The 144,179-nt window shown below is 41.3% G+C and overlaps 1 protein-coding gene across 1 annotated transcript; it reads right to left on the minus strand.

Annotated features, from left to right (window-relative positions):
- Window positions 1–52,931: 52,931 nt before the first annotated feature.
- LOC133782298 (beta-1,2-xylosyltransferase) lies at window positions 52,932–56,202 on the minus strand. The gene is made up of 3 exons (XM_062221548.1): window positions 55,430–56,202; window positions 54,846–54,995; window positions 52,932–54,172 (listed from the first exon to the last, which is right to left on the minus strand). The coding sequence occupies exons 1-3, from the start codon at window positions 56,102–56,104 to the stop codon at window positions 53,450–53,452; spliced, it is 1,548 nt and encodes a 515-aa protein (XP_062077532.1). The 5' UTR covers window positions 56,105–56,202; the 3' UTR covers window positions 52,932–53,449.
- Window positions 56,203–144,179: the final 87,977 nt, after the last annotated feature.

Below are 144,179 nucleotides of genomic sequence, written 5' to 3' on the forward strand. Positions count from 1 at the left end.
ATCAACAAATATATCCCTGCACTCAGAAAATCCCAGAGCAAGCAGATATATTATATCACAACTATATCTTATAAACAAATATAAAACCTGCACTCTGAAAATTCCAGAGCAAGCAAATATAATATATCACAATATAATTCGAGACCAACGCTCGACAATTTCCAACAATTTGGGCGCAACGCACCCTCCAACATTAATGCTGATCTGTAAGAGAGAATCGAGTCTCAACACTAAGATCTAGCCAATAAATATCCCCATCAAGGGTAACTATCGTGTTACCTAGGGCATCGCTACTTATCCAAGAGTAAATCGAATTTACACGGTTTTACAGAGACTTCTATGTTAATCAGTGATGCTGGTGAGAAGTTGCCCCTAGGGTGTTCAGCCTCACTCTAACTTGACAACCCCTAGTATCTCTAGGCACTCTCACTAAATGGCCAATATTCATGGGTGTTATTTGGGAATAACTTATCAGAGCACTTGCTCGGGTTCTAATCGTTCACTGATTAAGTAAGAATGAGGACCCCTAGGTCCCATTCATTTTGGCGCCCCTAGGTTTAACCAGCAATCCTCACCTCTTGGCCACTCGTTGCGGTAATGAGCCAGACATAATAAAATCAAGCATTGTAACAGGGATCAGCCGTCTAGGATATAACGAATATCTACCGTTCATATTTTTTAAATCAGCACTCACTAGACTAACATCTCTAAGCAACTCTCTACGACAGTGTATATATATGTGTCCCTATACTAACATACAATACAATAATCGTTTCATGTTGAAACCACACAATATAAGTTGACTTACGTGGAGTCCTTAGCACTCAGCAGGATTTCACCCTCCAACGTTCAGTCCAGTTACACTTAGCCAATACTGTAGTTATCCATACAGTATACTCAAATTAATTATGGTACTCATAATTTATTATTATTATTTTGGGCAGTTTGGTCATTTTGATAAAAATCATTTGTAAGGATTTATGATCCTTATTTGGTTTTAAACCCATTAAGGAAATTCATACAAAATATTTTAGACTAAACCCTAAGTCTCAGGGAGACCTGTCCTATGGTCTCGATACCTAGCCTCAGGTATCACAATAGTATTTTCCCACAATCCGCTTAAAATCTTGTTCTTTAAACGCATCGCTATTGATCCGTACTTTCAACAAGTCGGTTAAAATATATTGAACATTTTAGCCAGTATTATATCCAGAAAATACTAATTAAATTCCTTAATTATTTTTCAAGAAAATAAACTCTTAATTTTCTTTTTATTTTTCTTAAGGTTTTAATCTCTAAAAACTGTTTTAAGAAAATTATCTAATTTGTCTTAATTAGGAGAACCGTTAAAAATTTCCCGTATTGACTAGTTAACTTTTCAAAATCAATTAATCAAATTTACTTACTAGAAAAATAATTTACTTGATCATTTTCTTAAAATATAGGGTTTTAAACCATCTTTTAATTTATTAACTAATAATAAATTAAATCTTTTATTTTTAAAAAGAATAAAGATTATTTAATAAAAATAATTCACACTCAACTCAAAGTGGTAATTTTAGTGAAAATATGCTTTCAAGACTTACCAAGTTTGTATCTTGCAATAAGCAAAATTTTACTTTTTACCTTGAGTTCTAAAATATCATTTTTTTTTCATAAGTGTGAAAAGCCTATTTTTCACATTTTTAACTACATACTTTGTTAGTTCATAACTTTAAATTTACTTACCCAATTGTTACCAAAATTTCTCAATTCTATTTTTGGTATGCTATTTAGGTCTCTGTAAAATCTTAGGTCAAAATGAGCATTTTTTATTGGTAAAATTATTTTCCAACAATGAGGTAAAAAATGACCTTATTTTCAAGTCCTTTTTTTTCCAAACTTTTACAGTTAATAACTTTCAAACCGTTCAATATTTTCTTACCAAAATTTACAGTGGAATACTAGGTTATGCCAATAATATGTCCACCAAAGTTTAGAAAAAACTGGGTTCATTTTCCGTATACAGTAGCTGTCCAAACTTGGTTCTAAATTTAAGAATATGAAAAAAAATAGTTTTTTACCTAAACTTTGAAATAGCTTAACTCACTCATTTTTAAACATTTTTTAGTGTTTCAAAAGCTCAATTTTATGTACTCAATCTCAACAACATCACAGTATAATTAAATTTTACAAAATCAATATACAGTGGATGTTTGACCCCTTGGAATTCATAGCTCAAAACATGTATTTTATTTTAAGGTTTCTAACAAAACTGTTGGGGGTTTTGGTCCCTATTTTCAAAAATCAACACACAAGCATCATAAAATTATAAACAACTACCATAACCTTATTAAATCACCAATAAGAAACTTTAAGCATTAAATATACAAAATAATGCTTAAAAATAAAATCCCTACAACAAAATCATAAAAAGTAAACTTTTTACCTCTTTGTTGTTCTTGCTTAAGGTTTGGATCTTCCTATTAGCTTTGGCTCCTTCAAAACCTTTCAAACACCCTAACCAACTCCCCCCAACAACATAGATAATTAGCTATTTGAAAATCTATGGTTAAATCTTTACAAAAGTCTAGTTCATTGAAACTTTACCTTAGGGAAAAAAATCATTCCTAGACCAAGGCTTAGCTTCCAAGCCTCCTTAGTGTTCTTGAGGTTGAAGATGGAGAGAAAACTTTGAGAGAGTTTTCTTAAGAAGATGAGAGTGATTGAGAGAGAATGGGGGTGGGTTTTGGGGAGGGTTAGAAGAGTTTCTACAACTCTTTAATTAACCTAAAAACACTCAAGTGTTTTACCCACTTGCATTTATCCCTAACATTTTAATAAATGGGATTTAAAAGTAAATCAATTTGGTCCACACCATTTCAAAACTTCACATAGTCGGCCACCCATTTCCATCTCATTTATGTTATATATATATATATATATATATATTATAAAGGTGAATCAATATTTCCTCAGAAGAAAAGTCCAAATTGACTTTCTATACCTTTTTCACTCTTATTAAGTTTTAATTGTTGGTTTTTATACGCAGCGGAACAACAATCAAAATTGTTAATTTAATCCCACAATATTTCTAGATCTACTTCTTCACATACATATATATATATTGAATCAAAGAGATGAATAGAAAAATTACCTCAAGTGCTTCCTTTCTACTATATTTTGGTACGACAAAATCCTTGAGATCTGATGCCAAGATCTTCCAAAAATATTCTCAACACACAAAGAACAAGTGTGGGCTAATTATAGAAAACAATAGGCAAAATCTATTTATCAGATGTTCTCAACACATGAGATCTGATAAAGTTTGGACCTAATTTGGTGAAGAACAGTGACCTATGCTTGCAGCACTGTTCTATTTCTCTCAAGGAGATTTCACGATATATTTTCTATCTTTGAAAAGTATCGCTCTGGAAAAACTGATCTCCTATATTTAATATATCCAATATATATTAAAATAAATAATATTAGTTGTTTTAAACAATTTAAAAAAACTAATCAGTTATCATATTTTTGTTTCAATAATAATATTTTAATCATATTAAAATATCTAATTATTTATTTAATATTTAAATAACTAAAATTGTTGAACCAAGATTCTTCTAGAATCTTCTTGTGCGTGTAGCACAGTGTCTATGCACTGTGCTACACGCCCAACCCATGTTAGGGAGGGCATGTGATTTTCCCAATTTTTCATCATTATTTAAATACCAAAATTCCCAAAAATAAATTAATTCAAAATTAATTATATTTTTGTTAAATCAAATAATTACTAATTCTCAATTAATTAATTACACATAATTATACAATAATTATGTTTAGTGCATAGAAAAATATTTTACTTATCAAATAAGTCATTTTGCCCATTTTTGTATTTATCTTTGTCAGTGTTTGTTTGAGCCATTTCGGAGACCATGGACCTATAACATTAAGCTCCAATAAATTAAAACTAAATAATTAAACTCTTTAATCATAATAGTTAATTATTAATTCTGATATTTCTCCACTATAAATTCATAATTGAACTCGTTATATTATAGATATACATTTACAGAAATCTTATTTTAAGTTGTCCATTGATATAACCATCTTACAATACTTCAACCCTCTAATTAATTAGTTCATAAATTAGAATGGAAGAATTACCATTTTACCTTTCTAATTTACTTCTTATTCCTTAAGTACCATTAATTCACTAGTGAATAATTAATCTATAATCTAATTATAGATTTGAGCTCAAAATCATTCAGTTCCAGAATTAACCCTTAAGGGAACCAATATACGATCTGTTAGGAAAGATTAGATTCCGTATTGTTGATACATGTTCCCAGTCATCCATGATATTAAATCTCCAAAACAAAAGTCATTAGCCTCAATCTATGAAGAGACCTTAATGCATGAATCAAAAGATTTAATAAACATAAACAGGAGTTCATGAACACTCATGATTTGGGTTGATCTATAAATGATCATCAGTTATGATATGAATTACAAATCTTTATTATTAAATGGTTTTTGGATAAAGACTTTTATTCATATCGATCCTTGTCCTATATAATCATATTATATAAAGAACATTTACCGAGATGTCTTACCACATCAATAATCTGAATCTAGATTATTTGTATCAACATGATACTCAGTAAACCGTACTTACAACCCTAATTAAAGAATTCCATAACTTCAATTTGTTGTTGACTATTTTTATTCATTCATGTGATCTTAATTCTCTCGTACTAATACAAGATCACATTCTCAATGATGAATATGGAATTTTTCTGATATTGACAAAAAAATTATTCAAACATTAATTTAATAGTCTAAATATAACAATAATAGACCATTGTATTTATTTATTCATTGAAATAATAAATGTCTTTTACATGCTTTTAGGACATACTCCTAACAATCTCCCACTTGTACTTAAAGCAAGTAAGGTGTAATGCCCCGGATTCCCTATTATGGTTTAATGGCTGGATTAGTAGGCCGAGAGGGCCATAACTGTTTCATTATGCCATTAAATGTGTTTATGCATGTTTATGAGAATTATTTTATAATATGATGTTAAATGCATGCATGTGAGTCCACATTTGTTTACAGGGGTGTTTTGGTAATTTGGCCCGTTGAGGGTATAATTGAATATCTGTTAGCATGTTAATGATATATTGTGAGACCACATTATAATGTGGATTGGTTCGAGTATTTCGACGTGAGACGATCTTTAAACATGATTTAACGGTTTGGTCATAACAGGTTTGAGCTCGTGGCTCGGGGTGAGTCTCGGGGTGATATTAATGATTATAGCGTTACCGTGGATTTTAGGGTAACGGGATATGAATTATTGGTGTTTGAGGATATTGAGATTAGAGGGAATTGGGAAGCGTTAATTATGATTAACGAGTTAAGCGAAAAGTACCAATTTTACCCCTAGGATAGCTTGAGAAGCTTTAGATGACACAAGGGCAATTTGGTCATTTTAGGGGTGGATATATGTGACTTAAGTGGCTGTAGAAGGTGGTAGATTTAAACAGAACAAAACAGAGACACTTCCTTATCCTTCCCGTACACAACTTCCTCCATTATCACCTTTGAGGTTTTGAGCTCTAGGTGTGGATTCAACCAAGGGAAACTTAAAGGCTGGGTTGGCACACTTGATTTAGCTTGTGTGGGAGGTTCAAAACAGGTTTCAAGGTGAGGTTTGGTCATTTATCACAGCTGGTGCTCTGTTTTACTTTTGGTTTTCAGTTCATGATTTTAATGTGGGAAGTGAGAATCAAAGGGGGGTTTTAGTGTTGGTTTGATTGGGATTTGATGAGAGTGAGATAAGGGTGTTATTTGGGGGTTTGATTATATGTTTGGAGGAGGTTTAGAGGTGGTTTGAGGGGCTGGTTTGAGAGGAAGGAGCACAGGGGAAAAACTGGTTCGTGTTTGGTCGGTTGCTGGTTTGGGTTGGGCGCCACGGCGCGACTGTGGTGCGCTGCGGCCCTTGGCGTCTGGCAGGGGGAGAGCCCTCTCTGTTTGAGGGTGCACCGCGACGCAGCAGGGGAGGGCCGCGGCCCTTAAGGCCAATTTTGCCAAAATGTGGTTTTTAACTTGGGGATTCAAACCTTAGGCCTCGGGGTTGGACCTAGTACCCGGTTGGGTAGTATTTGATGTCTCGGGGGCTGGGATTTGGTTTGGGAACCCTCAGTTATCATTTTTATTAATGAATCCTATAATTTGGTTATGACCAGGTGACCGTCAAGGAATTTAAAGGTTGATCGTTCTTAGGGGTCGTTCGTATAATAATTCTCACTCGAACCATAGGTAAGAAAACAGTGTATGATTACAGTTGCACCCTGTATAGGTATATGACATGCATGGTTTGGTATTGAGGCATGTTGGTTGATATATGTGGACGTGGATTGCATATTAAATGCTGATGTACGCTGATTACCTGTTTAAGACACTAACTAGTCAGGGACCGACTATAAAGTCGAGAATCACGCATTGAATAGCTCTATGGCATTAATGCGAGACTGACCCTAAGGTCGAAGAACTTATAAGCGCTTGCCTGGTCTACGACCAGATGTCTATAGCCAAGGTATATGACCCTGGTGACCGTTTGTCACATGGCTAAGGGACGTTGTCCATAGCTTCGACTCTAGAGTCGTGAGGAAGGTTATGTTGGTGACTAATCACCATGCACCTGTCCTGAACAAACTTATGAAAGAATCACTTATCAGTTAAGCCCTGGTGACCCTATCGTCACATGGCTTGAGGGAGCGATGCTCATTATTGTGACTTTTGGCTATTGTCACCTATTTGTTTGGACTGATAGTCCTGAATGGTTATTATGATCGTTGTTGATATTATATCATGTCTTATTGTGTTTTCTTGCTGGGCCTTGGCTCATGGGTGCTATGTGGTGCAGGTAAAGGAAAGGATAAGCTTAACCAACCCTGAGAGGAGAGCTTGGGCGATGTTGTGTACATACAGGGCCGCTTGACCGCCACAGTCAAGGTGTTCTCAGAGGGACTAGGGGTTTACCCTATTTTTGCCGCTTAGGCCGGCGGGGATTGTAAATTTGAAACTATAGTGACTCTTTTGTATTGTGGACATCTTGTAAACATTTTAAAAGGCTCATGAGCAGTTTATTTACGTAATGGAATGTACCCTTTCCTTTTTACTGGTTTTTCACCTTAACCTGATAATAACACTTAGATAACGTTTTTAACCAAAGGACTCAGGTAGCGAGTCAAATTTCCGGTTCACTGTTCACCGTAACTGTTCTGGGGTAACCAGGGCGTTACATAAGGCATTTCTCTCAATCCCATATTATGTACATGACCCTCGAATTGCTTTGCAGGAAGCGTCTTCATAAACGGGTCTGCCAGGTTGTGTTCTAATACGATTTTCAGAATGGACACATCTCCTCTATGTACGATTTCTCTGACTAAGTGCTATTTGAGCTCTATATGCTTTCCTCTCTTGTGGCTTCTTGGTTCTTTAGAATTAGCCACTGCTCCACTGTTGTCACAGTAAAGAACAAGTGGTTTCTCTACTTCTGGAACCACTTCCGGATCCGTGTAGAACTTTTTCAGCCAAACTGCTTCTTTAGTTGCTTCACAAGTTGCTATGTATTCAACTTCCATGGTTGAATCAGCTATACTGGATTTCTTAATGCTTCTCCAGACAACTGCTCCACCACCAAGAGTGAATACTGACCCAGAAGTAGATTTTCTACCATCTTTGTTTGATTGAAAATCTGAGTCAGTGTATCCAGTAGGTTCAAGGTCACTACCCGAATATACTAGCATATAGTTTCTCGTTATCTTGAGATACTTGAGAATATGTTTCACCGTAATCCAGTATTCCAAACCTGGATTTGACTAATAACGACTGACAATCCCTACTGCATAACATATGTCAGGTCTAGTACATAACATTGCATACATTAGGCTCCCTACAACTGATGCATAGGGATACTTTCTCATGTCCTCTTGCTCTTGTGGTGTTTTTGGACACTGATCTTTGCAAAGAGTAATTCCATGTCTGGTTGGCAATTGACCCTTTTTGGAATTTTCCATAGAGAATCTTTCAAGCACTTTATCAATATAATTTGCTTGTGAAAGTGCCAAGAGCTTGTTCTTTCTATCTCTTAGAATTTTAATGCCTAGAACATAGCTCGCTTCTCCCAAATCTTTCATTTGGAATTTGTCAGCCAACTATTTTTGTACATTTGATAATGTCTCTACATCATTCCCAATGAGTAAGATATCATCAACGTAAAGAACGAGGAATTCTACTATACCATCTTTGATTTGTTTATAGACACAAGGTTCATCAACATTTTGTTCAAAATCAAACGTTTTAATTGTGTCATCAAATCTAAGAATCCAAGATCCAGAAGCTTGTTTGAGTCCATGAATGGACCTAAGAATCTTGCAAACCTTTTGCTCTTGATCTTTTAATTCGAACCCTTCTGGTTGAGACATTTAAATGGTTTCGTCAAGGTAGCCATTCATAAAAGCTGTTTTGACATCCATTTGCCAAATCTCATAATCCATGCACGCAGCTATGGACAAGGATTTTAGCATGGCTACAGGAGAAAAGGTTTCTTCATAGTCAACCCCTTCTTTCTGTGTGTAACCTTTGGCTACAAGCCTTGCTTTGAAAGTCTCTACTTTCCCATCCACTCCTCTTTTCTTCTTGAACATCCACTTGCAACCAATGGGTTTGATATTCTCAAGTGGATCTTCAAGAACCCAGACAGAACTGGAATACATCGATTCCATTTCTTGGTTCATGGCGTCTTGCCATTTTTCCTTGTCAAAATCATTCATTGCGTCTTTAAATGTCAATGGATCGTCTTTGTTTGTGTCAGACACAAGCATTTGAACTTCGTGTTCATAGCATGTGGGTTGCGTACTAACCCTCCCACTACGATGAGGTTCTCTACCATTCTGACTAGAACTAGTAGTTTCCTCTTGCCGTTTCTCATTGGTTTTTGCTAATGACTTTGCAACTTCATTCGAGACCATCTCCTCCAAAACAACCCTACTGTGAGGTTTATGGTTATTAACATAATCATATTCAAGAAAAGTTGCATTTGTCGATACAAATGTTTTATTTTCTTTTGGACTATATAAAATTCTACCTCTAGTGTCTTTGGAATATCCCACAAACATGCACACTTCAGAGCATGAATCCAACTTCCCGATCTTTCCTTTAAGCACGTGTACAGGACACCCCCAAATTCGAAAATGGTGTAAACTAGGTTTACAACCATTCCTTAATTCTATGGGTGTCTTTTGGATAGACTTAGATGGAACAACAATCAATATGTATAGAGCATATTGAATCGCATAGCCTCGAAATGGCAATGGTAATGATGAGAAACTCGTCCTTGATCTAACCATATCTAATAACGTTCTATTCCGTCTTTCTGAAACACCATTTTGCTGTGGCGTTCCAGGTGCAGTGAGTTGGGATTGAATGTCATGCTCACGCATATGCTCCTCGAATTCAAAATCCAAGTACTCTCCTCCTCGATCAGATCGAAGTGCTTTTAATGATTTACCTAATTGCTTTTCAGCCTCTGCTTGAAATTCTTTTAACTTTCCAAAAGTTTTAGATTTTCTTTGCATCAAGTATAGGTAACCATATCTTGAATAATCGTAATAAAAGTGACGAAATATTCATAACCTCGTCTTGCTTGTACATTAAGTGGACCGCAAACATCTGTATGTACTAGCTGAAGTGGTTTTGTGGCTCTTGAACCTTTAGCAGAGAAAGGTCTCTTGGTCATTTTGCCTTCTAGACAGGATTCACAAACAAGGAGAGATCCAATAGATAGTTCTCTTAAAGGACCATCCTTTACAAGCCTATTTATTCTGTCATGACCAATATGGCCCAATCTCAAGTGCCACAGATATGTTTCACTATTGGAATCAGTCTTTTATCGTTTAATAGATCTAGGATTAGTTGTTTTAAATAATTCAGAATTATAAAAAATTTGTCATTTATTATAAGTATGTAAATTTTGTTTATCCCAAAGCATTTGCATAACAAGTAAATAGATAATTTCTTTAAATAATAACTACTTTACTAAGAAAAGAAATAAATGTTATGCAAAATGTTGACGCCGTTTTTCGTCAAACAGTGAAAGAAGAGCACATAAACAATGAATGGCAATGGCCAGATGAAATAAAACAAATCAAACACACGATTTTTACGTGGTTCAGCAGTTAAATCTGCCTAGTCCACGAGTCTCTGTTATTAATCTCAAGATTATCTCTAAAAATTCTTAAGCATGAATTCTTCAGAGTTCTTTCTCCAGGATCAGAATTTCGGTCCCTTACAATGGTGCACGGCCTCTCTATTTATAGAGAAGGATGCAGAATACTATCCCACATATTTTGGGTAGTTACTCTTTTTGTGTAAATAAAATAAATGGCTTTAAATGCCAATAATCAGATATAAAAGGAAACGTCCCTGAAGACCAGGAAACGCATAACTGACCAAATAATATCCCACGATTCTAGGGGATTTACATTAATAAATGAGGATTACATCTCATATTTATAATACTTGTAGATATTCAAGGTGGTTATCGCGTATCTCTAAGACTTTAGCTTCCCAGGTTTCCCGTCGTCGTCCGAGCTAACGACATCTCCCGAGTTCACGTGGCTTTCGAGATCGTACGTACATCGAGCTCGAGACCCCTGATCCGAAGTCGTCCCTGAAGATGAGTGTGATCTCGGAGCTACCTTTCGAGATCGCGATCGTTTCGAGGTCACCATATTCGAGGTCATATATCGTACTTTGCAGGCTCGATATACCATCCTGGAGCATACTCTAATCCTTACGAGACCATTTGTTGCGAATCCAACTTTCGAGGTCATATTTACCATGGCTCGAAATCTGGGTATAACATCTTGCCCCCTCAAAAGTATTTGTTCGAATCCTAAGAGAAGGAAACTTTTGAACTACTTTCTTTGAGAACTGTACCGTCATACACTCTTGAAAATGGACACGCGCCAGCTGGGTATTGCTCACTTTAGGTACTTGAGTACCTTGGAAACACGCCCACAATCGTCCGTCTGACAACTTTTCGGCGCCTTCTTGTCATTGATCCCCATCCGTTCGATCTAGTGAGGATTTCATCCAACGCTCCTGATTAATTCCTTTTCCCCACCTATATATACAAGACCCCACTCTTCATGTTCTTCTTCACTTTTACCTTCATTCGTCATAAGCAAGAAAAGAAGAAAAACAAACCCAGAGACCTCTTTGCAAAGTTCCTATTATGTGCATGTTTTCTCGACCAAAGAAACAAAGGAATCCTGGTCTGTTCGAGTCAGTGAGTTCTTTCCTGCAACCTCTTCTTCAATCGACAATCTTTCTGCAATCGCCATTACTGTGTAAGTATGCCATTTTTGTTTTCCACTTTGCCAGTTTCTATTTAAAATGTTCTTGCTGTGTATGCTAGTTTACGTCCTTAGCATGATACGATAGGAGGTTTTGATCCGATAGGCTTTTATCCTTTCTAGATTTTCATTCTGGATTTTCGTCTCTGGTTTATACCCAGTTTTGACGTTTGAGTGTGGTTCCCATTTTCTGGGTTTTGAAATTTTTAGGCAACGTTTCTTGTACACTAAGTTTTCGGGTAAAAACATGGGCCTTGACAAATGCACGAAACCCAAAGACGCCTTTCCTGGTTAACCGCCATTCTTCTTTCCCTTGAATTTTGGGATTTTCAAAAAATTATCCACGCTCCTTTTCTTTTTCGTGGAATACACGCCCCTGACTCTTCAATGAGGGTCTTAGTATTTAGTCTCGTTCCTAAATTTCCGAGCTCATTCCATCGAGCTCGTGATTCTTGCATGCATGGCCCTCACCATTTTTTCTTTCTCGTTAGATGTCACAGAATCTGGAAAGACGGTGGGGGTCATTGCGGGCAATCCCTTACGAGCCAAAATCTCCGAGCCCACAATCGTTCTTCGCCCGGAACCAACGTCGGATAAGAGAATACGAGCTTGCACGCGAGCAAGAATACATTCAAGCTCACTACCACCGTCAGATAGACGAAGTCATCGAGGGGAAGAGGAGAGTTCTTCGGGAGGCCATCTATCCGGAATCTAATTCAGGCCCTAGGCCGATTCCTCTCGATCCTGCTTTAAAGGTTACTGTCGCATACCCCCCCGGAGAGCTCAAATTTTCATTAATGGGGGAACCTTCCTCCTCACAGCCGAGGAGAGAGATGTTCGAGACTGAGCTTTACTGGAGCACGGTTACCACAACCAGTCAAATATCTGAAATCCTGGCCTTCCATAGCCTTGGTTTGTCAGGCACCTTGAAGTGTCGACCTCCGACTGGTCAAGAACGGAGCTGCTTTGCCCCTGGCGGCCATAACGCCACAGTGAAATATGCGGCATGGAGCCAAGAACATATGAGGGCAGGAGCCTTGCTGCCCTTGAAGTCTTTTTTCAAAGACTTTACTGATTTCGTTGGGTTGGCACCGTTCCAACTCAACACCAATTCTTACAAGGTGCTGTCTGGCCTGAGGTCCTTGTATCACGAGATGGAGTGGAAAGGACCCTCACCTCAAGAGATTTTATGTCTCTGTTGTTTGAAAAGTAACCCCTCCCGAGCTCGGGGAGGGGATGGTTTTTACTACCTCTCGAGCTACCCCAAGGAGACGAAGGTTTTTGGGGATCTTCCCAACCACCCGCCTGATTTCAAAAGGGCCTTCTTCTGGACAGATGGTCTGTCCCCGTCTCGACATTATTCGTTCAGGCGGATTCGTAAGTATTCTCGTTACTTTTATTCCTGAGCTCGAGACTTTAGTTCTTAAATCCATATTTAGATGAAATGTGTTTCGCTTTTCAGCTAATTTTAAGCATCCCACCCCTAATGAAGCAATGATGAGGCACAGAGAGGCCTTGCTCCAACTCCCTTATGGCAGGAGGTATCTCTCGTACCTATTACATGAGGGCAAGCTCTGAGCTTGTGGGCTGTTGGGAGAGGGCCAGTCAACCTCTGACTGGTCCAGTAAAAAATATGAACACTGGGAGGAAGTGCCACTGCCCACAAGCGCCCTTCCTCCGAGGAGAGAAAGGAGACCATCACTCCCAGTTCGCCTGAGGAGTCCGCGATCTGGGAATGAGGCCAATGACGAAGCCTCGAGCTCGGATTCAGATGAAGGTAAAGTCCTCCCTACCTCGAGAATGTGGTCCCCCACTTTACTAAAACACAGGCCCAATAGGTTAGTCTCGTGCCCACAGGATAGATACCACTTCTACATGTGGAGTTGGGTAGATGACTGTGTCCATAGGTTCGATAGTGGGCTCGGGAAATACGATATCATGTACACCACGGACGAGGTGTGGAATGGGATAGCTGTGCAGTACGGGACCAATGATTATAGGGACCTTTCGAGGTTATCACCTACTTATAGGGAAGGCACTCCCCCCACCTCCTCTAAAGACGGGGGAATTCCATGGTCCCCAAGCTCGAGCTCGGGGGAGAGTTCCAGTTAGGTTTCTTCTATCATCACTCTATGTCTGTGATACTAAAATGACTTGTATGCTTCTCTTTTATTTATTCGCGCTGTGTTGTGACTTGTGCAGGCAAGATGGACTCCGACCTTGACAGCATCATTGACGGCGCCGGCGCCAAGAGGAGCAAGCGCCCCAGAGCGGGGGCACAGAAGGCTGACCAGCTGGGCAAAGGCCCCAAGAGGTCCAAGAAAACACCTCCCCTTGTTCTGCTAGTTTCGAGCTCCGTTGCTGCGTCGACTGCCCAAGCCAACGCTTCCACGATGGCGCCATCTTCACAGGTCGTCGCCTCGGCAGTGGCACCGACCTCGCTGGTCGACCCCTCCGCTATGGCTAAGGCCCAACCTCCTGTGGTGGGTCAATCATCCTCTGCTCCGCTTTCCAAAAGGCCTTCTGTTTCCCGAGTCCAGAAGCTGTCAATCTCCACCCATATGGATGCATATGCGGTGGACAATGCTGCTGGGTCCCACGGTTCCACGTTGATCTCGGATGTCATGTCCCGGATCGGCCAGAGCTATGGGAGTTTCGAAGCTCCCCAGTGGCAGTGCTTAACTGGTACCCGAGATTGCACTGCTCTTTATGAGAAGAGTATCAGCACACCGCCGCGGTAAGTATTCTTCTATACTCCTTCCTTTTCTACTTGTAATCATACTGACTTGGAGCTAATGGTGGTTTATTTCTTTTTCAAGCTCTTGCCTTCACTGCTCAGCTCAATTACCAGTTAAACCCTGAGATCCATTCGAGCAAGATCCATGCTCAAGAGGCGAAAGATCTTCACCTTAAGGCGAGCGATGATCTGAAGGCAGCGAACGCGACGCTCGAGGCGGGAGTTAAGGAGCGTGAGGGTATGGCCACTGAGCTCGGAAAGTTGAGAGCTGAGCTCGAGGAGCAAATGAAAGAGAACACCCAGCTTCGGGAGACCAATAAGAAGCTTGAAGAGGATAAGGCCTCCACTTTCGAGATCATGGAGGATGAAAAAACTCGTCTCCTTGCTGAATACAAAGAGAAGAAAGAACAAGCAGTTGATTCTACTATGTACCGGATGTGGGCCTACAATGAGCATCTGGACACCAACTTCTTAGGTCCTCACGAGGCGCCGCTTCTCGAATGGTGGAATGCTCGGCTCGAGAAGGAAGAGGCTGAACAGCTCGAGAAGGAGAAGGCTGCTCCGGACACCGTTTCGGAGGGAGCTCAGGAGGATAGTCATGCTATTCGTCCTGAGGGGTTCGGTGCTACTGATGCTGAGAAGGCCAAGGAGACTCCTCTTCCTTGAATCTGATCTCGAGGAGATCATTTATTGGGGCTGCGTCCCCCTATTTTGTAATTATTTTTAATTTATGCCCACGGGGCTAATACAATCTCTTTAACTATTCTTTTACATGCTTTACATTTCTTGGCTCGAAATATTTTGCACATTTTATGTTGATGAACAAGTTATGTTTATTTAATTCATATAAACATAGTTTGGATTTTTAGGCTCGAAACTCGATGTATTCATGCATAGTTTGTTCGAATTATCCGTTTCTGATCTCGTTGTTTATTAAGGTCGGATATTACTTTAACCATGAACCCTAAAGTACTTATATGGTATGTAATGTGAGTGATTTGGTCATATCTTTTTGCTTAGTCACTTTTCCTCATCCTCAGTTTTTGCTCCGAGGTTAAGAGTTTGAAACTATTTTTCTCTTAAGATATTCCAGCCTCGATCTCGACTTGTCTCGAAATAGGTTTAGGTTCCTACTTATCATCGATTAGTTTTTTGGCTGGTTTGCTCCAAACCTGTTAAGTTTGCACATCTGGTTAACTCCAAACGTTTTAGGTTTTTGGTAGTTCGGTTTTGTCCGAACTATCTAAGCTCGCGTATTTGGTTATATCCAAATACTTTATATGTTTTTGATAACTCGGTTATCTAGGCTTGCATACTTGGTTATCTCCAAATACTTTATCTTTTTGATAAGTCGGTTATGTCCGAACTATCTAAGCTCACGTACTTGGTTATATCCAAATACTTTATATATATATTTTATTTTTTAATCTGATGGTATATATACCAATGATGCCCCCTTAATATCCTATGAGTGTGACCATAGGTTATTAAATTAAGAGAGATTGCAAAAATAAAAAGAAATTACATATGGAACAAAATAGACCTTTTATTTGATGAAATTCAAAAACAAACAAACAAACTAGTACAGATAGAAAATCATGGTTACAGGCAACACTTTTCCTACACTATTGATAGTAAGGTCTAAGGTGTTTTCCATTCCATGCTCGCGGTATCAGGCTCCCATCCAATCTCGCAAGTTTGTACACACCAGGTCGGATGACTGACTCTTTCTGGTATGGTCCTTCCCAGTTCGGCCCGAGCACTCCAGCTGCTGGATCTCGGGTTGCCAAGAATACGCGTCTCAATACCAGATCTCCCATTCCGAACTTTCGATCTCGAACCCTCTTATTGAAATATCGTGTAGTTCGTTGCTGGTAAGCAGCATTTCTCAGCTGAGCCTCTTCTCTTTTTTCTTCAATCAAGTCTAGGGTTTCTTCGAGCTGAGTGTGATTGGAACTTTGGTCGTAAATCTGAGTTTGAATTGTTGGGATTTCTACCTCGATGGGCAACATTGCCTCGCAGCCGTATGCTAGAGAGAACGGGGTATGTCCTGTTGAGGTCCGAGCTGTGGTCCTATACCCCCAAAGGACTTGAGGTAATTCCTCGGGCCATCATCCCTTTGCTTCTTCCAACTTTTTCTTCAGAGAACTCTTGAGAGTTTTGTTAACGGCTTCGACCTGACCATTCGCTTGAGGGTGAGCCACAGATGAAAAACTCTTTATTATGCCGTTCTTTTCACAAAAGTTGGTGAATAAGTCGCAATCGAACTGGGTTCCGTTATCGGATACGATCTTTCTCGGCACTCCACATCGGCATACGATGTTCTTTACCACGAAATCAAGGATCTTTTTCGAAGTTATGGTTGCCAATGGTTCAGCCTCCGTCCATTTCATGAAGTAATCAACGGCGACTACAGCATATTTCACTCCGCCTTTTCTAGTCGGGAGAGATCCTATGAGGTCGATGCCCCATACTGCGAAAGGCCATGGGGATGTCAACATGGTCAGTTCGGATGGTGGAGCTCGGGGTATCATGGCGAATCTCTGGCATTTGTCGCACTTCTTCACATACTCGAAAGAATCTGTTTTAATGGTTGGCCAGAAATATCCTTGGCGTATGATCTTCTTGGATAGGCTATGCCCCCCGGTGTGGTCTCCGCAGAACCTTTCATGAATTTCTGCAATGATTTTCTTCACTTCGGGAGGGGTTACACATCTAAGCAACGGCATGGAATATCCTCTTCTGTATAGTTTTCCGTCCAAAATGGTGTAACGAGGAAGTTGATGCATCAACTTTCGAGCCTGATTTCGATCTTTAGGAAGAATTCCATTTTTGAGATAGTCAACTATCGAACTCATCCAGGTCGGCTCCGTCTCGATCATACACACATCTTCCTCATTTGGCTCAGTAATGCTGGGTGTTGATAGGTGTTCTATGGGTACAACATTCAACTCTTCATTTTCGACGGAGGTGGCGAGTCGAGCTAAGGCATCTGCATTTGAGTTTCGTTCTCGGGGAACCTGTTCGATTGCATAAAATTCGAAATACTCCAATGCAGATTTTGCCTTCTCCAGATAAGCTGCCATTCTTATGCCACGAGCCTAGTATTCTCCTAAGATTTTATTAACCACGAGCTGGGAGTCACTGTAGCAATGTATGGCTTTAGCCTTGAGCTCCTTTGCTATTCGTAGTCCTGCGAATAGAGCCTCGTACTCGGCCTCATTATTCGATGCTTTAAAGCTGAATCTCAAAGCGGAGTGAAATTTTCTCCCTGCGGGGGTGATCAGAATAACCCCTGCCCCTGCTCCATTTTCATTTGACGAGCCATCGACGTAAAGTTTCCACAGCTCGTGGGCCGTGGTTATTACCTCGTCGGCGGCTATCCCAGTACATTCCACTATAAAGTCCGCCAATGCCTAGGCCTTAATGGTCGTTCTTGGATGGTAGGTGATCTCGAACTGTCCGAGCTCAACAGCCCATTTAAGGAGTCGACCTGAAGCCTCTGGTTTAGACAGGACCTGCCTAAGTGGTTGATCTGTCAGTACATGGATGGGATGTGCCTGAAAATAGGGGCGGAGCTTACGAGATGAATGAATTAGACTGAGGGCGAGTTTCTCCATCAATGGATATCTTGACTCTGCCCCCAGTAGTCTCTTACTGATGTAGTAGACGGGTTTTTGCACCCTCTCTTCTTCTCGAACGAGCACCGCGCTTATCGCGTGTTCGGTGGTTGAGAGGTATAGGTACAACACTTCTCCCGTTTCGGCTTTTGACAGGATGGGTGGTTCAGCTAGGTGCTTTTTGAGCTCCTAAAAAGCCAACTCGCATTCCTCTGTCCATTCAAACTTCTTACTTCCTCTCAATAAGTTGAAGAATGGAAGGCCACGATCCGTTGACTTTGAGATGAATCTGCTTAGGGCGGCCATCCTGCCAGTCAAGCTTTGGACATCTTTATGCTTCCGAGGTGAAGGCATATCAATCAGGGCCTTTATTTTGTCGGGATTAGCCTCGATCCCACGAGAGTTGACAATAAAGCGCAGGAATTTTCCCGAAGATACCCCAAAACTGCACTTCTGAGGATTTAGCTTCATGTTGTACTTCCTGAGCACGCCAAAGCACTCTTCGAGGTCATCAACATGGTTCTTGTTAAGTTGAGACTTTACAAGCATGTCATCAACGTAAACCTCCATGTTGTTCCCTATTTTCTCTGAAAACATCATGTTTACGAGCCGTTGATATGTAGCTCCAGCATTCTTGAGTCCGAATGGCATAACATTATAGCAGTATAGCCCTTTATCTGTGATGAAGCTCGTATGTTCTTGGTCGGGGGCATGCATGGGAATCTGGTTATATCCAGAATATGCATCCATGAATGACATCAGGCCATGCCCCGCCGTGGCATCCACCAGCTGATCAATCCTTGGCAGCGGAAAACAGTCTTTTGGGCAAGCTTTGTTGAGATCTGAGTAATCAATACAGGTTCTCCACGTCCCATTGGGCTTTGGGACCAACACTGGATTGGCTACCCAGTCAGGGTAAAAGGCATCCCTAAGGAAATGGTTTTCTTTTAACCTGTCAACTTCCTCCTTTAATGCTTTCTTTCTGTCCTCGTCCAGCTGTCTTCGCTTTTGCTGCTTCGGGGGAAAGCTTTTGTCTGTGTTCAATGCGTGGCTTGCTACATTCGGGCTTATCCCCACCATGTCTGAGTGTGACCATGCGAAGACATCCTAGTTTTTTTTCAGAAAGCAAATTAATTGCTATTTTGCCTCGTCTTGGAGGTGTTTTCCGACCTTCACCTTCTTCGAGGGATCAGCTTCCTCGAGCTGAATTTCTTCGAGCTCCTCTAAAGGTTCGAGGCCAACTTTCTCCTCAATCCTTGGATCGATCTCTTCGTCAATTTCGAAGACTATTCCGCCTTTATTTTGTATGATAACGAGTGTTTGAGCGCTCGTTTGTTTCTTTCCCCTCAAAGAAATGCTATAGCACTCCCTTCCTGCCAATTGATCTCCTTTTAATGTCCCGACCCCGCTTGGGGTTGGGAACTTAAGGGCCAGATGCCTCACAGATGAAACTACCCCCAGCCCGACCAGGGTAGGTCTCCCGAGCAGTACATTGTAGGCAGATGGTAAATCTACTACCACGAACTCCATTATCTTGGTCACCGAGACTGGATAGTCTCCCAGGGTCACAGGGAGTTCAATGGATCCCATACAGGCAGTTCCTTCTCCTGAAAAGCCGTACAAAGTAGTTGCACATGCCTTCAGGTCGCGAAGGGAGAGTCCCATTTTCTCGAGGGTCGCTTTATAAAGAATGTTGACTGAGCTCCCATTATCTATGAGAACTCGGCGCACTCTTTTGTTGGCAAGCTGAAGAGTAATAACCAACGGATCATGATGAGGGAACTAAACATGGGAGGCGTCCTCCTCAGTGAAGGTTATTGGTTGTGTTTCAATCCTCTGGCTTTTCGGTGCCCTGGGTTCGGGTTCATAAGGAGACCCGTCCCCTGTCTTCAGCTCGTTAACATATCTCTTTTGAGCATTTCTGCCCCCTCCCGCGAGGTGAGGCCCTCCCGAGATGGTTATCACGTCCTCTCCATCAATCGGCGGGGGCCTGTCTTCTTCCCGAGATCGGGAGTTATTATTTTGTGCCGTCGAAGGCGCGGCTACTCTCTGGCTCACAGTAGTCTGTCCAATACTCTGGTTTTTGACATACTGCCGGAAGTAACCTCTCGAGATCAACCCTTCGATCTCGTCCTTCAGCTGTCGACATTCATCAGTTGTGTGTCCGGTGTCTCTGTGGAACCGGCAATAATTACTGGAATCCCTCTTGGATTTTTGATTTCTCATTGGGTCCGGACGCCTGAAGGGGACCTGGTTTTCATTAGCCAGGTATATGTTTTCCCGGGACTCGTTGAGCTCGGTGTGCCCTCTATACACGGAGAAATACCTCTCTCCTTTCTTTTTCTTTCCTCCCTCAGCTTCGGGGTTATTTTTCTCGCTCTTTTTCCTCTTGGAGGGATTCTCCGAGGTAGGCTGTGGAGCTGCTGGGTCTGCCGAGGTTGAGGCGGAGTTGATGTTTATCGTTGTAGTTTCGGTCTGTGAGGTCGCCTTGAGCGTTGACCTCGCCTCCTCTACATTGACAAACCTCTGTGCTCGTCTGTTAAACTCGGTTATCGACCTCACCGGTTTCCCTTGCATGTCATCCCACAGGGCACTTCCGGGTAAAACACCAGCTCGGATAGCCATAAGGTGCCCACTGTCATCCACATCTCGAGCTCGGGCGACCTCCAGATTAAATCTTGTCAGGTAGCTTTTCAGTGTTTCGCCTGGATGTTAGTCAAAGTGGATGCCTCTGGTCTGACTCCCATCATAACCCGGAACTACTTCTTGAAGTCTCTAAACAACTGTTCCCATGAAGTTATTGAGTGTCTCTTGTACTTTTCGAACCAACTTTTGGCAGGTCCTGCCAATGATGTCGGAAACAACATGCACCTGAGCTCGTAACCCACGTTACTAGCTCTCATAATAGTGTTGAATGTACTCAAGTGACTACATGGGTCGGTTTTTCCTTCAAACGCTGGGACGTGAGGAATCTGGAATCCTTGAGGAAATTGAGTGTTAGAAATATGTGGAGCAAACGGCTCGAGCTCCTCATCAGAGTCCTCATATCGACCATTTCCTCGTTCATTCTTTAAAAGCCTAAAGGCTTTTTCGAGCTGATCGATCCTTTCTTGGACTGGGTCAGTAGGAGGTGTTGTCTGGAATTGACTGTCATTGATCATGATTCCAGGCTCGCGTCTCCATGAGGGATCTCTATGCCTATTCAAGCGATCCCTCAGGTCCGGATTTGTCTGATCTCCCTTCCCCCTACTCTGATTCAGATGACTTCACAGGTCAGGACGATTCTTGCGACTTCCAGTATTTTTACGACCTCGGTCGTGTTTACTGACGGACCTGGTCTCTCCGGAATCGTCACTGGTGAAACTCATTGATCGGTCATTTCGTGATGGATTCTTCCCACGTCGCCTCGTCTCCGCAGTGCGAGACCGAGACGTCTGACTTTTCTCAGATGGTGCGCCTCTCCGCTCCTGGAATGTCTCCGTGTTTCCTTGTCTTTCCCCTGTACGCCCTTAATCCTGATCTCGAACAGGTTGAGCGTTTCTGCGGGGAGGTGAAGGATATCTTATGGGCGACGGAGGGAACCGTATAGGCGACGGTGGCTGCCGCCCTTGTCGCGGCCTAGAGGGGCCAGAATTTGCTCGAGATGGGTCAGTTGCATTCGGTGCACTCCCAGGTACCTGAGTCCGAGCCTCTGCAGGGGTTCGGTTATTCTCAGTTCCTGCAGGCACTTCCACAGGTGGGTTAGGTGGGACCCGAGCTCGAGTACTCCTCTGTGGCCTAGGAGGAGCAGATGGCTCTGCTGGTGCCGGAGGTTGAGTCGGCCTCCTTGTGGCAGCATTTTTTCGTGGACGTCCACGGGGCCTCCGGGGAGGAACATGCACGTCCCTTGGAGGAGGGACTTGGTTTTCGCGCGGAGGCAGGGGCTGAGCCACCTGCGCCTCTGCGGCTATCCTAGTCAACTCCTCATTCCGTTTGTTGGCCTCTGCCAACAGCTGTTTCAATTGCCGGTTTTCCAGTTCTACAATAGGAACGTAACGCTCAAGATTGTAGTACATATCCTCATCCCTTGGTGGAGGCGGTGGTCCCCGGGAATCAAAGGACCCACTTCTCTCCTCAGCATCCGGGTTCTCCATTGGTTGTTTTCCTGGACGCCTTGGGTAGCTTTCATCAGGGGTGTTCTGATTATTTGTGGCCATGGCTTTTTCAGGGATGAATGCTTAAGGCTCTCAATGAAAGCACCAAACTGTTGACGCCATTTTTCGTCAAACAGTGAAAGAAGAGCACATAAACAATGAATGGCAATGGCCAGATGAAATGAAACAAATCAAACACACGATTTTTACGTGGTTCAGCAGTTAAATCTGCCTAGTCCACGAGTCTCTGTTATTAATCTCAAGATTATCTCTGAAAATTCTTAAGCATGAATTCTTCAGAGTTCTCTCTCCAGGATCAGAATTTCGGTCCCTTACAATGGTGCATGGCCTCTCTATTTATAGAGAAGGATGCAGAATACTATCCCACATAGTTTGGGTAGTTACTCTTTTTGTGTAAATAAAATAAATGGCTTTAAATGCCTATAATCAGATATAAAAGGAAACGTCCCTGAAGACCAGGAAACGCATAACTGACCAAATAATATCCCACGATTCTAGGGGATTTACATTAATAAATGAGGATTACATCTCATATTTATAATACTTGTAGATATTCAAGGTGGTTATCGCGTATCTCTAAGACTTTAGCTTCCCAGGTTTCCCGTCGTCGTCCGAGCTAACGACATCTCCCGAGTTCACGTGGCTTTCGAGATCGTACGTACATCGAGCTCGAGACCCCTGATCCGAAGTCGTCCCTGAAGATGAGTGTGATCTCGGAGCTACCTTTCGAGATCGCGATCGTTTCGAGGTCACCATATTCGAGGTCATATATCGTACTTTGCAAGCTCGATATACCATCCTGGAGCATACTCTAATCCTTACGAGACCATTTGTTGCGAATCCAAATTTCGAGGTCATATTTACCATGGCTCGAAATCTGGGTATAACACAAAAAAATAGAAATAAGTTTCCAAACATTAATAATCAAAAGTACTAATAATAAACTAAATTTCTAGGCTGTGGTTTTCTTTGTTTAAAGAAATCTAAAATTTCTAAAACAAAATAAAGAAATTTAAATTGTTGAACTAACAATAAAATTACTAAATAAAACTACTCTCCAAGTTCTCCATCTCTTTACTTGCTATTAAAATCCTCATTAGTCTCTTCCTCCTTTTCAGGGTTCTGATTCTGTAAAGGAAAAACAAAAGAAAAATAGATTAGTGGCATATATTTTTTAATCTACTATCCAAAAATTTGAATATGATATTCATAGTATTTGAATCTATTATTCAAAGTTGAAAAATATATGTAAATCTTATTTACCTTTTTCGTTTGATATAAATGATGCTACTCAGCAAAGACTTCCTTTGTCATTGCTCGCCACATCTCATGTGCTGAGTCATAGTGTATATATTTTTCCTTTGTTTCGTCAGGCATGGTTGAAAGCATGCAATAACATGCCAATTGATTGGATTTCATCCAATTTGCATATTTTCTTCTACTTCATAGCTAGTAGCCAAAGGTGGTTCTGTTGGAGGTTTGTTACAGATGGTTGACATCATCTTTTTATAAGAAAAAATGGTCAACAGGCCTCGAAACCAGTGTTGCATATTTTCAGGTTCAAAAACCAAGGATTTGAGAAAGGCATCTATGTGTAATTCACCAATAGACATGATCTGAATAAAAAATACAAAAATTATTATATTTAGAAAAATAAATATCAAAGTTTCATAAATTAAACGTGATGCATGAGCACAATTAAAACACATAAAATAAAGTTTAATTTCCACAATAAAACTTTCTAACAATTAAAGTGTCGCCTTATGGTCGATCAAATTAATCTTAGAAAATTTATAAGACATTCTTATCTTTATTGTTTAAAACTTAAAATAACTCATTTTTCTCTTTTAAGCATTAAATTACCGCTTAGTTTGGTCAAGTTATGATTATCCACTGCAAAAGCTTAATCATAACTTTGTGAGTGTAACCCATTATTTCAGAGTTCATGACTTAACTTAGGACATGCCGCCTTAGGGTCAGTCAAACCTAAAATACATCATTAGTTCCTATCTTTGTAAGAAATATAACCTTGCTATTAACATGTCTAGACACCTTCCTTAGGGCGACGAAAACAAAGTCGTCGTGAGGCGCTATTCATATCTAACGGTGTTATATTAATAATGGAGACCATGGGTTATGTTGAGTTATCAACCCTCTCCCACTCACTATTTTGAAATATGTGTTTTTAACCTAATTAATTCCAAATTAATTATAGATTCTTTAAACTTTATGAACATAATTAAATTGGTAAGAAAGCATGTTTCTAGGTCCACATCCAATTTTAAATTACCAATTATATTCATCTAAACTTCACTAAAAAACAATTTTAAAATAAAGTTGGTTTAAAGAAATTAAGTCATAAAGACTTAAAAAAAACAATGTGATATTTTACCAAGTTTTCAAAGAATAAAACTAAGTAATTTATATGCATTTGGTTTCGCAAAATGTAGAGTCGAAGAACTTTACTTAGCTAGTTAGATATTAGTAGCAATAGTAATAGTTGTAGTATTTTTATGACTGTGGATTTTGGTTCAGACCGGGATTTAGTTGGACACTCGTAGCAACACTTGTAGATTTTATAAGTTTAACCTATAGTTTAAGAATATTAATTATAACCTAAGATTTAATTAATATGACTGATTATGAAGGTGATATTTATTATAATATAAGGTTTAGGTAAACCCAGTAAGGAAATGACACTTGTCATATGTATGTTTAATGAATAATTAAGTATTTTGAGGAATAAATTTATTAAGAGTAATATTTGAATATCCTAGGGTCTGCCAGCAGCTTTGAAATCGTTAGAGGACTTAGTCAGGGTTGTTTACTCAATTCAAATTAGGCTAAAAAAGTGCAATTACATGTATAATATTTCAGCGTATGCCGATATATCGCAGCACTAGGGGGCGATATATCGCCATACGGGGATACAAAAAACACGTAACTTCGCACGGTCACCTCGACGAGCCTCGGGCATATTATCCCAAGCGATATATCGCCTACTAGAGGCGATATATCGGCTCATGTGCATGATTTTTTAACATTTTTGAAACCGAGCTTAATTTATTCTTTAACCTCTTGATAAGTCCAGAATCTTTTTGACCGAGTCTTCAGCCTCTGCTGAACGATTATTCAAAGATTTTTCAATTAAAAAGCCATTATTTTATTCAAGCTAAATAAAGATCTTTTCATTCTTGAATTATATAAATAGGATCTAGTACCCAGCCATTTATTCATTCATCAAGCTAAGTTCAGAGTCTGCAAGCTGCTAGGTTATTTTAGAGTGATAAACACTTGGGTTGGGGTTATAAGCTTTATCCTTATAATCTTAATAAACACTTGGGAAGTAAGGTTCATAGTATATTTCTGTTCGAGGTGCAGTTCGATTATAGAAGCATTCGAGGTATTCCTTCTTCTAGTTCCTTTCTATGTTATTCTTATAGTTTTTCTACTCAAAATCCTAACTCTATTATCTATTTTGGTTAGGCAATCTAAGATCTTGAACGTAAGATTATTGGTAAGTATCTTTTCGATGGTATAGTTCGTTCATTTCATCTCTTTTCGTTAGTATACTCACCTTTCTATTATGGTTTTTAGGAGTGTTCCAAAGTCCCGATTCTGTTCTCATATCCCAGTATATTGGTAAGGAAAATAGGATAGGATTTTATATGTTATATGTTATCTTATGATTTATGTGTTATGAAATGTTATAGTATGTATGTTGGTAGACTTGGGCATATGACTTGTATAGCTAACAAGCCCCAATAAATTTATGGGCATATGACTTGCTTAGCTAGCAAGCCCCACAAATCTAATGGGCATATGACTTATGTTTATATATGACATATGTTTATGATACGCTTATGGTACATGTTTATGGCATGTTTTTAGCATATGATATGAATTTTATTTATATGATTTATGTTGTTAGATTTTCCTTGCTGGGCATTAGGATCATTCCTTTATGTTTATATGTGCAGGAAATTAGCTTTGGCGGCGGAAAGGTTCTTGGCAGCTTGGGGGTTGCGTATTGAGGCTGGATGGAATCGATGGACTAAGCGTTCGATTAGAGGATGAAGTCTTTAAGTCTTTAAATCATATTTTCTATGTATTTTTTTGCACTTAGTTTTGTAATTGATTTATTTAGATCATGTTATGTTTTATTTTTAAAACAATGGGATCCCATATCCTAAATGCATTTTTATGTATTCAAACCTTTTCTTTATCTAATAAAGTTATGATGTTTTCATATGTACGTTTTCTTATGATTAAGTATAGTAGTTATTAATGGTTCAAGGTCTAGAATAGTTGGGTCGTTACAGCAAAAACAATCATATAAACATGTAGGAAAATCCTAATAATCATGTTTCTACCAATGAGATGCATGATAATAACTGTGTGGGTTTTTATGTATGGCACAAAATGCATGAACATATTATCAATCACATGAAAACAATTATTTAAATAAATAAACAATAAATGTTGAACCTAGTGCTTTTGGGTATTTCTAATTTTACAACCTCTTTATATAAGTAAAATAAAATAAAAACCGCCTAGATCTCCATCGGGCTTCTTCACTTTACTTTCGGTAGGATATGTATCGTTGGTCCAGAATAATAATAAGAAAACAATTTTCTAATTATCTTGATTAATTAAAACAAAACTTTTAAATAATCATAATTTTATTTTCCACTAATTAAAACAACTTTTAATTAAAAAACATAAATAAATTTTTAAATAAGATATCAAAAAAAAGGTTTGTTAGGATAACAAAAATATCTCATTATTTAAATATCAAATTTCTAACAAATATTTAACATATTAAAATTTTAAAAAATAACAAATTAATTTCAGAAAAAAAAAAAAATTGGACCAGTACGACGGGGACATGGCACTGAAATGTGTTGTTGGGGCCCACTGTATGGAACTATACGGATCCGTACGGACGAGTCCGTACAGCGTCCCCGGCAGTAGAATGGCCTCGGAGGAACGGTGGCTGAATTCTGAATCTCGGGCTCTGTTTTGACTTTGTGTGATCGGAATTACAATTTTATGATTTCAAAAACCAAATAAAATTACATAAATCCTATGCCCCTTAATGGCTTACACAATGATATAATCATAAACAATTCCTAACCCAAAAACACCATACAATTAACGATTCAACATTCTCATGCATTCAATCATATTAATCCATCCATTCATTCATCATAAATAAAAAAATGCATAAAACTAAACCCACACAGATTCAATATATATATGTGAAGATGGCTCTGGTACCATTTGTTGGATTTTATAGAACAAATCAGAGATTATACGCAGCGGAACAACAATCAAAATTGTTAATTTAATTCCACAAGATTTCTAGATCTACTTCTTCACATACATATATATATATTGAATCAAAGAGATGAATAGAAAAATTACCTCAAGTGCTTCCTTTCTGCTATCTTTTTGTACGACAAAATCCTTGAGATCTCATGCCAAGATCTTCCAAAAATATTCTCAACACACAAAGAACAAGTGTGGGCTCGTTATAGAAAACAATAGGCAAAATCTATTTATCAGATGTTCTCAACACATGAGATCTGATAAAGTTTGGACATAATTTTGTGGAGAACAGTAACCTATGCTTGTAGCACTGTTATATTTCTCTCAAGGAGATTTCACGATATATTTTCTATCTTTGAAAAGTATCGCTCTGGAAAAACTGATCTCTTATATTTAATATATCCAATATATATTAAAATAAATAATATTAGTTGTTTTAAAAAATTTAAAATAAATAATATTAGTTGTTTTAAACAATTTAAAACAACTAATCAGTTATCAGATTTTTGTTTCAATAATAATATTTTAATCATATTAAAATATCTAATTATTTATTTAATATTTAAATAACTAAAATTGTTGAACCAAGATTCTTCTGGAATCTTCTTGTGCGTGAAGCACAGTGTCTATGCACTGTGCTACACGCCCAACCCATGCTATGGAGGGCATGTAATTTTCCCAATTTTTCATCATTATTTAAATACCAAAATTCCCAAAAATAAATTAATTCAAAATTAATTATTTTTTTGTTAAATCAAATAATTACTAATTCTCAATTAATTAATTACACATAATTATACAATAATTATGTTTAGTGCATAGAAAAATATTTTACTTATCAAATAAGTCATTTTGCCAATTTTTGTATTTATCTTTGTCAGTGTTTGTTTGAGCCATTTCGGGAACCATGGACCTATAACATTAAGCTCCAATAAATTAAAACTAAATAATTAAACTCTTTAATCATAATAGTTAATTATTAATTCTGATATTTCTCCACTATAAATTCATAATTGAACTCTTTATGTTATAGATATACATTTACAGAAATCTTATTTTAAGTTGTCCATTGATATAACCATCTTACAATAGTTCAACCCTCTAATTAATTAGTTCATAAATTAGAATGGAAGAATTACCATTTTACCTTTCTAATTTGCTTCTTATTCCTCAAGTACCATTAATTCACTAGTGAACAATTAATCTATAATCTAATTATAGATTTGAGCTCAAAATCATTCAGTTCCAGAATCAACCCTTAAGGGAACCAATATACGATCCGTTAGGAAAGATTAGATTCTGTATTGTTGATACATGTTCCCAGTCGTCCATGATATTAAATCTACAAAACAAAAGTCATTAGCCCCAATCTATGAAGAGATCTTAACAAATGAATCAAAAGATTTAATAAACATAAACAGGAGTTCATGAACACTCAGGATTTTGGTTGATCTATAAATGATCATCAGGTATGATATGAATTACAAATCTTTATTATTAAATGGTTTTTGGATAAAGACTTTTATTCATATTGATCCTTGTCCTATATAATCATATTATATAAAGAACATTTACCGATATGTCTTACCACATCAATAATCTGAATCTAGATTATTTGTATCAACATGATACTCAGTAAACCGTACTTACAACCCTAATTAAAGAATTCCATAGCTTCAATTTGTTGTTTACTATTTTTATTCATTCATGTGATCTTAATTCTCTTGTACTAATACAAGATCACATTCTCAATGATGAATATGGAATTTTTCTGATGTTTACAAAAAAATTATTCAAACAATAATTTAATAATCTAAATATAACAATAATAGACCATTGTATTTATTTATTCATTGAAATAATAAATGTCTTTTACATGCTTTTAGGACATACTCCTAACATTAATCACAAAACTTAACATTAAATAATTAAATTAAATGTCTCTCACATTTAATTTAATTTAATTAATCACACTATAAAATTTAACCTAAGGTCCATTCATGGAATAAAATTCCCCATTTCGGTAAAATTAAGCATTTAACACAAAATGTCCTAAAATTTCTATTTTCACTTAAGTTTATTATTTTTTACCAAACTTTAATTTTTTTTATGACTGTATTTTATGCCTAAAATATATTTTCCATAGTTTTTCATTTTCTTTTCCGAGATTTTTTCCCGATCAGGGTTTTTGTGTCGGTCCAAGACCGAAAGTCTTTTCTTGACTTTTAAATCACAAAATTCAATCTTAGCTAGCAATAACTCATGGAATAATTTCCAAACAAATATAATATTATTTAAAATAATATTCTTATCTAGGGGGAAAATTATGTCCTGAGTCGTTTAAAGGTACCTGAAAACGCAGAATGTTACACTAAGGATGTTTATGGTTAGGTTATTGTTTTACATGTTGATCGATATTTGTTTAAGTGCTTAATGATTTTGTATGAATTCTGTAGTTAGGACTTGAGGCCCCGTTACATCAGTATGAATGATATTGTGAGATTGGCCAATTGATGATGTTATGTGATTAACATGCATATGTGCGTATTATGTTGGGATATGCTTATACATATCTGTTTCTATGTTGAGGTTGGTAAACCTGGATCGGGGCTTGACTTATTAGTCAAGGACGGCAATAGCGCGCTACGCGCTGGTCGAAAGGCTTAGGTCTAAATCAGCAACGTACTATTACGTTGATCGACTCTATGGTCGATGATGAACCAAGGGGTTGGGCTAGCTCTATGGCTAGTGAGACAGAGCTAAGGGTGAGGGCCCCAGGTGATTCTTTGATCACGTAGCTAGGGCATAGGCCCGGGAATTGGCTCTAAAGCCAATTGGTTAGAGCAATGGCCCCAAGTTGATCCAATGATCATTTTCTTGAATCTAAATGATATTATATATGGGTTGATATTACGGATTATGTTGAATTGGTATTTCAAGGTTTATATTCTTTATTCATGCATATGTTGAGTTCTCTTGCTGAGCCTCGGCTCACAGGTGCTTTCTAGTGCAGGTAAGGGAAAGGGAAAGCTTGACCATGAGTTGGAGAGCTTTGATGGAGGCGTGTACATATGCGGCTGCTCGACCATCACGGCCGGGGTTATCTCAGAGGAACTAGGGTTGAAGCCCTATTTTGCCGCTTAGGCCAGCTAACTGTAATTTTGATGTATACATACCTTTTGAAAGTTTCGTTGTAATATTTTGGGATCCCATGTTTGTATGAACTTTTTAAATAAAAGTCAACAGTTCTTTGACCAAAATTTTTAATCCTAACCCTTGTCACTAACCTTAGTTACACATTTTAGACCAAATGACCTAATTAGCAGGTCTGACACAATTTTAAGTACACAGTGTAATGGTCCCGGATTAGGAGGACATTACAAGCTAGCAGGAAAGGAATGCTAGAGCATTTCCATGAGAAGAAAGAATCAAACAAGTGCCCAGACACTTGTGGTTATTAAGGAGATGGACGGATCCGTCTTTGAGATAGAAGAAGAGATCGACCCTAGAGTAGAAGAAAGGGCCTAATCTAAACATAACAATAACCATGTGGATGATCTCACTGAGTGTTTTGATGTACTTCGAAAATTCAACATGAAACTTAACCCATAAAAATGCTCGTTTGGAGTATCTTTGGGTAAGTCCCTTGGATTTATAGTAAACGCACTGGGAATAGAGGTTAATCCAGACAATATTAAGGTGTTGATAGACATGCCCTCACCTTGAAAACATAAGGATGTCCAGAGCCTAACTGGACGAATGGCGGCCTTAAGCAGGTTTATCTCAAAATCTGTAGACCGGTGCCTCCCATTCTTTAACCTTTTAAGAGGGGTCAAAAAGTTTTAATGATCGGAAGAGTGTGAGCTCGCGTTTCAAGACCTTAAGAAACACCTCATGGAACCATTGATCTTGTCTAAACCCATTACAGGAGAGATTTTGCACTTATACCTTGCTACAAACGAGCACGCCATTAGTGTAGTACTAATACGGGAGGATAAGAAAATACAAAAACCTGTATACTACGTCAGCAAAAGATTATTGGGGGTAGAATCGAGATACCCATTAATGGAAAAACTGTCTCTGAGACTGATACACGCATCTTGAAAGCTCTGACCCTACTTCCAAGCACATCCTATTCGTGTGTTAACTGACCAGCCACTGCGACAAGTTTTGTCCAAACCAGAAGTGTCTAAAAGACTATTGTAGTGGGCTGTCGAACTCGGACAGTTTGAGATTACTTATCACCCAAGAACGACGATCAAAGGACAGGCTCTGGCATACTTTATTGTCGAATGCACTGGGATCTCCAATGAAGAAGTTGTAACCCTAGCCGGCGAGCTGTGGAAACCTTATGTCGATGTATTTTCTAACGAAAATGGATCTGGGGCAGGCATCATATTAATTACCCCAACAGGAAATCGCTTCCACTCAACTCTGAGGTTGAGCTTTGAAGCGTCAAACAACGACGCTGAATACGAAGTGTTACTAGCAGGACTTCGAATAGCCAATGAGCTCAAAGCAATGGCTATACATTACTATAGCGACTCGCAGCTGGTTGTTAACCAAGTCTTGGGGGAGTATCATGTTCATTGTATAAAAATGGTTGCATACCTAGAGAAAGTAAAAGCAGCACGCAGACAGTTTGAGTTCTACGCTATAGAGCAAGTCCCGCGGGAGAAAAATTCGAATGTAGATGCATTGGCCAAGCTCGTCACAACTAACGAGGCTGATACACTGAACGTGATCCTAGTAGAATTTCTACCGACCCCGAGTATTAACGAGCCTGACGAAGCAGAAGTATGCATGATTGACTCACAACCAACCTGGATGACCCCAATAGTAGACTACCTCAAAATCGGCAGTCTCCCAGCAGACCGGAACAAGGCTAGAAAGTTGATGTATCAAATTACATGATACACTATTGTCGAAGGGAAGTTGTATAGAAGGGGGACTCTATGCCATTACTTCGATGTGTAACTCCACCATAGGCAAAAATGATTTTGGAAGAAATCCAAGAAGGGTTTTGTGGAGACCACATTGGGGGGCATAGTTTATTGAAAAATGTGATAAGGCAGGGGTACTTCTGGCCCATAGTCAAGGCGGACTCGTTCGAATACATCAAACGATGTGATAAATGTCAACAGTTTGCCTCAATTCCACAAGCTCCACCCACTGAACTCAACATGATGAGCTCCCCATGGCCATTGGCAGTATGGGGAATTGACCTCATAGGCTCCTTGGCAACTGGAAAAGGTGGAGTAAGGTATGTTGTGGTCGCAGTTGAATATTTTACAAAATGGACCAAAGTTGAACCCTTGGCCACTATTACCTCGAAGAAAGTCCTAGATTTCGTAGTAAAAAATATCATCTGCAGATATGGGATGCCCAGAAAGATAGTATCAGATAATGGGAGCCAGTTTGACAATGATCTGTTTACACATTTTTGCGAAAAAAAAACAGGATAATAAAAAGTTTCTCCTCTGTGGCCCATCCCAAGTCAAATGGCCCGGTCGAAGCGGTCAATAAGACTTTAAAAAGCTCCATGAAGAAAAGGCTAGATAAGGTAAAGGGGAAATGGCCCGAGGAGTTGCCTCAAGTCTTGTGGGCTTATAGAACCACAACACAAACCTCAATGGGGCATACTCCCTTCTCCCTAGCTTATGGATGCGAGGCCATGTTACCAATTGAGGTCAAAATCCCAACAATACGGCGCGATACGTACAATCAAGCCTCGAACCAATCTCAGCTTGAAGAAAGTCTAGATCTGCATACCAGCAATGAGCTACTAGGTATTTTAACAAGAGGGTTCGAGATAGAAAATTTGGATTGGGAGACCTAGTGCTAAGGCGCGTATTCTTAGCAACACGAAACCCGTCTGCTGGGGTACTTGGACCTAACTGGGAAGGGCCTTACCAGATTGAGTCTATTATTCGACCTGAGTGTATAAGCTGGTGAGGTTAAACAGAGAATTGGTTCTGCAAGCTTGGAATTGTGAACATCTACTACCTTGTTATCAGTAATGTAGGAATGATGTTTTAATTGTAACCAAGCAAGTGCTCGATTTTTTACTTTTTCTTAATTTCGTTCAAAGAATTGTATTTTCTTTTTAGTGTTGTACTTTTTTTGCAAACCCTCATAATTCAATAACCTACGATCACACTCATAGGATATTAAGGGGGCATAAGTGGTATACAATCATCCCATAGGTTTGAAAAAATATAACATAAAGAAAAAGAAAAGTAATTTCTGGATTATTAACCCGACATGAAAATTTATAAGTGTATGGATCATTAACCAAACACGCGAGTTAAAAATGTCTGGATTATTAACCCGACATGAAAACTTATAAGTGTATGGATTATAAACCAAACACGCGAGCTAAATAAGTTTGGAACAAACCAGAAAAACCTAACCGACAATAAACAGTTGGAATTCTAGATAAACCAACTACAAACTAAGTTGACTCTAGGGCTGGAAAGTTTTGCAAATAAGTTTCAACCTCGCAACCTCGAGAACACACTCGAGGATGAGGAAAAGTGACTAGAAAAGCAAAATATAACTAGACTACTAAGATTACATACCAATTAAGTACTTTCAAGAACATGGTAACAGTAAGGTTCGACCTTGACAATAACGAAGTCGAACATGGATGCTTTGAATACACTGTGCATGAACGCATTGAAATTCAAACTTAAATTCAACTGATGTATTTGTACAAATAAACAAATATAAAATCAATTCCTTAATAGTGGCAAGCTCAAAATATTTCAATCTAGAATTATAAGGCATAATATTAAGGCAAAAAGCTAAAGGAAAAATCAAGTGCATAAAGATTTTCGAGCTAGAAAATTATTTGCATAAAAATTGATGTTATTATAAATTGATAGCTCAAAACCAAGCTATAAAATTTTCTTTGCTGCAAGGGCACCAAAATAATAAAAGTAATTTCAAAAATTTCAATGGGTCACAGCCCATAAATCTTGCCCTCAAGATTTGGATGTTTCTCCAACTGCAGCCCCCGAGGTCTCTGCTGCTTCCTTGGCCTCGAGAATGGCCTCCTCCTCCTCGAGCCCAGCCTGCCACTTGGCGATGAAATCAGCCTCCATATTGGCTAAGAAACTAGTGTCGAGGTTGGGATTGTTCACCCAAATCCGATACATCGCCATATCTATGTAACGCCCTACTGCCTTAGAGCCGTTACTAAGTGTGTTTACATGTGCAATTAACTCGCTAATCGAGGTTTTAAGATAAACGTGTAATTAAACCATAATCAAAGTCATAAACTTGAGAATAAACCATTCATTGAAAATTATAAGACATATAACATTTGGGATCCAAAAAAAAATATTGTTTAGAAATATTTACAACTCAAGACTTAGTTAGAGTCGACTAAACGACAAAATTCAAGTTTTGTACAAACATCTCCCAAAAACACCCCTGGTCGTGGCAGCAAGACAGGCCGGACATGTACGTGCCGCCCGTCCCGCTCGCCATACTCAAAGTTGATCAACCCTCCCTTTGCCTTTACTTGCACCACAGAGCACCTGTGAGCCGAAGCTCAGCAAGAAAACCCTCACAAACAGATGATAAACGCATATCAAACACTTAATATAAAATCAGGCAAACACCAGGTCATACCAGTACGGCAATACCGTCCCAGGCGCTTTACCAGGCCCTGGACTCGCGGTCTAAACCGTAAGGATATCCCAGGTACCCCTTGGGGTCTCACCCTGGCAACTCGCACCCTGCATGCTAAACGCTGCACCTGGCCCCTTGCCATTCTCGGCCTTCGCCGTTCCATTATTAACACATACACATTATATACTAAACATATATTAATACACACGTAAATCCAATCAAAGGGCCATGCCCCGCAACACAATCAAATAGGGCTGAGCCCTGCAACACAAGCTCTATGGGAACAGTAGTTTTCTTACCAGTGTGCCGAGCTTTCTAAGCACCGATATCTCGAGCACAGTTCCCTAGTCCGAGCCTCGTCGACGTCCTAATCACAACACGTTAACAATATTCACCCATCAAGTTCTAATCCATTAAATGGCTTTGAGTCATAATTCTAGTCTCTAGAATCTTGAATTCTATCAATCCGGGTGATAAAATCCATCCCAAGCCCTAACAATTAGGTTCCCAAGTCAAATCGCACTAAAATCCCTGCACCTTGAACTAGGGTCGCGGCCCACCCCACAAGCGTCGCGGCTAGCCTCAAAACAAAGGCTAGACACTTCCCTGAAGCACACACGGGCCGCGACATGCTTGGCCAAGCACTGCGGCACACCTCGAATTCCATGGCCTCCCAAGGCCTCGCGTGCACACGGGCCGCAGCATGCCCCTCCTAGGGTCGCAGCCCTCACCTCCAAACCTAGAAAACACCATTTTCCTTGCTTTTCCCTTCGAGCCAAACCCCACATATCTCAACCAAAATCACCCCAACCTCAGAATTAAGCCCAGAATTCATACTCATGCAACCTAGACATACCAATAAACTCAAGAACCAATTCCCACACCCATCAAGCAGTCAAAACCAGTCCTAAAATCCAAACCATGCATGTCTAAGTCCTAACACCCAATATCAACAAAATTCAGCTGCAAACAACATAACCCAACATATTAGAAAGCTTACCTTATACAGAATTGAATCCCCAACTCAATTCCCTAAGCTCCAAGCCCTGGTTTTCTGGTTAGAGTCTCCCAAACTCAGCTCCAATTCGTTAGTTCTTGACTGGTTTTTCTCCAAGATGTTACTAGGCCTTCAAGAGTATAGGAAAACCAGAGCAAATGAGAGGGAGTGGGTCGGTTTAGAGGAAGTCTAGGGGTTTCCTTTATTTTTATTTTTTTTAACTTAAATCTAAGTGGTTACCTCAAGGCTCGAGGTACCAAAAACGTCCCCGAGGGAAAAATGGTAAATTTTCCCAATATTCCCTCCTAGACATTCTAACCTCAAATATATCTCCAAATATTTATTTTCATATCCCGATAACCCCGTAAAATATTACATACCCAAAATACCCCTCAACTCGCCCCGAGTCGGATTCTCAACCCCGATGTGACTTTCTGACTAACGGCTCCCTAGAACTGTCTCGGATCGTGCTACACAGATATATCGCTAACATATCACATTTATGCCCTCAACGGGCTAAAATCACAAACATACCCCTTATATCCAAACGGGGCCCACATGCATATTTAATTCAACTAGACATGCATCTCTAACACATATTCGCATAAATTCACATATTATAACAGTAATTCACTAATTTCCCTACAGGCACACTAATCAAGGCCCTAAGCCTTATTAGCGAATTTAGGTCGTTACAATCTACGTCACGATATTTTTTGGTTTTGAACTCCTCCAGAAGACGAGCCTTCTCACCCTCAATGACTTCAAAGGTCATTTTCTTTTCCTCCTCTAGCTTGGCATTTAGTTCTTGAATTTCCTTGATCTTGGAGTCTTTCTCCTTAATCTTGAAATTCTTAGCCTTGAAGTCCTTCAGGGTCACCACCTACGTTGACTCGAGGTCAGGGACCTTCTAGACATTTTTCAGAGCAGCCTCCAGCCTTGACTCAAGCTCAGAAACTTTTTGAATGGTTGTATCTCTTGCCACCACCTCAAGCTTCGCTGCTTTTAGCTCGTCCACAAGCCTCAGCTAGGCATCTTTAGCTTCCTGCGCACATACCCTGCTCGCAGTCACCTCGTTGTTCAGCATAAAGTTGTGTTGAACGAAGGATGCGAAAGCCAATACACAAAAATAAATACAGGTTAGTAAAGCACAACATAAGTATAAAATAAGAAGGTTAGAGCATAAAAGACTAACCGAAGAGAATAGATCGCCACCCTTGTCTAAAATAGTGTTGGCATCCCAGCAGGAGGTCAAAAACTCCCATTGAGGGGCCCCGAGATGACTGAGACTTCGACCCACGCGGGTCAAAGTGTCAGAGCCTAGGTTGACTCCATGGGATCCCGCTACATTGTCAACCACAAACTCAGGAACATGATTTGAGATCGACAGTAAGAACTCATGCGCAGGAGCTTGGCCTTTTCTCGCAGGGGTTGCAGGGACCTTCTAGATGGTTTGGACAGCAGGAGGCAGAGTGGTGGCAGGCATTGCTGGCTTGGAGACAATTCTCGATCCAAGCTCGGGAGTAGGATCGGCAACCTGACTCAAATTTTAGGCAATCGAGACTGGAGGTACCACCTCGGTCATTTTGGGAATCTAGGAAGGGCGACCTCCTTTTTGTGAGGCTCGTTGGCGCTTACTCGCCTTCGCAACCATGGGCTGGTTGAGCACGTTGTCTAAGTTCGAGTCCATATCACCTGAAAAGCATAAAGATCATACTTTAGTGATCGAGCAAGAGTTACTAAAGGAAATAAGACTCAAGGATAACAGAAACCTAACTGGTACTCTCGACTGAGCTTGAGCTCGGGGACCAGGAAATTCTCCCATCAATAGAAGACACTAGGGGAGTCCCATCTTTATAAGTGGGAGACAGCCTCAAAAGGTCTCTATAAATGTTGGTTCCGTATTGCACGACTACCCCATCCAAAACCTCATTCAGACTATACATTGTTTGATATTGACCTAGCCAGCTATCCCACCTATGAACCCTAAGATCTACCCATGACCATACTAATAAATTATTCCTGGGGTCCTTGATGAGGATCATAACCTCGGGTTTGAGCTTCAGTAAGGATGGAGACCACATGGACGAATCGAGCACAACTTTACCTCCGTCAGCCGAGCACAATGAGGCTTCATCGTGAGCTTCATTGCCTGAGACTGGAGGGTTGCATCGGCAAGGTGCATTCACATGAGATCGCAAACCTGAAGATCTCCTCCTGGGGGGAAGTCTGGCAGTGGGGAGTGGCACATGTTCCCACCTCAAGTATTTGCGATACCCTGAGTCATCAGTGGACTCGCCTTTGCCTAGAAGGCCACAAGCTCGAAGCTTTTCTTCATGAAGGAGGTAGGACAGGGACCTTTTACCATAGGGAAGTCGAAGGATGGATGCCTTATGATCCATCATCGATTATGATGGAGTGGGAATGTAATGCCCCAAATTTCCTAATAAGGTTTAGGACCTTGATTAGGAGGCCAGGAGGGCCATATTTGATTTATTGTATTATTAAATAATTATATGCATGTTTATGTGAGTTATATTATAATATGATGATAAATGCATGCATATGGGTCCATTTTTAATTATAAGGGCATTTTGGTAATTTGGCCCGTTGAGGGCGTGGTTTGTATTTTCATGAATGTGGGTGAATTATGAATAATACCACATTATATGTGGATTTGTTCGAGGCATTCGACATGAGACGGTCATGGAATGCAAGTTTTCGGTCTGGTCATAACGGGATTAGTTTTGGGGCTCGGGGTGAGTCTCGGGGTGATTTGGTAATTAGATCATTACTGGGAATTAAAGGGTAATGGGATATGATTTATTAGCATTTGAGAATGTTGAGAATATCGGGAATTGGAGGGTGTTAATTATGATTAATGAGATAGGCGGGAAATGACGATTTTGCACTTGGTGGCTATTAAAGTTTTTAATTAGGCTTGAGGGCATTTAGGTCTTTTCACCCTAAAGGATTTATATCAACCATAAAGCTGTAGAAACCTTAAGAAAATAGATTCTCCTTCATCTTCTCTCTCGTGCACCATTTCCTCTCCATTTCTCTTTGAATTTTGGAGCTCTTTTTGAGGAACCAAGCCAAGGAACTAAGTCGTGAGGGTTTTCGGTTATACTCTACCATTGAAGAGGATGCTAAGATGAGATTGAGGTGAGTATTTAGCCATAGAATCTCTTGTTCTTGCTCTATTTTCATTGGAGTTTCAGTTTAGTTTTTGAGTTGGAAAGTTGAGAATTTGATAGAAGTTTTGGCTAGGGTTACTTGGGTTGTGATGCCTAGGGCATGTGTAGATGATATTTGGGTTCATTTGGGGGTTTAAATGGTGTTTGGGAGCTTTAGAATCAAGTTGGAAAAGGAGGATTTGAAGGAGGAAGAACCAGGGCCATTTGCTGCCTGGTCCTAGCGCTATAGTGCCCAAAGGGTAGCGCTACAGCGCTAGCCACGGCAAAATTCCCTTGTTTGTAGCGCTGGGGCGCTAGGGGGGTAGCGTTGTAGCGCTACCCTATTTTCTCATATGCATGTTTTGGGTGTTTTAAGGGTTTTTGGCTCAGGGTTTCAATTCCTAAGGCTCGTGATCAAATCTACTCAACGTTTGGGTACAATTCGGGGTCCCGGGAGTGAGGTTTAGATCAAGACCCTATTATTGTTGATTTCTTTAATTGGAGGTTGTATTTGGTTATGACTAGGTGACCGCTAAGGGATTAAAGGATCGATCGTTCTCAAGGGTCGTTCAATTGTTATTTCTCGCTCGAACCAGAGGTAAGAAAACTACACCCAGTATATGAATCATGTGATGCATGACAAACATGTGATTAGGGCATGCCATGAATGTTGAATATGAGATTGATCAGAGCTTGAGTCTCTGTGTTTGTGCATGATCATAATTGTGCTAGCAACTATTAAGTAAGCATGTTGAATGCCCTACATTTGGATATTTGACATATGATATATGCCCGGTAGCATTGCTTACTTGTGTGTGGCACTGACTAACTACTCAGAATTGGCAATGGTGTCAGTATTTACTGTGAAGCTATGACTCACTTGTCAAGTTCGACAATAGTACTAAGCACTGGTCACCTGGTATTGACTAATAAGTCAAGGACGGTATTAGTGTGTTTAATGCAGGCCGATAAAGATTAGATCTAATCGACATCTGCATTGAATGACTCAAAAGAGCATTAATGCTGGACCGACCTCAAGTTCGATGAAAACTAAAAGCGCTTGTGTAACGCCCTGGATAGCCAAGACTATTACACTGTGTGTTTATAACGCGCCAGACTTGCTAACCAAGTCATTTAAATAAATTCATGTTATTGAAACTATTAAGGAACTAGGGTTGAAAGCGTTTTGGTCTCAAAAGCCACATTTTCATTAAAAAAACATTGTTTATTTACACGGGATCCCAAAAATATCAGTTTAAAGGCGGTTTCAAAAGTTACAAGGTTCAAATACATTAACCAGCCATACTAAGGCAAAACGAGCAGTTAGGTAGATCCCTGTCCTGACTCACTCCTCGACCATGGTGATCGAACAGCTGGCTATGTACATTTCACCTCGGAGCTCTCCACCTCAGGCTTGGTCCATCTTGCCCTTGCCTTTACCTGCACCACGTAGCACCCGTGAGCCATGGCCCAGCAAGAAAACACAACAACAACAGAGCATGAACAATTAACAGACAAGTCAACATCTCACATTGCATCACATATACTCAGATAAATCATCAGTCAGTATAATCAAGGATTCCACATACTAGGCATTTCAGTTCATAATATTCACAAACGATAACCAGGGCTAGCGCCCTCGGGATGCTCCCTCTGTTATCCCATTGTCCTTGGCTACCAGTGGCCAATCTGCGCCCTGTGCGCAGATATCATGTACGGTACTCTTAGACCGCTTTTACATGTCCCATGGCGTAATACCAACATTGACACGACACAATTCCCAGGAGCACTTAGTCCCATCTCAATCACACAACCGGGTGCAGTTTTCTTACCTTTCAATACACTAATTTCTGATGCCACGGAGCCGCGAGCACGGTCCACTACCCTGAGCCTCTCCAAAGACCTAATCACAACATAAATGAAACATCCTTTGTCATTAACCAATCCAAAACTACTTTCCGGAACCAATCCCACACTCTCGGAACCCCCAAATCCCTAAAACAATGCACCGAAGGCATCCCCCGAACCCCCGGAGCAAAGGCTCAAAATTGCAAAATCCCATGTTCTAAAATTGGCCTAGTGCCGCGACGCCCAACAAGTTTGAGCCGCGGCACCCAACAAGTCAGAGAACTTGCTCTGCCCAGAATTAACCTTGCGTCGCGGCGCGCAAGAACAGCGCCGCGGCGCTCCTTCACGAGCCCAGACGTGGATATCATTGAGGGAGGCCTAGATCCATTCCGAGCTGAGCAATGGATGGGCATGATCAGTTCCATTCTGGACAGTATGGGGCTGGTAGGTCATGATAGAGTGATTTGTGCGACATATGTATTGCAGGATGATGCCCAGACGTGGTGGGAAGTAGTATCCCAGACTCAAGATACAGTTGTGATGGATTGGAAAGAAGTTAGGCAGCTGTTCAATGAAAGATATTAATGTGATGCAGCCAAGACTGCTAAGATGAATGAGTTTTTGAATCTCGTTCAGGGAAATGCAACAATAACCGAGTATGTTAATAGATTTGATGGGTTGGCCAAGTTCTCTTTTGACATGGTACCCACAGATGTAGCTCGAAAGGAAAGGTTTATTCAGGGATTGAATTCCAAAATAGCCCATGGCATTAGAGTTGCCCCAGTGCATGAAACCTCCACCTACACTCAGGTTGTAGGGAAGGCTCTTGCTATTAAGAACATAAGAAATAAGAAGAAGAGTGCCAGAGAGCATGGAGCTCAGGTAGTGACACCACCATTATTTGGAGCAAGCAAGAATGAAAGCTGGAAGACTTATCCAATTTGTGCTCGGTGCAAGTGGTGTCATTTGGGAGAATGCCGAGCAAAGGCATGTTTCTTATGTGACATGGTTGGGAATTTCAAGAAGGATTTCCCAAGGCTAAGAAAGGATGAGCAAAAGGGGATGGACAACTCGACTCCAGCTCGAGTGTTCGTTCCGGTGCAGTCAAAGACTGAGACTAGTTCCTCAGGGGTGGCAGGTTAGCTTTCTAGTTTTGATTTTTGTAATATGTTGACTGGTTTTGGTGCCATGCTATTTCTTTGTTTGTGGCTTATAGAGAGGCAAAAAGATAATATGCAGATCACATGGTTATGTTATAATGGGAAAGTAGTACTGTATTGGTGATTTAAGAGTTGAGGTGGATTATTGTGGAAAGGACTCATCAGTTGATATGATAAGGTTGGTTATGATTGATTTCGAGATGATCTGGGATATGGATTGGTTAAGCAAGTGTGGGGCAATGCTAGATTGCAAGGAAAGGATAGTAACTCTTGGGCATGAGAGTGGGAAGCCTTGTGACAGTTGGCAATGTGCATGGATTTTTTATGCTGATGACATCTCCATTGAGAGATAGAGTTTTATTGCAGGGAGATGCATAGAACTCTTAGCTAGTGTGGTAGATACCACTTAGATTGGGCCAGTGGGATCAGGACAGACTGGGTTAGTCTGTGAGTTTCTGGATGTGCTTCCAAGGGATCTGTCAGGGTTTCCTTTATATGAAGAAATAGAATGGTGAGTGGATTAGTGTCAGGAATGGAATTAGGTCCAGGGCACGGTATTGAGTGACTTCAGCAAAGTTGCTAGAACTGAAGGCTCAGTTATGGAGTAAAATGGTATTCTCCAGGGTGGATCTTTGATCTGGTTAGTATTAGCTGAAGATCCAGGAGAAGGATATGCAGAAGACTGTTTTTATATTAGATAAGAGCACTGGGAATGCTGGATGATGTTCTAAGAATTTGGTTAATGCCAAGTGTTTATGGATCAGATGAATAGAGTATTTAAGGATCATCTGAAATTGGATTTGTGAACGTCTTGATTGACAGCATTATAGTATTTTCTCAGTGGGAGATTTGCCAAGGTCAAGAAATGCCTCGGTAGGCAAAATTTTCCTTGGATGGGCAGAATATTTCGTGTGCCTTGGGAAAGAGTTATGAGTCTTCTTGCAGATTAGAATCAATTTGCAGGTTGTTATGACACCTTAGTGATATGGAAAAGGATTGCTTATGCAACATGTTGGTTAAAGGATTTGACCAGAACTAGAGTAGAGTTTCTGGTGGGCCAGGTGTTCAGCTTTATGTTTGAGATTATCATTCGAAAAGGATCAAGGAAAGACCGTTAAGTGAACCACAAGTAGGAAATATTGAGTGGAAAGTCTTAGCTAGATTAGCTAAGGATTAGACAATGTCAGGTATGAATTTTTTGAGGTATAAGGATCGAATTTGGGGATCCGATAGACACTGAGATTAATTGGGAGATTATGGATGAATCTCATGCTACTCTTTTATTCTCTTCATTCAGGCATCATGACAGTGTATCAGAGTTTGAAAGTTTTATAGTGGTGGCCTGGGATGGAGAGGGACATAATGGAATACATGGTAAAGTTCTTAACCTGTTAGCAGGTCAAATCAAAGTATCAGAAATTAGTAAAACCATTGCAGCCTTTGAGTATTTTATAGTGGAAATAAGGAAACATCGTGATGGGTTTCGCGGTGGGGCTGCCCAGGATGGTGGGTCAGCGTGAATTGGTTTGGGTCATTATGGAGCAGTATTTAAAATGAGTTTATTTCTATCAGTAAGAACGAATAATTCAGCTGAACAGCATTCAGATCTCGGTGTGAGAAAGATAGTATATGTCTTCTTGAGGATTCAAGGCATATCTTATCAAATGAGGACTCAATTTTTACTTCCAAGTCTTGGGAGGGTTAAGGAAGGCAATGAATATATAGATGGAATTCAATAAATTCTCAAACTGATGGTAAATCGGAAAAAGAAAGAGAGTTATCTAGTATTGGAAAGGTACCTTATGAGATGAGGTATGTTTGAGAATGTTTATCACCCGTTCATTGGAATGAGATGGGTGAGGTGTTGATTTTGGATCCTGAGGTAGTTCAGGGGACCGTTGAGATTATTAGAGGTTAGAGCTTGGATGCTCGCTTCTCAGAGTAAATGGAAAAGTTTTACTGAATTGAAAAGCAGGAACATGGAGTTCCAAGTAGAAGATTGTATCTTCCTTAAAGTATCACTATGGAAAGGGGTGAGGAGTTAAGGGCAAGTCGAGCCTTGGATTAGTTTGACTGTGTGAGTCCTAGATAGGACTAGTCAGGTTGCCTTGGAATGGGTCTTATCTTTGGCACTGCCAGTTGAATACAATGTATTTTATAATTCCATGTTGAGGACATGGGTTAAAGGAAACCCATGAGTTGAGTTATAGGAATCTAGAGATTTAAGCTAAGTTATCCTGAAAGGAATAACCAGTCCAGATATGAGACAGAAAGAATAAGGTTCTAAGGAACAAAATTGTACCTTGAGTCAAGGTATTGTTTCAGAGACAATGAGGTCGAGGGAATGACCTGGGAACTGGAATCAGTTGTGCGAAATTTATATTCCGGTCAGCTCAGATAAATTTCGAAGACGAAATTTCTATAAGGAGGGGATAATTGTAATGCCCCAAATTTCCTAATAAGGTTTAGGACCTTGATTAGGAGGTCGGGAGGGCCATAATTGTTTTATTGTATTATCAAATTATTATATGCATGTTTATGTGAGTTATATTATAATATGATGATAAATGCATGCATATGGGTCCATTTTTAATTATAAGGGAATTTCGGTAACCGTTGAGGGCGTGATTGTGTATTTTCATGCATGTGGGTGAATTATGAATAATACCACATTATATGTGGATTTGTTCAAGCCATTCGGCATGAGACGATCATGGAATGCAAGTTTTCGATATGGTCATAACGAGATTAGTTTCGGGGCTCGGGGTGAGTCTAGGGGTGATTTGGTAATTAGATCATTACCAGGAATTAAAGGGTAATGGGATATGATTTATTAGCATTTGAGAATGTTGAGAATATCGGGAATTGGAGGGTGTTAATTATGATTAATGAGATAGGCGGGAAATGACGATTTTTCCCTTGGTGGCTATTAAAGGTTTTAATTAGGCTTGAGGGCATTTAGGTCTTTTCACCCTAAAGGATTTATATCAACCATAAAGCTGTAGAAAGCTTAAGAAAATAGAGTCTCCTTCATCTTCTCTCCCGTGCACCATTTCCTCTCCATTTCTCTTTGAATTTTGGAGCTCTTTTTGAGGAACCAAGCCAAGGAACTAAGCCGTTAGGGTTTTGGGTTATGCTCTACCATTGAAGAGGATGCTAAGCTGAGATTAAGATGAGTTTTTAGCCATAGAATATCTTGTTCTTGCTCTGTTTTCATTGGAGTTTGGATTTTGAGTTGGAAAGTTCAGAATTTGATGGAAGTTTTGGCTAGGGCTACTTGGGTTGTGATGCGTGTAGATGATATTTGGGTTCATTTGGGGGTTTAAATGGTGTTTGGAAGATTTTGAATCAGGTTGGAAATGGAAGATTCGAAGGAGGAAGAACCAAGGCCATTTCTGCCTGGTCCTAGTGCTATAGCGCCCAAAGGGTAGTGCTACAGCGCTAGCCAGGGAAAAATGCCCTTGGTTGTAGCGCTGGGGTGCTATTGGGGTAGCACTACCCTGTTTTCTCAAATGCATGTGTTTGGGTGTTTTTAAGGGTTTTTGGCTCGGGGTTTCAATTCCTAAGGCTCGGGATTGAAACTACTCACCATTTGGATACAATTCGGGGTCTCAGGAGTGAGGTTTAGGTCAAGACCCTATTATTTTGATTTCTTTAATTGGAGGTTGTATTTGGTTATGACTAGGTGACCGCTAAGGGATTAAAGGATCGATCGTTCTCATGGGTCGTTCAATTGTTATTTCTCGCTCGAACCAGAGGTAAAGAAACTGCACCTAGTATGTGAGGCATGTGATGCACGAGAAACATGTGATTAGGGCATGCCATGAATGTTGAATATGAGATTGATCAGAGCTTGAGTCTCTATGTTTGTGCATGATCATAATTATGCTAGCAACTGTTAAGTAAGCATGTTGAATGCCCTACATTTGGATATTTTACATATGATATATGTCTGGTAGCATTGCTTTCTTGTGTGTGGCACTGACTAACTAGTCAGAATTGGCAATGGTGTCAGTATTAACTGTGAAGCTATGACTCACTTGTCAAGTTCGACAGAAATACTGAGCACTGGTCACCTGGTATTGAATAATAAGTCAAGGACGGTCTTAGCGTGTTTAACGCATGCCGATAAAGATTAGATCTAATCGACATCTGCATTGAATGACTCAAAAGAGCATTAATGCCAGACCGACCTCAAGTTCGATGAAAACTAAAAGCGCTTGTCTAGCCAAAGGCTAGTCACTTAGAGCCAGGGCCAGAGAGCCCCAGTGACTGTTTAGTCATATGGCTATGGGTGTTGAGCCTGGGGTGACTTACCCAACAGTCACTCATTTGATTGGTGCCAGGGCCAGAAGGTCCAAGTGACTGAATTGTCACAAGGCTATGGGTGTCAAGCCCCGTAGTGACTTGTTTGTCAGTCACTCATCTGATTAGAGCCATTGCCAAAAAGCCCAAGTGACTATTTCATCACATGGTTGTGGGTAATGAGCCCCATAGTGACTTGCTTGTCAGTCACTCATTATGGTTTAATAGAACCTCAAAGTGATATTCACTCATTTATTCAAAGCTATAAGCTATGTATGATCATAAGAATCATCATTCGCATGGCTATGGGTGCTGAGCCCCGTGGTGACTTGCTTGTTAGTCACTCATTATGGTTAACGGAACCACCAGTGTTAAATCACTCATCTGACTAGGATTGACTTGATAGTCTTCTGATCAGGAGGGCAGGATTTCTTATCCTAGATTCCCCAGCAGTGTTTGAACTCATTTGCATGCTTGAATAGGCTATAAATTGCTAGGCATGCCAGTTATGATTTTGTGACATGATATAACTGTTCATGAGCATATTGAGTTTTCTTGGTGGGCTTCGGCTCACGGGTGCTATGTGGTGTAGGTAAAGGAAAAAGAAAGTTGGACCATCCTTGAGCTTGAGAGCTTAGGTGACGATGTGTACATATGCGGCTGCTCGTCCACCACAGCCGAGGGTGTGAAAGAGGAACTAGGGTTAAACCCTGTTTTGCCGCTTAGATCGGCTGGTTGTAAATATTTTCTTGTAATGAACCTTTAAATTATATTTTTGGGATCCCAATGTATATAGTAAACGTTTTAGTGAAACGTTATATCTTATCCAAAAAAATTAATCCTAAACCGCTAATCATACTTAGTTACACGATTATGGCCAAATGACTCGGTTAGTGAGTTTAGCACTGTTCAAAATGCACACCATAATGGTCCCTCCAGTTTAGGGTGTTACAGTGACGGTGGTAGTTTGCTGCAAGAACAAAAAATGGGTAATATTTCGAGTCTGACTATTCAACGAAAAAAGGGATAAGTATGTTAAAATACTTAAGAATGTGTTGGAAAGAGTAGAATCTAGAAGGAGCGAGGTCGTCCGTCTAGAAGAAGGCGAGCTTGAAATTTGGAGGATGATTTGGCATATCCTCGAATAGTCGCTTTTCCTTTGGATAGGTCGACAGATAGTAGAAGTCGTCTCCTTTATGAGCTTGAGAAGGATTTCTCTTAAGACAGAAGAGATATAATATCTCTTGTGGCGAAGGCCCTTCCCACTTGAGCTCGTGGTATAGCGACCTGAGGACTGACAAGATCCTAAAGGAGTTGGTCTGGAGCTGAAAAGGGGCGAGCCCAACAAAATCCAAGAAGTTCTTGAAATATGACTTCAAGGGTAGCAGAGCCCCCGCGCTCATGTGCTCGCGACTCCATGCGGCGAGCTTGATTTTACAGTCGAGATGGCCATCTCCCAAGGCGAAGCAGGTCCGTTCATTCGAGGTCGCTGGCCAGCACATCAGGATGCCGGAGAGCCTGAGGCCATGATACGCCAGCAACTCAGATAGCTGGCTGGTAGATGTGACTGAGCTCCAGTAGTGCTCAGCCTCGAAGAACTCCTCCTTCGAGGTGGGGATTGAGAAAGCTTGGGAGGTGGAAGGACGTGTTGAAGAGTCTTCCATTAGAGAGAATGAAATTCAACTAGGTTTGAAGGCAACGGTGACTTTGAGCTTAGGATCTAATGGAACAATCCTGATCTCGGGGTCTAGATCAGGATAAACAGCCACTCGGAGTATCTTTCTCTTTTTCTCCCCGACCTCGTCTATTTGGCGTCAAAAGCGGTCTCGAATATCCTCTTGCTCACACCTTTCTTTGTGCTCGCGTATTAGCCACTGGTTTCGAGTGAAGGGCGATTCAGGACTGGGAGTTGATGGGAGGTAAGGGATAGAGAACTCAGGCCCTCACCGATTTTCAGATTACTGCAACATCTAACAAGAAAGAAAAGGTTGAGGGCCCAGTATATTAGAAATCATAAGGAAAGTTTAATTTTGATAACTCGAGATAACGAGATTGCCTCAATCAAGACTGAAGCCTCAAAAGGGTGAGAATAACTCGAATGTGATCCCCGAACTATTGTAAAGTTCGGGCTTTGAGTGTGTACTCACACGAGAGTGGGGAGGTTGATACCAGTTTCAAGGAATCTTGGATTTTCAGGAAAAAAGTTGGCGATTACCCAAAAAGGTGATATTTTTAGGATTTGTACATTTAAAACCCTGAATCGAAAAACCCCTATTTCTTAGGCTACACGAAACTATTTCTGACCAAAAAAAACCCCATTTTTATATTTTTATACTAGAGAATTTGGGTCTAAAGCTGTGATTTTGATTACATTACAATAACTTGGATTAGAAGTTTTCCTAATATCGATCAAACAGCCTTATAAAACTAGTGAAAAACCAGTACAGAGGAAACACGTAAAATATATATATACCAAAGAAAGAGAATCAAGAACAGAAAATTATGCAAAGTTGTCAGTGGATATAGTGAGATCGTCGACTGAAGGAGCGGTTGCAGGAAAGACTTCATAGAGTCGAAAATGCTGCAGTTAATTTGTTTCTTCGGTTTGGAGAACATGCAAAGAAAGAAAAAGTAATAAGGCTCAGGTTCGTTCTGGTTCGGTTTTTCTTTTCTCTGGATAATGAAATAAAAGTGAAGACGAAGAAGAAAAGGGGTATATATATATATATATATATCCCAGAGGGATGTCAAAGGGCGGACAAATCTGGGCCTTTGGTTTGATTTGGAATCTGATCCGATGAATGGGGTATGAATATGACATTGGCGGCAAAAAGTTGAGATATGAAAAGACGTGGGCAGAAGTAGGGAGTACTCAAGTACTCTGGGTGTGCAATCCTTAGCTGACACATGTCCATACTCGAGTATGGTAGGTGGCACAATTTTCGAAAGTAGAAGTTCAAAAGTTTCATTCTCATAGGATTCGAACCAACACTTTTGAGGGGGCAAAATGTTACACCCAAATTTCGAGAATAAAAATTATGGTCTCGAAAGACAGGCTCGTAAAATGTAAGCTCAAAATAAGCAAGTGTGCCACGTCATCGGCATTTATGAGGATTAGGTTTGGCAGTTTCGCTCGGCATTAAGATGACGATGATGGAATTGGTGAGCTCAGAACTACGTGTGGTCTCGAAGATGTTTCGTGGTTACAAGTCAAGCTTGAAGCTACAAATACAAGGGTTCAACACTTGTATAAATTTCTTGGTTTATTCTTATTGGCGATTGAGCACCAGTCAGGAAGGTTTAAGCCTGAGCATTGCGAGCTCGAAGAGGATGATCTCGATAAAGTTACTTGCTAAGGACGAGGATAACCAAAATGATGAGCTCGTGATGTTGGTCGATTTCGAAAGTATATAAGTTATATGTTCGAGGTCGATAATCTAGTTTGAATACGGTTACTGTTTGAAAATCCCTATTTCTTGGGGATTTGTTGTAATCTGATAATGAATCCCTATTATCATGGGATATTATGTAATTAATGCATTTATTTGTATTTATTTAAAATTTGAATTATAACTTCCTGAAATAAGAGGGAAGATATTTTGTAAACCAGTCTATAAATAGACTGGAGAAATTCATTTGTAAATACACCGAATTTGGGATTAGGAAGACTCTGCGAAAATTGCTTTCTAAAAGCTTTGAGCGAATTTCCCCATTCAATAATATTGACTCGTGGACTAGGCAGATTTTAACTACTGAACCACGTAAAATATCGTGTATTTTTCATTGATTTTCTCAATTCTGTGCTTAGTGCTCTTCTATTCTAAGTTGACAAAAAACGGCATCAATAGTTATAATGACCAAAATGCTATACTAACCCAGCCTCCTAATTGCCCTTAAAGGGTAAAACAGTCATTAATCTTAATTCCCGCTAATTCCTCAAGTCATCCTACAGATTCCCAATTAATCCCGACATGCCCAACTAATCATGAAATACTTACTCGATACTCGATAAATCCCAAATATATGCTAAGTTTCCCAAAATACCCCTAGGCTCACCCCGAGCCGAGTATTAAACCCCGTTGTGACTATTCTGCTAATCCGGTCACTAGGATCGCATCGAGTTGTATACTGCAAATATATCCACATAATAATGTGGTCTCAATCATTACACACATATAATCACATTTATGCCCGCAATAGGCCAATATTACAAATATGCCCTTACTATCAAGAATGGGCCCACATGCATATTTAATACACATAAACATGCATTTAAATCCATATCATCATATAAATCATGTATGTCATGTAATCACACATTTAATCAATTAATTCAACATATATATCCCATTATGCCCTCCAGGCACTTAGCCTTAACAATAAATTTGGGTCGTTACATCTGCCCTCGAGCCGAGGATGTCTCCAGGTGAGGCCACGTTCCGAGCACATCCCGAGCCAATCTCCAAGTCATGGATGTCTCCAAGTGAGGCCACGCCCCGAGGCATGTCCTTAAGGCGAGGATGTCTCCAGGTGAGGCCACATCCCGAGAGGCTCTCTTCACTTGCCCATCTCTCAGGTCTGGGATTCTGATCCTCAATCCTGGAGTAGATTTCAAGTGTCAATCACTGTGGGTGTGGGCCACCAGAAGATCATCTGACAACTTTTGGTGAGTCTCGATTAGTGGTGTCAAGTTCGTACCCTCGACAACCGACAATTCCAAAACGCCACCTAACATGGGAAAACGTGTGCTACACCCTAACAGTCAGAGCTATGTTCCCAATAAAGTTGGTACGCAACTTTCTGCAATGGGCCCTGTGCAATCCGCCTGGGACATAGTCTCCATTTATTCCAGCCCTTTTTGTATTAATTCAACATCAATACCCTAGAATGAGGGAAAGTGTATTAATGATAAAAGATTAACATTAATGACTCCGACCTCTATAAATAGGGTTGGGGTATCTCCTTGTAAGGAGTTCAAATTTTTAGGGAGAGAAACTTTATAACTTAGTGCAATATATACACTGCCTGAGAACCACCATTGAAGCTTACTCAAACAAGCTTCAAACTCACTAAATACCAGAGACTCGTGGCTTATGACTCTTTTATAGCATGAATCACGAAAAACTCTTGTGTTCTTCTATATTATTTTCTTTATACTCTCATATTAGGTTGATAGCGAAAAAAACAGTCTACAGATAATAATATGATTTTAGTAATGTATATTAAATAATAGAGTACAAATGTTTCTAAGATTGCTTTTTTTTAATAAAAAAGTTAAGAGCGCTAAAAGTGCGTAAGATGTAGAAATAATGTGTGTTTTTTAATTGACAGGTAGTTTTGTTCTTAATAAAAAGTGAGAGACGTGTGATAAGAAATTTTAGAATTTTGAAAATTTTAATTAGAAAGTGTTGAACCGAAGAGAAAAAAAAAATGAAAAACATAAAAGTGAAAGCCTATCGTAGATAGATACTCTTTTGCACTTAATTAAAAATTAGAAGGTGATATATAAATATAGGAATTTTCTTAAGTATGTGTGAGCATTTTTTATTTTTGACACTTGGAAAAATTATAACCCTGTTTTTTTGCATGATGACGTACGTTATAGTTATAACAGACATCCTACCAATTTTTTAGAAAATTCCGAATAATTTAAGATGTTGAAATCAGAGTTCAAACAATTAGTTGTATGTGTGCCTGTTTTTTTTTAACATGTGTGGAAAACCAATTATTTGAACTCTGATTTCGCCACTATAAATTTATTGGAATTTCCTAAAAATTGGTAGTATGTCTACTATAACTATCATCTACGTTGTCATACAAAAAAAAATTGAGTTATAATTTCTTCAAGTACCGAAAATAGAAAATGTCCCTACAGTAGAGGCCAAAGTAAAACCCCTACCTAAGAAGTTCCCCATAAATATATATATAGGACAATATTATAGGGGCTACACTTTAAGCTCTACCACTGGAGCTCTCAATGTTCTCGACTCGTGAATAGTTTTTGGCACGATTTTTTTTATGACCGTGTATATTGTAGCTATTTAGAACATTATGCAAATTTTCAGAAAATTTCGAATAGTTTATAATACCAAAAACTAAGTTCAAACATGTTGTTGCACTTGTGACTAATTTTTTTTATACACGTGAAAAGCAACATATTTGAACCTAGTTTTCGGTACTGTAAACTATTCGAAATTTCTAAAAATTTACATGATGCTCTAAACAACTACAATATACACGGTCATAAAAAAAAATCGTACATAAAACTGTTCGCGAGTCAAGAACTCTGGAGAATCCCACTAATAAGGCTTAAAGTGAAGCCCCTATATGAGAATTGTCCAATAAATAAATATATATATATATATATATATATTATGCCAACAGAAATACATGAACAAAAATTTCATATTATCCTAACAAAATTATTGTAAAAATCTGTGTTCTGAAAACATGGAAAGACGAATAAGAATGCACAAGACTCAATCCCAAAATAAGCAAATGATTAGTGTTCCACTGTTCCGAAAACATGGAAAGACGTATAAGAATGCATAAGCTCAAGCCAAAAAAAGCAAATGATTGATCAGTGTTGCATTATCTATTCGTCCGCAAAAAAGTTGCTTTTAGAACAAAGAATAACTACTATCATTCCTAACATGTCATCAACCTATACTTTTGTAACTGAAGGAATAAAGTAAAATTGTTTATGGCCATTTGACAATTTGATAGAATACACTAACTCTGAACCATTCATCTCTAGTTGATGAAATCACACCATGCTAGGCCTAGTTCTCTGCCTAGTGCCCAAACAACCAACAAACTAGACCACCTTCTCATCTATATTTCTCTGGTCTCCATTTGAACTGATAATGTTTGCACTCAACCATTTAAATGTGGTATCCCAGAAAAGAAAATCCATCTCAGATCGAGCAAAGATCCGAGAAAGAAAATCAATCTCAGATTGAGCAAAGATCAGAGAATCTTGGAAATGTCGCATTGTGCAGGAGGAGACATCGTGATAGTTCAAGAACATATGCTCAGTGATAGATGGGCATTGCCACAATGAAAACTATTTTCAGCATCCAAGGTCTCTCATTATGTTGCTAAGCTTCTGGATGACAACCTGTGGACTAGCATAAGATCCGTCGAGGTTAATGGCATGATATTCCAACCCTTTCCATTGTGCAATCAACTGAAAGTGAGGCCGTCTGAATTGGCTGCTAATAATCTCCAGAACTACTGTTTTTGGTAGTGCAGAAACTATGTGTGTGAGCCCAGCACCATGAGCACCAATAATTACATGAGCATCTTGAATAGCCCGGACTTGCTCCTTCATGGACATGTGAGCAAACAACCCATTCACAAGGTTTATTCTGCAATCCCTACGAGTGGAAATCCAGTTTCTTAAAGAACCAAATACTTCTTCTTCATTACTGAGCCTTGTCTCAACTTTACCACCATGACGAGGATGAGCTAAATAATCTTCTCGTCGAACAAAGAGGATGTTATAACCTGAAGCTGATCCTTCAGCACGATGTCTGTTAACTGGAAACCGAAAAGCAGCTCTGATCATTTCTCCAAACTCAGATAATCGAGCAGTCTTACTGTTATCCGGGTTTTGCCACAGATTTTGTGCTGACGTACCATGGCAGTTTATTTCTTCATTCAGCCCCCTGAATAGAGCAGTTTCGTACCCTAAGGGTGAAAGAACTGCATGACGGAAACATACAGAGCCAGTAAAGTTCTTGGCGTATCTGAGGCTAGAGAACAATGCTGTCCATGTTTCTTCCAAGGGCGCCTGAATTACATTGACAGACACAATTGAAGGATAAAGTAAAAGTTCTATTTCTAAATTACAAGAAGCCAAGCATTACCATCAGATAGATAATAGTGAAGCGAGATAATTGTATGGCAACAACCCAAATATCAGCTATCTTAAGCATCAGAACATCATATGAATGGGAAAAAAGAGCCTATAAGTAGCACACAGCAAAGATTTCTACCATCTTTTGAATATACCCACAAAACTAAAAGATGTTTATGGCTTTAGAAGGGACACTATACCTAAACTAATTAAAATCATAAACAATCGCAATCTATCTGATTCATCAAATGACACCGTGACTCAGAAAAATTATAGCACATGTGATTGTTTAAATAAAAACTACCATCAATGCCCTACAAGATTTCCTTAAAATCATATTCTTCATTATTGTACAAAAATCTGATCGATTCAGCTTCGCCTTAAAATATATGCTAACCCTGTCAACATCATTAGAGGGAGTCAATTTCAATTATAAATTTTACTAGCTTCTCACAGAAAACGACAGGTAAACAAGAACAGCACCAGATCGAGGTCTTAATCACTTTTTCTTTTACCTCCTCATTCAACAAATGCAAAACCAAAAAAAGTTCTACACCACTATTCCAATTTCATAACACTGAGGAAACTTAGAATTATGCACACATACCATGCAGTGTCCATCTACAAACACCAAATGGGGTCGATTAGGCAAGCCGGTTACCCTTGAAGACACATAAGCACTATACCAATCAGTGACAGTATGAAAAAGATTAGCATACTCAAAGCGTGTAAGCAGAAGTGTTGGCTCCTCAATCCACTGCAAGTAGAACCTTCCATATCAGAACCTTAAATGCAGAAACAAGAATCAAGGAAACAAATCAATAAGAGCATACAATTATGCTCATTATTATTCAAGGACTTCAATATATGATTTAAAAGTCCAATATCTTACTATAGTATATGCTACGATTTCATTAATTGCAGAAATGTAATCCGCATTAATCAGGAACATTAATAATTAATCATCTTCTTTCCAGCATATAGTTCTTCATTCAATTCACCAGCTTCTCAAGCCAGATCATTCAAACCTACTCAAGATTTCACAGTCAAAGCTTTAAATTTGGAAAGTTTTCCCATCTTAATATCAAATTTAACTACAGCCCAGAATCCAATCACCATATATAGACATACATATACACATATAGCAAAATCCAACTGCCAAAAACAAAATTTCAGAAAATTCAAACCAACCTCATTGCATTCGAACTCCTTAGCCGGAACGATCCTAATAGATTCAACCAAACTACGCATGGTGTGCCTCAAGACCTCTCCTTCTGGCACATACTTATCCAAAACCTCAAGACTCGCAAGCTCCTTCTTCTGGCCAGAAAATCTTCGACCCCCATCAAGCTCAAAAGCTCCAATTTCAAACTCCGGCAACTCATCGTCCTCCGACCGTCCAATAACCTCCTCCAACCACTCCCCTCCTGCAGACATCTTCACCTTCTCCGGGACCATCTTAAGCGCCCCGCCTTCACAAACGGAGCTTCTAAGAGTCTCACTGAACCAGCACCTAAACCAGCCGGAACCGGTAGTTTCTGGTCGGAGCAGATCGACGCGGTGAGTGAACCCATTACCGAAATATGCCTCACAGGAGCGAGAAGCTACGTCTGGGGTCTGCGACCACGGGAGATAAGACGGAAGAATAGGCCATGGCTTGGAAAACCGTTGGTGGGTTTGAAGATGCTGTTGATTTTCAGTCAAGGGAAGGCGGTTTAGAGTCAAGGAATAGTGAGTTGGGTTATGGGTATGGAGATTGGAGAAGAAGGGTTTTGCGTGAGATAAGTAGTAGAGGCATAGGGAGAGAGAGTTCAAAGCAAAGAGTAGGAGAAGGATCTTAAGGAGCTTCAAGCTCCTTCTGCCCATGGTGATCTTTCCTACTCTCTCTCTCTCTCTAAGTATTTTCCTCAGTCAGTTTCCCTCTCTAGAAAAGAATAAGAGGAAGAGGAGGAGATGTTAGTACTCTGTACTGTTTTTTCTTTTTTAAAATTTTAATTTTTTGCTACCTCAGACTCAGAGGGAACGAATCCTAGCATTACAACAATTGACCCCACCTTGGTTAGCTATTATTTTATTTTTAATTTGTTGAGTGGGTTGAAGAATCTATAAACAATTTGAGCTTTGTTCCAAGAATTAAAGAAAAATATAGTACAGATACAGAATGTCACTAAAGTTATCTTTTTTTATTTCTCAAAATTACGATAATAACCTGATTTATGTCATAGTTTTAATTAGTTAGGCCCCCCTCCTATGCTAAAAGAGTATATTATTAATACGCTTTCACTTTCTCCTCCATTTTGTGTGGAAATTTAACAAACTATGTTATAAATAATAATCATTTTAAATATTTAAATAAAATAAAATTTTAAACAAAATAATATATAAAAACTTATCGAAGTGAGAATATATTGTGAAAACAATATAAAATAAAATTATTGAAATTAATAAAAAAAGAATTTAAAGAATGTTAGAGAAAATATTGAGAAAAATTGTTAAAAATAATATTTTTTTTAATTTATAGTTGTCTATATATAGTTTGGGGAATTCTCCAACAACGGTTTTACTTTAAGCGTTACCGATAGGGCTCTCAGTGTTATTGATCCGTGAACAGTTTTCGGCGCGATTTTTTTTATGACCGTATATATTGTAACTATTTAGAGCATTCTGCAAATTTTCATAAAATTCTAAATAGTTTACAGTACCCAAAATTAGGTTCAAACATATTGTTGCACGCGTGACTAATTTTTTTTATGTGCGTGGAAAGTAACATGTTTGAACCTAGTTTTCGGTACTATAAACTATTTGAAATTTTCTGAAAATTTGCAGGATGCTCTAAATAGCTACAATATACACGGTCATAAAAAAATCACGCTAAAAACTGTTCACGAGTCAAGAATATTGAAAGCCGCACTAATAGAACTTAAAGTGAAGTCCCTGTAAAAAAAAGTTGTCATATATAATTTTAAGTGCAAATATAATTTACTTTTTTTATAATAGTACCATGGTGCGTGAAAAACCCAAAATGCCCTAGTTGGCTATCCTGGCTGAGATTCTTATGGTGCCTTTGGCATGTGATATTCTTAGCTGCCTCCGTAGGATTGGACCAACCATAACTTTGATGTTATTATAATAATTGGAGTAGAGATGCTATGGTCTTAGGCCTTTTGGCTGCTCTTTTGACCAATGAAAAAGGAAAATTGATTTCAGCCTCTATGAAGCAGTACCATCTGATGAGCCAGATAAAGGGTGAGGCTCAAGCAGCTGTAGTGTTAGAGCATCTGAAAGTTATTCTAATTCCACGTACTAAAAAGTTGGGTTAAATTTAATATATAATATTGCATAATATATATTTTGCATTAATATAAATGTTATACTTTTTATTTATTTTTATATTATTTTTATTATTTTAGTATTACTTTTAATAATCACCATTAAATACTATACTTTTTACTTTATTATTTTATTATGGGTTTTTTTTTTCAGCTACAGTCATTAATTTTTACACTTTGTAACATTTAGGTCCCAAAAGTTGATTTTATATCAGTTAGATCCCTAAATACTATTTTTGTTTCTTTTTTCTTTGAAAATAGATTAAAAAATACAAAATAAATGGTGAATCGTTCTTAAATTATTTGGACATTTAATTTATGACATAACAAATTTGATATGAGAAAAAAAAATTCATGGCATTTTTAAAAATATTTAATATTTTTATTAATTAAATTAATATTTTATTAAAAACAATATTCTTACCTATATTGTTATTTTATAATTAATATTAATAATTATATTATATCGATTAGCATGATATTATCAATTTTTATTATATTTTTTCTTTTATATTTCATACATTTTTTTTAAAACTTAATAATAATATATATAAAGTTATTTATGTGCATATATATATATGATTAGTTATAAGTTGCATTATAGAAAAAATTTACAAAATAAAAAATAAATATGTACATTATAAATATTGATAATCTCGTTATATTTTAATTATTAATATTAAAAATTTATACGTAAGAATTGTTTTTAATAAAAAAATAATTTAATTTATAAAATCATTAAATATTTTTTAAAATGTCATAAAAATATATTTTTTTCAATGTCATGTTTAGTATTGTTATAAATTAAGTGGTCTAATTTTTTAAAATTGATTCACCATTTTTTTATATTTTATTTATATATTTTGAAAGAAAAAATAAATAAAAATAGCATTTAGGGACCTAAATGATACGATTTGAAAATATTAGGGACCTAACTGATACAAAATTAACTTTCGGGACCTAAGTGTTACAAAGTGTAAAGAATAAAAACTGCAGCTGAAAATAACTCTTTTATTAAAAAATATATATATTTTGAAAGAAAAAAATAAATAAAAATAGCATTTAGGGACCTAACTAATACAAAATCAACTTCCGAGACCTAAGTGTTACAAAGTGTAAAGAATAAAAATTACAACTAAAAATAACTCTTTTATTAAAATTTCTAACTATCAACAATAAAATATAAAGAAAAATTATTAGTTTTTATATATTTATCATCTATTACAATTGTGCATTGGTGTATACTCCAAAAAATAGTACCAAATATACCATATATTAATTGTTTGTGCTAAACATAATACAATATTCATATTTCCTATGGAAAATGGGTTTATGTTATGGATTTTGCTCAATTATTATTTCCAATGCTGGCATATTAATTTTTTCCTGTGTTTTGTTAGTGCTAATTTAGATAAATGGGCTTATTTTAATAACTATTTTGGGGAGGGGAACTTTCAGTCCATTCCAGCTTATGTTTTGTGTAACGAAGAGCTTTTTGCTCCCACTCCACTCAGTGATTTTGTCTCTTTTGAATGAAGTTTGACGAAAGACTCCACATCCTCCTGTTTAACGAGATCTTTTTGAGTTAGCCCAAATCCGTTAGGGATTGGCTATGTGAAAATGATAACTATGCTTATTATGAGGTAATTTTACCTTAGGATGAACAACCTCATTTAAATAAGGATGGCAGGCAAGCTCGTATAATTAGTTCGTCACAAAATCTATAACATGCGAGTTATAACATGCGAGAGTTATCTTGCTTATTTCAAAGAAGTGAGCTGACAACGCTGAGCTCGTTGCCTTATGAAAAAGGTGTGACCCGCTTGATATTGCGAGCAGATAGCGCGCAAACCACGGCCAAGTCTAAACGATTATTCGGTTGTGACTATTCAGTTGTGACCAACCGTTGAAACACTAGTAAATAATTTATTTAATTTTTTATATTTACAAATAGATTCTTAATTCTAAAGCTATAACAAAAAAATAGAAACTTAAATACAAGTTGAAACTTTATATAATTGGTTACTAAAATTGTAGTCACGTAAGGATATAACTATTAAAAACTCTTATATATCTATTAGTTATTATACGCCCTAAATATCCACGAGTTATTAGCGAGCTAGAAAATGGCATAATTCAATTTGCCACGTGAAAACCGTACCCGGAGCTGCTATTGCGAGTCTCCACCTCTTTAGCCCGAGCCAATCAAAGGGTTAGCAAGTATGCTCGAAGGCATCGGGTCAGCAGTTTGAATATCACGACCTGACGCTACATCGAGCTCGAGGTGCGGCATAGATCTGGCACCCCTAACCATTTGTTAAGTCAACCACGCAATGTAAACGTGCGCATATCAGACGTCACGTATCTACTCCATTCCTGAATTCTCGGACACGCAACATAAACGTACGTGTTCAGGCACCCCACGACTGGTTTGGGCCATGCGGCCCATTATCCCCCTTAGCTATTGATTAGACAACACTTCCTTGTCAGGTTTTAGGAATAAATCATAAGCGTCACAGAAGTGACATGATGGGTAAGAAGGTCACAGGATGATTTTCCAACGGGCTATTAGCGAGCTGAGATACGGCCTAAGTTATATCAGCACGTGGATCCCCCATGACCGGAGCTGTTGTCGTCAGGTCCTACCTTGTTAGCTCGGGGTATCCAAAGGTTCGTCAAGATTACTTAAGGACCGAGTCAGGACTATGAATGCCACAGGTTGTGGAGGCATCCAGCTCGTGGTACGAGAGGCAAACTTCGAAGAAATGCCTAGAGCCGAACAACAGTATAGCCGCTCGGTCCAAACTTCAACTCCCAGCTCCCAGCCAGCCTCGAGCGCGCCCAGGAGGGCTCGAGGGAATTCCAGAAAGAGGTCCGGGGAGGGCTCACAGCACCAGCCCGTCCCCATTAGCCGTCCTGCGCCTCGTCCAGATCGCCAGGCGCGGGACCCGCAGGTTGGCAGGGCCGAAAGGCCCCCACCTAACTTGATCCACCCTGACGGAACCAGGATTGCATCTCCGGTCAGGCATCCTCCGTCTCCAATAAGATATCTATATCCTCCTCGACCCATCCGAGATATTCCAGCTTATGGAAGCAGCAGGAGAAACCTGCCATCTGCAGGACCTTCCCGACGTAGCAGGGCGCCAAGAGAGAGCCCGGATCCTCACCCCCAAAGGCGGACTCTGAGCTTTTCTAACGGGAGCTACTGGACCGGCAATCGCCGGAGCGACCTTTCTGGCGGAGACCTGCGTCAACGCTTAAGCTCGGCGCAAAGTCCTCAAGCCACCCAGAGGGGCGACCTTCGAGATCGCCTTAACTCTCATAGGGGGGAACCAGTAGGAGGTGGCAGCCATGCTCGCTCAGGGGGAGACCTGTCCGAGGTGCGTAACGGCGGGAACGCCCCAAATAACCTTTCTCAAGATAGGAGGGGCAATAAACCACCAAACGTACATAATGGATCCGGAGCTGTCGAGCAGCCCCGAAATAACCAAGGAAATCAGGACAAAACCCTTGAGCGCCTGGCTCAGATGGAGGAGCTAATGAGGAAGCTCCTGTCGGAGAAAGAGAAAGACGAATATGATTCGGGGGACGAACTCGAGCTCTTAGCCCCCAGCATAGCAGCCACGGCATACCCACCCGGTTTCCGTATGTCGCACCTGTCCAAATTCAACGGAGACGGAGATCCGTCAGATCATCTGGGGATGTTCAATACCCTGATGATGGCCCACAACATTGGCCCTGAGCTGAGATGTCTGATATTTCCCTCCACACTGATCGGACCAGCCAGACAATGGTTCAAACAAAGCAAGAAACAATCAATCAGCTCCTGGAAAACTTTCTCTGCAGACTTCAAGAGGGCATTCCGAGCCTCCCAGGCTGCCCGCGTCAAGGCCGACTCTCTGGATAACGTGAGGCAACAGCCCAACGAGCCTTTGAAGGCTTACCTGAGCAGGTTCGCGAACGTCGCTGCTCGGGCCAGAGACGCAGATGACAGCTCCAAGCTCATGGCTTTGAGGACTGGAATCCTCGTCGGAGGGGGACTCTGGAACGAAATACAAAGGAAATGAGTCAGCTCAGTAAATGAATTCCTAAATAGGGCCCAAGGATGGATCAACTAGGAGGAAGCCCAAGCCTCTGCTATAGGAACCAGCCAGGTCCCTGAGCAGCCCGCTGGAGTGGGAACAGAGGTCGTGACAGCGACCCAGAACGTCACACAGAATAACCAGTTCGGCGGAGGCAAAAGAAAGGGGAGCGGCGAGGGAAACCAGCACGGCCCAAAGAAGAATAAGTCCATAGATAAATTTAAGCCGGTCTATGCGACTTAAACAGAGCTCACCCACTATAGGGAAAACATCTTCCTAGCGAATTCTACTCGCCTCCCCTGGAAGAAGCCGGAGCCGTTAAAGCACCAGAAGGGGAAGAGAGACACCTCCAAGTTTTGTCGTTTCCACAACGACGTTGGGCACAATACTGATGATTGTAGGCATTTGAAATATGAGATCGAAACTCTCATCAGAGCCGGCCCCTTGTGTAACGACCCAAATTCGCTATTAAGGCTTAAGGGCCTTGATTAGTGTGCCAGGAGGGCAGGTTGGGATTTATGTGTGATTTTATGAATTAAATGCATGATTATGATTTAAAGCATGTTATTTGGCTATTTGTTTAACTGAGAGGCATGGCTATGTTTACTAGTATGCATGTAGGCCCGGATCGTGTTAGAAGGGCATAATTGTAATTTTGGCCATGTTGGGCATAGCTGTATTGATATGTGATAATTGTATTATGTGAATTGTACCACGTGGGTGTGGTTGTATTATTGTGATGCACGTGCCGAGACGGTCCTAGAGAGCTAGTTAACTTCAGAGTCACAACGGGATTTCTATACCCGGCTCGGGAAGAGCCTAGGGGTACCTCGGGAATTTTATGGTTAAGTTGAGATTTAGCGGGTAATGGTTATTGGAGATTTAGTAACCTGGGTAACCATTAGTTACTGCTGAGAGTAACAAGTTTTAGAAAGAAAATGGTAGAAATGAAAAGACTTAAGTACCCTTGAGGTTTAAGTAGGAAAGGATAGGCAAGGAGGGGCAAAATGGTCTTTTGGCAAGGGTTATAGACAAAATTCAGCTGGGATTTAGGGGAGTTCGGTTTGGGCATTTATATCACTTGAGTCTTGATAGAAATTGAAGAGAAGAAAGAGAAGGAGAAAGAAGGTTAGGGCAAGAAGAAGAGGAGAAGGAGAAGTGAGAGTCTAGGAGGAGATCAAGGAAGCTTGGTGTGGATTCTTGATTGAGGTAAGAGTTTTAAACATCCTTGGGTTTTCTTTTCTGTTGTGGTTTAAGATTTTGGAGCCATGGTTTAGGATTTTCAAGCTTGGGTTGTGTTTTTGGCCTTTGGGTTTGAGTTTTCTGAAATTTGAAATCAAATGGGTGATTTTGAGTGTGATTGTGTAATTGAGTTGGGTTATGATGTTTATGGGTTGATGTATGGTCTACTTGGGGTTTTGATATGGTTTTGGGGCTTAGGTTTGAGTTTGGGATGATTTGGGATTGTTTTAGTTCGGGAAAAACGCAAGAGAAAACCCAGAAAATCTGGGTTCGCGTATGAGCGCCGCGGCCCTGTTCTTGGGCGCCGCGGCGCGAGGTTGCATCAGGAGGAGGTCAAGCTGCTAGGCGCCGCGGCCCTTGAGGGGAGTGCCGCGGCCCTAGGCCATTTTGGCAGGCAAAAATTCTGGTTTTTAGGGCTTTTGCCCGGGGACTCGGGGGATGGTTCCGGTGTATTGTTTTAGGGAATTAGAGGTCCCGAGAGTGCGGGATTGGTCCCGGGAAGTGGTTATGAATTGATTAGTATTTAAGGAAGATTCTTGTGTGTTGTGACTAGGTTTTGGGGAGGCTCGTGCTTGAGGACCGTGCTCGCGACTTTAGTGCATCAGGAGGCTCGGAATGCAGGTAAGAAAACCGTAACACCCGAGATTAGGGCATGGCCCCACTGTGTGATTGTAGGGCATGGCCCCAGATTGTATTACGTGCAAATGCTTAACCTTAAATGAACCGTGATGTGTGTGAATGTCTATTTTGAATGTACTATACGTGTGATTATGATGAATTGAACGGCAAGGGCCGAGTACGGCGTAGGCCGGGGCGGCCGTGGGGCCGAAAGTAACACACAGCACATGGGATGCTTATATTCAGGGTGGGACCCAAGGGATACATGAGTTATCCTCGCGGTGAGAACTGAAACTCCAGGCTTTGGTAAGGCCTTGGGGGCGGCATGGCCGTACTTGTTTATTATGATGGTTTTTCCTATGTGTCAATGAATTATGCCAGCTATTTGATTTGCATATGTTATGTGTTATTTGGGTTTTCTTGCTGGGCTTCGGCTCACGGGTGCTCCGTGTGGCAGGTAGTTGCAAGGACTGAGTCAACCAACCATGAGTACGGAGAGCGTGAAGCGACGCGTACATGTTTGGCCTGCCCGACTGCTTTGGTTGGGGGTTTATTCAAAAATGGCTGTAATAACCTATGATTTTATGATTTCTCAACTGTAACCTTATTTCGAGATGTAATTAGTTTTCAAACCTTATTTTGGGATCCCAAATGTTTAATAATAGAAGTTTTAATGAAACGACGCATTTGCAAAGATTACAGCCTTAACTTTTAACTAGTCACACTTTTGTTTCAAAACCTCAGTTAGCGAGTTCATTGCACACTGTTTTGTCTTAAAAACTCACTTAGTAACGGCTCTAAGGAAGTAGGGCGTTACAACTTGGTATCAGAGCGAGCCAAGGTTTATTGGTTCTGGAGATTGACCGAACATGTACGCTCGCTGTCAGTGACAAGCTCGACTCAGGGTTGGTTGGTATGATTGATTAACATGCTTGAATATGTGTTTAAATGCCCTGATTGCCTGCTTGTTGATATGGGGCATGTTGAATGAGTTGACATATGCAGGAGATACTGATAGGGCCTGGCCCTTGACTATTGCATGTTGAGATTAATGCATGCTGAATGACTTTATTATGCATATGGGTGAATATTGGCATAATGGTTCGCATATTGAGTGTATGTGGTTAATTTTCTGGATTAATTCATTAGTTATATCTGTTTATTGGCTTGTATGAAGCATGGTAAGTATGGATGTACTTAGTGGTGATTAAATTTGGTGGCTAAATGTATGACATTGTGGATTTGACCTATTATATGCTTGTGTGTGCATGATAACTGTGGTCAGTTGGATCTAGTCATGGTTTGGTTCAGGGTATGAACCACAGAGTTCAGGAGTTTGGTTAGTTTCGACAGATGAACTCGTGTTGGTTGTTCCTAGAAGGGTTTTGTGGACCTGATATTGTGTTGAAAGGCGATTCTAGATATAAGTTGGAGTTGAGATCTCCAGTTATCCCTGAAAGCAGGAGCAGTGAGTCACTAGTGTGTGAGTAGGCTGTGGAGTTTGTTAGTTGAGATGGGATAGAAGAACAGCGGATTTCTCTGGGGAAATAGCTGATTTCGATGTTTTAACGGTAAGGTTACCGGTGTTGGTTTACTGTGAGGTATGGACAGATAAGGGTATTATACGAAAGGCGTAAAGGGTGTTATCCTCTAGTGTTGAGGAAGGTACGAGTTGACAAGGAATTTATCAATAGATGAGCAGAGTTAATTCCACCCTTGGTTAAGAGGATGAGAGATCCTGATTAGAGGGTTGTGTTAAATGTTGAGGCAGAGAGTTGCCTGGAAGTGATACTCGGGCTGAGGTACTGGCTTATTGGGTTGGAAAGAACCTAGTTGATGAATGGTTAGAAGAGATTTTAAAGACATGATTAGAACCGTGGAGACGGGCAAATGTGTAAGTCTGGTTTGGACTGTTAGGGGTAACAACAGCGTAGATCAATGGGTTTGGTGAATTGGATAATTCATTTGGGAATTTATACTGGCGGATGTACCGGAAATAGATGGCGACCCATTTAAGGATATGAGATCTGGAATAGTCTAGGGAATTTGGGCCGCCCTGATATAAGGAATTATCGTCCGCATGTGGATGGCGGAGAGGGCCATGTGGTTCGAGGAACTGATGGTTGATGTTTAGAGCATGAGTGCTAGAGCCACAAGGGCAGTGCTTCCTTGGATGGAAGTGGTAAAGATAGACTCGTGATATTCAAGGTAAAGGAACCCCGGATAGGGTTGTGGCTTCTGGTTTTGCCAGAAAGGGGAAAAGGTCTGGCCGATAAGGTGGTACTTTTATTGTTAGAATGCCGCAAGGAAGGATTCTCGAGTTATGAGGTAGAAGGACCCCAGACAGTGCTTGGGCACCTAATTTGAGATTTGAAAGGAGCCTGATTGTAAAGGTAGTTATCGAGATGGCGACAGGAACCAGTAGGTTATTTGGTATGCATTTGAAGAAGAGGATGCCACCTAAGAGGAGGTCAGGTGAGGGCGTGACTTCTGCGTAGAATGACTTGGGATGTTAGGATGGATTTCCCATGGTGAGGGAAACGGAGGACTGGAATGCGTCGATACATTACAAGTTCGAGGCTGAGTCCTTAAGGAGGAGTATTTGACTGACGAGCTTATGCTTTGGGCAAGTAGCGAACTGGAAGGACTCGGTGTTGTGAATGCTCCGAGAGGGTGATGGACATAAAGAGGTTGCCTCAATGGTGCCATTTGAGAGGCTGAGGACAGTAATACTTATTGAGAAGGAATTAGAGACTCTGGCAGATGGATTGTGGTGGATATCATCTGGAGTATGTGAAGGAGACAGAGCTGACCAGTGGGAAAGCTATATGGTTATGCACAGAAAGATTTAGGTAATACTTCAAGGTCAGACTACAGATAGGGTTGGTATCAGGAATGTGGTAAAAGACGGTTTTGGCCGACAGAAAAGTCTATTGAAGCAATCGAAGGAATTTGGCCCTGGAGTAGCCAGAGTGTTGTACCGCGGGGACTGTTAGCATCGCAGGGTTAGGACGAAAAGTACAAAGGTTGGGAACCAAGGAAAGAGACATTTCAGGAATTTCGTTTTGAACTGAGTAAAGTATGAGGAGTTGGTAACAAAGATTCTAGATTTGGTTCAAGCTACGGCAGCACAGGTAAGTTCTTTAAGTAGAGAATACAAGAATGGTTCAGGCAAGTTCCCTTCAAGTTCACGAGCAGTACATGTGGATTACTCCCAGACGGAAATGGTGAGCAAGTGACTATGCGACAGACGTTTGTACCCAGAAGGCGGAGTGCCAGGTAAGGTTCTACGGATTGTTAGTTTGAGCGTCGTCAGGAGTACTCAGATTAGAGCTACAAGGAGAAAGGATAGGTAAGAGAGGAATTGATCTGAAGCCGCAATAAACTAATGAAGAACATTTGAAGAACAGAAAGCATCTCAGGACTGGTAAGCGCGCCATCTATTGCATAAGCACCTCCGGAGACAACTACATCAGAGGTGAGGAGAACAGTAAAACTCGAGGTTAGACGGACTGAGTGGTGTCACATCAGAAAGAAATTCAGAAGACAGGTAAGAATTTATTGGTATCTGGTGATGCTGGAATATGCGTATGTTTTGATTAAGTAAAGAGTGATTGCATAGAGGACATGATCTATGGTAGGGTTATGGAAATGTGGGATTGCATCACGATTTGGGCACGCCCAGGAATAAATTGACGCGAGGATGGATTGAACCTAGCGGGAGGCGACTGAATGGATCGTGGTTGATACACTTGGGACGTTAAGTCAACTGTTGTGCATGGCATAAGGTACTTAAGTATTGGGTATTAGTAAGAAAGATAGCGTTGAGACACAGAGGTGGTGAAAAGTAGCAGACAAATGATCAGTGTTTGAAATCCTCGATTGAGTGAGGGGAGATATAATTGGAGGCGGAACTCCTAGCTGTGAGGCGTGTGTCAGTCAGGGAATAGCGCCATAGATTGTATTGGGGTGGACAAAGCAACGACTGAGATCGGCATAATGTTAATAGGTAAGGGTTAGCTGGTGAGTGTCACTGAGCTATGGAATCCGAAGTGTTGACTTGAGTTGAAACAGGGAAGGACCCTGTCATGGTGGTACAGTAGGATACCAGGATCGAGTGAAGGATCCAGATAGGATATGGTTTCGAATGAGGACTCCGAATGGACATCATTCCACCTCCTAGGGTACGTTGTACCGGGAGGGTTGAGCGGGTGACAGAGTTTAGGTGATGTGGTAGTGTATCATGGGAATAGACCACATTAGACCTTAAGTAAGGTATTTGGACATGAAAAGTTTAACTCGGTTGTGTGAGTTAATGTTGATTGGGTCGAGTGAACTGGTTTCAGGACGGAGCGTCGATGATATCGAATTGAGACCCTTTTGGAGTTTAAATTTTGGAATGGACTTAGAGAACGAAAAGAACAGAGTGGGAATCTGGGATTATCAGTTGATTGCAAGTGGGGTGGCAGTCTGAAAGTTTATCGGATATCTTAAAGAATTGAGTGCTGAGTAGGCAAATACTTGAGGTATTAAGGGAAGCGTAATCCCTGATGAGTTAGTTGTGGTGGCAGTTGCTGGTGTCTGGTTACTGAAACACGACATAGGACATGTTAAGAGGTGAAGGTTAGTGAATACTACGTTTTGGCATTGGTTCAGAGTGAAAGCCAGACAAGTGGTTGGAATTCTTAAGGCAAGGGTGTCTGCTTATTTGAAAGGGTAAAGAACTTGTGAATGGTTAAATTATGAGGAAATAAAGCTCCGGAAGGAAAGAGTTGCATCTCTGCGTAATAACAGACGAGGATCTGTAAGGTGTTCAGAGAAAGAAGAGAGAGTTCTGACTCTTGATTCAACATAAAATCCCGAAGTTGTACTAAGGGTTAGGCCAGTGGGGCCTACAAGTCGATCCCACCTGGTGGAGGTGATGACTTTTGAGTAACTCTGGAATCAAGAATAAGACAATGAATTGGTCATATTAATCTAAGCAAACCCTGAGGTTTCAGCAGGGTTACGGTGTAAGCAAGAAGCTATCATGGTATGGCTATTAGACGAGATCTTGCGAGCCAAGATTGTTCTCCTGAAAGAGCATTGGTAGGAACTAAAGTAAGGCGATGGACCTTGGAGATTATGGTCAGGGTGCGGGTTGCCGACTGATGTGTTTGGGTAAATTTCGAGGACGAAATTTTTATGAGAAGGGGATAGTTGTAACGACCCAAATTCGCTATTAAGGCTTAAGGGCCTTGATTAGTGTGCCAGGAGGGCAGGTTGGGATTTATGTGTGATTTTATGAATTAAATGCATGATTATGATTTAAAGCATGTTATTTGGCTATTTGTTTAACTGAGAGGCATGGCTATGTTTACTAGTATGCATGTAGGCCCGGATCGTGTTAGAAGGGCATAATTGTAATTTTGGCCATGTTGGGCATAGCTGTATTGATATGTGATAATTGTATTCTGTGAATTGTACCACGTGGGTGTGGTTGTATTATTGTGATGCACGTGCCGAGACGGTCCTAGAGAGCTAGTTAACTTCAGAGTCACAACGGGATTTCTATACCCGGCTCGGGAGGAGCCTAGGGGTACCTCGGGAATTTTATGGTTAAGTTGAGATTTAGCGGGTAATGGTTATTGGAGATTTAGTAACCTGGGTAACCATTAGTTACTGCTGAGAGTAACAAGTTTTAGAAAGAAAATGGTAGAAATGAAAAGACTTAAGTACCCTTGAGGTTTAAGTAGGAAAGGATAGGCAAGGAGGGGCAAAATGGTCTTTTGGCAAGGGTTATAGACAAAATTCAGCTGGGATTTAGGGGAGTTCGGTTTGGGCATTTATATCACTTGAGTCTTGATAGAAATTGAAGAGAAGAAAGAGAAGGAGAAAGAAGGTTAGGGCAAGAAGAAGAGGAGAAGGAGAAATGAGAGTCTAGGAGGAGATCAAGGAAGCTTGGTGTGGATTCTTGATTGAGGTAAGAGTTTTAAACATCCTTGGGTTTTCTTTTCTGTTGTGGTTTAAGATTTTGGAGCCATGGTTTAGGATTTTCAAGCTTGGGTTGTGTTTTTGGCCTTTGGGTTTGAGTTTTCTGAAATTTGAAATCAAATGGGTGATTTTGAGTGTGATTGTGTAATTGAGTTGGGTTATGATGTTTATGGGTTGATGTATGGTCTACTTGGGGTTTTGATATGGTTTTGGGGCTTAGGTTTGAGTTTGGGATGATTTGGGATTGTTTTAGTTCGGGAAAAACGCAAGAGAAAACCCAGAAAATCTGGGTTCGCGTATGAGCGCCGCGGCCCTGTTCTTGGGCGCCGCGGCGCGAGGTTGCATCAGGAGGAGGTCAAGCTGCTAGGCGCCGCGGCCCTTGAGGGGAGTGCCGCGGCCCTAGGCCATTTTGGCAGGCAAAAATTCTGGTTTTTAGGGCTTTTGCCCGGGGACTCGGGGGATGGTTCCGGTGTATTGTTTTAGGGAATTAGAGGTCCCGAGAGTGCGGGATTGGTCCCGGGAAGTGGTTATGAATTGATTAGTATTTAAGGAAGATTCTTGTGTGTTGTGACTAGGTTTTGGGGAGGCTCGTGCTTGAGGACTGTGCTCGCGACTTCAGTGCATCAGGAGGCTCGGAATGCAGGTAAGAAAACCGTAGCACCCGAGATTAGGGCATGGCCCCACTGTGTGATTGTAGGGCATGGCCCCGGATTGTATTACGTGCAAATGCTTAACCTTAAATGAACCGTGATGTGTGTGAATGTCTATTTTGAATGTACTATATGTGTGATTATGATGAATTGAACGGCAAGGGCCGAGTACGGCGTAGGCCGGGGCGGCCGTGGGGCCGAAAGTAACACACAGCACATGGGATGCTTATATTCAGGGTGGGACCCAAGGGATACATGAGTTATCCTCGCGGTGAGAACCGAAACTCCAGGCTTTGGTAAGGCCTTGGGGGCGGCATGGCCGTACTTGTTTATTATGATGGCTTTTCCTATGTGTCAGTGAATTATGCCAGCTATTTGATTTGCATATGTTATGTGTTATTTGGGTTTTCTTGCTGGGCTTCGGCTCACGGGTTCTCCGTGTGGCAGGTAGTTGCAAGGACTGAGTCAACCAACCATGAGTATGGAGAGCGTGAAGCGACGCGTACATGTTTGGCCTGCCCGATTGCTTTGGTTGGGGGTTTATTCAAAAATGGCTGTAATAACCTATGATTTTATGATTTCTCAACTGTAACCTTATTTCAAGATGTAATTAGTTTTCAAACCTTATTCTGGGATCCCAAATGTTTAATAATAGAAGTTTTAATGAAACGACGCATTTGCAAAGATTACAGCCTTAACTTTTAACTAGTCACACTTTTGTTTCAAAACCTCGGTTAGCGAGTTCATTGCACACTGTTTTGTCTTAAAAACTCACTTAGTAACGGCTTTAAGGAAGTAGGGCGTTACACCTTGGCTCAGTACGCGCGAAATAGGGTTCCAGCAAGCCGACCTGCTCCGGAAGTCCCGATCTGCCAGCCCGGGTCTCGGGTAGATCAAGACGTCCCTCCTCCAGTGGTAGGAGGAGAGATATCCACAATCTCGGGAGGTTCGCATTTGGCTGGCGCGAGCAGGGGTGCGCAAAAGAGGTACGTAAACGAACTCAAGGCGCATAATGGAGTAGAGTTCGTCTCGGAGCAGCGTCTGCCAAAGCAGCAGCGATTGGAGAGACAGCCAATTATTTTTACAGAAGAAGATGCTGGCCATGTCCAGTTCCCTCATAATGACCCTCTGGTCGTAGCAGTGCAGCTCGCTAATCAGAGGGTTAGGAGAGTACTGATCGATAATGGGAGCTCGGTAAATCTTCTATTCCGGTCCACGCTGGAGAAGATGGGTTTGACTGTCGCCGAGCTGGAGGCGACCTCCATGATGCTGTATGGTTTTTCAGGAGAAAGATCAGCGGCTATAGGGACTATCGAGCTGGTAATCACGTTAGGAGAAGGACCTCGAACAGTCTCCAAACTCCTCGAGTTCGTGGTCATCGACTGCCTTGCTGCGTACAATGCTATTTTGGTCCGACCCACACTTATAGCTTTTAAGGCCATCACCTCCGTTTGCCACCTCACATTGAAATTCCCTTCTTCCATGGGGATATGCACGGTCTGTGGTGATCAGCTCGCTACCAGGGAATGCTACAGCATTTCCATGAAGGGAAAATCGAAACCCGGGCAGCTAGCAATGCCCATCCAAGGTGGAGGAGAGGAATCTCAGGAACCTTTAACTGACCCTGAGATTGAAAAACCTCAGAGTGCCGAAGGGGAAAATATTGTCTTAAGTGAGGATATTGACCCCCGAATAGGCGAGGATAAGTTCGAGCTCCAGGCCATTGAAGAGCTCGAGGAAGTAAACATCGATCCACAGAATCCTTCACGGATGGTCAAGCTCGGGAAAAACCTCTGTAACAAGAGGAAAGCGGAGCTGATCAAGTTTCTGCATGATAACTTGGATGTGTTTGCATGGTCACACGAGGACATGGTGGGAATTAGTCCAAGTGTCATCATGCACACCCTTCATTTGGATAGAAGTGTGCCTGCAAAGTTCCAGAAGGAGAGGCACCTAGGAACAACTCCAGCTGAGGCCTTGGAGGAAGAAGAAGCCCGGCTCAAGAAATGCGGCTTTATCTGTGAAGCCAAGTTTCCGATTTGGGTTGCCAACCCCGTGCTGGTCCCGAAGCCCAACGGGAAATGGAGGACCTGCATCGACTTCTCCGACCTGAATAAAGCCTGCCCCAAAGATTGTTTTCCCTTGCCAAGGATTGACCAATTGGTGGATGCCATGGCGGGGCACGAGCTCATGTCCCTTATGGACACGTACTCAGGCTATAATTAGATCGCCATGAATCCGGCGGACCAGGAGGACACCAGCTTCATGACCCCGACTAACGTCTATTGTTACAAGGTTATGTCGTTCGGGCTGAAGAACGCCGATGCTACATACCAGAGGTTAGTAAATAGAATGTTCGCCAACCAGATCTGGAAGAACATGGAAGTGTATGTTGATGACATGCTGGTCAAGTCAAAGACTGCCGATAACCATGTTTCCGACCTGGAAGAATGCTTCAAGATACTAAGAGAATACGGCATGAGGCTTAACCCTCATAAGTGCACCTTTGGAGTCGCATCTGGAAAATTCCTGGGTTTCATCGTCAATACCCGAGGAATCGAGGCAAACCCCAACAAGATCAGGTCATTGCTCGAGCTTCCCTCACCCAGGTCGCGCAAAGATGTCCAAGGCCTGACAGGAAGGGTGGCAGCCCTAAATCGGTTTATTTCAAAATCCACCGACAAGTGTCTGCCATTCTACAACCTGCTCCGAGGAAATAAGAAGTTTGAATGGACAGAGGAGTGCGAAAGTGCTTTCCTCGCCCTGAAGGCATATCTGGCCAAACCACTTGTATTGTCCAAACCAAAGGCAGGAGAGCCCCTTTTTCTCTACCTAGCTGTCACAGAGGATGCAGCTAGTGCCGTATTGGTCCGAGAAGAAGACCGGGTTCAGAAACCGGTCTACTACATCATTAAGAGACTTCTCAGGGCTGAATCCCGATACCCATTGATGGAAAAATTGGCGTTCTACCTTATCACGGCCTCCCGAAAGCTCAGGCCGTACTTCTAGTCCCACTCAATACACGTCATGACCGATCAACCTTTAAGGCAGGTTTTGCAAAATCTTGAAGCATCGGGACGCCTGTTAAAGTGGGCTATCGAACTCAGTCAGTTTGAGATTTTGTACACCCCACGAACTGCTATAAAAAGTCAGGCCCTGGCCGATTTTGTGGCAAAATGCACAGGATTCTAAGAGGATCCTGCAGAAGACTCACCCCAGGTCACCTCGGCCCAGGCGTCATGGAAGATCTTCGTGGATAGCTCATCCAATAAGAACGGCTTTGGGGCTGGAATCATTTTGATATCCCCTGAGGGACATAGATTCCACTCGGTGCTGAGATTCGGATTCAAGGCCTCCAACAACGAGGCTGAATACGAAGCTTTGCTGGCCGGACTGAGAATAGCCCAGGAGCTGAAGGCGAGCTCCGTTCAGTGCTTCAGTGACTCCCAGCTCATGGTAAACCAGGTGCTGGGCGAATATCAGGCACGAGGAACCAAGATGGCTGCTTACCTGGCAAAGTTAAAAGTCGAACTGTCCGCGTTTGGGCGAGGCTCAATCGAGCAGATACCTCGAGAATAGAACGCTAATGCAGACGCTCTTGCCAAGCTCGCCACCTCCGGGGAGACGGAGGCACTGGGGTTAGTACTAGTAGAATTCCTGGAAAAACAAAGTATAGAAGAGGTCAGGGCGGAGGTTGAGATGATTGATGCCAGACCGACCTGGATAACTCCCATCCTCGAGTACCTCACCGAGGGGAAGTTACCCGAAGGACGTAATGACGCACGGCGGATACTGTACCAGGCTCCAAGGTATACGATGGTAGATGGGATACTGTACCGAGGTGGGCACTCCCTACCTCTCCTACGATGTGTTCTTCCAGGCGAAGCAAAGGCCATCCTTCAAGAAGTGCATGAGGGTTTTTGCGGGGATCACACTAGGGGGCAAAGCTTGGCCCTAAAGGTCTTGAGGCAAGGATATTACTGGCCCACTCTATCAAAGGACTCGATCTCGTATGTCAAGAAGTGCGACAAGTGCCAGCGATTCGCCATAGTTGCCCGAGCTCCCTCAGTCGAGCTGAAGATGATCTCTTCTCCATGGCCATTTGCAGTTTGGGGGATCGACTTGGTTAGCGCCCTCCCTACTGGAAAAGGCGGGGTCCGCTACGCCGTGGTGGCCATCGACTACTTAAAGAAGTGGGCTGAGGCAGAACCTTTGGCGACAATAACTTCCAAAAAAGTCCTCGACTTCGTGGTTAAGAGCATTAACTGCCGATTCGGGCTGCCCAAGAAAATCGTTTCCGACAATGGGACTCAGTTCGACAGCGACCTATTCACCGAATTTTGAGAAAGGTACGGGATTGTGAAAAGCTTCTCGCCCGTGGCCTATCCTTAGGCAAATGGCCAGGTCGAGGCCGTCAATAAGACCCTAAAGGTGAGCCTTAAGAAGAGACTAGACGAAGCCAAGGGGGTCTGGCCAGAACAGCTCCCTCAGGTTCTGCGGGCATACCAGACCTCGCACCGGACTCCTACGGGTCATACTCCTTTCTCCCTGACTTTTGGGAGTGAGACGGTCCTCCCCGTGGAGATTAAGGTACCTTCGCATAGAGTCCAGGCATATGACCAGGACCGCAACCACGAACTACTTTGCACTTCCCTTGACTTGGTTGATGAAAGAAGAGAAGATTCGCAACTTCAGCTCGCACATTACCAGCAAAAAATCACTCGTTATTTCAACTCAAAAGTAAAAAAACACGCCTTTAGCATTGGCGACCTGGTCCTCAGGAGAGTTTCCTTAGCCGGTAAGGATCCCAAAGATGGAGTATTGGGACCGAACTGGGAAGGGCCACATCAATTCATCGAGGTCATTAAAGAAGGAACTTACAAATTAGCTCGGCTCAATGGAGGGGCAATCCCACGAACTTGGAACGCCATCCATTTGAAAAGATATTATCAATGACACCCTTGTAAGGCCTAAGGGCCATTTTTTATGTATTGAGCAATGAGAATTAACTTTTCGTTCATGATTGAATATATTTGCAAGTGTAATCTCAGGTAACCACGAAAGACCGTTCCTAGTTACTTGGGGGGCATATGGTGCCTAGATATAACCAGGTTGCCTTAAAGGCTTAGAAGTTAATTCAAATTGATTGATCGTTGTTTTTCTTAAAAAACGCGAGATATTGATAAGGGATTAACGTGAACTAAGCTCTACCCTGGATATAACCAGGTCATAAAACTTAGAAGTTAATTCAAATTGATTGATCGTTGCTTTTCTTAAAAAGCACGAGATATTGATAGCAATTAACGCGAACTAAGTTTTCAAACTAAGGTCCTGGACATAACCAGGTCATAAAACTTAGAAGTTAATTCAAATTGATTGATCGTTGCTTTTCTTAAAAAGCACGAGATATTGATAGCAATTAACGTGAACTAAGTTTTCAAACTAAGGTCCTGGACATAACCAGGTCATAAAACTTAGAAGTTAATTCAAATTGATTGATCATTGCTTTTCTTAAAAAGCACGAGATATTAATAGCAATTAACGCGAACTAAGTTTTCAAACTAAGGTCCTAGACATAACCAGGTCATAAAACTTAGAAGTTAATTCAAATTGATTGATCGTTGCTTTTCTTAAAAAGCACGAGATATTGATAGCAATTAACGCGAACAAAGTTTTCAAACTAAGGTCCTGGACATAACCAGGTCATAAAGCTTGGAGGTTAATTTAAATTGATTAACCGATGTTTTTCTTAAAAAGCACAAAATATTAGTAAAAAATTAACACGAACTAAGTTTTTCAAAGTAGTAACTAAAATGAGTAGAGGCAAAAGGAAATAAACCAATTAAAAGTAAAAATTGATAAAACCAATTGTCTCGAGGTGGAAAAACCTCATGCAAAGTTACACAAAAAATGATAATAATAAAGGAGTGGGTGCGAAAAAGAAAGGCCCTAGGCTCCACCGGGCTGCCCCGTGGAGGTCGCTGTCTCGCCCTCCTGCTCGGCTACGACGGATGCCTCCCCGGTCTCAGAAGGTGCCTCTTGTTGGAGGCGAGCTTTGAACCCTTCCTGAAAGACCTCCCAGTCCGCTCCTAAGAAGGAGAAGTCGCCGTCCGAGTTATAGACCCAGCAGTGGCAGAGCATGTCCTCCATGGCGGAGCTGGAAGATGCCTTCTCCGTTTCCAAGGCGGCCTTAGCCTCCTCGGCCCCAGCCTTCACAGAGTCTAGCTCGACCAGCGCGGCAGCAAAGGCGGCTTTGGTAGCTTCGGCCTCTTGAAGCTTAGGACGGGCTTCTTCCAGCTCGGCTTGTGCGACCGCCAATGCATCCTTGGCTTCTTTTTCCTTTTGTTGGGCCGTTTGCAGGGCGCCCAAGGAAGTTTGATGAGCAGCCAAAACCGTCTGATGCTCGCCCCTCATATCCTCGAGCCGAGCCCTTGACCTGGATATGCTCCGGTGGAGGGCCAAGACACTCTACAAAAACAAAGAGGCAACTTCCTTAGAAAAAAAAAGGGGGAGAAACAGGGCAAGGCATGACAATCAAAAATCATAAAAGGGTAAAGTCAGCTTACCATTAGGGCCATTCCCAATGAAGAATCCATCACACCCTCCGGGCTCCTTGTTTCGATAGCCCGCAGGTCTCTCTCAGTGGCGTGGTAGAAGTGGTCGACGGCGTAGCTCGCTGTCTCATACACCGTCCCCCGAAAGATGTTTGGAATCTTCTCCAAGGCCTGGGGATCCACGGGGATGCGCACATCCAGGACTACGACCATCATAGTCCCGGCCTCCGCCTCCATGTCCTGGGCAGTGGACGGAACTCGTGGAGGAGGCGGGGGCATCTTCTCCACTGGCGGAGGAGGAGGTACCTTGGCCATGGCAGCCGGGCCCTGGTCTTTCCCCTTTGCAGGGGATTTGGATGATGTCCCGATGACTTTCTTTGCCAGCCGGAGTTTCTTCACCATGGGCCCGGAAGCCCTAGCGGAGGAGCTCCCTCCGCCGAACTTAGCCCGCAAATCTTTATTCCCGGGCTGAGACATCTCCTCTGGCAAAACAAAGACAGTATTAGTACACAAGTTAGCATTTATGCAAAAACAACAAAGATAAGGAGGACAAAATCCAAAAGACATATATCGTAAGGGATCCTACCCCCCGAGCTAGGAGAGAAATCTATGGTCACGACCATCGGCCCCGGAGCTTCTGCTGGGGAATCTAAGTCAATGATTACGCGAGCTGGCTCGGGCTCTGGGTCCGAATTTGGCTCAGGACTAGACTCTTCTACATACTGCCTAAGACCTCGAGCTACGGTACCCTCCCGGAGTGATGGCCATGACCGAAGGTTGGTCCCACACTCCTCAAATAAGGCCGACCTAAAGGCTAAGGTGTTGTCTACGACTACAGTACCCCTAGGGCGGCTACCTTCATAATCTAGCACGATCTGGTCGACACAATGAAGCAGGGTTATGTCAAGGTCTGGATCACTTCGATGGCGTTGGATGAGTTGTTTAGAATTGAACCTAGCTAGCCGGGGGTCTGTAGTGGCCCTATCTAAGTTCCTAAATAGATATGGGTTACCTTGGCCGGAGGGACCTGCAGCTGCTCCGGACCGGATCCTCTCCTCGTTCGTCCTTTAGGCGACCTCCAGCGCCCGCTTCCTCCTCACGAGAGGCACCTCGTCCTCCTCGTCCTCGCCCCCCGCGGCCTCCTCCTCGGGGATGGGCCTCATCTCGCGAGCTGGGGGAGGCACCCGGGGTCTCCTCAGATTCAAAGTCTGGCCTGGGGAGATCATCTTGCAGGCCAGCATCGTCTCGTCTGTCACGAGCTGGCGATAGTCCTTTTCACTGGGGGGCAAGCCCGCCAGTGTCTCATACTGACTCCCGAGGATCACAGACTTTTCTGTCCTCGCGAAGATAGCTGCAGAATTATTCTAAGTCAGAAATGGATACAGGGGGGAGCTAACAGACACTTAACTTACGAGCTAAGGATGAAAGGTACTTACGGGATGGTTGAAGTAGTGCAGGTCGCAGTTGCGAAACCCGTTGGACATAAAGAACTGGTCTTTGAAGTCGTTGGGGTGGCTGGGCAGCTCGATGACCACAGCCGTATTTGGAAACCAGGTTAAATAATAGAACCCGTCGCCTCACCCCCGCTGCTCCGGGCTGGCCTTGAGGCAGAAAAAATATAAGATATCTGCTAGAGTGGGGACCTCCCACTCCTGTTTCAAGAACATATATCTCAACCCCGCCAACAAACGATAGGAGTTGGGGGGGAGTTGGAAAGGAGCCAACCTCACGTAGTTGAGGAAGTCGGCGAAGTATTGATCCAGCGGGAGGAAAGACCTTACCTTGAAGTGCTCGTCACTCCAGGCCGCGAACTCCTCGTCCAGCGGCACGCAGCTCCGCTCACCTTCTACGGGAGGTCGGGCGATCAGAGCGCCCCTCCCCAGTTCAATGTTGTGGGAAAAGAATATCTTATTCACTTTCCCCTGGTCAGTGATCTTCGAGACGATCCTCTCAGCCTCGAAGAAAGCATCAGGCGCCACCTCGAGCTCCTGCTCCACGGCCGGCCCGAAGATAGGGATTGGGGAGTCTGTCATCACTTCTTTTCCTTTGGATTGTTGGGAGGACGAGCTGCCTGCAATCCTTTTAGGAGCGTTCTTCTTGGGTCCCATCTGGTCGCCTAGCGAACAAAAGAAGAAATTTCAGAAAAGGCGACCTAAGCATAAGGAAGAATCAAAAGAGGTGTTTCCTTTGCACGAGCTGAGGTAATCTCAGCCCGTGGAGAGTGAGACCACGCGGTTCTATGAACACGCGCCTGTGCTCCCAACAGATCCCCGATTACTCGGAATTTGTGTGTCACGAGGGTCAGGATAGAAATTTTCCTTGGATGGAAAGTTTCAGTAGGCAAGAGGTGCAAAATCGCCTGTGAAGCGTGTCTCCTAAGCTACCCGATTTTACACCCAAAGTACTGAACATTTTAAACAAGCATACCAAAAATCCTACCCAGAAAATTTCCCCAGAAAATGCACCCTATAAACCATGCTCCTAAATGGTTTTCTACTACAAGCGATACCCTAACCTAAAAGCTTTCTCCCTTCATACCCACAAAAAACCAATGAAACCTTGCATGCAGCTACAGGAGTTATTTACCTAGGCTACAGTGAAAAAGAAATTCAAAACATGCACAGTCAGGAGACTTACGGAGTGTTTTGGTTGAGAAGAGGATGAAGGGGTCGTCTGGGTTGGGGCCTCGTCGGAGTAGTTGATACCAAAGCTTCAAGAGAGCCCTTGCACCTGAACTTCCGGGATGCTGGAAACGGTAACCGGGAGAAAAAGAGGGTTTTTTAAGGGTGAGAAGAGAGAAGAAGAAGGAAAATTCTGAAAATTTTCAAATGAACGGGTGGCCCATGCGTAAGGTGGCCACCCCTTTTATATACGTGAAAGGCCACGTGAGGAGGGCCGTTGGATTGCCCTGATGTGGGATCCATGGCTCTCCACTCGAAAGGCAAAACGACGGCTGAGTATAGGCTAGGCCATTTAATGCGGTTCTCGGAAGACGTACCGTCGCCAACCACGATGTTCCACGTATTTGGCGCCTGCGTAAAATGTGGAATATGAAGAGTTCATGGGGAAGCCTAAAATCCCCTACTGTGGCCCTACACGACGTCGTGTACCACGAGCAAGGGCTTGGGGGGCAAATGTACGCCCTGATTTTCCAACAGGCTATTAGCGAGCTGAGATACGGCCTAAGTTATATCAGCACATGGATCCCCCATGACCGGAGCTGTTGTCGTCAGGTCCTACCTTGTTAGCTCGGGGTATCCAAAGGTTCGCCAAGATTACTTAAGGACCGAGTCAACACTATGAATGCCACAGGTCGAGGAGGCATCCAGCTCGTGGTACGAGCTGGAGTTGGAAACTATGACCTCTTATGAAGTCAACCACGCAAGGTAAACATGCATATATCAGACATCACGTGTCTGATATATCCCTGACTTCTCGGACACGCAGCATGAACGTGCGTATTCAGGCACCCACGACTGGGTTGGGCCGTGCGGCCCATTATCCGCCTTACCTATTGATTAGACCACACTTCATGTGTCAGGTTTTAGGAATTAATCATGAATGTCACATGAGTGACATGATAGGTAGGAAGGTCACGGGATGACCCCCTTACCAACTCCCAGGTGCCCTCTCCTATAAATATGGAGACCCTGGGAGTTGTAAAGGGTTGGATTCTATTGTGTAAGGAAATACCCTGTAAAGAATACCAGGCATATAGCAATAATATTGGCTGGTGGAGTAGAAGGATTTTAACCTTTGAACCACCTAAAAAATGTGATTGTGTCACCAGTCCATTAAAAGATCATTCCTCTATTTCGGTTCATTGTTAAGCACTAATCCCTTCCTCTTATTTTCTTAATTACCTGTTGGCGAAGAACCGCGTCAACAACCTTCTTTGCCAACACCCAGATATCCTCTCCCTATAAATAGGGAGACCCTGGGCATTGCAAGGGGTTGGGTTTTCGATTGTAAGGAAACACTCTGTAAGGAATACTCAAGAAATATCAATAATATTGACTGGTGGACTAGAGGGATTTTAACCTTCGAACCACCTAAAAAGAAGGAGTGATAACCTTCCCACCATACTACTTTCGCCAGTTTGGAATATAAATATTTACACATTACGGTTCACTATTTATCACTAATCCATCCCATTTATTCATATAATTACCTGTTGGCAAAGAACCGCGTCAACAGTTTGGTGCTTTCATTGAGAGGATTTAGATTGGTGCTATTGCAGAAGCCTAACCATGGTGGTTACTCGTTCGAGGCATGGTAATGAAGCGGATCACCGTGATGGGCAGGAGGCTCACCATGCCACCATATCCGATGAACAAAACCCCGAGGTTCAGCAGCGACCGGGAAAGCAGCCAATGGGCCAAGGCGACACCGGAAGTTCGGCTCCCCGGCTGCCAAATCCGAACCCGGATTTCTACACGGCGATAGAGAAGGAAAATGCACAGTTGAGAAGCCAGCTTTCGAAAGCAAACAAGCAAATCGAAGAGGTCTTGGCCTGATTACCCCCTCTTACAACCGACGCTAATGTCGGAAAGAGGCATAGTGGGACTCATAAGTCCCGCCGGGGTAACTGGTCCAGGCCTAGCCGGTCAGTCAGAACCTCGACTCTGAATTCTACTCCCACGTCATACCACCAGGAAACTGTGTTTGAGGAACTTCCTAGGGAGGAAAAACAATTCAGCCAATCGGTCCGGACCTCAACTCCTACCTCGATTCCACCCTTGAGTGCACCCAGGTGGGCCCGAGGCAACTTGCGAAGGAGATCTGGGGAGGGCTCATGGCGATAGCCTACCCCGGCCAGCCGTCCTGCACCACGGTCAGACCGCCAAGCGCAGGACGCGGGGAATGGTAGGACGGAGCGGCCGCGACCTAGCTTAATCCGCCCTGACGGGACTAGGATCGTGTCACCAGTTAGGCATCCCCCGTCACCAATAACATACCCATATCCTCCCCATCCAGTTCGAGATATTCCGGCTCATGGGAAATCCCGGATCCTCTTCTGCCGGTCCTTCCCATCGCAGCCGAGAGTGCAGGGAAATCCCGGATCCTCACCCTCAGCGGCGGACTCTGAGTTTTTCAAATGGAAGTTACTGGACTGGGAGTCATCGAAGTGGCATGTTCGGCGAAGACCTGCACCATCGTTTGAGTTCGGCTCAAAGCCTTCGGGCCACCCCGAGGGCCAATCTCCGAGATTGCCTCAACTCTCAGAGAGGAGATCCAGCTAGAAATGGTAGTCGTGCTCACCAAGGGGAGGGTCTGTCAGAAGTACGTGACAGGGGGAATGTCCCGCCTAACCTAGCTCAAGATGGGAGGGACAATAACTCGCCTAACGCTTACAATGGGACTAGAGCTGTTGAACAGCCCCAGAACAACCAAGGAAGTAAGGACCAAACCCTAGAGCGTCTAGCTCAGATGGAGGAGCTGATGAGGAAGCTCTTATCGGAAAAGGAAAAAGATGAGTATGACTCGGGGGACGAACTCGAGCTCTTCGCCCCCAACATAGCAGCCACGCGTATACACCTGGTTTTCGTATGCCCCACTTGTCCAAATTCGATGGGGACGGAGACCCGTCGGATCATTTGGGTATGTTCAACACCCTGATGATGGCCCACAACATCGGTCCCGAGCTAAGGTGTTTGATATTCACTTCCACCCTGACTGGGCCAGCCAGGAAATGGTTGAAGCAGAATAAAAAGCAGTCCATTAGCTCGTGGAAAACCTTTTCTGCCAACTTTAAGAGGGCATTCTGAGCTTCTCAGGCTGCCCGTATCAAATCCGACACCTTGGCAAACGTAAAGCAGCAGCCCGAGGAACCTTTGAAAGCTTACCTGAGCAGATTCGCAAATGTCGCGACTCGAGCCAGGGACGCGGACGATAGTTCCAAGCTTATGGCCTTGAGGACTGGGATCCTCGTTGGAGGCGTACTCTGGAAAGAGATATAGAGAAAAGGTGTCAGCATTGTGGACGAGTTCCTAAATAAGGCCTAGGGATGGATAAACCTGGAGGAGGCGCGAGCATCGGTCGTGGGAACCAGCCAAGCCCCTGATCAGCCCGCTGGAGTGGGAACGGATGTCGTGAAAATGACTTAAACCGTTACACATAATAACCAATTGGGTGGAGGCAAGAGAAAAGGGAGCAGCGAGGGCGGCCAGCATGGCCCAAAGAAGAACAAGCCCGTGGAAAAATTTAAGCCAGTCTACACGACTTACACCGAGCTCACAAACACTAGGGAGAACATTTTCCTAGCAAACTCTGCTCGCCTTCCCTGGAAGAAGCTAGAGCCTTTGAAGCACCAGAAGGCTAAGCGGGACCCCTCCAAGTTTTGTCGATTCCACAATGACATTGGCCACAACATTGACGGTTGTAGGCATTTGAAGGATGAGATCGAGACTCTCATCAGAGCCAGACCCTTGGCTCAGTATGCGCGAAATAGAGTTCCCGCCGGTCAGCCGGCTCCAGAAGTTCCAATAAGTCAGCCCGAGCCCCAGATAAATTAGGACACCCCTCCTCCTGTGATAGGAGGAGAGATCTCCATGATCTTCGGAGGCCCCCATCTAGCCGGCACGAGCAGAGGTGCCCAAAAGAGATATGTCAATGAATTGAAGGCTCATAACAGAGTGGAGTTCATCCCAAAGCAGCATCTACCCAAACAGCAATGACTAGAGAGGCAACCAATCATATTCACCGAGGAAGATGCCAGTCACGTCCAGTTCCCCCATAACGACCCTCTGGTCATAGCCGCCCAGCTCGCCAACCGGAGAGTTAGGAGGATACTGGTCGATAATGGGAGCTCAGTGAACCTGCTGTTTTGGTCTACGCTGGAAAAGATGGGTTTATCTGTCACCGAGTTGAAAGCCACCTCCATGATGCTATATGGATTTTCCAGAGAAGGGTCGGCAACAATAGGAACAATCGAGCTGGTGATTACCTTGGGAGAGGGACCCCGGACTGTCTCAAAACTCCTCGAGTTTGTGGTCATCGACTGTCCCGCCGCGTACAATGCTATTTTGGGCCGACCTACATTGATAGCATTTGAAGCCACAACCTCCATCCGCCACCTCGCACTAAAATTCCCATCTTCCACGGGGATATGCACGGTCCAAGGTGATCAGCTTGCTGCCAGGGAATGCTATAGCATTTCTATGAAGGGAAAATCAAGACCCGGGCAGCAGATGATGACCGTCCAGGGCGGGAGTGAGGAAACTCAGGAAATTGTACCTAGTCTTGAGATAGAAAAACCTCAGAATGCCAGAGGGGAGGGTATCATCTTAAATAATGATATCGACCCATAGTAGGTGAGGATAGATCCGAGCTCCAGGCCATCGAAGAGCTCCAGAAGGTAAAAATCGATCCACAAGACCCCTCGAAGGTGGTGAAGCTCGGGAAAAACCTATGTAGCGAAATGAAGGCGGAGCTGATTAGGTTTCTGCAAGAAAATCTAGATGTGTTCGCCTGGTCTCATGAAGACATGATAGGGATCAGCCCGAGCGTCATCATTCACACCCTCCACTTGGATAAAAACGTGCCTACAAAGTCCCAGAAACAATGGCGCCTAGGAATGGCCCGAGCTGAGGCCCTAGAAGAGGAAGTAGCCCAGCTCTTAAAGTGCATCTTTATCCGCGAGGCAAAGTTCCTGATCTGGGTCGCCAATTCTGTGTTGGTCCCGAAGCCCAATGGGAAATGGTAGACCTGCATCGACTTTTCCGATCTGAACAAAGTCTGCCCCAAAGATTGCTTCCCCTTGCCAAGGATTGACCAATTGGTAGATGCCACAGCGAGGCACGAGCTCATGTCTTTTATGGATGCGTACTCGGGCTATAACCAGATCGCCCTGAATCTGGCAGACCAGGAACACACTAGCTTCATGACCCCAACTAACGTTTATTGTTACAAGGTCATGCCTTTCAGGCTGAAAAACGCAGGAGCTACGTACTAGAGGTTGGTAAACAGGATGTTTACCAATCAGATCGGGAAAAATATGGAAGTGTATGTTGACGACATGTTGGTCAAGTAAAAAACTGCTGATAACCATGTCTCCAATCTGGAGGAATGCTTGAAGATTTTGAGAGAATACGGCATGAGGCTAAACCCCCAAAAGTGTACTTTCGGGGTTGCGTCAGGAAAATTCCAGGGGAATAGAAGCGAACCCCGATAAGATCAGGTCACTACTCGAGATGCCCTCACCCCGGTCGCGAAAATACGTTCAAAGTCTGACAGGAAGGGTGGCGGCCCTTAATCGGTTTATTTCTAAATCTACCGACAAGTGTTTGCCATTCTACAACCTGCTCCGGGGAAATAAAAAATTCAAGTGGACCGAGGAATGCAAACGTGCCTTCCTCGACCTGAAAGCACATTTAGCCGAGCCGCCCGTGTTATCCAAACCAACGGCAGGAGAACCCCTTTACCTTTACCTAGCTGTCATGGAAGATGCGGCTAGCGCCGTACTAGTCTGGGAAGAAGACCGGTCTCAAAAGTTGGTCTATTACATCAGCAAGAGGCTTCTCGGAGCTGAATCTCGGTATCCGTTGATGGAAAAGATGGCCTTCTGCCTTATTACGGCCTCCCGAAAGCTCAGGCAGTATTTCCAGTGCCACTCAATACATGTCATAACCGATCAGCCTTTAAGGCAGGTTTTGCAGAAACCTGAAACGTCGGGACGTCTGTTGAAGTGGGCTATCAAGCTCAACCAATTTGAGATACTGTACATGCCGTGAACTGCTATAAAAAGCCAAGCCCTGGCTGATTTTGTGGCAGAATGCACAGGATTCCGAGAAAACCCGGTGGAAGAATCAGCTCAAACCTCATGGAAAGTCTTCGTAGATGGCTTGTCTAACGAGAACGACTTCGGGGCCAGAATCATATTTATATCCCCGGAGGGACATCAATTCCACTCGGCGTTATGATTCGGATTCAAAGCGTCCAACAACGAGGCCGAATACGAAGCTTTATTGGCTGGGCTGAGGGTGGCCCAGGAGCTGAGGGCTAGCTTCGTCCAGTGTTACAACGATTCCCAGCTCATGGTAAACCAAGTGTTAGGAGAATACCAAGCACGGGGAACCAAGATGGCTGCTTACCTGGCCAAGGTAAAGAAAGAGCTATCCTCTTTTGAGCACGGCTTAATCGAGCAGATACCCCGGGAGCAGAACGCCAACGCTGACGCCCTGGCGAAACTCACCACTTCCGGGGAGGCAGAAACTTTGGGGTTGGTGCCGGTAAAATTCTTGGAAAGACCAAGCATAGAGGAAATCGGGGCGGAGGTCGAGATGATCGACACCTGACCGACCTGGATGACTCCTATCCTCGTGTATCTCATAGTAGGGAAGTTACCCGAGGAGTGAAATGACGCAAGGAGGGTACTTTACCAAGCTCCGAGGTATATAGTGATAAATGGGATATTATACCGACGTGGCCTCTCTTTACCTCTCCTACGGTGTGTTCTGCCAAGCGAGGCGAAGACCATTTTCCAGGAGGTGCACGAGGGCTTTTGCGGAGATCACGCCGGGGGGCAAACCCTGGCCTTGAAGATATTGAGGCAAGGGTATTATTGGTCCACTCTGTCAAAGGACTCGATTTCCTACGTCCAAAAATGTAACAAGTGCCAGCGATTCACCACAATTTCCCGGGCTCCTCCGGTCGAGCTGAAGATGATCTCGTCCCCATGCCGTTCGCGGTCTAGGGGATTGACCTGGTTGGTGCCTTCCCCATTGGAAAAGGAGGAGTTCGCTACTCGGTGGTGGCTATCGACTATTTCAAAAAGTGGGAAGAAGCAGAGCCCCTAGCGATGATCACTTCAAAGAGGGTCCTCGACTTTGTGGTCAAGAATATTGTTTGCTGATTCGGGCTGCCAAAGAAGATCGTGTCAGATAACGGAACGCAGTTCGATAGCGATCTCTTCACCAAATTCTGCGAGAGGCACGACATTGTTAAAAGCTTCTCCTCTGTGGCCTATCCCCAGGCCAATGGGAAGGTCGAGGCTGTCAACAAGACGCTAAAAGAAATCCTTAAGAAGAGACTGGATGAAGCCAAGGGAGTTTGGCCCGAACAGCTCCCCCAGGTACTGTGGGCATATCGGACCTCGCACCGAACTTCGACAGGTCACACACCTTTTTCCCTAGCTTTCGGGAGTGAGGCCGTCCTTCCTATCGAGGTAAAGGTAGCCTCGCATAGAGTCCAGACATTTGACCAAGACCGGAACGACAAATTGCTCTGCGCGTCCCTCGACCTAATTAACGAAAAATGAGAAGCTTCACAGCTGCAGCTCGCGTATTATCAACAAAAGATCACTAGTTATTTCAACTCAAAGGTCAAGAAACGCGTCTTTAGCGTAGGTGACCTGGTACTCAGAAGAGTCTTCTTAGCCGGTAAGGATCCCATGGACAGAGTGTTGGGACCAAACTGGGAAGGGCCCTATCAAATAACAGAGGTCGTGAAAGAAGGAACCTTCAAGCTAGCTCGGATTAATGGAGAAGTAGTCCCACAGACTTGGAACATGATACACCTGAAGAAATATTATCAGTAATACTTTTGTAAGGCTTAATTAGAAAAGCCACCTTTGTTTATTAAACAATGAGAGATAATCTTTTCGCGTTGTCGTATATGTTTGTGGGTGTAATGTTAAAAAAAAGGGGGGTACGTTTCAAGTAACCACGAAAGATCCTTTCTTGATTACTTGGGGGGCATATGTCCTGGATACGACCAGGTCCTAAAGCTTAGAAGTTGATTCAAATTGATTAATCGATGTTTTTCTTAAAAAGCACGAGATATCAATAAAGGATTAACACGGACTAAGTTTTTAAAATTAATATCCTGGATACGACCAGGTCCTAAAACTTAGAAGTTGATTCAAATTAATTAATCGATGTTTTTCTTAAAAAGCACGAGATATCAATAAAGGATTAACGCGAACTAAGTTTTTAAAGTTAATGTCCTGGATGCGACCAGGTCCTAAAACTTAGAAGTTGGTTCAAATTGATTATTCGATGTTTTTCTTAAAAAGCACGAGATATCAATAAATGATTAACGCGAACTAAGTTTTTAAAGTTAATGTCCTGGATACGACCAGGTCCTAAAACTTAGAAGTTAGTTCAAATTGATTAATCGATGTTTTTCTTAAAAAGCACGAGATATCAATAAAGGATTAACACAAACTAAGTTTTTAAAGTTAATGTCCTGGATACGACTAGGTCCTAAAACTTAGAAGTTGGTTCAAATTGATTATTCGATGTTTTTTTAAAAAGAAAAGCACGAGATATCAATAAAGGATTAATGCGAACTAAGTTTTTAAAGGTAATGTCCTGGATACGACCAGGCCCTAGAACTTAAAAGTTGAGTTTAAATTTATTGACCGAAATTTTTATAAAAAAAGAGCACGATATATCAATAAAAACACTAACAGAAACTAAGTTCTTACCAAATATGTTGAAAATGAGTAACGATGAAGGTAAAAAATAGATTAAAGTGAAATATGGGGAAACCAATTGTCTCGAGGAGAGAAAACCTCGTGGTTGGAGATTACAAAAAAAAAATAATAATAAAAAAGAGAAGGATCAAAAGTCCTAGGCCCCTTAAGGCCGCTCTGATGAAGTCACCCCTTCGGTATCCTGCTCGGCTGCAGCGGAAGTCTCTCCCATCTCAGAGGGTGCCTCCTGTTGAAGTCGAGCCTTAAACTTCTCGAGGAAGGGCTCCCACACCTCCGGTCCCAAGAAGGAAAAGTCACCATCCTAGTTGAAGGCCTAGCAATGATACAGCATGGCCTCCATGGAGGAGCTGGAAGATGCTCTCTCTGCCACAAGGGCGGCCTTGGCCTCCTCAAGCTCGACCTTTGCAGCATCCAAGGCGACCTGTGTAGCCTCGGCCTCCAGTAGCTTAGCCCGGTTTGCCACCAGATCAGCCTGCGTAGCGACTAAGACGGCCTGCGCGACCTTCTCTCTTTCCCTGGCAGCCGTCAGGGCAGCCTTGGCATCCTGCTCTTGTTGTTGAGCAAACGTAAGAGCGGCCTTAGCAGTGTGGAACTCGCCCCTGACCTCGTCAAACCTGGCCCTGGACCGAGCTATGCTTCGGTGTAGGGCCAAAGCCACCTGCAAGGTCAAAAGATGATAAGGCATGTGCTTTAGAAAAAGCAAAGAGAACCATTGATTAAGCAAACTTACCGTGAGGGTCATCCTCAGTGAAGACTCCATAACGTTCTCAGGGCTCCTCGCCTTAATCTCCTGCAAGTCCCTGGAGGTGGCATTGTAGCAATGATCCACCATATAGGTCGCGGTTTCATAAACTGTCCCTCGAAAGGCCTCGGGGATTTTCTCCATGGCCTGAGTGTTGACTGGGATACGCACGGTGGGAGCCGGAGCTGGCAAGGTCCCAGTTGGTACCTCCAGTTCCCGGTTAGAAACCGAAGATCGCGGGGGAGGTGGGAGCATCTTCTCTGCAGTAGAAGGATCCTAGCCTTTCCCCTTGATGGGAGACTTGGAGGCGGTCCCGAGAGTGGGAGTTTTCTTGGTCAGCCGGAGCCTCTTTACCAATGGTCCAGATGACCCGGAGGGAGGATTCCCCTGGAACATGGATCGCAGAACGTTGTCCCCGAGCTATGACATCTCCTCGCCTAAAACAAAACCAAGGAAGCATTAATAGACATATAAAAATACTTGATAAAAGATAAAAAAAAAACAAGGGGTCTAAAGAATCTAAAGAATGTATTGAAAATGTCCTACCGTCTGAGCTAGAGGAGGAATCTATTGCCACGACCTCCGGCCGCGGAGCTTCTACAGGGGAGTCTAAGATTATCACTTCACGAATGAGAGGGGGCTCTGGATCCGGATCCGCCTTAGGACTGGACTCCTCTACATACTGCCTAAGCCCCGGAGCTACTACACCCTCCAGAAGGGAAGGCCACGACCTAATGTTGGTCCAGTACTCCTCAAAAAAGGCTGACCTAAAGGCCAGGGTATTATCTACTGCTACAGTGCTCCCTGGGCGGCCCATGTCATAGCGCAACACTAGTTGGTCAACGCACTGGAGTAGAGTTATGTTATGATCTGGGTCATTTTGATGACGATCTACGAGTTGGCTTGGGTTAAACCTAGCAAGCCGTAGGTCTACAGCAGCCCTGTCTAATTCCTTAAACAAGTATGGGTTACCTTGGCCGGAGGGGCCGGATATGCCCCGGACTGGGCCCGCTCCAGATTGACCCCCTGGGCGATCTCAAGAGCCTGCTTCCAACGCATGAGCGGCACCTCGTCTTCCTCCTCCTGCTCGTTGTCATTTGCAGCATCCCCCTCGGGGATGGGCGCCATCTCACGAGCTGTTGGGATGGTTCGCAGCCTCCTCAAGGCCAGGGTCTGGCTCAGATAAATTAACTTACACACCAGCATCGTCTCATCAGACACGAGCTAGCGGTAATCTTTTTCGCTTGGAGGGAGCCCCGCCAAAGTTTCATATTGACCCCCGAGGGTCACCGATTTAGCCGTCCTCGCAAAAATAGTTGTACAATGGTATTCAAATCAATACGCATGGAAAGAAACAAGCCAGTGACGATTTTGCGAGCTATGGATAGAAAGAACTTACGAGGACGGTTGAAGTAGTGATGGTCGCAGTTGTGAAACCCCATCGACATAAAGAACTGATCCTTGAAGTCATTGGGGTGGCTGGGTAGCTCGATGACTGCGGCAGAGTTAGGAAAACGGGTCAAATAATAGAACCCGTCGCCTCACCCCCGTTGATCCGGGCTGGCTTTGAGGCAGAAGAAATAGAGAATGTCTGCCAGTGTAGGGACCTCCCATTCCTGTTTCAGGAACAGGTACCTCAGCCCCGCTAACAGGCAGTAGGAGTTAGGGAGGAGTTGAAAGGGGGCCAGCTTCACGAAGTTCAGGAAGTCCGCGAAGTACTGGTCCAGTGGAAGAAATGTAACGACCCAAATTCGCTAATAAGGCTTAAGGGCTTTGATTAGTGTGCCGGGAGGGCATAAATGGGATTAGAGTGAACCCTATTGACTTGAATGTGTGAATATATGATTAATGTTGATTATATGATAGTTGATGATATTATGTGATAATATGAAATAAATATGTGACATATGTGAGAACCACATTATTATGTGGGCAGGTTCGCAGAGCACGACTCAAGATGATCCTAGGGTCAGATAGTGGGAAAAGTCATAACGGGATCTAAGATATGACTTTGGGCAAGTCAGGGGTATTTTAGGTATTGAGTAGTGGTTTGGACTATCGGGTTACGAAAATAAATATATGGAGATATATTTGAGGTTAGGATGTCTAGGCGGGAATATTGGGGGATTTTACCGTTTTGGCTTCGGGGACGGTTCCGGCACCCCGAGCCTTGAGATTGACTTAGCAATAAGATAGAATTAAGGAAACTTTTGGAAGAAAGATAAACCGACTAAAACTCTTTACCTCAGTTCTCTCTCACTCTCTAGGAAAACAAAGGGAAGGAAAACACAGAAATCTTAAGGGAATCAAGCTGGAATTTCTGAGGATTGAGGTGGGGATTTGGAGGCTTAGCTCAGGGATTAATTAAGAACTGAGTCAGGGTTAAGGTAAGCAATTTAATCTTCTCTTCTGTGGTTGGAAAGTCTGGGTTTTGGTTAAGTTTTGAGGCAAACATGGTTTTGATGTCTTAAGGCAGAATTGAGGAGGAAACTTGGGGACTTAGCTTGGCTTGGCTTAGTGAAGTGGTTCAGCAGAAGAGGTAAGTTTAAACTCATGGCTTAGAAGTTTTAAATTGGATTTGAATGGCTGGTTTAAGTGTTTATAGCTCTTGAGTTTCAGAAATTGAAAAGAGAAGATTAGTGTGTGCTAGGCTGTGTTTTCTGTGGAATTATGTTGTTTAAGTCATGCCAAAGGAGTTGGGATTAAGTGGTTATGAGTTGGGGAGCTTTGGGATGGTTTAAGGTGAGGTTTCAAGCTTAGAAATGATGGGTTTTCTGGGCACGAAGGGGAGGGTCGCGACTCTGTTCTAGAGCGCTGCGACCCTAGGATGAAAAAGGGCCGAGGAGGCTCGGCCATGGGAAGGCGCCGCAGCGCCCAAAGCAAGGGCCGCAGCGCGTGTTTTTGTTCAGGATGGGCTTGGTTCTGTTTTGAGGCTAGGGCCACAGCTAAGCTTCAAGGGCTGCAGCCCTTGGTTGCACACATGAGCTTTTGAGGTTTTTAGGCACAGGAAAGAGGTCTAGTGTGCTCGGGATTGATTTCACCACCGTGCTTGGTGGAATTTGAAGTCCCGGGAGTTAGTTTGGTAATCGGAAACCTATATTCGAGTATTGATGGCACTCTATACTTTGGTTGTGACTAGGTGATAAAGGCTTAGGCTCGAGAACGGATCGTGCTTGAGGGGCGTTGCTTGTGATTCAATAACCGTATAGACTAAAGGTAAGAAAATTGCACCTGGTTGAATATATGTGACGGGACTAAGGGCTCCCTATTGTAAACGCTTGAAAAGATGGTATTATGCCATGCAAGCCATTTAGTGAACCAACGGCCTAAGGGTGCCAAGGGTTTCACTAGCGCAAAGGGCGCGGCTCGGCCACTGGTACCTGAGGACAGCTTATTATGCACTAAGCTCGGTTTAAGCGGGCCGGAGTCAGTGGGTTAATCAGAGGGTGCGGCCTAAGTCGTCGGCCCTGAATATTATGTGATATGAGTGTAATATGTGATTGATTGTATCTTGAATCTGAATGTATGTGCTGAACATCTGTTGTGGATTATTTGATGGGAATACATGCTTAATGAATTAACTGTATGTTATTGTTGATTGAGTTGTATAGATGTTTTCTTGCTGGGCCTTGGCTCACGGGTGCTACGTGGTGCAGGTAAAGGAAAGGGCAAGTTAGATCAGCCTTGATTGGAGAGCTCAGCGAGCAGAATGTACATAGCCAGTTGCCCGGCCGCCACGGTTGAGGTTTAGGCAGGGACGCGAGACCTAAAGACTGTCTATTTTGCCTTAATATGGCTAGTGATTACTCATGTACTTTTGGGAGTCTGTAAACTTATTTCAACTCTGTTTTCTTATGGGATCCCGTGTTTATAATAGTTTAAATATATGAAATGATTCTTTTGAGACCAAAACTTTTTTTTAACCCTAGCTCTTACATGTTTAGTGACACGTTTTTAAAACAATGACTTGATTAGCAAGTCTTGCACCTTTATAAGTACACAGTGTAACGGTCTTGGCTATCCAGGGCATTACAAGAAAGGCCCCGACCTTAAGGTGTTCGTTGCTCCAGGCCGCGAACTCCTCGTCGAGCGGTGTGCAGCTCCGCTCGCCCTCGAGGGGAGGTCGGGCAACAAGAGCGCCTGTCCCTATTTCGATGTTGTGGGATAGCAGGATCTTGTTGACCTTCCCCTAAGTTGTAACCTTTGAGACAATCCTCTCGGCCTCGAAGAATGCGTCAGGTCCCACCTCAACCTCTTTCTCCACGGTGGGACCGAAGTGGGGGATAGGGGAATCTGCTACCACCTCCTTCCCCTTGCTAGCCTGCTGAGATGACGAGCCGGCAGCGCACTTTTTGGGCATGTTCTTCCTAGGTCCCATCTGGTTGCCTAACGAACAAAGATGAAGAAAATTTAGAAAGGCGACCTAAAAATAGGAAAGGGAATCTAGCGCGAGAAATGATTTTCCTTACACGGGCTGAGGTAATCTCAGCCCGCGGTGCGTGAGGCCACGCGATTCTATGAACACGCACCTGCGTTCCCAACGGGTCCCCGATTGCTCGGGATCCGTGTGTCAGGAGGGTCAGGATAATGCTTGCCTAGGAGGGAACATTTCAAAAAGAAAAACCGCCTGGGAAGCGTGACCCCTAAGTTACCCAGCTTTTGCACCCCAGAAACCTATCGCCTTCCCCTCTCCAAACAGGCATTTCAAAAGATTACCCAGAAAAGTCACCCCAGAACTATCTTGTCCTATGCATCACATTCCTAAACATATTCTCATATGATCGATACCCATAGGATAAAAACCTACGCACAAAACACCAGCCAAAAAGAAAAAACAACCTACAATGTGCAACTAAGAAAGAAGTTTACCTAAACAAGAGAAACAGAAACATCCAAACATACAACAAGCAGAGAACTTACAGAGTTTTTTTTTGTGTGAAAGTCGAAAAAGGCGTAGGAGTCGGAATCCTAGTGGAGCCTTTAGAACTGGAGTCACGGAGAAACCCTTGTGTCTAGAACGTGGAGACTTCTGGAACGATAACTGGAAGGAAAAAGGCTTCTGAGGCTGAGAAGAGAGAAGATGAGGAAATTTTTTCAAATAAAGGGTGGCTCATGCGAAAGGTGGCCAACCTTATATATACGTAAAAGGCAAAGGAGCGAGGACCGTTCGATCGTCTTAATGCGAGATACGAGGGTCACAACTCGAAAGACGAAACGACGGCCGAAGATTGGCTAGGCCATTTAATGCGATTCTCGGAAGACGGACCGTCACCAACCACGATGCTCCACGTATCCAATACCAGCACAATAGGCGGGACATGAAGAGTCGAAAAGGAAGCCTAAAAGCCCCCACTATGGCCATAGGTGACGTCACGTGCCACGAGCAGGGGCTTGGGGGGAAAATGTACGCCCTAAATATCCACGAGTTATTAGCGAGCTGGAAAAGGGCATAATTCAATCCGCCACGTGGAAACTGTACCCGGAGCTGCTGTTACGAGTCTCCACCTCTTTAGCCCGAGCCAATCAAAGGGTTAGCAAGTATGCTCGAAGGCATCGGGTCAGCAGTTTGAATATCACGAGCTAACGCTACATCGAGCTCGAGGTCCGGCATAGATCTAGCACCCCTGACCATTTGTGAAGTCAACCACGCAATGTAAACGTGCGCATATCAGATATCACTTGTCTACACCATTCCTAAATTCTCGGACATGCATCATAAACGTGCGTGTTCAGGCACCCCATGACTGGTTTGGGCCATGCGGCCCATTATCCCCCTTAGCTATTGATTAGACAACACTTCATTGTCAAGTTTTAGGAATTAATCATAAGTGTCACAGATGTGACATGATGGGTAAGAAGGTCACGGGATGACCTTCTTTGTCAACACCCAGATATCCTCTCCCTATAAATAGGGAGACCCTGGGCATTGCAAGGGATTGGGTTTTCGATTGTAAGGAAACACTCTGTAAGGAATACTAAAGAAATATCAATAATATTGACTAGTGGACTAGAGGGATTTAAACCTTCGAACCACCTAAAAAGAAGGAGTGATAACCTTCCCACCATACTACTTTCGCCAGTTTGGAATATAAATATTTACACATTACGGTTCACTATTTAGCACTAATCCATCCCATTTATTCGTATAATTACCTGTTGGCGAAGAACCGCATCAACAGTTATATAATAAGTAGTTAAAGGGACTAATGAACAGTAAAATTCAGAGTATTTTGTAGGCATTGATTATGGAAATCAAAGTACACAACGGAAGAGTGATATTAAAAAATTAACTAATACCAAAGTCAATATCACATACATACTCACACATTAAATTAAGATTCACAAAAGAGAGAACCATACCTCTCGTAACTTATCAAGAATCCTTGCCATTTTTTTATAAAACAATAATGATCATTCAATCCAATGAGATAGTTTTGAGATTCACACAAAAAAATTTCAAAGTCAATCCTCAACACACAAGGACGTGTGCGAGCACGTATGATATTATGGACAAAATTCAGGCTCTCTTCATGCTCTCAACACATGACACTACAAGAAAAAAGACTATATTAATAGCATTGATTTTGGACATTATTGAACAAATGTGATTAAAATTATTCAATAGAAAAGGTGGGGAGTGTGAAAACAAAAGAAGTGCCTAAAACCTGATGAAAATTAACTTATCTCGCCCATTCTATTCCTAAAAGAAATAATCCTGATGAAAAGTTCCTCTTTTCTCTGACAAAAAAAAAAAACAATTTCTACCCGTCGCTCCTCTCCTCTCTTCTCTGGCCATCTCTTTTCTCCTCCTCCTTGCTCTTCGATTTTTCGCTTTCTCTTCTTTCTTTCTTTCTTTCTTTCTTTCTTTCTTTCTTTCTTTCTCCTTTTCTTTTCTGTTTCTATATTTGTCTTCATTTATTTCCCTTTTCCTTTCTCTGTTTTTCTTTTCTGCTAGAGTTGTCGGTGATGTGTTTCCACGGTTGGCGTGTAGTAGCCGACAACGATAGGATAGCAGCCGAGACTACCAGAACAATGATGACAACAGAGCACAAAGAGGCGGAAGGCCGACCTTGCACACCGACAAATTAGACTGTTGGTAGAGGTATATTTATTATCTTGTTTGAGGATAGTCTTTTAATTTTGTAGGGATTTTTTTTATGTTTGCATGAGTATGTGTAACGTCCTAAAATTACCTAATAAGATTTAGGGCCTTGATTAGGGGGCCAGGATGGCAATATTTAGAGTTATATGCTTATTTATTATATTTAATTGTAATTATGTGAATTATGTGATAATATGACAGTTGTGCATGTGTTAGGGGTATTAAATATGCATGTGGACCTGTTTGTTATTAGAAAGGCAATTCTTATAATTTGGCCCGTTGCAGCCATAATTGTATATTTATGTGCATATATGTGATATATGTGAGAGACCACATTATTATGTGGGTTTATTTGAGTTACTCGGCACGAGGCAATCCTAGGGAGCAAGTTAGCGGGAAAGTCACAACGGGACCCAATACCCGACTCGGGGTGAGTCGATGGGTATTTTGGGTATTAGGCATTTAATTGGGTTATCAGGTAATGGAAATAATAATTAGAGATATATCTAAAGTTGGTGAGTTTAGGAGGGAATACTGGGGAATTTGACCATTTTTCCATCGGGGACGTTTTTGGTACCTCGAACTTCGGGATTAGCTTAAGTTACTTAAGCCTTAGGAAACTAAAGACAAAACACAAGAAACACTCAGAATTTTCTCACTAACTGTATGCCCTAAATATCTGCACACACTTTGGCAATCTGCCTAAATCGATCTGCCACGTGTCAACTGTCCACCTGGAGCTGTTTGTTACGGTCCCCCATCTAACCAGCCCGAGCTAATGGATCATTTGGCTACTCCTTAGAGCCATCGCATCGGCATAATAGAAGCCACGAGCTAGCGCCGCATTAAGCTCGTGATGCATCAGAGGTCTGACACCCCCGAATCCTTGTAAAGTCAACCTCGCAATATAAACGTGCATATATCAGACATTACGTGTCTGTTCTATTCCTGAATTTTTGGATACGCAGTATAACTGTGCGTGTTCGGACATCCCGCACCTGACTTGGGCCATGCGGCCCATTACCCATCCTTACCTATTGATTAGACCACACTTCACTGTAAGGTTTAGGAATTAATCACAAGTGTCACGTAAATGACACTGATGGATGATTAGATCACGGAATGACCCAAATACCTACTCAGAGATCAATCTCCTATAAATACCGAAACCCTGGGTAGTGCAAGGGGTTGGCTTCTTCTTGAAAAACAAGTATTTTGTAAGAAATAGAAAAGAGATATCAATAATATCGACTGGTGGACTAGGGGGATTTTAACCTCCGAACCACCTAAAAAAGGAGTGACCATCTTTTCCTTGCAATTAGTTTCCACATTCTAGATTACTATTATTTTCACATTACAATTTATCAATCTGCACTAATCCATCCTATTTATCCGTATAATTATCTGTTGGTGAAAAACTGCGTCAACAGTTTGGTGCTTTCGTTGAGAGCGTTTAGATTAGTGCTATCACAAAAACTTGATCATGGTGGTTACTTGGTCGAGGCATGGTAACGAGGCGGATCAAAATATGGGCAGGAGGCCCTCCATGACATCATATCCAACGAACCAAACCTAGAGGTCCAGCGGTGATCGGGAAAGCAGCCGATGGGCCATGACGACACCGGAAGTTCGATGCCCCGACCGCCAAATCCGAACCCTGGTTACCTGACGATGATAGAATTGGAGAACATACAGTTGAGGAGTCAGCTATCCAAAGCAAGTAAGCAAATCGAGGAGGTCTTGGCCCGACTACCCCTTCTTGCAACCGATGTTAACGTCGGAAAGAGGCAAAGCGGGACTCACAAGTCCTGTAGGGATAGTCGGCCCAGACCCAGTCGGTTGGTTAGAACCTCAACCCCGAGTTCTGTGCCCATGTCACACCATAACCAGGAAGCTATGATTGAGGAGTTTCCCAGGGCCAATCAGCAAGTCAACTGATCAGTCAGAACCTCAACTCCTAGTTTGGCTCCACCATCGAACACACCCAGAAGGGCTCGTTGCAGCTCGTGGAGGAGGTCCGGGGAAAGCTCGCGCAGACAGCTCGCTCCGGCCAGCCTCCCATGCCGCGGTCAGACTGCCAGGCGTAGGAAGCTAGAGGCGGTAGAGTAGAGCGACCGCGAGCTAGTTTGATCCAGCCGGACGGGACCAGGATCGCTTCACTAGTTAGGTATCCCCCTTCGCCGATCAGATACCCATCTCCTCCTAGTCCTGCTCGAGATATTCCTGCGCACGGGAGTAGCAGAAGGAATCCTCCTCCCACCATTCCTACCCATCGCCCACGAGCACGCGGGAATGTCCTGGATCCTCACCCTGGCAGCAGGCTCCAAGCTTTTCCAATGGAAGCTATTGGACGGAGAGCCACCGAAGTGGCAGATCCGATGGAGACCTGCGTAATCGTCTAAGTTCGGCGCAAAGCCCTCGGGCCGCCTCGAGAACCGACCTTTGAGATCGCCTCAACTCGCAGAGGGGGGATCCGACCAAAAATGAAAGCCATGCTCACTGAGAGGATGGTCCTTCTGAAGTACATGACAATGGGAATGTCCCGCCAAACCAAGCTCAAGCTTGGAGGGACAATAACCCACCTAACCCGCACAATGGAACGGGAGCTGTTGAACAGCCCCAGAACAACCAAGGGATCAAGGACCAGGCCCTAGAAAGGTTAGCTCAGATGGAGGAGCTAATGAAGAAACTCTTGTCAGAAAAAGGCAAGGACGAGTATGACTCGATAGACGAGCTCGAGCTTTTTGCCCCCAACATAGCAGCCACGACGTACCCGATGGGTTTCCAGATGCCCCATCTATCCAAATTCGATGGGGACGGGGACCCATCGGATCACTTGGGTATGTTCAATACCCTGATGATGGCCCATAATATTGGCCCCGAGCTGAGATGCTTGATATTCCCTTCGACCTTGATCGGGCCAGCTAGGCAGTGGTTCAAGCAGTGTAAAAAACAGTGTCGTGGAAGAATTTCTCTACCGATTTCAAGAGGGAATTCCGAGCCTCTCAAGTGGCTCGCGTCAAAGCGGACACCTTGGCGAACGTGAAGCAACAGCCCAGGGAACCCTTAAAAGCTTACCTGAGCAGGTTCGCAAACGTTGCGGCCCGAGCTAGGGACGCGGACGATAGTTCCAAGCTCATGGCTATGAGGACTAGAATCCTTATTGGGGGCGGGCTGTGGAAAGAAATCCAGAGGAGAGGTGTCAGCACTGTGGATGAATTCTTGAACAAGGCCCAAGAAAGGATAAACTTGGAAGAAGAGCAAGCATCGGTCGCGGGAACCAGCCAAACCCTTGATCAGCTCGTTGGAGTAGAAACGGATGTCGTGAAAACGACTCAAACCGTTGCCCAGAATAACCAAGGGGGAGGAGGCAAGAGAAAGGAGAGCGACGAGGGAGGACAACACGGTCTAAAGAAGAACAAGCCCGCGGAAAAGTTCAAGCCAGTCTACGTAGTTTATACCAAGCTCACAGACACTAGAAAGCACATTTTCCTAGCAAATTCTGCCCGCCTTCCTTGGAAAAAGTCAGAGCCTTTGAAAAACCAGAAGGCTAGGAGAGACCCTTCCAAATTCTGTCGATTCCACAACGACATCGGCCACAACACTGACGATTGTAGGCATTTGAAGGACGAGATCGAGACACTCATTAGAGCCGGACCTTTGGCTCAGTATGTGCAGAATCGAGTCCCTACCAGTCAGCAAGCCCCGGAAGCTCTGATAAATCAGCCCAGGGCCCGGGTAAATCAGGATACCCCTCCCCCTATAACAGGAGGAGAGATAACCACCATCTCCGGAGGCCCTCATCTGGCCGGCATGAGCATAGGTGCCCAGAAGAGGTACGTCAATGAGCTGAAGTCTCATAACGGAGTTGAATTTATCCCGGAGTAGCATCTACCCAAACAACAGCGATTGGAGAGACAACCAATCAGTTTTACCGAAGAGGACACTAGTCATGTCTAGTTCCCACATAACGATCCTCTAGTCATAACTGCCCAGCTCACCAACCGGAGAGTTAGGAGGATGCTAGTTGATAATGGGAATTCGGTGAACCTGATGTTCCTGTCCACGCTAGAGAAAATGGGGTTGTCTGTAGCCGAGCTGAAGGGCACCTCCATGATGTTGTATGGGTTTTCCGGAGAAGGGTCGATAGCAATAGGAACGATCGAGTTAGTAATAACCTTGGGAGAGGGACCCCGAATTGTCTCAAAACTCCTTGAGTTCGTGGTTATCGACTGTCCCACCGCGTACAATGCAATTCTGGGCCGGCCTACGTTGATGGCATTTGAAGCCATAACTTCTATCCACCACCTCGCAGTCAAATTCCTCTCCTCTATGGGACTATGTATGGTCTGAGGTGATCATCTCGCTACCAGGGAATGCTATAGCATTTCCATGAAGGGAAAATCACAACCCGGGCAGCAGACGATGACCATTCAGGACGTAAGTGAGGAATCTCAGGAAGACAGATCCATTCCTGGGATAGAAAAACCTCAGGAAGCTGATGGCGTAGGTATCACCTTGAGTGATGATATCGACCCAAGGATAGGCGAAGATAGATCCGAGCTCCGGGCCATCGAAGAGCTCGAAGAGGTGAACATCGATCCTAGAGACCCTTCGAGGGTGGTTGGGCTCGGGAAAAACCTTTGTAATGAGAGAAAGGTGGAGCTGCTGAGATTTCTACAAGAAAATCTAGACGTGTTCGCCTGGTCTCATGAAGACATGATAGGAATCAGCCCAAGCGTCATCATGCATAGCCTTAACTTGGACAAAAAATGCCTGCGAAGTCCCAGAAACAGAGGCGCCTGGGCACGACCCGAGCTGAGGCCCTAGAAGAGGAAGTAGCTCGACTTTTAAAATGCGGCTTTATTCGCGAAGCAAAATACCCGATCTGGGTCGCCAATCCTGTTTTGGTCCCGAAGCCCAACGGGAAGTGGCGGACCTGCATCGACTTTTCTGATCTGAATAAAGTATGCCCAAAGATTGCTTACCCTTGGTGAGAATTGACCAATTAGTGGATGCCACTGCGGGGCACGAGCTCATGTACTTCATGGATGCATACTCAGGTTATAACCAGATCGCTATGAACCCTGCGGACCAGGAACACACTAGCTTCATGACCCCAACCAATGTTTATTGTTACAAGGTCATGCCCTTCGGGCTGAAGATGTGGGAGCTACATATCAGAGTTTGGTCAACAGAATGTTCGCTAATCAGATCGGGAAAAACATGGAAGTGTATGTTGACAACATGTTGGTCAAGTAAAAATTAACCGATAACCATGTTCCCGACCTAAAGGAATGTTTTGAGATCTTAAGGAAATATGGTATGAGGCTGAATCCCCAAAAATGTACCTTCGGGGTTGCATCAGGAAAATTTCTGGGTTTCATAGTCAACACCCGAGGAATAGAGGCGAACCCCAATAAAATCAAATCGCTACTTGAAATGCCATCACCCCTGTCACGAAAAGACGTCCAAAGTCTGACAGGAAGGGTGGCAGCCCTTAATCGGTTCATTTCCAAATCAACCGACAAGTGTTTGCCATTCTATAACCTGCTCCGGGGAAATAAAAAGTTTGAGTGGACCGATGAGTGCGAGCGTGCCTTCCTCGACCTAAAAGCACATTTAGCTGAGCCGCCCGTGTTGTCTAAACCAACAGCAGGAGAGCCTCCTTTTCTTTACCTAGCTGTCACGGAAGATGCGGCTAGCACCGTGCTGATCCGGGAAGAGGACCGGTCTCAGAAGCCAGTCTATTACATTAGCAAAAGGCTCCTCGAAGCTGAATCTCGATATCCGTTGATGGAAAAAATGGCATTCTGCCTTATCACGGCCTCCAGAAATCTCAGGCCGTATTTCCAATCCCATTCAATCCACGTCATAACCGATCAACCTTTAAGGCAGGTATTGCAGAAACCTGAGGCATCGATACATCTTTTGAAGTGGGCCATTGAGCTGGGCTAAGGGTGGCCCGGGAACTGAAGACCAGGTGTAATATCCAACATTTTCATAATACATTTTTTATTATAAATCAGAGTTTTAATACATAAAATGTACAAGTTTACAAATTTAAGAAATAGTAATGGAAAAATAGTGTTTAAAATATCATTTTATGTTTTTAATGAGATTAAAGAGAGAGAAACTTGAGTAGTCAAGTATTGGACCCAAATGCCATATAATTTTAATTGGGGATTTTTATAAAATTAAGAAAGTTTTGCTAAAGGGCTTATTTGAAAAGAATTTTAGTATTTTGGGTCCAAGTGTAATTAAAAAAAAAGAAAAGAAAAGGCTTCAGCCTTTTAACCGAGCCTCTCTCTCTCTCTCTCTCCTCAGAAAAATTTTCTTCTCTCTCTCTCTCTCTCTCGCATGCGTGCGTCTGCCCGACCACTGAACATCCACCAGCGATCACCACTTATAGCCACGCGCCGGACCGTTGGATTCAGAGGCCTCTGAACTATTGACCCTGCGGGAATCTTGAGCTCACTCGCCGATTACACACCTCAATTGGTCGATTTAAGTTTGGCCACCCCGCGACTTCAAAGTTGCGATTCGGCCACCTTGGGCATCCGTTTGTCGATCCGTCACCACCATCGTGTTCCTCGTGTTGTGGGCTTCAAAACCCAATAAATTTTTCCTACATCTACCATAGTTGGGTGGTGGGCCCACCACGAGCCACCGCGATCCACCGTAGACCGACGGTCGAAACTTAGTGTTCGAGGTTCCGAAGTACGTTTTGAGTCTCAGAAAATCATCGTTTGACTTGTTGTGGAACCCGATCATTGTGGTATAAAATCTTTGACCTGTATTGTTATTGATTAGAGTAATTGTTATTATGTGTATTTATAGTATATAATTATATATTCTTGATATATTGAATATTTTTCTGTAATTATACTGGCTGTCTGGGATTATATGTATTTCTGATACAGGTTTTGATTTTGGGTTTGTCCATTTTATAGCCGTTGTGCTGTCCAATTTTCTAGAAAATATTAGATATTAAATAAATTATAAAAAAATACATATTTAATTGATTTTCTATCAATATGGAAATTATTATGATTAAGTAATTTTAATTATTATTGTTATTATTTTGTTAAGTAAATCAAGAATATAATTATATATATATATATGAAAAGTGTGATTTATAGTAAACCTATTATTTAACAATTATTCTTATATATTAATATTTTGTTAATATTTAAATATTAAAATAATATCAAATATTAGTTTCTTACAGTTATTGATATTTGTAAGACTAGTGAATTTTGGAGAAAGTATATTTATTATATCATTGAAATTGATGTTATGACTAGTTAATAATAATATAAATATTTATAATTATATTATTATCACAATATCGATTATAACAATTTTATGTTAAAAATATAATTTCTTTTATAAAATGACTATTTGAATATATATACATTCATATACGTATGGCTATTGAAGTATTTTGTTATTAATATTGAAATAAGTTTATTTATAGACGATAATTATTATTGTTGTTGTGATTATTATTATTATTATTGTTGTTGTTGTTGTTGTTGTTGTTGTTATCATAAAATCACATTATCTTATGAGCAAGGTTTAAAGCATGGTTTTATATGAAGAGTTATTTGCATTATGATGATAAAAATTATTATTATCATTTATATAGTTTCTGGTATTGTTAATATACACTATCAATAGTGTATATTTACGATTTTGATAGAATTTAATAAATGACGTGCCTTAAATATGATTTGTATGGATTTGATTGATTGACTCTTGGTGAGCAGTTTTAAAATAAGCTAAGGACCTATGGTAAGTGAATCTCACATTTTGTGCTTAAGTGTAAGATGCATGACTACATTGATTGTGTATATCTGATGAGTTAAGTATGGGATGATGATGATGCATATGATAAGTATGTGAAGAATGGTTATATGAATATCATAATGGTGTTGTGTGATATGAAATTGATGAATTTCGTGATATGTGAAAGATGTCTTACTTGGTTAAGATTGATATGAATTATGTGCAAGTATGTGTTCTTATGTTGATGAATATGTGGATTACTTCTATGTTCATGATTTTGTTATATGTTATGATATATGAAGCTTTGAAGTTTTTAGGCTGGAAACCTTAGACCTGAGCCATAGCTCTACGTTAAGGTATAACAATGCCACAAACCCAAAGCTTCATGTATTATGACTAAAGATGATTTGAGTTATATGAGATGTGATACAATGCCTTGATTTAATACCATCAAACATGAATCATGAACATAAACATTGGCATTTCAGCATCAGCATGTATGCATGACATGTACAGTTATGTGATACATTATTATGTGATATAAGACCATGCATATGAATATGAGGAAAATTGTGAAATGCCTTGAAATGTCTTATGTGAAGTGAACATTTTAATGACACAAGGCTTAATCAAAGTGATAATAAGATGTTTAAAAAGGGTGCCACTGTTTTGAAGAAGCAATTAAGTAAGTGCAATGAAGAAGACGGAGGTCTATAAGACTTATAGTGGCTGCCCACTAGTGTGGGCTAGGTCAGAGTTGACAATTCAGATATGTTTGCCATGTTTCCGTCTTTCTCCTCCATATGTGTAATAAGTATGGAAACTATGGCAACGATGAAATGAGTGTTATGATGAGCCTAGCTGCGATGATGGCTAGCCGGAGGAGAACCCATGGGATTCTATATGATATGTGTAACAAGCCCTGCAGGCATTGGCCGAATCAAATAGTGTGCACAAGTGAAATCGGGCCCATAAAAATGTGAAAGTAAAATAAAGAGCATAAAAGTGAAGTTTGAAAGTGCATGAGCAATAAATGTAATGCATAAGTATGTAAGTCAACATATTAGTATATGTGTACTTCAAACTCACGACATTCATGTGTATGCATGAGATTTGCTTACTGAGCGTTAGCTCATTATGTTATTTTCCAAAAATTTTCCAGGTGTGGCTTTAGCTGTTTAGCAACTTGTGGAGCACGGACTCAGTAGCAATACAATAGTGGTTTAGAGTTTTCATATGGCTACATTAAATTTAAAGTATTCATACGTGTAATAATTTCTACTAATAAGTTTATATAAAAGTTTTAAATTTTTATATATTTCTTCGTATCATTTTATTTAATTCTTTTGGTCAAGTGCCTAACATACTCGTAAACCCTAGAATTACGAGTATGTGGCGGACGTACCCTACCTTAGGGTCGTCACACCAGGGCCATCCAGTGCTATAGCGATTCCCAGCTTGTGGTTAACCAAGTATCGGGAGAATACCAGGTGCGGGGAACCAAGATGGCGGCCAACCTGGCCAAGGTCAATAAGGAGTTGTCCGCATTTGAGTACAGCCTAGTCGAACAGATCTCTCGGGAGCAGAACGCCAATGCTGATGCCTTAGCAAAGCTCACCACCTCCAGGGAGGCCGAAACCTTGGGCCTGATACCGGTGGAATTCTTGGAAAGGCCAAGCGTACAGGAGACTGCGAGAGAGGTCGAGATGATCGGCGCCAGGCCAACCTGGATGACTCCCATAGTCGAATACCTTACAACAGGAAAGTTACCTGAAGAGCGAAGCAACACGAGGAGGATACTTTACCAAGCTCCGAGGTATACAATTGTAGACGGGACGTTGTACCGGCATGGTCTTTCTTTACCTCTTCTGCGATGTGTTCTGCCAGACGAGGCCAAGACTATTCTGCAGGAGGTGCATGAAGGCTTTTGTGGGGATCACGCTGGGGGGAAAAGCCTGGCCTTGAAGATATTGAGGCAAGGGTAGTAATGGCCCAATCTATCAAAGGACTCATTTCTCACGTCCAAAAGTGTGACAAGTACCAGCGGTTCGCCACGATCGCCTGAGCTCCGCCAGTCGAGCTGAAGATGATCTCGTCCCCGTGGTCGTTTGTGGTCTAGGGGATTGACTTAGTTCGTTCCCTAGCCACAGGAAAAAGAGGTGTTCGCTATGCAATAGTAGCTATTGACTACTTCAAGAAGTGGGCAGAAGCGAAGCCCCTGGGGACAATAACGTCGAAAAGAGTCCTCGATTTTGTGGTTAAAAATATTGTCTACCGGTTCGGGCTGCCAAAGAAGATCGTGTCGGATAACAGAACCCAGTTCGATAGCGATCTCTTCACCGAATTCTGTGAAAGACACGACATAATTAAAAAAAATTCCTCCGTGGCCTACCCCAAGGCTAATGGGCAGGTCGAGGCTGTGAACAAGACGCTCAAAGCGAGCCTTAAGAAGAGGCTGGATGAAGCTAAGGGAATTTGGCCTGAATAGCTCGCACAGGTGCTATGGGCATACTGGACCTCACACCGAACTTCGACAGGGCATACTCCTTTCTCCCTGACCTTCGAAAGTGAAGCCATCCTTCTTGTCGAAACAAAGATAGCCTCGCACATAGTCCGGGTGTTCAACCAAGAACAGAACGATAAATTGCTTAACGCGTCCCTCGACCTAATTGAAGAAAAACGAGAAGATTCACAGCAGCAACTCGCACATTATCAACAAAAAATCACTCGTTATTTCATCTCAAGGGTCAAGAGGTGCGTCTTTAACTTAGGCGACCTGGTGCTCCGAAGGCTCTTTTTAGTCGGTAAGGATCCCAAGGATGGAGTTTTGGGACCAAACTGGGAAGGACCTTATCAAATAATAGAGGTTGTGAAGGAAGGGACCTTTAAGCTAGCTTGGCTTAATGGAGAAACAGTCCCACGGACATGGAACGCTGTGCACCTAAAGAAATATTATCAATAGTCGTGCTTTTGTAAGGCTTAATTATAAAAGCCACCCTGTTTTATTAAAAAATGAGAAGTATATTTCTTGTATCGTTGTATGTTTCTGTATGCATATAGGCTTAAAAGAGCGTGTTCAAAGTAACCGAGAAAGATCTATTTCTGCTTACTTGGGGGGCTTATATCCTAGACGCAACCAGGTCCTAAAACTTAGAAGTTGGTTAAATTGATTAACCAGTGTTTTTTCTAAAAAGCACGAGGTGTCGATAAAACTAACGCGAACTAAGTTTTTAAAATTAATATCCTAGACACAACTAGGTCCTAAAACTTAGAAGTTGGTTAAATTGATTAACTAGTGTTTTTTCTAAAAAGCACGAGGTGTCGATAAAACTAACGCGAACTAATTTTTTAAAATTAATATCCTGGACACAACTAGGCCCTAAAACTTAGAAATTGGTTAAATTGATTAACCAGTGTTTTTTCTAAAAAGCACGAGGTGTCGATAAAACTAACGCGAACTAATTTTTTTAAATTAATATCCTGGACACAACCAGGTCCTAAAACTTAGAAGTTGGTTAAATTGATTAACCAATGTTTTTTCTAAAAAGCACGAGGTGTCGATAAAACTAACGCGAACTAAGTTTTTAAAATTAATATCCTGGAAAAACCAGGTACTAAAACTTAAAGGTTGGTTAAAATTGACTAGCAGTACTTTGCAATCTCAAAGAAACAAAAAACGGTGAATAAACTAACATGAACTAAGTATTTACCAAACACATCATATTAAAACAATAAAATTGATTGAAATAAAACTTGGAGTAACTGAAATCAATTGTCTCGAGGAGAAAAAACCTCATGATGGATAGTTACAGAGGTAAATAAAAATGAAAATACAAAAAAGTCTAGGCCCCCCCAGGTCTCTCCGAAGAGGTCACCTTCTCGGTTTCTTGGTCGCCGGCAGCGGAAGTCTCCCCGATCTCAGAAGGTGACTCCTGTTGAAGACGGGCCTTGAACTTCTCGAGGAATGGCTCCTACACCTCGGGGGCCAGAAAAGAGAAGTCTCCATCCTGGTTGAAGGCCCAGCAATGGTAGAGCATCGCCTCCATGGAGGAGCTGGAAGATGCCCTCTCTGCCACGGTGGCGGCCTCGGCCTCCAGCTGCTTAGCCTTGGCCTCCTCGAGCTCGGCCTTTGCAATGGCCAAGGTGGCCTGCGCAGCCTTTCCACCTTCTTTGGTAGCCGTCAAGGCGACCTTGGCACTCTGATCTTGTTGTTGAGTAGATGCGAGAGCGGCCTGGGCAGTCTGGAGCTCGCCCCTGATCTCGTCAGTCATGGCCCTAGTCTGAGCTATGCTGCAGTGTAGAGCCAAAGCCGCTTGCAAAGACAAAGTATAAGACACGTGTTGGGAAGAAAGCAAAGAAATTTAACTAAGTAAACTTACCGTGAGGTTCATCCCCAGCGCGGACTATATGACATTCTCGGGGCTCCTCGCCTCGATCTCCCTCAAGTCCCTCGGGTTGGCCTTGTAATAATGCTCCACCGTATAGTTCGCGGTCTCGTAGATCGTCCCTCGGAAGGTCTATGGGATTTTATCCAGGTCCTGGGCATCAACCGGGATGCGCACGATGGGAGCAGGGACTGGCGGAGTTCCAGCTGGTGCCTCCTGTTCCCAAGTAGGGGTTGGAGGTCGCGGGGGAGGTGGAGGCATATTCTCTGTGGCTGCGGGGATCTGACTCTTCCCCTTAGCGGGGGACTTGGAGGTTTTCCCAGAGACAGGAGTCTTCTTGGCCAGTCGGGGTCTCTTGACCAACGGCCCGGATGGTCCGGAGGGAGGGTTCCCCCCCTGGAAGATGGATCACAGGGCGTTGTCTCCGGGTTGTGCCATCTCCTCGCCTGAAACAAAAAGAAAGGAACGTTAGTATACATGTAAGGTTGTTTTATTACAAGATAAATCTAAAGGTGTATTGAAAAAGTCCTACCCTCCGAGCTAGAGGAGGAATATATTGCCATGACCTCCGGTCTCAGAACTTCTATAGGGGAATCTAAGTTTATTACTTCACGGATTAGAGAGGGCTTTGGGTCCGGGTCTACCTCAAGACTGGACTCCTCTACGTATTGTCTAAGCCCTGGAGTGACTACACCCTCCAGAAGGGAGGGCCACGACCTATGGTTGGTCCCGTACTCCTCAAAGAAGGCCGACCTAAAGGACAAGGTGTTGTCTACTACTACGGTGCCCCTAGGATGACCCATATCATGGCGTAACACTAGTTGGTCTACACACTGGAGTAGGGTTATGTTAAAGTCCAGGTCATCTCGATGACAATGTATGAGCTGGTTTGGGTTAAACCTAACAAGCCTAAGGTCTCTGGCAACCCTGTCTAGGTCCCTAAATGGGTATGGGTTACGTTCGCCGGAGGGGCCGGCTGCTGCCCCCGACTGAACCCGATCCACATCGAGGCCCTGAGAAGCCTCAGAAGCTCACCTTCATCGTACGAGCGACACCTCATCTTCTTCGTCCTGCTCATCGCCATCACCGTCTGCGGCATCCCCCTCGGGGATAGGCACCAGCTCGCGAGCTACTGGGTAGTTAGCCCGCGTCCTCCTCAAGGCCAGAGTCTGGCCCCCAGAAATTAACTTACACACCAGCATCGTCTCATCAGACATGAGCTGGCGATAATCTTTCTCACTAGACGGAAGCCCTGCCAAAGTATCGTATTGACCCCCAAGCGTCACTGATTTGGCCGTCCTCACAAAAATGGCTGCACGATGATGTTCAAGTCAGTACACACGAAAAACAATAATATAACATGATGATTTTGCGAGCTGAGAATAGAGAGAACTTACGAGGACGGTTGAAATAATGATGTTCGCAGTTGCGAAACCCGTTCGACATAAAGAACTAGTCTTTGAAGTCGTTGGGATGGCTGGGCAGTTCGATAACTGAAGGAGAATTCGGGAAGTGGGTCAGGTAGTAGAACCCGTCACCTCATCCCCGTTGATCCGGGCTAGCCTTGAGGCAGAATAAATAAGGATGTCCACAGGGGTGGGGACCTCCCACATCTGTTGCAGGAAAAGATACCTCAGCCCGGCCAGCAGACGGTACGAGTTCGGGGGGAGTTGAAATGGCGCCAGCTTCACATAGTTGAGGAAGTCGGCAAAGTATTGATCGAGGGGGAGGAAGGCCCCGGCCCTCAGGTGCTCGTCGCTCCAGGTAGCGAATTCCTCCTCAAGTGGTGCGCAGCTCCTCTCCCTCTCAAAGGGAGGTCAGGAAATAAGAGCGCCAGTCCCAATCTTGATGTTATGGGACAGCATAATCTTATTGACCCTCCCTTAGGTCGTGATCTTCGAGGCTATCCTCTCTACCTCAAAAAAAGCATTAGGTCCCACCTCGACCTCCTTCTCCACCGTGGGACCGAACTGGGGGATGGGAGACTCCACCTCGATCTCTTTCCCTTTGCTAGACTGCTGGGACGATGAGCCGGCCGTGCTTTTCTTGGACACGTTCTTTCTGGGTCCCATCTGGTCGCCTAGCGAACAAGAATGAGGAAAAACTTAATAGGAAACCTAAAAAGTAAGAAAGGAAAAACAACGCGAGAAGAAGTGATTTTCATACACGGGCTAAGATAATCTCAGCCTGGGGTGTGTGAAGCCACACGTTGCCATAGTCATGCGCCCACGTTTCCAACGAATCTCTGATCTCCAGGGATCTTTGTGTCAGGAGGGGCAGATTATTGCTTGCCTTGGAGAGGAAGTTTTGAGACTAAAACCACCTAGGAAGCGTGACCTCTAAGCTACCCGATTTTGCACCCTAAAAACCTCTCACCTTCCATATTCTGAATAGGCATTTCCTAAATTTACCCAGAAAATTGCCCAGAAAGTTACCCAGAAGTTACCTAGTTATGAATACCACATTCCTAGATATGTTTTAAAATAATCAATATTCCTAGAATCAAAACCTATGCGCCAAAAACCAGTAAAAAATAACCTATTGTTCACGACTGAGAAATAGATTTTCCTAACAAAGAAATGGGAAAATCGAAACATACAAACGGACAGGGAACTTACAGTGTATTTTTCGAGTGAAAGTTGTAGAAAGCGTAGGAGTAGGAGTCCTGGTGGAATCCTTAAAGCTGTAATTCTGAGAGACTCTTGTGGCGAGAACGTGGGGATTTATGGGATTATGACCGGAAGAAGAAGAGCTTCTGAAACTCAAAAGAGAGAAAATGAGGAAAAAATTTCAAACGAAGAGTGACTAGTACTTAAGATTGCTAACCTTATATATATGTAAGTGGCATAAGGAAACGAGGACCATCTGATCAAATTAATGCGAGATACGAGGGTCATAACTCGAAAGACGAAATGACGGCAAAAAGGTGGCTAGGCCATTTAATGCAATTCTCGGAATCTGAACAGTCGCCAACCACGGCGCTCCACGTGTCCGGTACCCGTGTAGTGGGCAGGACATGAAGAGTCGAAAGGGAAGTTTAAAAAGCCCCCACTGTGAAGATCACAGATGACGTCATAGGTCACTAGCAGGGGCTTGGGGGGTACATGTACGCCCTAAATATCCGCACACACTTTGGCGAGCTAGAGAAGGGCCTAAATCGATCTGCCACATGTCAACCGTCCACCCAGAGCTGTTTGTTACGGTCCCCTATCTAACCAGCCTGAGCTGGTGGATCATTTAGTTGCTCCTTGGAGTCATCGCGTCGGCATAGTTGTAGCCATGAGCTAGCGCCGCATTAAGCTCGTGATGCATCGGAGGTCTGACACCCCCGAATCCTTGTAAAGTCAACCACACAATATAAACGTGCATATATCAGACATCACGTGTCTGTTCTATTCCTAAATTTTTGGATACACAGTATAAACGTGCGTGTTCGGACATCCCGCACCTGACTTGGGCCATGCGGCCCATTACCTATCCTTACCTATTGATTAGACCACACTTTACTGTAAGGTTTAGGAATTAATCATCAGTGTCACGTAAATGACACTGATGGATGATTAGATCACGGGATGACCCAAATACCTACTCAGAGATCAATCTCCTATAAATACTGAAACCCTGGGTAGTGCAAGGGGTTGGCTTCTTCTTGAAAAACAAGTATTTTGTAAGAAATAGAAAAGAGATATCAATAATATTGACTGGTGGACTAGGGGGATTTTAACCTCCGAACCACCTAAAATAGGAGTGACCATCTTTTCCTTGCAATTAGTTTCCACATTCTAGATTACTATTATTTTCACGTTACGATTTATCAATCTGCACTAATCCATCCTATTTATCCGTATAATTATCTGTTGGCAAAAAACCGCGTCAACACTAACCGACTCTCTCCTTTCTCTCTCCCACTTGCTGTTTTTCTCTCAACTTTCCTAAGGAGTTCTTTGATGAAATAAGCATAATTCTTAGCTAAACTTGGAGAACTGAAGTCTAAAACTTGGGGAATTAGTCCTGCTTCAGCTTGTGAGATTAATCATCAGTTGAAGTAAGCTATAGACCATGTTTTTGCCATTGAAATTCTATGTTTGCTTGGTTGTTTTAGAGAGTGTTTTTTAACCTTTAAGCTTGAGATTTGGCATGGTGTTTTGATGAGTTTTAATGTTGGAATTTTGTTGGGTTTTGTTGCTGAGAAGATGTTAGAACTATTGTTGTAATTGAATTATGGTTTTGGGGTGAAATTGGGTTAGTTTGGATTGGATTTGGCTGCTGAAAAGTGTGAAAAATCTGGATTCGTGGGGCCAAGTCGCGACCTTGTTCTTGAGGGGCCGCGGCTCAGCTTAACCCAGGGCCTTGGGAGGTCTCTGTCTGGGAGGCGCGCTGCCACCCTCAAGGGCAAGTCGCGGCCCGCGTCCCTTTGACAGAGGGGAAGGCTTTCAGGTAAGAGGGGCGCGCCGCCACCCTCAGGGTCAGGCCGCAGCCCGCCTAGGAATTTTTGGCCTTGGGAAGCTTTTAAAAATGGGAACATTTTCCTTAGGGCACGGGATCAATTTCGCTACCCCATTTAGTGGAACTCGAGGCCCCGGAGGCTAGGACTCGATCTAGAAGCCTTTATTTACTTGTAATTGATGGAATCCTATATTATGGTTATGACTAGGTTATCGCTAGGGGCTCGAAACTGGGATCATGCTCGAGGGTCATTCTTATTTTACGCTATACTCGGACCCGAGGTAAGAAAACTGCACCCAATACGTGTTATATGTAGTTAGGGCTCGACCCGACTATTATTAATTATCATGACTAGGGCTTGGGCCCCAAGGACACTTATGTTTAAGCTATTACTTCTGTTGACGCGATTTTTGCCAACAGTGTATTACGTAATTAGCTGGAATAGACTAGTGCTTAAGGATAAACTGTAATAAGAACAATAACTCTTAAGGATGATTAGGATGATATAGTAAGAACACTTGTTCCTTTTAACGTGGTTCGAAGGTTAAAATCCTCCTAGTCCACGAGTCAATATTATTACGGTATATCTCTCTATATTTCGACAGAGTATTTGCATTACACAGAGAAAACCTCCCCTTTTTTATCCAAGGTCTTGGTATTTATAGAAGAACCATCCCAAGATAGGGGCATGGGTCATCACGTGGATACCCATCCTATATGTGACCTGTCTTGCATAAATGATGAATATTACAATATATATTAAGGTATGGTCTAATCATTAGGTAAAATTGATCATGGGTCGTCTGGCATAATCGGACATGTGATGTTTGATCATGCATGTTTACATTACATGTCCGAGAATTCAGGGATAACGGACATGCAATGTCTGACCACGCACGTTCCTAAATAACGTATCCAGGTTTATGAAGACTACTAGACATGGCAGGTTGTCAGAGTACCACGACCTGAACATAATGCCAGTTTGTGCCCATGATGCTGTGTTTTATATCCATCTTTAGCCCGTGCCTTAATCCTTCATATTTCTTAGCTCGTGTTATTACCTGGGGAGTCGCTCTGCCTAAGCAGAGGAAATATCAACTTGTGGGTCCTTTAGTACTGTTCCTAGTTAGCCAGCTGTACTCGAGCCGCATAAAAGACCTGGGCTGAATATCAGGACGTACACTTATAATTCCCAAAGAGTTTATGTGCTATTAATAAATATACTAAATACAATATTACACAATACCAAATAAATATTAAAAATATAAATACAAAAAGCTTGATATATAAAAATGAAATCTGTCATTAATTTCTTTTTATTAATAGACATTATATAATAAATATTAAATACACAAAATATGATAAAAATATATAAAGGATACTTTTATATGGGAAATCGTTTTTATATTAATAATTGAACAATAACAATAGTAGATGATAGATCTGAACCGTTTATATGGAAAAGATTAATTGATGTTTATTAATCTTTAATAGTCATCATGTAATAAATATACAAAATGTAATGAGAAAATATATAGAATATGAAAAGGGTTTTTGTATTAATTAATTAATAATAGTAGTAGTTATAAAACCGAACCATTTATATGAGAGAATTTTTGTAGTATCAATTAATGAATAATAATAATAAAATGAAATTATAAAATCTGTTACTAATCATTAATAGTCCTTATTGGTGAAAATATCTCTAGTGTGTATAAATATATTTATATTGTTATAAGATAGATATATATATATATATATATATATTTAGTAGGGTATGGGTAAAGTTTTCTATTTAGAAATAATGACAACATACTTAAGTACACCTATTTTACAATACTAGATACAAACAACGTGTAATGCATGTTTGCTTAGTTTTATTTATAGAATTTATTAATTATTTTTATTAAATTTGTATCATTGTCATATAAATTTCAAATAAATCAACAATATTATATGTAAAAGAATGACATAATTATATTAAAAGGAAAATCAAACTAAAACATTATTTATAGTTCTTAATAACATATATGATATGATAACCTTTTTAAATATAAATAATCATTTTTTTAATAAAAATTAAGATTATGTATTATATATTATTGTTATAATGATATTTAATAATATTTAAATTTATATTAATATAAGTATTAAATATTTAGTTTTGTATTAAATATTATTATAATAATAATATTTTATAATATTTGAAATTAATAAAAAAATTGTTAAAACTAAGAATTTTCGTTATGGACACATTATTTATATATATATATATATAAATAAGATATTGAATCAATATGTGCTTACATTTATTACCTCAAAAATAGGAATTACAATGAAAGTCCCAAGTATGAAAGTCACTTGGAAAACTCCATTAAAAATATTTTTCAAAATAATCACATACTGTCTATAACAACTGCAACTATATATTGAAGAAGGCATTTGATTGGCACGATGATTATAAATAGAATATGTATATTTATATACAGATTCGAATACATTTGCAATATACTTCTACAAATTTCATCTACATGTATATGTATATATATAAGTGTTGATGCAACAATTTCGATCTTTTTATTTTGGGAGATACACAGTATCAAATGTTGATTCTCCGATCTTCTCCGGTGACACAGATGGCTATGATGATCGTTGAATCGTTTGGATGTACCTACAAGAAAGACACTCTGATGCTTAAGTCAGTATCCTTTTTCCTCTTTAGCGAAGTGATATTTATAGGACAAAACATTAGAAAGCTAGTTGTACAATCTACTCCCTGATTGGTTAAAATAACGGAATTTCCTGCTAGAATGTCTTTTCGCCCATTCAATTTGTAGAGGATAGAAGAGAGATCCGCCTCTGACCCATGGCTTCTAACAGCTTCTCCTCTGTTTGGGCAAAACGCTCCATTTTACTTATTCCCAAAAATAACAAGAAATTTGGGCTGAAGATTTTGAGCCCAAAAATTGCCCCTCGGTCCAAGATTTGAATTTGATACGCTATTAGACTATTCAAATCATGGGCCAACTCCTTGTCTTCCAAAATTTTCACCCATTGTATGGTTGTTCTTTCGATCAAAGTTAACCACATGTGAATAATCACAACATAGTTTGACATTTGTCACTTCGAATTAATGCAATCTCAGTTGTCGCACTCAAACTTTGCCCATTCGTATTCTCATTACTTTCCCACTTTACAGTCACCTAGTTCTTTCTCAAGAAATCTCTCCTTCATTTTCAATTTTCTAGAGAAAGAAAGAAAAAAAACCCTAAGTACGTCAATCCTCCATCTCTAAAGATAATTTCTTGCTTGACTTCTTACGAGAATGTCTTCTCATGCATCCCCCAAACCGATGGACCGAGAAGGGTACAAGGTGGCTTTTAATCGTATTTGCAAGTCTTTTGACGTTCCTGACAATGTTACAGTCCAGGTATTAACTAACTCTGAACTGAAAGAATGACGATTTAAGGATGTAGTCAAACCTGGGGAAATTATCATGAGTTTAAGACACATAGAGTGGCTTCGGTTCCCCCTCCTAGCTCTGTTGGTTCAGGTAATTGCAAATTCTGGGGCCCATATTTCACAATTTCTTCCGAACGCTATTCAATACATCGTTGGAGCCCAAATGATCGAAGCTCTCCGTAACGTTGACATCCAATCAGGCGACATATACACATGCTTTACCAAGTCGACAAACAAGGTTGTGGAAGGCAAACCCTAGAAGACGTTTTACCTTTCCCCAAAGAAAGATCGCACCATTTTCACTGATTTTGACAATTCCCCTACGGAATTGGGACAAATACTTTCTTGCCGTGGGGGCACATGGTATCCTGAGTTTTTGCCGAAGGAAATCTTCCCCCTTGCTAGGGTTTTTATTAACGGTATGTCTTGACTCTTCCTTGCTTCTCCTTCCCATTTTTTTGAATAACTATTTGTATAGCCTTAAATAATTTGGCTTTTGATTTGTGTCACAGATTTTTCCTGGCCTCAAGTCAGCATAAACCCTGAGAGGCAAGTCTTGTTGTCAGAGAAAGGTCTCCTTCATGATTTTAAGGAGAATGCCATTAGCATCAAGGGAGTTCTGAACCCCTACTGTATGCAAATTATGACCCTCCTCTGCTTTCAAGACAGGATTGATATGGGTCCCATGCGAATCAGGGCCCAAAGAGGGGATATGTCCCTTACTAAAGTTACTGCCACATGTGTGAAGCACTTAGGAGATTTCTTAAAAAGTTCTGCCCCTGCTTCGTGCTCCTTAGGACTGACAAGGACCGAATAAGAGAGGGTGTGTTTGGATACCTTCGCGACATGTACTAAGCGTCAAGGTGCCCCTGAGTACAAGAAGAAAGATAGTTCAAAATTGTCTCACTAGTGAAAGGCCTCCCACGATAAATCTTCCAATGCCTCTACTCGCAGATCCTCTCGTATTCACGGGCACTCCTCCACGTCTTCTAAAGCTCTAACCGTCCAACCTCTGCAACAGGTGCCTTTATCAAAGGACACCCTGAGGAAGCGGAAGCCACATGAAGGAACCTCTGATGAGGATTCAGATGACAACAATGTGATTTCTGCTAAACTACGAATTCCAAGGGGTTCTTCTTCTGATCCCGCGGGCTCCACGTCATCAATTCACAAACTCACATTGGTAAATTACCCCTTGGGCAAGTTCTGTCACTCCCCATTACATCTCTTGGATCCTCCTTTGTTGCTCCTCAGGCAAGGCCAACTCTTCCATTTTCCAAGCCAGGGTCCTCCCAAGAGGAGGGTTCAAATGCGAACAAACCCCTTGTGGTTGGTCTCAAAGGTGACTTGATCCCTGGGACCTTTTTCCTGGCTACGAATGTGTCGTTAGAGGTGCCACCCCGTATCCAGGTGCTGAGTACTACGCCTGAAAGGGTCAAATCTCCCAACGTCCTTCACAGTTCTACCGACATAGTGTTTTCTACATCTGCCTCTTCTGCAGGTATTGACATCCGTCTTACTAATAAATCAGGATCAGAAGGGAAACGTCCTGCCTCTACTTCCCGCAAAAACTGCCTCTTAGAAGATGCTTTCGGAGGTGATTTGGAAGCCTCTGACAGCCCTTCATGCATAATTAAAGTAAGTCAAGCAATTGCCACGGTGTTGCAAGATTTAGACCACAGCGTTTCTGGTGCCCTAGTTGCTTCTGAACTACAAAGGTCAGAGCCCACTGGGTCCCTGAATGGTCGGAGCGTGATGGACACTGCTTGCCCTGGCTCTGAAGCGGGTGGATTGTCCTCAGGGGAATGGATTTCCTTGTCTCAAGAGTCAATATCTCAAACAGAGGGCAAGTCTGGGGCACTTGCGGTTGGTTTTGATTCACCAAACACCTTCATGGATTAGCTTACGTCTTCTGCTGTGCAGACGCCGGTGTTTCTGCCTAGTGAGCTCAGTGAGGATGTTAACGATGGGATGATTCCCCTTCCATTTACTTCTCGACTCCCTGAATCGTGACTTACTGCACTAGCTTCTGATAGTATGGTGGTAGCCTCGTCAGTGAGCGAGGAACTGGTTGCCCTCGTTGCTTCTATGGCTGCCTTGGCAGGGGTAGAAGAACCTGGTAAAGTAGAAGGATTTCTGACTGTGGAGTGTTCACCAAACGCATCAATGGAGGCAATGGAGGAGATGTTATGCATTAGTCGACCGCATTTTCTTGCATAAGCATTTGGGTCGCTGAGTGCGCAGGGCGACTTATTGCAACAGGCATCAAACCATATCTGGATGGTAAGTGTTGCGGGTTGTGATAACTTCGTAAAAGTGTTTGTTTGTTATATATTTATGTTAAAAATTATGTGTTGTGCTGATGTAACATATGTCACTAATTGGACAGAGCTACGTATGTGCATCTGTAGCGAGGAAGGAATATGTCGCTGCTGTGCAGAGCAGCTCGAAGATGGCCGAGCAAGCAGCTTTGCTGGAAAAGGAGCGGAAAGAGAGGAGAGGCATTGAGGCCAATCATAATGTGCTTATAGATGCTATGAAGAAACTAAAGGCAGAGTTGGCAGATGTGAAAATCAAGGTTGCGTCCACTGAAGCGAGACTGATGGAGTCTGTAGGTCTTGAGATGGAACGAGACAAGTTGAAGGCAGATTTAGTGACGATGACCAACAAGTGGATGGAGAAGAGGTTGTTCTGCCAAGATCATGAAAAGTTGATGCAAAAACTGAAAGAGGTGATCAATGACTTATAGGAGGATCTGGTGTCATTGCAAACAGAGAAGGAGTTGGAGGAGGCGCAGAAGAAGGAATTGCAACGAAGGGTAGAAGGGCTGGAATTGAACGTTGCAGATTTACGAAAGCAGTAGCTGGAAGCAGAGCTCCTGTTTAGCTCAAAAATGAAGAAGAAAGAAGATGGCATGGCCGAAAATGAATGGCAGCTAAGAAAATTGAAAGAGATATTTAAATACAATTATTATTATGGTGGTGTTATGTTTGATTTTTGGTGATGAATACGTTTTAAATTTTTGATTGGTGTGCTTCGTAGGAAATGGAAGAAGCAAAAATAGAGACCACGAGACAATGGATCAGAGATCGGCAAATTACCAAACAAAAATTTGTGAGGATTGTAGAGGTGGATATAGCAAGACATCTGGACCTGGCGCTGCGTAACAAGAAACATACACCAGAAGAGAAATAGGCGAAGTTGGAAATGTATTGTAAGAGTATTGATGTGAAGGTGGGTGAGTATGACGTAAAACTGTATCTTGGTGAGCTTGGAGACTTGGAAATTAGCTACCCATTGCATCACTTAGAGAAGTTGAAGTAGAGGGGTGATGCCTTAGGTTCGTTTTACATGCCAAATGGTGAGGCTGTTGAAGAAGGCGAGGTTGCAGAGAGGTATCCTCTATCAAAAGTACCGTTGGCCAAGCAGAGGGTGTGTGAGAGGTGTTTGTTGGCGCTGTATCAGAACTCAAAGAGAGAATGATGGAAATAGTATCAACGCCAGTAAATGAGGCAGCGTCATGAAATGTTAGAGGTGTTGTAGAACTGCCATTATAGTACTAGATAGTGCGTTTTTTTATTATGTTTTTTTTACTGCGCTTGTTGGCAGTTATGTGCATGTTATCGAGACAATGGCTATTGAGTGTTGAGAGACATAGTATGTGTAAAATTTGAAAGATTCTGGTTCTGCATATTATTGAATGTGTGCGTTTGATTTCGTGAATTGTCAAAATTGCAGCTTCTGGGGCACGTTGGTTGTTTTGACAGGAGGCTTCATAAGCCCTTTAGGCCTCTGCGCGAGAGGTATAGTGGGAGTTCGTACAAATGGTGGGAGAGAATGTCCAGTTAAGTGATAAGTGAAACGTGTGTAAGAAGTTTTGGGTTATGGCAATCAACTGGTTCTGACAATGCTTGCATTTTAGGTGAACACCGTGATTGGGTAAATGTGTCGTTTCAGAGGTGTATCTTTGATAGGCAAGAATGGCTGTATTCGATGTGGGCGTTAGCTAAGCTTGTGAGAAGTGGGATTCTGTATTACATATCTTGTGAGCGATATAGGATAGGGCATCCAAAGTTAGAGAGTGTGATGGCTGAGTATTTGTGTTGCATTGAATGGGATTAGGTTATGCCGGATAAAATATGTATATGACGGGTTCTGTAACGTTTGAATTTAGCGAAAAATGACAAATAGTCACGCAATTAACTATGTAAATAACAATCAAGTGGTAAATAACATTGCATATTTGATTAATAATTGTGAATCATTTTGTTGACCACGATTTTTGCCAACGACGTGTAGACGTCAAAATGACAGTAAGCCTTGAATAGAAAATAACGACACAAATAATTTTATAGTGGTTCAACCCCAATTTGTTGGTAATAGCCTAATCCACTTGGAGTTGTGATATATGTAGCCTACACTTAAGATCAGATGAACCTGAGCCAACTGAGTTACTTAAGTGTAAGTAAGAAAATACAAAGTTTCTCTCTCTAAGTTCTCTTAGAAAATTCCCAAAGAATCCCCAAGTCAGAGTCCCAAGAAGAAGGTTTCAAAAAGTCTAAGAGTCTCCAAAAGATCATATCTCCTAAAATGATGCCATGAGCTCTTTATTTATAGACTCATGGATCGTACATGAAAAATCTCCCATTTTGATGGAGTCTCCGGTTTTTTTAACCAACTTTGATTAATAAATAAATTTAAAATATAACGATATGGCTATTACTTTGGGATATTTGAGAGATTCACGCGGTAGTTACAGGTGATTCTGGCTTATGTCGTTACTGAGGTTCTATAAAGAAATCACTGGGAAGTTAACTCCTAAGATTCTGAAACATTCGGTCGGCTACACTCCTCCATTTGACATAGCTGGTTGAGTGACACCTCTTTCTGATGTAACCAGTCAGGTGAAACCCATTTTTGATGTAACTGGTCGGGTGAAACCCCTTCCTGATGTAACTGGTCGGGTGAAACACCCCTTGCCCAGTTAAATTATTACCTGGTTGGGCAAATAACATCCTAACCAAGTACAACCATCTTCTCAGCCAATGTTCTTCTGACCAGTGATATCACAACTCTGTAGGTCATTTTCTAACCTTTGTACTTCCCTTGGTCAACCTATTTATTGACCATTAATATGCCACTTGACACCATGCATTGCCACTTGTCACTTATGATTGCCATGTCATTGAACTAAAATTTTGGGGATAACATTTGCCCCCAAGTTTATTATATGATTTACTCGTATGATAAACTTTTGCTCTAGAAAAATGTTATTGAGGACGTCCAAAAGCTTCTGCCCGGTCAGTAACTTTCACAAATAATAAAAGTTCAACCAGTTAAATCTCCAAAAATTGAATATCCAATCAGAAATTCAGAGAATATCCTAGCAGTTGCCTCCATGTGGTGACTTTAATATTTTCTGTGTTCCAAAATTCCAATAAATGACTTTCTATATTCTCCCACCTTTTCAAGTAAACCCATGACTGAACTTTTCAAGCCATGAGAATGGTACCTATTTGTTCCCAATCGTGGGAAAGAGAATACTGAGAGTTTTAAGGTAATTGGAAATTTCCTCCTTTCTCTTTAAATAGGCCCACGCATACATATCCCTCACAAGCAAAAAATACATCACAAAAAGAAATTCCTCTTGTCTTGGCCGATTCTCCTCCAAAGCTCCAAGGGTGCTCCACTTCCTTCAAGCAAATCAAAGGCTTTTTCAAGAAATCAAGTGTTTTCCCCGCCATTTGGGTAAGTTCTTTCTCCTTTGGCTTTACCTTTAAGCATTTTGCACAAATATTTGTTGGAATAGGTGAATGCTGAAACCCACTTTTGATATGCTCTCCTTGGAATTTTGTGATGAATATTTGTGGGATAGTGCGTTTGTGGTTGTTTTGATGTAGATTAGGCTTTGGGTTAGCCAATTTCACTTTCAATTTCATGAAATTTTGAAGAAAAATTGATTTCCCATCCTCCATTTCATATTCGGGTTCATGGGTCTGTATGATTTGAAGTTTTCTTGAAACTTTTTGAAACCCTTGAAATTCCCTCTTTGATCTTGTTGTTATACTCCATGAATAAGAAAACATGTTTGTGCCCCAGATTTTTGAGTGAATTTGTGCTTGTCGAGTGATGATATTTTTTTAAAACAAAATTACTGCTTGGATTTGTATGTGTGACCGATCAGAGAGGCATTCTTCTACTCGAATTGTCTTGCTCTGATCGGCTTCCTTGGCTGCTTAGAACACGTGTGAGCTGCTTGGAATTATGCTTGTGGTAGATCAGATTTGTCTTGGCTGGTCGGAACCCATGCCTAACTGATTGGATAGGCCCTAACTCCTTGGAACATTGTGACTAATCGGGTAGTCTTTTGGCCGCCTTGGATCTTTGGAACCCCTAACCATATTTGGGTGTTTTACCTCCTCGGACACTTGCTAGCCAACCGGACCACGCATCACTCGGGTGCCGTGACTCCTTAGACACCTTTTGAAGCCTCTTGGGCATTATGTTTCAACTGATTAGATTATTCACCCAACCACCTGGGTTTGCGTGCCTATAAGCCAAACACACAACCTCATAGTTCCAACACATATAGCACAAAACTATAGGCCTAATGTCCCCTAACACATAACACCCAAAAACAATTTCTTTTTTCTTTGTGAATTACTTAAAATTATCACTACTGCTCACATACATTTTTATCTGGGCAGTAAATATTTTTACTTTGCATTCATTTTCTGTTTAGTTTACTCACCTCCCTGTATTTTTTGTAGATGAATTATTTCGACTACAGGGGAGGTGACAACCAAACAGACTCTGATTCTTCATCTCCCAAGTCAAGTGACACTCCTTAGAGTAGTGATTCTTCATCCAAATATCCTAGTAAATGTACTCCCGAGGACCATCTTTGTCGTCTCAAGAAAATCCTTCCGCGGACAACTTTATACATCCTCCACGAAGAGTAATTCCTTAAGCAGCAAAGTCAGCACAAATTGATGAGGGTGAAAAAGTCCAATCGACTCCCTCAGGAACAAGATCCCCAAGTAGCTTGTAGAGAAACGCAAAAGGTGGTGGAACAACTGCCTTTTGTGGGAGAAACTTTATTAGAAGAAGTTGAGATGAAGCCTCTTCAAAGCCTCCTCGCCAAGTTAAAAACACTAGAAAACCCAAGAGAAAGGCTACCCAGACTTTTGCCATAGAAATCTAACAAACTGCTACACTCAAATCGAGGAAATAAGATGATCGTGTTCCTTCATGGTTCGTAGCTAAGGCTTCTAGGCTGAACTTCGAAATTCTCAATAGACACATTCAAACTTTGAGACTTGAAGGAGTGAATGTGGTATGCCTGCACCCATACCAGAGAGCCAATAACCCTAGTGGTGCCTATTGTGCCTGGTCTAGGTATCACATTTATGCAGGAGCTACTATCCCTTTGTATCCTTTCTTTAGGTCAATAGCAGATTACTGTAATGTTTCTTCCTTCCAGATTGCTCCAAATGGGATACAAGCCCTATCTGCCTTATACATTCTCTACCACTTCCAAGGTTGGAACCCACCTACTCCTCATGAGGTACACTATTTGTTCGATCATAGGAATAACCCCAGCCACAAGAATGTAGGTTTTTTCCACTTCTTTCATAGGCAAAAAGGGGTTAAGTATCTTCATAGCATTTCGCATAAATCGAAACCTGGAAAGTATTATATGGAATACTTTCTTACTCCAGACATCAAAGCCAACAACCTGGCTTTCACGCACGCATGCCCTTTTAATCAACCTCTCCCAACTAGGGAAATGCATTCCCAGGTAGAGGATCTTGCTAACATGCCCATTGAGGAGAAGGATGGTAAGCACTTGGCCACCTTGGAGAATCTTCAATTGGCGGGATTGTTACAGGACAACCAAGATATTGTTGTGGGCAGCACAACTGATGAAGCAGATACGACTGGTCAGTCTAATGCCGATACCGAAGTTGTGACTGACCAGTTTTCTCCTGAACCTTCTCCTCAGCCACGCCGAGTAGGTGGTCTTATCATTAGAGAGCCTCTTCTTGAAAATTCTCACTGACCTACCTTCCCTATTAGGCCTGGGAAAGGAAAAAGCACTGAGCTCCTTAGAGAAGACAACTCATCGTTGGAAGACGAGGACGACATTTTCAATGAAATCCTAACCTCAGGTTTTTTCTACTAACAATAACCATAATTTATTTTGTTCTAGATAACTATTTTAGAATGATTGTGATGAAATTCTGTAGAGTCATGTGGTCACAATAGAACTTTTCATTCACTTATATTTATTTCTCATTTTCATTGACCGGGTTTTTGCTTTACTTTTTTGTAGGTCCTGACTTGTTCAAGCAGTTCAACACTCCCTCTGCCCAAAAGAGGAAACTAGTGAAGGTAGTATCGTGAATCCTCCCAGCAAGGTCATGAGGACTACACCACCTAATCAAGTGAGACCATCTGATCAGTTAGTCACTATCCCACGCTTGACTCCTCCGTCTATTCCTTCTTCTGCCAGCCTACAAACTACTCGATCAACCTCCTTAAGCGAGCCCCTTCGCATTGCTAGTGAGTATGGCAAAGAGTTACTAGACCATACTCTTCACCACTCAATGATAACTCAGACTTTGAGACTTTGCCCCAAAAAATCGTTGAAGTTATCCTTCATAAAGGCCTTGCTCAAATTATGAGTGTAAGCATCTTATCAGAAACATTCACTTTCTTATTATTTATTCTGAATACTTTTCTAGTTATCCATTTCAGGGACTCATCACTATTAGTCATGCTCAACGTCGAGCAGTTGATTATAAGGAGCTAGTCAAGGTATTGAATGATCAATTGGTGGAAGCCCGGCAAAGATTGAAAGTCTGACTAAGTCTAAGAAAGATCTCCAAGAAAAGACTGAGCAGGCGGAGAAAACAATTGTTGACCGAGATAGATCATTGAAGGAGTTGGTTGATGAGAACAGCAAGCAAACCCAGGCCAATAAGACATTGACCGTCCAACTGGAGAAAAAGACTCAAGAGAATGAAGAGCTGAAATAGGAAAAGGAAACTAATCTAGCTCGTTATGAAGAAATCTGCTTCAATTGCTTCTATTAGATTTGGAAGTTAAACAAGCCTCTCAACCTCAAAGTTCTCTCTAAAGAATCAAAAGCCGAAGAGCTCACCAAATGCGAAGCCAAGGTTGGTGAGGAGGCAACTCTTCCACCTCGCACTGTGCCTACCTCTCCTGCTCTATCATTCCGACCAGAGGAGGTCCTGGATGTTGACGACAATGTTGACCAGCCAGAGACTAGTATACCCAACCAGTAGACACTCTTAGTCGACCAGAGAGCTTCCTATCCAACCACGAAGTTTCCTACTCGACCAGTTATGCATGCTCAGCCGACCAGGGAAGTTGTATCTTGTAACGTCCTGCATTTTCGGGTACCTTTAAACAACTCGGGTCGGGATTTTTCCCCCAGGTTAAGAATATTATTTTAAATAATATTATATTTTGTTTGTAAGTATTCCATGAGTTATTGCTAGCCAAAATATGAATTTTGTGATTTTAAAAGTCAAGATAAGACTTTCGGTCCTGGACCGACACAAAAACCCTGATCGGGTAAAAATCTCGAAAAATAAAATGAAAAATCATGGCAATTATATTTTGGGCATAAAATACATTCATAAAAGTTAAAGTTTGGTCAAAAATAATAAACCTAAAAGAAAATGGAAATTTTAAGGCATTTTGTGCTAAATGCCTAATTTTGCCGAAATGGGGAATTTTATTCCATGAATGGACCTTAGGATAAATTTTATTATGTGATTAATTAAATTAAATGTGAGAGACATTTAATTTAATTAATTAATGTTAAGTTTGGTGATTAAAACTTAATAAGAGTGAAAAAGGTGTCAAAAGCCAATTTGGACTTTTCTTCTTATGAAACATTAATAACCTTTATAAAAAAATAATAATAATAATTGAAATGATCATATATATAGCAAGGGTTGGCCGGCCATGTGGTATTTTAGAGTGGTGTGAACCCAATTTTATAAAGATTAAATCCCATTTAATGAAGAAGTCAAGTAGGCAAGTGGGTAGAAAAGCACTCAAGTACTTTGTGATATTTTGAAGAGTTTTGTGAGCAATTCCCACACTAAGAACCGATCACTCTCCCTCTCTCATTCACTCATCTGATTTTTTGAGGACCTCTCAAAGTGTTCCCTCAATATTCAACCTCAAGAACACCAAGGAAAACTTGGAGGCTAAGTCTTGGTGTAGGAAGTATTTTTCCCTAAGGTAAAGCATCACTAATCTAGGCTTTTGTAAAGTTTTAAGCATAGAGTTTCAAATAGCTAATTAACTATGTTGTTGGGGGAATTTGGTTAGGGTTTTTGAAAGGTTTTGGAGGAGCCAAAGCTAATAGGAAGGTCCAAACCTTAAGCAAGAACACCAAAGAGGTAAAAAGTTTACTTTTGATGATTTTGTTGTAGGGTTTTTAGTTTTAAGCATTATTTTGTATATTTAATGCTTAAAGTTTCTTGTTGGTGATGTAATAAGGTTATGGTATTTGTTTAATAATTTTTATGATGCATGTGTATTGATTTTTGAAAATGGGAACCAAAACCCCCAAGGGTTTTGTAGGATACCCTAAAACAAAACATGTTTTAAGCTGTGACTTCCAAGGGGTCAAGCAGCCACTGTATATTGTTTTTGTAAAATTAAATTTGTACTGTGATGTTGTTGAGATTGAGTACATAAAATTGAGCTTTTGAAACACAAAAAAATGTTTAGAAATGATTAAGTTATGCTATTTCAAAGTTTAGGTAAAAAACTGTTTTTTTCGTATTCTTATTTTTGGAACCAAGTTTGGACAGCCACTGTATAGGGCAAATGAACCCAGTTTTTTCTAAAATTTTGTGGACATATTTCTGGCATAACCTATTATTCCACTGTAAAATTTGGTAAGAAAATATTGAACGGTTTGAAAGTTATTAACTGTCAAAGTTTGGAAAAAATAAGGACTTGAAAATAAGGTCATTTTTACCTCATTGTTGGAAAATGATTTCACCAATAAAAAATGCTCATTTTGACCTAAGATTTTACAAAGACCTAAATGGCATAACAAAAATGGAATTGGGAAATTTTGGTAACAATTGGGTAAGTAAATTTCAAGTTATGAACTAACGAAGTATGTAGTTAAAAATGTGAAAAATAGGTTTTTCACACTTAGTGTAAAAAAAATGAGATTTTGGAACATAAGGTAAAAAGTAAAATTTTGTTTATTTCAATATATAAAATGGTAAGTCTTGAAATCATATTTTCACTAAAATTACCCCTTTAAGTTTAAATGAATTATTTTTATTAAAGAGTTTTTATTCTTTTTAAAAATAAGAGATTTAATTTATTAATAGTTAATAAATAAAAGAGGGTTTAAAACCTTATATTTTGAGAAAATAATTAAATGAATTATTTTTCTAGTAAGTAAAATTTATTAATTGCTTTTGGAAAATTAATTAGTCAAGATGAGAAATTTTTAACGGTTTTCTTAATTAAGACAAATTAGGCAATTTTCTTAAAACGGTTTTTAGATATTAAAACCTTAAGAAAAATAAAAGGAAAATTTAAAGAGTTTATTTTCTTTAAAAATAATTAAGGAATTTATTTGTATTTTCTGGATATAATACCGGCTAAAATCTTACATATTTTAACCGACTAGTCGAAAGTGCGGGTTAATAGCGATACCTTGAAAGAATAAGATTTTTAGCGGGTTGTGGGGAAATACCATTGTGATACCCGAGCCTAGGTATCGAGACCTTAGGATAGGTCTCCCCGAGACCTTAGGATAGGTCTCCCCGAGACCTTAGGATAGGTCTCCCCGAGACTTAGGGTTTAGTCTAGAATATTTTGTATGACTTTCCTTAATAGGTTTAAAACCAAATAAGGATTATAAATCCTTACAAATGACTTTTATTAAAATGACCAAACTGCCCAAAATAATAATAATGAATTATGAGTGCCATAATTAATCCGAGTATACTGTATGGATAACTACAGTATTGGCTAAGCGTAACTGGACTGAACGTTGGAGGGTGAAAACTTGCTGAGCGCTAAGGACTCCAAGTAAGTCAACTTATATTGTATGGCTGCAACATGAAATGATTATTGTCTTGTATGTTAGTATAGGGATACATGCATATATATAGGTTGTCATAGAAAGTTGCTTAGAGACGTTAATCTAGTGAGTGCTGATTTAGAAAATATGAACGGTAGAAGTCCGTCATATCCTAGACGGTTGATCCCCGTCACACTGCTTGATTTTATTTATGTCCGGTTCATTACCGCGACGGGTGGCCATGAGATGAGGATAAGCTGGTTAAACCTAGGGGCGCCAAGATAAATGGGACCTAGGGGCCCTCATGCTTACTTAATCATTGGACAGTTAGAATCCGAGCAAGTGCTCTGATAAGTTATTCCCGTATAGCAGCCGTGAATATTGGTCATTCAGTGAGAGTGCCTAGAGATACTAGGGGTTGCCAAGATAGAGTGAGGCTGAACACCCTAGGGGCAACTGCTCACCAGCACCACTGATTAACATAGATGTCTCCGTAAAACCGTGTAAATTGGATTACACTCTTGGATAAGTAGCGATGCCCTAGGTAACATGATAGTTACCCTTGATGAGAATATTTATTGGCTAGATCTTAGTGTGGAGACTCGGTTCTCTTTTACAGATTAGCAATTATGTTGGAGGGCGCGTTACGCCTGAATTGTTGGAAATTGTCGAGCGTTGGTCTCGAATTATATTGTGATATAATATATCTGCTTGCTCTGGGATTTTCTGAGTGCAGGGATATAATTGTTGATAAGATATAGTTGTGATATAATATATCTGCTTGTTCTGGGATTTTTCTGAGTGCAGGATATTTTATCTAGATATGAATTAATTTGTCCTTGGTTATCAGGCATGACCATAAGTTTGCCAGGACGCTTTAGCGTTCTTGAAATTGATTGTGTAGGGTCCGGAACCCTAATTCTCTACATGCTTTGTTTGAAAGTTGATCTTACTAAGCGTTTTCGCTTACCTAGTTGTTTCATGTTGTAGGTAAGTGCAAGGGCAAGGCAGAGCAGTGAGCGCTGGAGTCTGGAGTCTTCCTTGCAAATGTACATGTGGACCGACCTTTTGGGGAAGCCTTTTTATTTTTGGAAATGTTGTGTAATTTTCCTAAACTAGGCTCACTCTAATCTTTATAAAACATGTTTGTAACTAAATGTTAAGTATGGCCATACGACTTTTTAAAAAGTTTTTTTTTCTATGGGTTTTTGAGACATTTTGTTAAATGAAAACATTTATATTTCCGCATTATCGAGTCTTGAAAATCCGGGTCGTTACATATCTGCTCTCCCGACCAGTGAAACTTTGCACCTGACAAGCAAAACTTTGTAACTGGCCAGTAGTTTACTCTTTTTTTCTTATACTTTTGTGAAGACAATTGCTGCTTAGTAGTGTTGATATTTTTCTCGTACGGCTGAGATGTTGGAATTTATACTTTACTTTTCTTTGTTAACTTGAAACATTCTAAGTCTTTTTAGACTTAAAACATTATAAGTTTTTTGTTAATAGTAAAGTCACTCTGATGTATGCCTTATATTTTCGCATGAATACTTAATTTTCTAACTTAGAAATTCTAGACATTTCATAAGTCCCTACTAAGTAAACTTTCTCATACTCTTATAGCTCTAACATTTTATGAGCATAATTTTTATTTTCACACGAATATCTGCTTCTAACTTGAAAGTTTAAAAAATTCTAAGTTACTTAAGCTTTGTCAAACAAGTTAGCTTAATGGTCTTTTTTGACTTCGAAAATTTACAAGTCAGCCTAAAAACAAATATTTTAACTCATGTTCTCATTGCCTGTGTTGAATTATATACCAGTATACCCTATGTGCCCCCAAGTGATCGAGGGTTGAAAGATCCTTGGTCACTTGCTACTTGACCGAATCTATTCGAGCAGTTAATTACTCGTGAAACACATAGAATATATGGAAAATATTCGAGCAGTTGAACACTACTTGAATGTACCGACCAGTTGAACACTGTCTGATTTTACCGACCAGTTGAACACTGTTCGAAAAATTAACACACATGCATATTTGTAGCAAGAATCGACCGCACTGTGCGTGATCTCTTTTATTACTTGTAAAAAGGACAAAACGTGTCTAATAACGAGTCTCAAACAAACAAAAATTGTTATAAAATAAATGGTTGGTCAATAAATAACCAGCGCATAAACAAACTTAAATAACAAGTAAAACTCTTGAATTCTAGCTACCACTCTATAAGCAGTATATATTGATAATATTTCCTCAGGTGCTCGCCATTCCAGTAGTTTCTGATCAACTCACCATTTAACCGAGAAAGTTTATAAGTGTCGGGTGGTATGACTTGCTCAATCTGATATGGTCCTTCTCAATTTTGTCCTAGCACTCCAGCTGTTGGGTCTTTGACAAACACCATTCTGAGGACCAACTTGGAACTTTCGATCTGTAACTCTGGAATTAAAATAGTGGGCCACCTTTTGTTGATGGGTAGCAACTCCCAAGCATGCCTTTTCTCGTTTTTCTTCAATAAAGTCCAAAGATTCAACTAGTATATGGTTGTTCTCTGCCTAGTCTCCACACACAATCATGTTATTCTCATTGATTCCCCTCTGTGCCTTGACCACCGAAGCATTGTAACACTCCCTAGCTTCCCTTTGGTTTCCTTGGATACATCCCATGCCAGCACCGGTCGGGAATTTAATAGTAAGGTGCCATATAGACACCACTGCGTGTAGAGCCATGAGTAGTGGTCAACCAATCACCACATTGTATGCTGATGAGCAATCTATTATCAAAATTTTTTATCATGACTGTCTCGTGCGTAGGAGCATCCCCTGCTGTGACCGGTAATTTGATTGTTCCGCCCGGTGACAATCCTTCTCCAGTGAACTCGTAAATAACTTGAGAGCATGCCTTTAAGTCATTGATATACAGTTTCATCTTTTCAAAAGAGAACTTGTAGATAATGTCCACCGAGCTTCCCGTATCAACCAGGCACCTCTTCACCTTCATATTTGTAATTTGGATTGTAATGACGAGCGAGTCATTATGAGGATACCTCACGTGTCTAGCATCATCCTCTGTGAAAGTAAGAGACTCACTCTCGTACCGAGGATTCTTTGAAGGTCACTCCTCAACAGTCATGACTTCTAATCTTGCATCCAACTCATGTCGAAGTGTCCAGGCATATCTCTCCCTTGCTTTATTACTATCCCCAGCCAAGTGTGGACCTCCACATATAGTGTCTAAGGTAAAGTCCACAGGCTCGGGTTGGAAAGGTGGAGATCGTTGTCGTTTGAACCTAGGATTATTGTTGCTTCCTTCTCCTTGAGGTTTATCTACCCAGCACTTTTTCAACCTGCTCAACTGGAGAAGAAATTCTATATCGTCCTTGAGGTGATTGCATTTATTCGTGTCGTGACCATAATCTCCATGGAAACGACAAAACGTATTCATGTCTTTCTTAAAACTCAGAGGAAAAAATATGATGATTATTTTGATAGAATTAGAGCCTTTAAATAGGCCAATACAAGGTATATGACATCTGTCAATATTCTAGACTATTCTAATCCCTAAGAACGAGGAACAAAATTATCTAAACTAGGAAACAAATATCTTCGCTGATAATTACAAATAATTAAGACAATATATTACAAATAATTTTTATAATTCCAAATCTTTGCTGATTTGGTTCTAATTTTCAACACTCCCCCTCAAGTTGGACAGAAAATGACTTTCACGAAAAACTTGCCAATTAAGTATTTGAACTGCTTGGTTGGTAACCCTTTAGTGAGAATGTTTGTAATCTAATCTGTAGTGGGAACATAAGGCATACAGATGAGTCCGTTCTCCAATTTTTCTTTTATAAAATGTTTGTCAATTTCCACATGTTTGGTTCGATCATGAAGAACAGGATTGTGAGCTATTAAGATAGCTAATTTGTTATCACAATAAACCTTCATTGGTGATTGAACTCCAATCATTAGTTCTTCAAGGAGTTTTTAATCCATAATATCTCACAAATGCCAAGTGCAACTGCTCTAAATTCAGCTTCAGCGCTACTTCGTGCCACCACGCTTTGTTTCTTACCACGCAAAGTAACTAAGTTTCATCCCACAAAGGTGCAGTAGTGTAATGCCCCGAAATCCCTAATGCGGTTTAAGGGATGCATTAGTAGGTCGGGAGGGCCATAATTATTTAATTATGCCATTCAATGAATATATGCATGTTTATGTGAATTATATTATAATGTTATATGCATGCATGTGGGTCCACATTTGATTATTACGGTGTTTTGGTAATTTGGCCCGTTGATGGCATATTTGTATATTTGGGTGCATATTGTGATTTGTGAATGAGATCCCATTATTATGGAGATATATTCGAGCTACTCAGCATGAGACGGTCTTATATTATGAATTAGCAGTTTTGTCATAACGGGGGTCTTTTATTGGGATATTGAGTAATGAGAAAGTTATTTGATGATAAATTGGGAGTTATTGAGATCAGGAGGAAATTCTGGGAGTTTTGACTATAATGTCCCCGGGGGTGTTTTTGGGACCCCGAGCACTAGGTTTTATTTGAGGTTACTTAAGCTTGAAGTAACTTGTCAGATAGAACGTACGTTAGAAAACCTCTTGTTCTTTCTCGTTAGTTCATTTTACCGTTCGAAGCATTTTCAAGGAAATCTCGAGTTCTAGGAGTCGGAATCAGGCGAGGATCGAGGCATAGCGATCCTAGGAAATATTAGAAGCTTCTTGACTGAAGGATTTGATGAGAAACAACCCAATCAAAGGTAATCTAAGTTTTAAGTTTTGAGTTTTTAGAGTTTCTAAGCTTAGAATTGGATTTTGTGAATCGTTGAGTTTTTGGTTCGATTGAGCCTCGGTATTTGATGGTTTTGGATCATTGGGAAGCTTGGGAACTTTTATTTTTTGATTTGGAAGTGTTTAGGTATGTTTTTGGGGTGTTTGGGATGATGGAAAATGAGTTTGGGGATGGTTCTGGGTTGGGGGCCGCAACCCTATTCTTGGGTGCCGCGGCCCTAGCTCGAAGAAGCTGGTGGAGTGATTTTTCCTTGCTGGGTTCCGCGGCCCTAGGTGTAGGGTGTCGTGACCCTTGCTCCTGGAGTGGCTGGGGACCACGGCCCAAGGTGTTAGGGCCACAGCCCTTGGACAGGTTTGAGCCCGTTTGAGTGTTTTGGCCCCGGGAACTTGGTTTTAGGCCTCGGGATTGTTCCTACTACCCGGATTAGTGGGGATTGATGTCCCAGAGGCTAGATCTTGGTTTGGGAACCTTTGTTTATCATTTTATTGATGGTGTCCCATATTTGGTTATGACTAGGTGACCGCTAAAGGACTAAAAGTCAGATCGTTCTCAAGGGTCGTTCTTTTATTCATTCTTGCTCGAATTGGAGGTAAGAAAACTGCACCCTGTGTATATGACATGCATGATTGTTGTTGAGGCATGTTGTTTGATAAATGTGGACATTGATTGCATATTAAATGCTAGCGAATGTTGTTTACTTGTGTATGGCACTGATTAGTCAGGGACGACACTTGTCGCGTATCACTGACCTAAAAGCCAGAAATGGCATAAGCGTCCTGAACGCAGGGCCGAATGAAGATTAGATCTAATCGATATCAGCATTGAATGATTCTAAGGCATTAATGCTAGACCGACCCTAAGGTCGATGAAACTTATAAGCGCTTGGCTAGTCTAAGACTAATTACTCAAAGCCAGGGCCTAAGGCCTAGGTGACTGGTTGTCACGTGGCTAAGGAACAATATTCCATAGTTATGACTATAGAGTCATGAGGAAGGTTATGTTGGAGAATAGTCATCATGCACCTATCCTGTTTAAGCTAGTGAAAGGTTCACTTATTTGTTAAGCCCTGGTGACCCTATCGTCACATGGCTATTGGGAACTATACCCACCTTAGTGACTTTTCTAATTGTCACTCCTCTATTTTGGACTTATAGCCCTGAATGATTATTATGATCATTGTTGATATTATATCATGCTATATTGTGTTTTCTTGCTGGGCCTTGGCTCATGGGTGCTATGTGGTGTAGGTAAAGGGAAAGAAAAGCTCACCCAACCTTGAGTGGAGAGCTTAGTTGGTGGTGTGTACATATGCGGCCGCTTGACCACCACAGCCAAGGAGTTCTCAGAGAAACTAGGGGGATTACCCTATTTTTGCCGCTTAGGTCGGCGGGTTTGTAAATTTGAAACAGTAGTGACCATTTTGAGTTGTAAATAACTTGTAAATGTTTTTATGGGCCCATGAACAGTTTTATGTACTTAATAAAATATATCCTTTCCTTTTTATTGGTTTTCCACCTTAGCCTGCTAATAATACTTAGAAGCACGTTTTTAACCAAAGGACTCAGGTAACGAGTCAAATTTCCGGTTCACCGTAACTGTTCTGGGGTAACCAGGGCGTTACAAGTAGCCCGAGGTTGATCTTCTGTCAGTGACGCTTCCTGCCCAATCAACATCTGTGTAAACTTCTACTCCGAGAGTATCATTCTTTCTAAACAACTAACATTTTCCTAGAGTGCCTTTTAAGTACCCTAGGAGAATGCATCAAAATGTTCTACTCTAGGAGAATGCATGAATTGACTTACAACACTTACTGCAAAGGGAATATTTGGCTGGGTGTGAGACAAGTATATGAGTTTTCCCACTAATCGTTGATACTACTCTTTGTCCACATATGCATCTGAACTTTTAGGCTGAAGCTTTATATTGTATTCCATAGGTGTTTCAGCAGGTTTACATCCAAGTAGACCTGTTTCTTTTAACAAATCCAGAACATACTTGTGTTGTGAGAAAACAAGCCATTCTTTAGACCTTGCAAACTTCATACCAAGAAAATATTTTAGGTTTCCAAGATATTTGACTTCAAAATATTTTGACAACAATTTTTTAATCTCTGCAAGTTCTGTGTAATCATCCCTTGTCAAAACTATATCATCAGCATAGACGATAAGCACCGCTATTTTTCCACTTCTCAAGTGTTTGTAGAACATGATGTCATCAGCCTAACTCTGGTTATAGCCATGTCTTTTTACAGCCTTTCCAAAACGTTCAAATCAAGCCCGTGGTGACTGGTTAAGGCCATACAAAGATTTTTTTAGTTTACATACCTTTCCATTTTCAAATTTTCCTTCAAATCCTAGACATAACTCCATGAACACCTCCTCTTCTAGTTCACCATTTAGGAATGCATTTTTAATGTCCAGTTGAAATAAGGGCCAGTTATGATGAACTGTTAGAGAAAGTAAGATGCGGAATGAGTTTAACTTAGCAATAGGAGAAAAGGTCTCCTGGAAACCTATGCCATAGGTTTGAGTAAAGCCTTTTGCCACTAGCCTCGCTTTGTGTCTCTGTATGCTGCCATCTTCTTTGTATTTGATTGTAAAGACCCATTTACAGCTAAATGTTTTCTTCCCTTGTGGTAGATCAACCACTTCCCATGTCAAATTTTTATGAATAGCTTTCACCTCTTCTAAAACTGCTATCTTCCAATCCGGATCATCTAATGCTTCCTAGATGTTTCTTGGTACAAACACATGAGAAATATTAGAAGTAAATGCTCTATGATTTTATGATAATCTATGGTAGGATAGATATTTTTCAATAGGATGTTGGGTACATGACCTAGTTCCTTTTCTAAGTGCAATAGGTTGATCTAGATCAGAAAAAATAGGATTATTATAATTTTTAGGAGAAGAATCACCTAAGGTATCCAAGAGACCAGTTTTTGGAGGAGACGATTGGGGTGGAATAATCAATTGATCTTCATTAGTTTGATGAAATCGTTGTCTAGTATAAACATGAAGTTCAAGATTATTTGGTGGTACTTCTGCTTGTGTGTCAACATACGAATGACTTAAATCATCAACATTTTCATGGGTTGGAACATTGGAAACATCATTTAGAATCTGGTTGTTGTTTTGGTAATCAGGTAATGAGTAAATTCTAGGAATAGGAGTAGTGGTATTTAAATCCCAAAACTGATCTTCATAACTTTTCTCCCCCTCTAGATGAGTTTTTTCAAAATAAGGTTGTTTTTCAAAAAATATTACATCCATACTGACATGAATTTTTTTTGTTACTGGATTCCAGCATTTATATCCTTTTTTATTTGAAGCATACCCCCAAAAAATGCATTTTTCTACTCTAGGATCTAACTTGGAGTGAAATTGTGAAGGAATATGAACAAAAACCACACACCAAATATTTTTAAATCAAGTTTAGAGGTTAAGCGACTTGCTGGAAAATTCTTTTGAAAACAACTCAAGGGGGTTTGATAGTTCAAAACTCGGCTAGGCATTCTATTTATTAAATAACATAAAGTTAAAACAGTTTCACCCCATAAATACTTAGGTAGTTCATAGAAAACATTAGAGCTCGACTTACTTCAAGTAAATGACAATTTTTACGTTTAGCAATACCATTTTGTTGAGGGGTGAAACGACATGTGGACTGGTGAATAATGCCTTTAGACCGTAAGAAAGGTCCTAAGTATTGATTAAAATACTTAGTGCCATTATCAGTTCGAAGAATGATTATTTTACTTTGAAATTGGTTTTCAATCATTTTATGAAAGTCTTTAAACAAATATTCAACTTCAGTTTTAGCATTCATAAGATAAACCCAACACAATCGAGTATGATCATCAATGAAAGTGCCAAACCATTTTTTTCCAGACAAAGTTGTAACCTTTGAAGGTCCCCAAACATCACTGTGAATTAGATAAAAAGACGAGACATGCGATATCCAATAGGTTTATAAGAATTACGATGACTTTTAGATAAATGGAAATGTTCACAATAAAGAGACTTCAAATCCACACCTTTAAACAAACTAGGAAATAGATGTTTCAAATAGAGAAAACTAGGGTGCCCTAACTGTTGATGCCAAAGCATTATTGTTTCATAAGTAGAACTAGTACTACCACTTAGACCTTGAACTTGTCCGCACTCACAACAATCATCAAAATAATAGAGGCCATTGATCATTTTAGCACTGCCAATCGTCTTCCCTTAAATCTGGTCCTGAAACTCTTAGTAAGAATTAGAGAAAACAACACGACAGTTATAGTCTTTTGATAGCTGGCTAACAGAAAGTAGGTTGCAAGACAATTTAGGGACATGGAGAACAAATTTTAATTCAATATTATTGGATATTTTTATAGATCATTTTCCTGCGATTGGTGAAAAACTACCATTTGCAATGCGAACTTTGTTATGTTCAGAACAAGGAAAATAGGAGTTAAAAAATGTAGAATTATTTGTCATATGGTCGGAGGCACCAGAATCGATGATCCAAGGTGCAAACAATAGAGAGCTAGAAAGAGCATTCGAATTTCTACCTATTTATGCCAAAGCAACATGAGGAGTGCTAGATTGTGGATCTGAATTTAGCAATTTCAGAAGTTGTTCAAGCTATTCTTTGCTGAGAATTTGGTTCAGATTGGAGGTTTCGTGTGCAGCTGGAGTAGGATAGTTGTTCTTCTTTCCGCCATCTCTAGTGCTCTTCCAATCAGCCAATTTGCCATGTAATTTCCAGCATGTCTCACGAGTATGTCTTGGTTTGTTGCAATAATCACACCAAAAACGTGCTCGGCCATTAAAAGATGGTTGTTTTTCAGAGAAACGAGCAGTATTAGCATCAGAAATAAGGGCAGAATTTTCAAGTGGTTCACCTAATTTTTTTCCCAGCATGACATTCCGACGACTTTCTTCATGCCTAACTTTAGAGAACACTTCACCTATTTTGGGTAAGGCTGTCTACCAATGATACGTCCATGAACCTCATCAAATTCGACTCTAAGTCCAGCAAGAAATTTGAAGATCCGATCATCCTCCAATTTTTTTCTGATGGTGAGCGAGATTCTTAGTGCTCTCCTATTCATAGTCATCAAATAAATTGAGATCCTGCCACATTCTCATCAGAGAATTAAAGTACTTTGTCACATCATCATCTCCTTGTTGAGAACTTCCAAGTTTCAGTTGCAATTCAAATATTTGGGACTGATTTCCCAAATCTGAATACATTTGGGTCACCTTATCCCATAATTCTTTTGCTATGGAAAAACACATATAGTTAGCATTAATATCTTCATTCATAGAATTGACTAACCAGGCCATAATCATGGAGTTTTCAGCATCTCAAACATCATAGTTGGGGTCAGTTTTTTCAAGCGCCTTAGTGTCTCCACTTAGATAACCAATCTTGCCTCTCCCACGCACATGCATCCTCACTGATTGTGACCACCATAAGAAATTTTCCCCATTCAGTCATATGGTAGTGACCTGAATAGAGTGGGATTCAGAGTGGGCTATTTTAGTGGCTGTAGCTTGAGAAGGGGCTGTTAGAACAGTAGGGATGGCAGCAGTGTTTTCAAAAATTTCAGACATGTTTGTGTGTGGCTAATTGAGACCTAAAGAGAGGCTAAAATGGCTTGGAAAGAACCTGGCTGTAACGCCCTACTTCCTTAGAGCCGTTACTAAGTGAGTTTTAAATCAAAACTTTGTGCAATTAACTCGCTAACCGAGGTTTTTAAAGCAAAAGTGTGACTAAGCAAAAGTTAAGGCTGTAATCTTTTGAAAATGCTTTACTTTAATGAAAACTTCAAGTATTTATTATTTGGGATCCCAAAATAAGGTTTGAAAACTATTTACAACTTAAAATAAGTTTACAGTTGATTAATTATTAAAATCACAGATTATTACAGCCATTTCCCGAATAAACCCCCAACCAAAGCAGTCGGGCAAGCCAAACATGTACGCGTCGCTTCACGCTCTCCGTACTCATGGCTGGTTGACTCAATCTTTGCCCTTACCTACAACACAGAGCACCCGTGAGCCGAAGCCCAGCAAGAAAACTCATACAATATATAACATATGCGAATTATATAATTAACATATCAAATTATCCATAGATAAACAAGTATTCCATCAAACTAAATAAACACGGCCATGCCGTCCCAGAGGCATTACCTAAGCCTGGGGTCTCAGTCCTCACCGTAAGGATATCCCTTGTATCCATTGGGGTCCCACCCTGTCTACAAGCACTTCACGTGCTAAGTGTTACTTCCAGCCCCACGGCCGTTCTCAGCCTTCGCCGCTCTCGGCCTTATCCGTTCATTTCATTATAATCACACATATAGTACATCTCGAAATAATCATTCAATCATATAATAATTCATTTAAGGTTATACATTAGCACGTAATACAATCTAGGGGCATGCCCTGCAATAACACTATGGGCCCATGCCCTGTTCTCGGGTGCTACAGTTTTCTTACCTGTATCTTGAGCTTTCTGATGCACCAAGGCCACAAGCACGGTCCTCTAGCACGAGCCTCTCCGAAATCCTAGTCACAACACACATAAAACACTTTTTAATACTAACCAACCCAAAACCACTGCCCGGTACCCATCCCGTACTCTCGGGACCTCTAATTCCTTAAAACAATACATTGTAACCATCCCCCGAGTCCCCAGGCAAAATCCCTAAAAACCCAAATTTTTGGCTGTCAAAATGGCCTAGGGCCGTGGCACTCCCCTCAAGGGCCGCGGCACCCAGCGGCTAGCCCCAAATCCTGATGCAACATCGCGCCGCGGCGCTCCTTCGCGAACCCAGATTTCTGGGTTTTCTCTTGCATTTTTCCTGAGCTAAAACCCCTCCAAATCATCCCAAACAATTACCTAAACCCCAAGATCAATTTAAAGCCTCAAATGAACCATCCAACAACCCATAAACACTAGTATCAAGATCAAAACACAATCACACCCAAAATCCACCCTTTGATTTCTAATTTCAGCAACCTCAACCAAAACTTAAAAAAAAACTTAACTCATGCATTTAAATTTCTCAAATCAAAACAGAACAAGCCTTAAATTTACATAGAATCCTTACCTTGAATGAAGAATCCAACCCTAAGCTCCCTTGCTTCTTCTCCTAAGTCTCAAAATTTCAGCTCCTTCTACACCTCTTCTTCTTCTTCTTGCCCTAGCTTTTCCTTCTAGCTTTTCTTCTCTCTATTTTTAACAAAACCAAAATATGACCAAGCCTAAACCGTGTACCACTTTAACCCAGCTGAACTTTGTCTAAACCCCCTGCCAAATGACCATATTACCCCTCCTAATAATCCTTTCCTAACTACACCTTTAAGGGCACACTAGTCCATTCACTTCTATTTCAATTCTACCATTTTCCATCTAAACTTGTTACTCACAGCAGTTACAAATGGTTACCCAGGTTACTCAATCACCAATAACTATAACCACTAGTTCTCAACTCAACTCACAAAATTCCCCAAAATACCCCTAGGCTCCTCCCGAGCCGGGTATAAAATCCCGTTGTGACTTTTGAGTTAACTAGCTCTCTAGGACCGTCTCGGCACGTGCATCACAATAATAACACCACACTCACGTGGTACAAATCACATATTCATTAAATTCACATAAATTAATGCGATATAACAATTATTGCCCTCCCGGCACACTAATCAAGTCTCCAAGCCTTATTAGCAAATTTAGGTCATTACACTGGCTCTAATACCATAAAAACTCAGAGGAAAAAAAAATTATAATTATTTTGATAGAATTAGAGCCTTTAAATAGGCAAATACAGGGTATATGATATTTGTCAATATCCTACAAAATATTCTAGACTATTCTAATCCCTAAGAATGAGGAACAAAATTATATAAACTAGGAAACAAACATCTTTGTTGATAATTACAAATAATTAAGACAATATATTACAAATAATTTATATAATTCCAAATCTTGCTAATTTGGTTCTGATTTTCAACACTCTCTTACTCATCTCTTTGCAAATGGGTAGAAGCTTCCGATAGGGAACCTCTTGATGACTCGGAAGAAATATTTCCACCCGTATGGCCGAGAGAGTGGTGTAATTAGTGAATTGAGGCTCATACTTGGTTGGCTCATTCAAACTTGACTTAGCCTTCTTTTCTTCATGGCGGTCAGACCCGTTATTTCCACGTTTCTTTCCACCATTCTTAGGAGGGTCAGCTGATCCGCCTAGATTGTTTATGCCCTTCTCTACTTTCTAGATTTCATCATCCAATTTCATATACTTTTCCACTCGGTCAAAAAATTGTTGAAGTGTTGAAATTGTATTCCTATGTATATTATCCCACAAAAGGCTTCGGTAAGTGATTCCAAAGGACATGGCAACCATCTTCCCCTCATCTCCTACTGCAGTTGCTCTGTTGGCCTCTTTCATTAATCTTTGTATATAATTCTTTAGAGATTCATCATTTCCTTGTTTGATATCTGTAATGCCCCGATTTCCCGAGACGTCACTTATGAAAGTCCATTTAAATCAATAAATTAAATAACCATTTAAAATACTATTTTATTGAAATAAACAAGGCATGAGATCTCACTATTTCTTCAAAATAAAACATTTTCAAGTCTTAAAACTTAATCCAACAAAAAAAAAAACATAGTCCAAAAGTGATAAAATTCCATAAGTCTTTAAAACATTAAAACGTTGTGAACCCTCCACCAAGGAACAAGGTTGTATGCTTAAACATATACCCCGTGCACAGATGTCCACTCTTCTTACCTCAATTGCAAAAATATTCCTTTGTTCTACCTCGAACCCCTCGCCGAGTGTCCTTGTTGAGAACTAGATCCTAAACACCCAATAATACAATGACACACTCAAAACACAATTATGAACCACATCAAGGTTTCACCACAAAATTACAACCTGTAATACTAATCATCACATTTCTTATCATCTTTATGCACAAAACAAATAGATCATAATCAAATAATCAAATAAGTGACCACAACTTACTAAATCAGTTTCTAAGTTTATTTTTACGCCTATAAAGTCAGATTAAACTAATTATTTCCTTATAATTATTTATTTTTAATAATTATCATTTTAATTACACATAATTCCCAAAATAATTGGATACTCAATAAAATTACCCAAACCAGAAACTAACATGCTTCCTAACCATTTATACAGATTATGAAATATGATTAAACAACTTAGAAACTTATACAAATTATTGTAATTATTTATGCATAAATTACCCTTTTTTTTTACATGCATAAAATACTAAATAATTAACCAAAAATAACAAATCAACCTAACATAGTTCTAAATCAGTACCTGACACTAAGATACCATTTTAACTTCATAAGAACAGTGCCCAAACAGTAAACAATAATTTTAGCAACACCAAGTTATTTTCTATAATTTATCTACGTAGATAACCTATTTTAATTCAAATAATTCAAGATAAATAATAAAATAGTAAATAATTATCCCAAATTTCACAGAATAGCTTCTAACCCTTAAATATGCTTACAATAATTATTCTGAGTCATTTATATTAGGCTAGGTATTTTCTATAATTATTTAAGAGATAACCAAATAAATTCATGAAAATTACAAAAAACGTTTAAATATTCAATCTAAACATACAGAACAGTTTGGTATCAACCACAGATCATATAAAAATTATCTAAGAATTTTCTGAATAGTTAAAGTATTTTTCATAATTATTTCCTAAGAAAATTTAAATAATTCATAATAATGAAGGATTTATCAAAAATATACCAAACTTCACCAAACACTCTAAATTATCATGTAGAATCTAAAACAAGAAATTTTTTTAAAAAAAACCTCTGGAAATTCCCAGATCAGGTTCGTCGGAAATATCGCTGATTTTGTCTTCTTCTCTGGCGACGATGACTCTAGGGCTGAGTTTTGCTGTGTTCCAACCCTTCTCTTGCTTGGAAAATGATCCTATTGTGTTCAGAAATTTAAAACAATAGACCCCAGCCCAAAAAGATGTCTGTAACCCCTTGTTCCGAAGTCTTCTTCTCCAAGCTCGGTGTACCGCCAAAAATGGAGCAAAAAAAATACACTTTGCGTTCTAAGCCTTTAAACTCCGATTCTTCACATCCAAATAAATCATTGGAGTCCCCTAAGCTTGTATACACGCCTCCATACACCCATAATTCATCTAAACACTCTCAAATTCGAAATTATGCAAAAACCCTAACTTTAATGGTGAAAAATGGTGGATTTCGAAAACAACACTTTTAGGTCCTTTTACCACATCAAAAACCTTCCTTAGATCATAAATAATGTATCTAAAATGATCAAAACAACCCAGATTTTCCCTAAGTTTCCCAAACCCGAAATTATACTTTCTCTCTCTAGGTATTGTAAAAAAAAAACGGTTCTTTCTCTCTCTAAGCTTGCTTCCCACGATTTCTCTCCCTCAGAACTCTCTTGATCGTGATATAACAATAAATGAACGAGTAAAATAGAACTTGTTGATAGTAGAACGATTATTCCTCTAATTCCCACAAAACTAGAGATTTTTCATTTATTTTAACAAATTTAAACAACTAAAATAACTAATATCTTGTTATATCATGAATTTTTAATAAGATATTTGAGATATTGCTTATCATAAAATGTCCTCAAAATATCCCTCAACAAATCCAAAAAATGGGGACATTATAGTCATTTCATAATTGCTTATAATTACTATTATTTAATCCATTTAAATAACAATAATATAATAACTCAAAAAAAAAACTCATACCATATTATTATTATTATTATACTCATAATAATAATAATATTCATAAAATAAATAATAACTTTAACCCGAGTCATTAATTATTTATTTGGCATTATGCACATGCCGAGATTTTACAATCATTTCCGAGATATTTAAACATAAGAAACCATGAATTTTATCGCCATTGGAAATCATGCATATCCAATATTCCATCAAAGGAACAGAAGAAAAAAATGACAAGGATGCACATAGTGGAAAAAATTACGAAATTGTCCTTCCGGGAAAACGGATATTATAATATCTGCCAAGTGGTTGGCATAAACTGGTGGAGTTCGGGAAACACTGAATTGTCTACAAAACTCCTTCCTGAATGTGTTCCCAAGAGGTAATGAAATTTGGCTTAAACTTCCAATACCATTTCTGGGCAGTATCTGACA

Source organism: Humulus lupulus, chromosome 6 (genome assembly GCF_963169125.1).
Source record: "Humulus lupulus chromosome 6, drHumLupu1.1, whole genome shotgun sequence".
NCBI classification, from domain to species: Eukaryota; Viridiplantae; Streptophyta; class Magnoliopsida; order Rosales; family Cannabaceae; genus Humulus; species Humulus lupulus.

Excerpts from the sequence above, each read along its gene's own strand:
- LOC133782298 (XM_062221548.1), bottom strand. The coding sequence starts at position 56,104 with ATGGGCAGAAGGAGCTTGAAGCTCCTTAAGATCCTTCTCCTACTCTTT. Across the intron at positions 54,996-55,429 it reads AGGAGTTCGAATGCAATGAG|TGGATTGAGGAGCCAACACT; the intron begins GTTGGTTTGAAT and ends TTCTACTTGCAG. Across the intron at positions 54,173-54,845 it reads TTGTAGATGGACACTGCATG|GCGCCCTTGGAAGAAACATG; the intron begins GTATGTGTGCAT and ends AATGTAATTCAG.